The sequence below is a fragment of the Micropterus salmoides genome, unplaced genomic scaffold, assembly GCF_014851395.1.
Source record: "Micropterus salmoides isolate LMB-PRFRI ecotype aquatic unplaced genomic scaffold, ASM1485139v1 Ms_hic_scaffold_4, whole genome shotgun sequence".
Classification (NCBI taxonomy): domain Eukaryota; kingdom Metazoa; phylum Chordata; class Actinopteri; order Centrarchiformes; family Centrarchidae; genus Micropterus; species Micropterus salmoides.
This window is the reverse complement of record NW_024043372.1, coordinates 40,077,375-40,221,553: the sequence shown is the minus strand read 5'-3', so window position 1 is coordinate 40,221,553 and position 144,179 is coordinate 40,077,375. Positions and strand designations below refer to the sequence as shown.

Genomic DNA, 144,179 nt, shown 5'->3' with positions numbered 1-144,179 from the left:
TCGACAAGGAAGTTGCGAGAGTACATGTATTTCTGATCAACGAACTGAGTCTCTCGATGGATAGATCTAAAGCTCCATACACACCAGTAGCCACTTGGGTGAACGAAGCATTTTCTAGCCCAAATAACTCTTCCATCACGCGCATAAACCCCTTGTTAGATTGTGACAGTTCGCAATTGAGCCGATTTAACTCCGTTACGGTGTGATCGTATTGTGATATCTGAGACTGTAACTCTACCAACTCACCCGTTTGCTTGGACACGCAGCTCTCATACTCAGTCAATTTAATTTGCGCTTTACCCATACGGTCACGAACGTCCTCATATTCGCCTATTACGGACTCGTGTTCGCGTGTGATCTGTTCGAGCTGGGATTGCAATGTACAAACCTGATTATCACGTTCCTTTCGATACGTATCACCCACATCGGTTAGATGTCTCAGTTCACTCTGATAACGTTCGTTCTCTTTCGCTAAGACCGCGTTCCGCTCGTGTACCGATTGTAATTCGGTCCGATAACTTTTGTTTGCGTCCGCTAGATCCGCGTGAAGTTCCTGATAATGCTTGTTTGTGGTCACTAACTCCGCGTTGATCCTTTTTAGGGACTGTATGTCTGTATTGTAACGATTAGTACTTTCTATCAACTCATCCTTGAACGCGGTTAGAGACTGAATCTTATTCATTGTGTCTGTTTCAGACACAGTCTTTTCGTGTGATAACGTATCGATACGCGCTTCGAGTTCCGTGTTGTGTTGAGTCAGACGATCATTCCGTTTTGTAAGATCCTCGAGTTCACTCCTTAGCTTAGTAAGGAGATCACTGTTCGTCTTGTGTTCAGCCTCGAGAGCGTTGTAATGTGTCTCAGATGTGTTATTCCTCTCTTGTAAACCTCGTATGAGATTATTAAGGTCCGTGTTTGCCTTGGTTAAAGACTCGCAATCGCCTCGTAGAGAGTCTTGTGAACTAGTAATCTGTCTCACACGGTCCTCATTTTCCGTTTTCGCTAGCTCGTACTCAGCGCACCTTGCGCGAAGGACGTTCTTCTCGTTCATGAGAGACTTCACGAGCTCTTGTATAAAGTCGACCTGAGCACTGTATGACCGAACGATATCGTCAATGGTATCTACGGAATAGTTCGCGTTCTGTGCTTCAGCGGTGATCCTCCCTGTAAAGTCATCCGAAGACCGCATCTCTATTATATAGCCTTGGACTCTATGTATGATACATATAACATCTTTCATGACTCGATCTCCTCGCATAATATCATGTGCGCTGTGCATAAAGGTGCACGCGTTAAACACAGCTTTCAGTGAGTTCCCAAGTCCACGGATCACTACGTTGTAACATCCCCACAGTTCCATTGCTAGCTCGAACCCTATCACTGATCGAGCCTTCGTAGTTGAAAAAGTCTGAAACCACTCGACTATCGTTTTGTAATTATCCTCCAATGCAGTGATAGTCAACAACCAGCGGTCCAACGGTACGCACTCTGTAGAATCACTGCGGGTAAGCGAGGATTCCTCCTTGGTATCCGAAGGGAAGAGTTTTGATATGATGTCCAAAAGTGTGACACGAAAACCCTGTCCAATATCTGAAAGAAGATGATGGTCGCTCGAGTTCACACTCGTCCCGTGTGCAGAACCCGAACCAGTCCCAGTCACGCTCCCCGCATTTATCGACCCGTGTCTCCTCTGTGATCCGTTGCCTAAAGTAGTCTGCTTCACATGAGAAGCGTTCATTTTCTTCGCCCCGCGACCTAGACCTCTTGTCAAATCTCCGTCGGCGGAGGGTCCTGTCCTCCCAGCGTGAACGCTCCGGCCCTGTTTCCGAAGCTGTGGACCGTTGGGTAACACCGCGTGAGACCCCTTCCGTGCATCTTGAGTCGAAACATCCTTCCGAGTTGGTTTCACGCTTTTGCAGTCCTTGATAGCTACATTCGTAGAGTCTCCGGTGGCTGAGGCAATATTGGACAGCTCGCTGTTCGATCGATTCACTTTCTTCGGCATGCTCTCTCATAGATACAACAGTGCACAGCCTAGTGCACACCTTTCCGAGAATCAACCTATCTATCTGTGACACAGCGTTGGTCCGTTTAGGTACGGTTTCGCATATAATCGGAGACGCGTGATACGAATATCCACAGTGTTCACAGTACTCGGATACCGTCTCGTTAAATCGTAACCTAGATTCGAACCTGAGTGACGAATACAGCTTACACAACTCGTCTTTCCAAATGTTCAGCGCTCCGCAGCACAAACTCGTAAGTATGACAGCCCAGTACGGGCAAGCGATGAACGTACTCTTTAGGAATCCTGATACGCGCAGACCATCATAAGAGAGTACAGCACGCAACCAGGGATCTTGTGATTCGATCACCGAAGCTGGTGTCCTCTGGGTTCCAGTAGTAAGTGATAAAGTATCCGTTTCCACACACAGTGTCCACGTAACACACGTCCCGCAAAGCTTACTCACGGGGTTCACCGTGAGATCCTGTGTTCGTTCCAGCGTGAGTCTACTTTGCTCGTACAGCACCTTAAATGCGAGCGGTGCGCACAACGCGACTAGGGTATCGCGCACCACTTGTGAAACTATAGCACCCTCCTGACCGGGCTCTTTGTAATACGCGAACGTAGCTTGTGTACATCGTTCTAACGTAGCGTATATCTTAGAAACGAGCACTTCTGGCTGATGTCCACATATATCATCCCCTGGGAACGGATAATCGTACTGCGACTCCGCACGTTGCTGCGCGACTCTTACCCACGCTAAAGGGGCTCTCGCTACCACGCCAATCGTTTTCACAGGATGTCCCCTTGTTGAATTTGTATAGGTTTCGGTGAAATGTTTGCCTGTAATAAGTCCGAACGAGGTATCCCCGGTCCTATACAAGACTCTAAGAATTATGCAACACGTATTCGGGCTCACGTAAACCGTTCCCGGGATACGGATACGAAACAAGCCATCAGAGCCCGGTTCCGTAAGCATAATAGACTCGGGTATGCGCTTCTCTATGTCCAACATGTGCACCCGAATGTATTCCAAGGTACACACATTATGAACATCCTCCAAAAGTACGGTAATATGCGGAACATCCGACCAGCGATCGGTTTGACTTGGTTCCATTGTGTGCACCTGTATCCGGCCACACGTGCCTATGTACTATGAGCGGATCTGTGTAACCACATAAGCACATAAGATGTTTATATAAATAAACCCATAGACCAGTACACACTGAACAGTTTATACGTTTTTATTGACACGTTACACGAGAATGGTGTGTATTGTATACATTTATAACCATGGTAAAGGCAGTTCAATAGTACAACCATACGTATTAAGAGTCTACATCACAATAACAACAAAATGTTCCACAAGCTCCCAATTGTCACAGCGAATCGTCTTCGATCACAACCATGGGCTTCGATACATTTACATCTTCAGATATCTTGAGAGGTCCATTCGCCCCCGTTAGAGACTTGTCTTGTTCCAGTACAGAATAGCATGATGATACCCGCTCATTACTGTCATCTAAAGTATCCACACGAGGCTCAGACTTAGAAGTATCGTCCTCAAATGATGAAGCTGACTTGTCACCCTCAAGTGTGGTGCATGGGTTGTACACACTCGGTTTTTCAGTAAGCAATTCAGTATTGTTCACATCCATGTTAGTCACAGAACTAGATCCGAGATTTATAATGTCCTCGATGTCCATGTAGCAAGTGTTTGTGGTGTTACAATCCAGCGCGTCCAAATACGCTCTCATATCAGGTGGCGACCATTCGATCAAGGTTTCAGCCGCTTCTATAATCGCATTACTTCGATCGTCTGAAACCTCCAAGGGTTTGAGACTACCGACCCCTGAGCCCTCGCTCATACTGTGCTCGCTGCAGACACCCCTCGGTCCGGCTGTCACAGTGCCTCTAACACCGATGGACTCGCGTGTGCTTTCACTTGAACAAACACGTTGTCCGCGAGGGTCCTTCGATAGTTCGTACAGTCTCATGATTTCCCGAACAACGTCCTCTCGTCTACCCAACTTATTGGTTATGTACAAATATAATACAGGTTACTGTTGACACTAGACCTCGAGTCCTTTCGCGTGTCACATATTCGTTGTAGTTGCACGGGGTTCACTTGATAGCATGAACATATTATGTCTTTCAAGCAATCCCAAGAAATGTTATGGACAGCTTTTAGTATTACATAGTCCGATTCCATCATGCGTCCGTGTGATACCCACAGGTTAACTCGATCCTTTACCTCCGCACGCAACACACCTTGAGTAGAGGGTGTCCATATCTACTAGTATTTCAGAAAAAATCGGGTTGTTACATTTCATGCACGCTGTATACATCTGTTTCAGCTCCGTAAAGGTGCATGTGTTCACAGTGGTGGTGCTCAAGGGAACGTTCACCATGTGCGCGGAGCAGCAAGAAGATCCGAACTTCATGCGTTCGAAATCGAACTCCACATCGATGTTTCTCGGGTTACCTTTCACTTCAGACGAGTGAAATGTTTGATTTTTCAGACATCTAGAACATCTCAGATCCCCCTCAGCTTTAGGCCTCAGGGCGCTGGGTTGACCGGGTACTAGTAATATCTGCTTATGGTTATGATATACCCAGTTTATGTGACAGTTGAGAATGCCATACAGCAGCATCTGAACCGTAGGAGACATCTTTTTCAGTTCGTGAAACTGTTCCGCGTTAATCAAGGCTACAGCCGGCTGCAGTTCAGGTATACACGCGGCCGCCATTTCGAGCGGGCTATCGGTTGTGTACGCTACAGCCAGCTTGTAGTAACAGCTTAGACTCCATTCCGAATGTAGCGTTATCATAGGATGGCCGACATTCTTTACAACTTGGAAGGCTCTAACGAGCTTGGTGAAATACGATTTTCGACGCGTCGAAAATGCGAGGGTGTGCCATCTCACCGAATCCTCTATGTCCAAGGTAAGAGACGATCCTCGCACGCGAGTACGTGCACATCTTTTTTCGCCGCGTTGTTTCGAGGCGACCTTTCTCAGTGTACTCCTACCGCGAGCCTTCGCGTTCGAGCGTGGATCTAGGTACGTTTCCATTGCGCTTTCATCGATATTTTCGAATTCGTCAGGTGCCGCAGCTTTATCATCACTACGTTCATCTCGTGCTTTGATCAGCTTCAAACGTTCAACGCGGCGTTTCTAACCATCCGCAGCTTTTCCGCTGACTCCTCCTCGTTAAGGTTCAGGTCTTCCTTTTGATACCTATAAAAATCCGCAAGAAGTGCGAGTCTCAGTAGAACTGTCCAGTCTTCTGTTGCATTCACTGAGTCACTGCTCGCAAGTGCTACAGCGGAGCGCGTAGACGGAGAACTCAGAAGAGACTCGCTTAAGTGATCTTTCCACAATTCCAAACACAAAGCTCTCGTACCCGGATCAAAGGACACTTTGGTCTTACACATCAACAGTTTAACTAAACAGCCCACTATCGCGATCGAAGAGTTCGTATCTCTCTGTTTAAAATGGCAAGTTGTGTTAAGACATTCCAAGTACGCCTGGATCAAGATGGCTTTTGCCTTGCTACGGGACCGCACGATTCCGGTATCGTTTACCCATGTCTCAGCGAAGCTTTCGCTCCGGTGCTGTTGAACTCCCCGGTCGTTTTGCATCTCTATTGTCCGAAGCTTGTACCGGAGCGGGTGCTGAAAGTGCACGCCGAACACTTGGGACACTTCTTAGCCTCGCAGCGCGTGCCTCGCGTAGATAAAGATGTGGAGCGTACTCTCTTTTCGGGTCTGTGTAGGTTGTTCGAGCGGGATAATGTACTTTCTTTATATCGCAAGAATCTAAATGCTCAGACCGCGTTTCCGAAAGATCCCCAGCTGGAGAATGACGAACCCGGGGACGCGTACTGCCCGTTTGTGTTCACGAACGTAACGGGTGACGATGTCAAACAGGCCCGAGTTGCGATATCTCTACTTCGGGATCTACTGGGTCTGTTTAACGTAGACGATCTTCGGGAAAATGAAGTGGTGTACGAGCGAGGCGAGGAACCCGAGCATATGCTCTTTCTATATCTGATTCAACTGATGGTCACATTCGCGAGCTTATATATCCCCGAAAAGGATCTAGCCACCATCGCTGGCGTGGCTTGGTCTATCTGTTTGGACGGAAACTTCGGATCGCCTTTGTGTGCCGCTACGGTACTGAAGCCTATGTTTATTCCGTGTTATGACCAGCAAATGAACAAGAAACATAGAAAAGGTCAACTCGGCGAAGCTGAACATCAAGATCCTGAGACGAGACTGAGACATTATAAGCTGTTCACAGGTTACGAACTCGCTACCAACGGATCGGACGCATCGTCTAACATGGACGGTCCTCTGAATTGGACAGAGCACAGCTTACTACAACGCGTGCGCGGGTGTAATCTGAAAGAGGCCGATGGTAAAAAACTTTGGTTCGTAGCACCTCAGATGGGCGATAGAATCGCGATGCTCAAGGATTCTATTGTGGATCTCCTGGGAGAGAAAAGCGGCTCGAAAACGGTAACAATTTACTCGTACCTACTGTCGGATAACGTGTTGGCATACGTACAATGTGCGGTGTTTGCTACTATCTCTAATATGTTACCTTGTCACGCGAACAGCGAATTTGACGAAAAGGTGATCGCTGCCATCGGGAACTCGATGGTCAAGTTTTCAGATGTTGTCCGCCACCAAAGTGTAAACCTGATGACGAAACTGAGTAAAGCAACACCGACAGACAGTTGTTTAAACGTGACCGGAGCCGGCTTCAACGGGCAAGATACGGGGAACACTCTATACTTCGGGAAGGTCTTTACGGGTCCGGAGGAGAAAAGACCTTCTCCGAGTAATCAACAGAAACTGGGAACCTTCACATCTGTCGCGCTCGGACTTTCGAAGAACACCATGGTGAGCACGATGTTGAACATCGCACTCGCTCGCGATGTCAAGACTAGCGCGCGTAAACTCGCGTGTCCTCTGTACTTCGGAATGGACCCGGGATGTTATCAACGGAACGTGCGTACAGAATGGTTACGGATGCACACTTCTACGCACGCTATCACCCGTGGTTCAACAGAGGGGAATATACCGAGGTTGGATGTGTGAAATCCGTGACCGACGTAGGCTACAATAGCTTGGTACACGATGACAAGCTAACTAGCAACAGCAAGTATCAGCTAACCGTGTGCCACGGAGCATTACCTATGTGCCCGCTAACGTTGGCCATGACCATGAGACAAACGGGGATAATGATAATAGGGTTTCTATGCGCGGAGCTCGCTCGCGTCGTATATGGACCTAAGGTGACCGAGGCTACTTTGTGCAAGAGTGTGATTTCCATTGCAATGGCTGCTAAGTTTCGATACGGAAAGGACGAGGAGAGCGGGAACGCGTTCACCGGTACGTATGGTAGCACGCTGAAAGTCTCGGGTCCGATGTTCAGCGGAATCGGGAAGAGAGGGTCTAACTGCGATGAACTGAATCGCATGGAATGGTTGAAGGCCAGCGATGCGCATCTCCCTGATTACATACGCAAGTCTCTGAATATGATCGGGGGAACGAGAGATGTCGTGGAGGAGATTATGAACGATAAGAACATGTCTTACAACAGAGTGCTGTTCAGGAACGAGACCCGCGCACTCAAGTTCTCGAACCTGTTCGCAAACTTAGAATACCTGATGCATGCTCCGATGATGATAATGTCTAGCATGCGTACGTTCTCTAACAACGGAAAGACCTACGGATCCGTGAAACTGTGCAAATACGACTGTTACTACAACGCTCTCGTGTTCAGTAACAGCTGTATAGATACAAAGCTGTACGGGGTAGAAACGTGTACGCTCTGACATCGGACTCGAAACCTACGATTGAGGGAATGCTAGAGAGGATCAAGGGAGAGGTGTCTTGCGTATTGCCCAGGATCGAGGTGTCTCGGATAAGGATGATGGCGTCGGAGCTAACTGAAGACGACTTTCAGACATTGGTAGCCTCCGTGAGAAATAGCAACATTGAGGTGATAGGAGAAGAAGATCGGCCCCGCGTACACTCGGATGGGGCATGTGTGCAATCACAAGAAAATGAACTCGAGTCACCAGAGTCCCCCGAGGGCCCCGGACCCTCTACTTCACCAATCCCGCAGCCTTGGCTGGGTAAGAAGAGAGCAGCTCAAACCCCCGAAGATGCCCCTGAGCCGAAAAGAGTGGGTGTTCGAGATGGCATACTGACAATATGCGAACAAGAGCACGATCAAGAACGCGATGCTGACAGCGAGATAGATTTTGGATTCGATGATTCTGATTAGTGACTTTGAGCTGTACATTTCACATTGGGTCCGCTGTCTTGTGATACTAGTTACATGGATAATATTCTTACCAGTGTACAATAGATGAGTTAGTTATTGTGATTGTTGTAATATGTTACTGTATACGCTGACTTTCGTTTCGTTACCACGTACATCGAATGGAGGTTACCCTCGCCATGGATAATAACGATATATGAATAAAACTGTTTACTATGACTGTGATGTTTCATATGCATTTATTGACATTAAAAACATGTTTACTGAGAATTCGATGGTTTCATTGCATTTATTGACATTACACTGTTATTCAATGACACTTCTTGTGTTGCCATTACATTTATCCGCATTACACTTGATATGTATGGATAAAAAGAACACGTTGATGGTCTCATTACATTTACCAACATCACACCGCATGTGTATGAATATAAAACAAGTTGATGTTTTCCATTGCATTTATTCACATCACAACCCTATGAGTGTATGAAATGTAGCATGTTAAGGTGCAACAATTCGATTGTAACAAGTATACGTCTGTACGTTAGACCAAGCGTGTGCAGATCCTCTCGAATGGTGAACACGAATCTGTTCTCCATGCTGCTTAGTGTGCTTCCCAAGTTCTTCTGAAGCGCGACTCTGGGAGCACGCATTCTACTCCTCGCGTCCAATCTAGCGTATTCCTCCACAGATCTATCGTAGTCGGAATCCGTCGGGTTTGCAAAATCGAGCTGTCCGTGTTCCATCCGTGCGCTTAGCAGAGGGCTGATTATTCCGCTAACGGTTATCAGATTGTGAGAGTTTGTGTTAGCGCTATCATGAGGATAGCACACTTTTGTAAATTCGCACGTGGGAAGCTCTCCGGCTCGCAGCGTCGCCATGTTGGGCGCATCGAACGTGCACAAACCATATATGTTCATAAACCTGTACGAATCTGATTCGGTGCTCACGCCTTCTACGTGTTTCCTCACCATAGTCTTTATATCCGAAAGAGCCTTGCGTTTTAGATCATTGTACAGAGCCGTGTATTGATAGTGCACACTGTCAAGTGTACCCTCTCGGTGTACGTTCGGATCAACTTGCAACCTAGCTCGTTTTTCAGCACAAGGTACATCCTCGCGACCCCCATCGGTCACATCCTCGCATTCGGGCAGTGTCCCGTAACAGGCTTTAATGGCCGTGGCCACGAATAACAATTCCGGAACACCTCTACTGGAAGCGGCAGCTAGATGCCCCGGTCCGCACATAGACATCGTGAGGTACGATCTGTTTATCAAATACCTTCAGGAGGAGTTGACCAAGTCTGCGGGTGTGGAATACGAACTCTGCGGGGAGTCTTTAATTGAGTGCCTAGTGAAGCATAGAGAATTGATCTCTGGTCCTAACCTGTGGTCACCCTTCACTCGAACCTATGTACAGTTTCAACACGGTATACACGGAACGTTCGCCAACCTGAAGTCCTGCGGACCTACCACAATTTCGTTCTTGGGAAAGTTAGTACCGGTCTACTGCAAGTTGTGCTTCCTATCCGAGGTCCACGAAAGCGCTAAGGTTACCGCACAGGCAACATTGCTGCGTTTGTCATCCGTGAGAGACCACAGGAACGAGGTTCTCGAATTTGAATTGAGGGCCCTTGAATATATAATAGAAAACCTTTCAACTACTCCGCCCGCTGTGATAGGAGACATTTGTCTGTCTCCGGACGTTTCGGTGGATATAAAGATCGCGGTAGAGTTACTTTGGTGCCATTTAGTTCTGGTCTACGCGGGTAACCGTAGACTACTGTTGTGTAATTTAGAACGCTTTTTTCTTAGACCCCAAGATTCCCTTAACCTGTGCCCGATCGAACTTAGACGCGCGTTGTTTATTCACGGGAAACATGACCCCCTTTCTCTTCGCAAAGACCGTGATAACCGAGAAGGACTTTCGTACACGAGAAAATGTCCCATCACACCGATATCATCCGGGCCCTCGAGTAGCTCAACGAGAACTGCGAGCGCACGATTGTACGAGTCCCGACTCTCGCGTCTTTGCTGGCTGGGCGCGCTGTGGATCCTGGACATCGAATGTAACAAGTACACACTTCGGTGGCTCTACAAGCCCGTGGCACATCCCTAGTCCGAACGCTGTCACAACTCAAGAGGACCACGTAGACCACGCACTCGTTCCAGAGTCTCTGGATTGTATAAACGGGACACTCAGGACAACGGGGAGTTGCCTGGTGCCACTAGAGAACCGCATACTTTTACACGTGCTTCACGTAAACACTGTAGGTAATCAAAAGTTCAATGCTAGAGTGGTATCTGAGGAACTTACAAAGTACGCTCGTATACAGTCCAATACTACAAAAACCAAGTTGTTGAGTAGACTGCGATTTGTCTCGGATAAGAAGAGGCTATGTTCACAGCACGGTTACAAAAACACGCGTATCGAATTTTCATCCAACCCGAGTCGAAGCGCGAACTATACTTCGAACGCAAAGTACCTCTTACAACCGTACTTCAGAGGGGTATTCGAGACCATCGCGTTATCGCAGGGGACCTGCATAACATCAACGAAACCATTCACCGTGAGCAACGAAAATCTTACGAGCTACATCTACGGAGTAGCCAACCCCTTGAGCGTGGTAATCTGCATGAAGAAAACCAAGAAGCACTTTCAGACACCGTTCTTTTTTTCGTCCGTGAACGTATCCGGGCAAGAAAGTCGCCATCAACTATTCACCTCGATGTCTATCAACTCGCAACGAGTTAAGGATATAGCCCGGGAACTCCAGTCTGCGTTGTGTAAAGTCGCGAATATGGTTGAGATACACACTCATCTGAACAGACTTTGTTGTGAGTTAGCGCAAGAGCGCAAGGGGATGTTGACCTCACGAGAAAAGATGTGTATCGTGTATCTCACGGAACTGTATTTCGTGAACATGAGAGACCGTAGTAATCCTAAGTACTGGTCGGAGTATAGACACAGTGTAAAGGACGCGTTCATCCGACGGTACCGTAGCGAGTTAACCTCATTCCAGGATAAGGTACTTTTCAATTATCACGTAAAGAACCCCGAGTTCGTTCATTTGGTACCGTGGCTCCTGAATAACCCGAGCGGGTTGCATGATAAAATGATAATCGAGCACGAAGCGTACTTGCGCGAGGAAGGTAAAATACACGCGAGGGCAGAGTTGATCGCGCGTGTCCACGATCACGTTACCAGAAACACAAAGTCTCGCGCTCCGCAGGGGTTCCCGGGGTTTGAGACCATTGACTTTACACAACTGGACTATAACGAAAACACCCTCCGGATAGCGCTAGGGTAAGCCCATCGATGCACAACATACCCGAGCGCAACCCGTGTATACCGTATTATCACCATCCGTATACGATAGATACTTATAAACGTGTTCCGTGTATATGTACAGAAGATCTCGGGGCTAGTGATAGCGAGTGACACCATGGCTCATACATTGAATTCGGATACCGGTGAGACTAAGCGTGTTATTACGAGAGTGTGGGATATGGTCAACAAACATTTTGGTTCTTTACTGCTTACAGCGGACAGGTCCGCTACGAAGAACAAGGCTGAGATGAACGTTCAAGCTCAAGTGAAAGAACTCAGGGAACTGATGAACTCGTGCGATCATCGCTTAAAGGCTGTACAGGATTACGTTTCAGAATTACAAAAGGTCGAGAAGAAGGGGTCTGAGGGTTCGGTAGAAGAACAAGTGTATTCTCAGTTTATCGGAGAATGGCACTTTCTGTACACAAACGATAACCGTGTATTCGGATATATGAAGATGGTACCGGGTACGGTGTCGATTCTTGACAACGATAACGGATCCGGAGCGCAGGGGAGGCGAGCTGAATTTACGCTACCAAAGTGCGTTCTACAAGAAGCTGATCTGTGTTCGGATGATTACAATCGCGATACCGGGTTCGAATCTGTCTCGTGTTCCCACTGTAATTTAACATTCGAGCCATCTCGTTATTGGAAACACGCATTATACGAGATCGCCGAAAGGGGTAACACGGTCTTAGCGCGAGAATCTGTGAATCGAGGACGAGCGTCCCTCTGGATCGTGGAATCTTGCACGAGTTGGACCGAGTCTATTTACAGACCCCGAAAACTACAACGCACATGTGAAATCGGTCAATGTCTCAGGGATATACAATTGACACATTTGCTGCGTGAGCAGGATTTCTCAGGGGTCCTCGATAACGCATTGAGTTTACTATCAACGCAGTTACGAGTGTGATCCGAACATGCTATCATATACGTACAGACCAGGCACCGGGTCAGCGAGCGTAACCGAGCCTTCCCGGGGGAAAAGGTTAGAACGCGAGACCATCGAGTCCGTCGAACAAGATTCTGACATGGCGCGCATACTAGAAACCCTTCCCGAGGATATGGTTACGCTAGATTATCTAGTCGGAATCGTTCGGACTTCTAAGACTGACACGTACACATTCGTGCGATATAAGCCCACCGAGAAACATAAAGTGTACGCTGGATTAAAACCGGATCCTGTGCAGCAGATCAACCTGTTCGTAAAAACACTTCGTGATATGAACATTGAAACGGAAACTTCGTTGGTTACGCGAATGCATTCGGTTTCGAAAACTATGTGGACCAAGGTTACCCTAGGAACTCTCACGGAACTTAGTCTTGAGCCGCTATGGAGGATACGCGGGAGTGTGCATTTGAATTCGAAGCGAGGTCACCTTACAATTATCGTAAGCGACAAAGCTCTACAATCGTGCGTTCTGAATCCCGAGACTCAGACACTAGTGTCCGACACGGGCAAAGCTCAGGAGATCGCGAGACGCGTGCAAGAATGGATAAGGACTGTGAACCCGAAACCTGATCCGGGAGAAGACGCCGGTATCGTAACAACTGAACCATCCTTAGTAGACCGGAGACCGTTGACTCGAAAAAGGAGTTCGATGGATGATTATTTGCTGCCGAAGAAGCGTAAACCCGATACAGATCCCCCCGTAATGTAAAAGACTCTGACACAGTTAAAAAGCACACAGACAAAATACATGACACGCGAGGTGTTGGACAGAAGCACTTTAATGTTGGATCACATACAAATATTGGAAAGGACAGATATCGCTGTGTGAAGAAACGTGTGCATGCAACACGTAAACAACCTCTCCGGATTCGCACCAAGCTTGACACGCTTGAGTCCAAGCCAAAGCAGCCTGTACCAACGGAAACGGGTGACGATCGAGCGGTCTATCCGCAACTGAGTGATGTGGACCTCTCCGCCACCGAGGTCTCCAACATCGCTGTGAATGTCACTCCGCCCAAGACACCCGAGTCGACAACTAGAGTGTACCCGGTGTCAATTATTACGAGACCTGCACTGAGGCCTACTGCAGAACAGTCATCGTGGAACCATCTGTGGAAACAGCCTTGAGGGTTGAAAACGATTCCTCGGCTCCGGTCACGCGAATGAGTTCGGACTCTGAGACTTTGAAAGAGAAGCGGTCGGATCGCAGAGGTTGCTCCTTGATGTAACCGTGTGAGAGTCATTGACACCGAAACGCTCTGAATTTATATCCCGTTGATCTATTTCATCTTCGTGTTTCACATCAGAGGGCCGGAGTCCTAGTTTGTTGGCTAACAACAACCCGTAAGCGGTAGGATGGAGAGAATCCCGTGTGAGCATAATATCTGTCACCGTGAGTGAAGCGTCCGGTTTTCTCCCGGAGAGGCTATCCGCAAAGGTTACCCCGGACGTGTTCAACAACGTTACCAGCATGCAGTGGAAAACGTGTCCGGGGGACCCCGATTCTAGCTCTCTCACCGTATCTCTGTTGTTATACTGGATAGTATTATGTCTCCTGTTGAACTGACTGAATCCCGAGAGTGCGCTCCTCCAGAAATTCGTCCAAATGCTCAATATCTCCTCTAAATGAGCCACGCTCACCGAGCTTGGGTAGTTGCACACAAGTTTACATCGGACCCCAGGTCCGTCACCGGTTCATCCTGCTTGGCACCGCATTCACTCGAAATATGTTCCAGCTGCTTCACTATCCGTTCGGCCATTTGTAAAAGTGACCGGTCCTTACATTCTCCACGAAGTGTTTCTAGTGCACCTCTAGGGTACCTAAGCACCTCGCTGAGAAAATGTCTCACGTACAAAACCTCCTTCCCTTCGGAAATCATCGAAGCCACCATTTGACTGAGACTGTGAGACACACTCGCGGACTTATGGTCGCAAACGCTGCCACCCACCCCGGACCGCGCGAACAGATCGGGTAAATCTGTAGCATTCAACCCGAACATGTCGCGCTGCTGTTCACTAGCTAGAACACGGGCTAGGTTATCCAGTAAAGGTCTGTTGAGCGCGTTACCCTGGACCGACAGTCCCGATCGCTGATGTTCTCCTCGAGACGAGAGCATCACATCGGCTAAGTGAGAGAGCGAAGAGCGTTCCGCGCTAGTGCTCGTGTACACCTGTCGACTCGAAGCCGATGTCAGCCCCTGTATTATCTTACGAAAGAGCGTGGCCCAGCTCTGAACCGTGGGGTGAACTCGCTTTGCCAACGAGGAAGGTTGTTCGGATTCCCAAGACCAAGAGCTGTCCCACATTGACACACGTCTGTACAGTACACCGTCTACCGCAGCCGTGACCAGATCCGTTTCGGTGTCATAGAAAGCCAAGCACGTAGAAGCTCTACATTCAGGTATCACCGGACAACGCCCGTGTTCAAAGTTTTCATCACGCCCCACAGGGCTACCGCTGCCATCTTAAGCTCCGTCTCTTTGATCGGGTCTTTCCTGAGCGTTACATCCCTCTCAATCCAGTCCCCTATGATCTTACACACCACTGACACCTGCGTCTTCGGGACCGAGCGAGCCATCAGCGTTTGCAACGTTTCGACCAGTCGATCGAGCGGAACGTTCAACATCGAAGGTATCGCTCGCTCATGAACCTCTCGTTCCTGCTCCGCTTCATAGGCTGCTTCGGGCGGGGGTAATCCCTCCGTAACGTTTTTAAACCGGTGGCTTTGTTGAGAACGAAGAGTTCTTCGACCGCCTTCGGTGACTGATGTCTGACCAGAACCGTAGTCCGTTCGCTCGCTTCGCCTACGTTTTACACGCTTGCCAGTATGATGATCGCGATTGTCTTTGTCGGTTGACAGGTCTTCGTACACGCGCCCGTGAACAACCGGGTTGGAGGATATTAGGTTGGTTACAGCGGCTTTACCAGAAAGTCCCAACCCGAGGCATCGGATCCTTTTCCATGGCAGGAACGAACACGGAACGAATCCCGCGAGCACGGTCCACCTTATCATGTTCCTCAGAGTGGTCTTTACGTGTTCACACACATGATTAGAGGAGTAATAATTGATCAGATATCGCACTAAACACGTCGCGCTTTCACTGTTACTCCCCAAGATGTTGTAGAGGAGTAACTCTACGGATAGAGCTGGGCTAAAGGTATTCACGATCTCCTCTATCGCTATGGCGAGCTGCTGATCTTGGCTCACGTACACCCAGGAGTCGACATTGTCGTGGATGGGTATTAAGCCATAGATAGCATAATCCACGGATCCGCGTGTATCCACTTCTCCTTTACCAAATTCAGCATCTCGGAATAATCGTACCCGGTGAGGATCTCCGCGGTCTTCCAATGCTTGGAGAGCGAGGGCTCTTTCACGATACGTTTTATCTCCACGTGTTCCTGACATCGTTAAAAATGTCACACGGGACACTCACGGTACCGGATTCACGATCCCGTTTCTACTGTACTTACAGACTTTCGACGGGGCGCTAGTCTCAGAGAGAAGCGTAGATGTTTTGGATGGTAGCTAGAGCGCTGTGCTGCTTGTGCAGCAACAGACGAATCCTGGGTAATTCCGACCAGCGCAGCGTGTATCAGTACTATGAAGATGATAGTGATGATGACAGCGACACGGACGAAGAGCGCAAGATCCGTTCCCGAGCGATTCAACTGTCAAAGCTTAAACGTGATGCAATTAACGTTACCACGGACGTGGTGATCTCAGAAGAGTTACTAAGACGAAACGGTAACGATTCGAGTCTACTAAAGTACCATGATACGTGTACTGAAGAAATGTACAGGGCCCTAGATAGACTTCCCGTGACATATCACGAAACGGGTGCTACTAAGAGACCTCACGGTTACGGTTATCGTGCTTCTATTGTTTAACGGGGACCCTTGACAGAATTGACTAATCTCGATCGAGCACCATGAACATCGTAACCATGGACCCGAGTAGTTATAAACTAAAACCTCTAGAGCTGATCACCCGTTTGGTGAAAGCCCCGGACTTTTTAGCCGATCCGAATAGGGTGTTCGTAGATTATATTTGTGATAAAATAATCCGAGCCTCCGCCAGCAATACTTCGATATCGGCTGATGTGACTGTGATGATCTCTCAGGCTTACATGGGAGTGAATTTATTTAGACAACAGAAAGAAACCAGTCATCTGCTCTCCGGGTTCGTCTACAAGATGCTGGTCCCCGACGAAACTGTGCCCACGGGCACTAAGTTTAGTAAGCGTTACGTGATCACGGATCAGAGAGAGGCTCAACAGGGTACGTACGATACTGTCGGTAACGGAGTCCAGACCAGAGAGTACAGTCAAGTGTTTCAACACACCTCCAAGGTGGTAACTATGCAATTCGGGAGTTTACTCAGTGTCACCGTACCATCTCTGGCAGAGGAACTGATCCGAAGGGAGTTGGACAGGGTCAGTACATCGTGGGAACTCACTAGAACCATCGAGGTACTTAGATACTGCGCCGCTCAGCCCACCTTGACCGACAGGGTCGCGCAAAGAACTAGAACTTCTGGGCGCGCTGAGAAATTGGATTCTATATTGACCATGTCAGAACTCATGTGCGGTATGATCAACGTACAACCTGCCTCCTTTGTATGCGCACTGGAGAATGCACGCAGGGTTCTCAGGAGCGATCGCGGTGAGGTTCTCGTTGTGGGCGATACTCTGTTCAGAGTTATTTCGCAAAAAAGCCTTAACGGGCTAGGCACCTACATTGTAAGCGAACCCACGAGGCTCACTCCAGAGTTCATTGTGTACACCATGGTCAACGAAACTAGTAAACCAGGAGACGGTTACGCGTTTACCATGCAGGAGATGAATCGGAGCGCCCTGTGTGATAAAGATCTGCCTTTCACCAACGAATCCTGTTTTCAGGACAACTCCTTTGACATGACTGTGAACTACGTGAAACTCGGAGGAGGTCCAACCGACAAGATTCCGATCGTGCACGTAGACGGGGTTCAGATGGAGCACGGTAGCAACCGTGACACTTCTACCGAGCACAAAGCGTTTAGCAATACTCAAGGCTTCAAATGGGAATACTTCACTGTGGGTTGCACGGCACCCGCCGTATCCCAGATTGACCCTTCGCATGTGCTCTCAGCCGCGGACTCTGATGAAATCAACTACAAGCAGCTCGCGAGAAGATCCCCTTCGACTTCGTACATACATCAATACGACGGAGCTGTCACGAGTGTGACCCTACGAGATCTGCACCCTATAGGAAATCCGAAGGAGCTATTCACAAAGCAGCGCAGGCAGAAGTTACAATGCGATGTCAACGCGTTGATGAGAAGCGACCCGAACGCGATATCGATCCGAGACCTGTTCGCTCTCGGCCATAGTAGGTCTTGGTACGATAAGATAAAGAACCCAGCTTCTCTGTTGGAGTTACACGGAACATGGTAGTGCCTCAGATTCAGGACGCGTCGAGTGCTAACGCAGCGATTCAGCAGTGGATCGTTAGACCCAGAGTGGCTCTCTTCAACTCGTCCCCCATGAACAGTATCGAAAACGAATTCGCACAAATCGGCAGCGAATTACTAGCTCGTTTCGGGGACGCGGACCGGGCTAAGGACGGTCTACGTAATCTGGAATTGATAGAATACGGACTTCGTTACGGTGATGGTGTACGTAATGCGATACAGGTTAGGAATGACATTATGAATGGAAAGGATCTTACATTGCCCGACGGGTGGACCAGGGGTAGACTGTATTGGTCTTGGGTTTCGGATCCGATATGCGCTGTAGCTATACGTAAGCATCTCGCGAAGAAAGATGATATCACTAAAGACGAATCGACCGTTCTGGTGCAGCTCGAGAACTTGTTTTACGGACTATTGGGATTGTTCAACAGCGTGCTAGGGGACAGAACCAACTCCGTGCTGGCTAGCATGCCCTCGTGTTTCTACATGAATGGCACAGGGTGCAATGCCTATCCAAACGGGTTTACATCGGCAGACGCGGATTATTGCAATCTCATGTACTGGGTGATTCTCCCACTATTGGGAGCTAGGCTTTATTGCCGGGATGAGAGCCCTGACCGTGTTGAGGGAGCGCTACCAGACGCTCTGAATCACGATGTAGATACAGAGAACGAGCTCGCGTTATCTGTTACGCAACTCTGGACCCCGTGTGTTTTTGCTAAGGAGCAACCCGAGGGCTACACCGATGTAAGCGAATCCTTCGCACTTACAGCTTCCAAATGCAACGGACACGTTGGATTCAGCCCCACCGCCGTGGTGACTTACATGTGGGCGATTAGACTTCAGAAGCTCTCGGGTATCAACAACGTGCTCGCGAAGGTGCTACTCGGGATCCATTACAGTACCTTACTGACACACAAAGTGATACAAGACCACTACGATACTACGTATTACTCGGGTATGTCCTACCTATTATTCAGAGGCGTCAGGTTCACTGGCTGCGGAGTGTCTCTCATGCAACAAAAGTCGGCTCTGTACACACTGGGTACGGGTATCGTGTGTCAACCCACTAGTAACAACACGCATCAGATTCACACCGTGAATCAGTATTGCGAATCTGTGGTAATCCCCGAGACTCTAGAATCGCCCGGTGTATACGTTCCGAACTTGTACATGAAAGACGTAAGAGGGGGCGACGTGCTCCTGAATACGGGGAGCCCATTCGATCTGGTGGTCGCGGACGCTTTCAACGGATTCTGCCCGGAATCCGACAGCGCGAGCGGATACCGAAGACCGTACATTTTTACCACCGGACGTTCTGATAGACTGAACGGTTCTATAACACGGGATCCTCTGACTCGCGTACCGGCTTACACATGTATGCCAACGCTGCTCAGACCGTTCAGTTCCGTATTCGCCCGTAAAAAGACTAGCACGCACAGAGACAAGGAGGAGGGTAACAGCAAACTGTTTTGCGCTACCCAGTACACGGTGGACTTCGAGAAGGGTATGTTCGAGCCCATAGGCGATCCGTTCAAGGATACCGTAGACAGGGTGAACGGTGACAAACATACCACGGACATCATGCAACCCGGTCTCGGTGTGGCCTTCTGCGGTACTTATGGTATAGGGCTCACCTCGGACATAAAGCTCCTTTGCAATAAGGACGAGACCCGAGAAACTTTGGTAGACAGACTCGCGCCCAGAATCAGTGGAACAGGAATCTTCGCTTGTAACCCGATTCACACCACGGCACGCTTAATTACACCCATCTTCAACCGAATCTTCGAAAGTAGCCGCTATAACCGGTACCTACAGTGTTAAGCGTAGAGCCGAGCGATGTAATAACGTACCGGAATGCCAGGGGTTCGAGTGTCTCGTAACATATCTACGGGGATTTATACCATAGTCGAGTTTGTGTTGACATGCGGAATTAATTTCTTTACCTCACTGTACATGCATCCCATGGAACACGAGAACGCTCTGACTCTGATTAGGAAGAAAGACGAGGCGGAGCTCGACATGGCCATAAACACCGTGGCCCGATCGATCTCGAAACTGGATGGGACCATAACCTCTCTGAAGGACGCTGTTAATTCGAGCAGAGGCGAAAAACGATGCCTATTGTTAAGGAACGAGCTTGAATCAATGGAGACTCAGCGGTCTGATCTACGTTATTTACTCGGAGCTCTCCGGGGGCGCATCGACGCGTGTAGACTCATGGGAGCTGTACAGACTTTGGCTGAAAATGTTGGCTTGCAACTTAACGCTTCGGCTTACATCAACAGACAAGTGTCGAGCCTTGCTATTCAAAGGGATTTGGATGATGCCAGACACCCCGTTACTAAAGTCACTGTACGGGACGCTTACAGCGAATATAGTGGCGATTGCACATTGCATGTAGTGTGAATACGGACTGTACATTTATTTGACTGATGTGTATACACACTCGAATTGTTCCTCACACGTACATCGAGATCAACATGTATAATAATTGTATGACAGATTCATGTATCTATCACAAGGTGTTACAAATAATAAAGTTTGTATCTTCAGTTGTCAAGTGTCTTGTTGTTTTGTTTTACACAAAACCTCAAACACTTCCCAAACTAAGATACCACGTAACGCTCGATGTGTAGAACCAGAGAAGGCGAGTCTCGTTTAATACGTGCATTCTCAGGGTTTTTATCGAGCAAGTCAGGACGTTCGTACTCTGACAGTCTCCGATCTCGGGTTTTTCGAGCGGGTTAGGACAATAGTGCACATACGCAGGTTCAGTGGTTTATTTCAAATAAAAACAATGGAACGTGTCACGTGTCATAATGTATAGTTTATTGAATTGTGTATGATACAGGATACGTGCAGAGTAAACAGAAAAAGAAAGCGTGCATTGTATCACAAAGAAACCCTGTGTACATCATAGAGATACATATTTCACAGTCCAGTCCCCTGTATGTCTGATCCGTGACACTCTGTCCGATCTGACAACCGGTACCCCGCGATTGAACGGGTGTCGAGTCTCTTGTGTCTTTACACTCGTACAGGTGAGTGTGTGCGCTTCGTCATACATCGGTGCAGATTGTAACCATTCGTAATACGAGCTCACGCTCGGATCTAGGGGAGCTCGTTCCAACCACTCGCTGTAGCGAGTCCGTAGTGATCGTACGCTGAACGGTACCAGTCAGCGTGGGAACTCGTATGAAGAACCCTGGCAGATCGAATTGTATCTTCTTTCGCAATACGCGATAACTCCTTACTGTGAGAGAGATCGTATCCTTGAAACGGAGCGCTTTCGAGCCAGCACCTGTACGTAGAAATATCATTATAGGGTGCGCGCTCAATCCACTCTTGATACAGCTTTGATAATGCATCGTGAACACCCTTCGGGTTCGTGGTCAACGGTGTCATTTCACTGCTTGTCTCGGATCCGGGATTGTGGTATTCTTTCATGATGCGAGGATCCTCGAAATACAAAAACAACCAAAACAAAATAAAGCGAACATACGTTCGTTCCGATGTAATGTGCGAGCGTGTATAGTACCCGTGAACGTTTTGCCATTTGTGATAATACACAAACTTATCCAGGGACCTGAAGCGAATGAGTCTTCGAAGAGAATTAATTCTGTTGAAACGCGAAACGTACTGCTCCGTCTTGCACAGAAAATCCGTACCCAGGTCCGGGCTTCGGAGTCTTAAGAGTCCATAGATCTAACACGTATTTCATCGTAAGAAACATCACGTTACATCGATCCCTGGTCCAGTGCTGTAACGTGATAGCCTCCGGGACCTTCGTGAAAGTCGCTAATCGAGTCCCTAGTTCCAAACAGTCTTCCTCAGTACCGTCGCGAAGCGCACTTGACACGGTAGAACACCAAGAAGAGTACGACTCGTAGTTTGTAACTGCTCCAATCAGCAGTCTCTTAATCCCGAGACCGTAAGGTACGAAATTATAGTCAGTCCCGCAAAGTATCATGAACAGTAACATTTCCATCTTCAAACGCTCGGAGTCCAGTACCTGTTCCTTCATGCGTAGATATACGTAGCGTCCCGAACGGCTTAACCTAGCGAACCGTCCGTAACTACCGAGAGGAACGGTCCCGTTCATATAAGATACACTCAAACCCTTGAGTCCATGAATGAGCCGTTTCTTATCTTTAACAAATCCAGGGTTCGCATCTTTGTCCAGGCTCAAAGTGTCATCGAGACACACGACCTTTCGCTTATTCCGTTTGTTGACAGCTTCGTGTGGCTGAGCCTCGGTATCTTCGTTGTTCGGGTACAACATTTCTAGAATCTGAACAACTCTTTTCGATGACACACTTCCCTTACTCGTGATGATCTTGAGCGTGGATAACCGGTCTTCTGTGCTACCCTCAGAGAACCAATGTAACAACACGCTATTTACGGAACCCCGTATACCGTGCGCGTACATGCCACGACAAACATCTTCGGTGTCAAAGGAGTGCGCGTTGATAAAGTTCTCGAAATCTAAATGCCGTGTTCGATGAGCGGAGAACATGTATTCATCGTCCCCAGTAATGTCGGATAACACCCTGAATCGGCCTTCGCTCGAAACGAACATGGGGTGAGGACATATCGAGCTGTTCGGACAGCTAAACACTAGTTCTCCGAAGCTCGACATGTGCATGTCACGGTCTATTGGGTAACTTTTGTTATCCATTCGTAATGTCAGACCTCGTCTCCCGCAAGCTGTAAGAACCGCAACTACATCCGAATCTCCTGTGGACACGGTCACCTCGCCTTTCAAGATGTTGGCTAATTCCACCGTGAGCAGGTCGGCTTCGGTGCTGCGACACATTGTACACGCGTTCCGTAATAAGGTAACGCGCGAATCTGCCGGGTCCGCAAATGTAGCCAGGAACACCCCGTTCGTTCCAGCGGGTCTGTCTATTGACCCGTTAGCATACTCGGGGTCTACATCCGAGAGTTCGTTTACGTTCACTGACTCTATGTCACTCTCCGTAGTTTCGATCCGCAGGCATTCCTGTTCCTTTTCTTGGTCCTCTAGATATGTGCGATGGAAGGTAATCAAATTATCGGCTCCGTGACAAGGTTCGTTCTCGTTTTCGATCTGTATCTTAGATCCGACTACGAGAAAGAAATTGTCTTTCATACCCATATCAGCCAGGATGTACATCATCGCGTATTCTATAGCACATAGATTTCGTTTGCAAAAATCTATGTGAGGCGCGTGGACATGTTTAAGGCGCGTATCTCTAACGGATGGCTTGTGGGCTTTAGCTCCGTCTTTCACTAGCACGATCCCGTGTGCGAACTTACTTTCCGAAACGTAGCAACTCGCTAGAGTCCGCGCCATGTTCAATATGGAAACTCTCGGTTCGTTTTCCACAAGGTCGCTTTCTTTGACTCTGTAGATTGTCATAAGATGATCGATGACAATCCAGTCTTGTCTACGGGTAGGTCTATCTACCATCTCAAACGGAGCCAGATGCGGATTCGCGAGCATCGCGTGGATGGCTTTGTGTTTCAATCCCATGTCAGCTCATCCGGGTAAAGTAACAGAACAGTGTATCAAAACCTAGAGTGTACAGAAGAACAAGCTTGAGGATTTAGTGAGAAGAAATGTACTTATATGCAAGGGTCCCCGTGTTCGTTTAATCGAAGTCTATACACACACGCCCCCTTCCTCCGTGACCTCACTTATCCTCTTTCACGCAAGTTCGTGTGACACGAGCTCCGCGTTTCGCCTTCTCTTGATTGAACATGATGTTTCTATAGCATAAGTCGGACTGGTCACCTTGGACATTGCTCACTGTACCATCCGAACGGGAACTCGCTCGAGCGAGACTCGTCTCGATTCGCATATTCACGCACGTAGGTGCCAGACACTCTAATACTTGAGAACAGAAGCAATTCAGCCAAGGGAACTTCTTTCGTAGCGTTTTAGACAGGGTGGGTTTCAAACACTGTCTCATTGTCACTTTATTGGTACCCGGTCTTACTATAACTAGATACGCAGCGGATCGCTCTGCCATACTCGGGTACGTGAGCGAGAACATTACCCACGTGAGCCAGAGCTGCGTGTTGTACCGCCACAACGTGGCTTGGTCTATAATATCGGTATTCTTGGTTTTCAATTCTAACAATGCCACGGTGTTTTGTACAGTATCATGCGCAACTAGATCGACCTCGGTGTAAAATCCCCAATTCGCACCTATGCTCGTGCAGCCTCGCGTGCACTGGTTGTGATACGTGTAACGCCCGGGTTTCCCAAACGTGTCCGGTCTCGGGATTCCAGCGACTTTAAGGCCCGCGCAAATGGGCGTTAGGCGCAAAGCCTTTAGCTGCGTGAGAACCAAGCGAGCTACGGGACCCGCTTCGCTCAAAGCTCTCTTCCCGTTGTACACGCTCTTACACTGTGCGTCTACCAGAGTTCCCAAACTCGCAGACATATTGTTATCGTCCCACGCGCGTCTGCAAGCTTCAGGGGTGAGCGCTTTGTACTTGTGCAATCGCAGTATAGTATCCCTAATCACAGGACCTTTGCTTTCGGGTGCGTTCAAGCTGTCAATGTAATCCGGTATCCATTCCAATGCGCTGTCCGGATTCTCGTTTAAGTCCCGTATGACCTTGGTGTACAAGTCCATCGTTATCATGTTATGCCCCGATACCCGCTTTCTGCAGCATATCACGGTGTCCAACGTTTTCGTGATGCCGCGAACTCGATACCAACGCTCTTCGAGGGTAGATTTCGCGAATAACACTCCGGGAGCATGGCGAAATTCTATCGCGGGTTCCTCAAGCTTCATTGTATTAAACGTTCTAACATTCCCATCTAAGCGTTTGCGCGCAAGTGGAACACGCATTCAGTCTAGACTAGACCGTGAGTAAATACATAATAAACAGAACCTATCAGAGCTCGCCATGAACCGTAAGAAGACCGGACTGAGCGGATTCGATAACCTGGTCTCCTCGGGTAAAGACCTGTTCGCGACTAGATTCTCTCCTCGGGCCTTCCTCAGCACCGCGCGGTTCAGAGGTAAACTGGGAGCCGCGATCGCTGTGATCACTTCTCTCATCGTGGGATTCCTGACATTCCGAACAACATTTTGTATTTCATCGATGACCAGTATGAGACGAGGACTCGATCCGATGACGATGAATACGATTATGTGTACATACACGCGGGTATAGCTCTCATTACACTGGGTTGTTTGGCGATGGTCGTGAGCATAGTACTTAGTTACTTCGCGGCTAAGAGCAAACGTAAGCTGGACGATTCGGAAGTGTCTTCCTACGGAGGTACCGGTCCTACCAGTACGAAAACGGTGCTCGCGCTTGATCATGATGAACTTGGAGCTGTTCATGGCCGTGATCGCGGGCTGTATGGAGTTGCTATACAGACCCATGATGAGCGATGCTCGGAGGATGCACAATGTAGAATGTGCGATTGCTGTGTTCAACATCATAATCTACATAATGTACGTGATATCTATGGTGATGACTTCGTTCATTCTCAAGGGGAAAAACGAAAAGTCTGGCCTTGACGCACAGAGAGATGCGAGAGACGCGCATGAGCTCGGTCAGGCTCGGGAGTATATGAACAGAGTGAACAATTTCAACTCTCACGCGCTCGGCTTGACCGGGTTCGTGTGAAGGAATCACATAAACAGTACGTGCCTCTACATCTGCACAGGAACGTGGATCTTCTAAAGCTCTCTTACATGTTTAATCAATATGTACCACAGTACACTTCATATATAAGGGATACACGGACGCGTGTTATGTTTAATTGGTCTTTACTGTGATGTACAAACTATAAACGTATCACACCACTCCCATCGGGGTTCATTTACTTGAAGCAGCTACGCTGGTCCCGCTTCATCACCTGGCTGCCAAGAAGTTTTTTAATCGCTCGAAAGTTTTTTAATCAGTGTGTCTGATCACACAATCCTCTCCTGATAAGCAAGATTGGTTCCTAACCTGCATCCAGGTTACATAGAAATGTCTGTATTACGCTTTAAACGGAATTGCTTTGCTACTATCAAAGGATGTGTTTAGCGGATCGAGCCGCTATTCCTTTGGTGATCAATCACATGTGTATCTACGTTATATCAGAGAGGGACAGTGTTTCATCGCCCTCTTGTTACACTGACAGAGGTCGATATGTGTATAGATGTCCTACCCGGATAATAGCAACGATACAGAGAGCATGTGTATGTGATTGTAACCCTTGTGTTTGTTTCATAACTTGTGTTATCATTGTTTCAGTAAACGAAAGCGCTGTAACATCGTGTGTCAATAAAAACGTGTGCTCACATGATCATGTATACATGACTTTCTTTATTGTGAATCAGGCAGGTTACACCACATGCACCAAGTAAAACATACGGTTGACATTTACTGTTAGGTTACAACAAGGCGCATATTACAGTTAGAACAGCAGTGAACTTCATCCTTGCAGCTCTTCAGTACGAGGGGACACAAGCAGCACCCTAGAATACACCTAGGGAGACAAATACATAAGCGTAAGTGTCTACATAAGGTATTACTGTTTATCTGCGAATACAATGCATCGGGCTTACCCTGCAAGTGACAGCAATCCAACGAAAGAAATTGCGAACCATCCGATACGGTAGGTAATCACAGGAGAATCATACGTGTAGCATCTAGGACAGAGGACTGATATACACAAAGACATGTTAAACGTAATACGAACTGACATTATGCAAAGAAAGTTGCACTGATCGAAATGTAGTAGACTGTATAAAACTTTGTCAGAGAGCTACCATAGTTTAACATCCTCCCTTACCGTAATCAGTATTCGAAATACGTCTTTCTGGTGAGGGTCCTCCGCTCATGTGCAAGGATTCCGAATCTACAATCGATAAGGAATAAGCCCCAGAATCAGAATCTGTCATTGTAAAGCACCTTAAACTAAAATACAGCGTTCCCGAATCGCATAGAGTAAGATCGCAAGCTCCTCAATCCGGGATGGTGATGTGTGCTATGTGTCTAAGACCATAGCCCCTAGCAAAAGACCCCTCCTCCCTATATTCCACAGAGAGAAGAAGAGCATGTGCTAACCCAGACATAAGGACAGCTGTAGCCAAAAACTAACTTTCCTTACAGACACACTCTTGTACATAATATCCAAAATATAATTATATGCACCAATGAACTTGATATGTGATACAATAAACACTTCAGCGACTGAGTAGTCTCCAATGTAGCGCATCATAATAAGCGCAGAGTGTCCATATGCAAATCGCCTTGTTAACAGCGCTGTTATCGAACAAAGACACGTACTCGGAGTCTAAACAATTATCAATAACGCAACAACACATGGATACAGCATTATCCGAGATAATTATAGTAGAACTAGCGTATTACCCCCGCGGGAATCGTAAAGATGCGGTAGGCTGTAATACCTAAATGTGTAATATTCACAGTGATGCGTCTGGACATCCAAGGTGTGCAGGCCAGTAAATTACAATGGCAGATATGCAGACAGCACAACCGTGGTACGACTGTATACTTTTAGAAGACAGAGAGTTCACCGAGCATGAGCTCGTGCAATTGAAGCGCGTTAATTTAATGTGCAGGAACATAAAACGCGGTTCAGTGATAGGATCGCACGACACTGTTCTCTCTAGGCCTATCTCTGTACAATGTACACATTACCATCCCGTTCAAGCAGTACTCGCACTGTTTGCTCAGCATGTAGACCGGACATTGAAAGGTGACTATCCTGCGAGACACGTTGAGCGCGCATAGGTTCGTGCGTCTAACAGTATCGATGGCACGTAAGCTCAGTCACGGAATACTCTGCTAACACACATCACCAGCGTGTGAACATGTACTGTGGTGTGTATTGAGAAGAAGGTGTTGTGAACATGTTAAGAGCGCTCGAGTTGGCTCATTTCGTATCCACTGGAACATTTTTCGGTGTAATAGCTACGCTCCCATATGCTACCTGGGAGCCCATGTAGTTACAAACTCATTCCCATTCGAGAATAATAATGGGCTCCATCTGCGGATGGATTAGCTGAGGGGTATAATGGGTCCCTCTGGGAGTAGACACCCGTGAATACCGTATGTTCCATTTATGTATTATCTCGCTCGGCTATGGTCCAATGCGATCATTTTGTGAATTACGTGGAAGCATTCTATTACCCGAGCGTAATATCCCGAGTGGTATGATTATCACAGTCTTTCATGTTAAATGAGATGACACATGGTTAATGTATTCCCAGCTGACAGGAGGCACATTTGAAAAACCTCCGGACACCAGTGAACGAGCGCCTCAGCGAAACCCTGACTCCTCGCACAACCCCGGATCAGTGAACGAGCGCCTCAGCGAAACCCCTGACTCCTCGCACAACCCCGGATCAGTGAACGAGCGCCTCAGCGAAACCCCTGACTCCTCGCACAACCCCGGATCAGTGAACGAGCGCCTCAGCGAAACCCCTGACTCCTCGCACAACCCCGGATCAGTGAACGAGCGCCTCAGCGAAACCCCTGACTCCTCGCACAACCCCGGATCAGTGAACGAGCGCCTCAGCGAAACCCCTGACTCCTCGCACAACCCCGGATCAGTGAACGAGCGCCTCAGCGAAACCCCTGACTCCTCGCACAACCCCGGATCAGTGAACGAGCGCCTCAGCGAAAACCCTGACTCCTCGCACTCGCAAAAACCACGGATCGGTGAACGAGCAGCTCAGAAGTTCCTGACATCTTCGAGAAGGAAAGAAATAACCTCAAGATGAGCCAATATTAACTCCTCAGATATAACACGATATCGCTTCTAAGTCAATCGCCCGAACATACACTTCAAACCGTACACCTGTAATACCATGTATACCCACAATAAGCGTGAACAACGAACCGTAATTCTGAGACCCTCGCTAGCCCGGATAGATCGCAAGTCAAATCACTCTCTCGTAACCGAGTGGTACTTCTTCCACGCAAACGGACCGATGTGACACGCGAACCTACGGAAGGTTCGATCCGCAGTACCGTGAACGGGAACGAGTTTCAGACACGGTACAAAGCTTGGTTGGCAAAAGCACCCGAAGAAGAAAGCAAGTACAGAGGGTGGCTCGCGAAAGCTCCCGATCGGTGTACAGGGAGTGGAACCGCACGCAATGAATACAAACTCGTCTCACATGAATCCGTGGAGGAGGTGTTCCGTCATGTATTTGACGCATGGTACACGGACCGTCCTTGTCCTCCAGAGTACGTGTACAAAACACGGTTGTCAGAGTGGATAGCCAGAGCTCCCTCCGATAAACATTTCTATCATAAGTGGCTGAAAACGGCTCCGTGGTTTGCCAGCGACTACAGGAGGGAACAGAGTCTCGGAATGTGTTACATACCAAACGCTCCCGTCTCCGACACGATTGAACGTCGGGACGGTGAATACGGATTGTCTACTTCGCAACTGTATCATAAGAGATACCTCGAGTGGGTTTCCAAGGTGTCCGCGTTCAACATCATGTACCCAGTGGATCAAAGTGCACGTGATGCAGAACGTAAGCGCCACAGCGAGTGGCAAGATCGAGCCCGAAGAGATCCCATGCGCTACCGCCGCTGGCTCACCGCTCTCACGCTGGCTCCAATACAATCGGGGGACAAACTCGGTGTTACGTATGAAGACCTGTATGCTTTGTATGTACTTTGCGCGGACCGGTCATAGAACTCATGAACGTATACTTTACGTATACCTTATAAGCGATACCTTATAAGCGATATCTGTCTGTGGTTATGTTGTGTCTAATGTTCGTGATGGTTGTAATGGAAACAATGTGTGTTACAATAAAGACGCTGTTATAAACAATACAGTCTGCCAGTCCGGGTCCTGTATATCAAGTATTCACGTGATTCACGTGTGCTCATTTGTTAGTTGTGTGTAAAGAGGGAGGATCTGTTCGGTGATACTGATACGTTACGTTCTGTTCATTCTGTACCATAAGGGCATCTAAGACTATAAGGATGTATCACCTGATGGGACTTGTGGTTTTCGTGTCTCACATGGCATCGCCAGGGTTATCCAGTGAGACTCAAATTTTCGAGGCTCGATGTCACAGCGGAACGCGGGTCCTCGTGAATGCTACAGACATAACTCCGTCTTCTACGTACTCTGAGTATAAAAGCCTTGTATGTGTGGCATGTGAGCTTTCCGAGTGCGATACCGCAATGCTTGTCAAGACATACTTCAGGAGGAACGACAGTGACACGATCGATGTCATTAGCGAGCTCGAAGACCTGACATTGAGCACTGAGGCCCACGATGGGTACGTGTTAAGCGTAGCTTACACATGTCCCAATGGTGACGCGCACAGGGTTCCGTGTCAGATCAACGCTACACTGGAACAATGTCTCGTTTCACAGTGCGATCAGTGTCACGATGAAAAATGTTACGTTTATGCGGGATACGAAAACGTAGGTCCATGCAACGTGTCAATATCAGCGGGTCAGTATTACGTAGAGACCTGGCGCACTAGACATGAGAAAGTTACGGAGGCCTTTCTCACGCACAAGAGGCTGAGGTATCACCACGCATCAAGAGAGGAGATCGCTATTCGAACGTTGCTACCGTTGCTGGGTCTGAGTCACATTCGCGTACAGAAACTTGGGATCGAAAAAGATTTATTGGCATGGGCGCAGTATCACTCGAGTCTGCAATGCGAGCAAACTCGCGAAGAACCAGTGCACGCAACGGAAGATCCAGTGCAAGCGACGGAGGAGACTCCGCCTGAGACAACGCGGGCTGCTAACGTGTTTGGCACAGTGATTTCGTGCGCCTTTGCTGTTGGACTTGTTAGCGTCTGCACACTGTGGATACTACACTGTTGCGTGCTCCGAGGAAAGAAATCCTTCGAGTAGCATGTGCACATGTATAACGGTCATTGTAATGGTACCTTTAGACCAATCTCTGTCATTAACAATTTTGTAACTGTAATGGTTCTCTTACGAACACACTTGTAGCGAACGATCAAAATACAAATCCTGAAATACATTGGAGCGGTGTCATGTATTTATTGTGCTATTGTAGCAACTGACTTGAATACAAATCTGAAATACATACGAGCGTTGTCATGTGTTGAGCTATTGTAGCAAATGAATTGACTAAAAGTCTGAAGTAAATACGTGTGTTGTCATGTGTAGAGCTATTGTAGCAAATGAATTGAATAAAAATCTGAAATACATACGAGTGTTGTCATGTGTTGAGCTACACAGGGGTACACAAGCCATACTTCACACAAACTATATCGTTTCGGGGAGGGGGCACGCGCGAGAGAGCGAAGGGCTGGCGGGTCCCGGGCTCGGGCTCGATTCCCGTTTCGGACACCCCTTCCCGCTGCCGCGCGGCAGATGTCGCCAGATCCCCCGTTGTTAACCCTCGCGCTACCCTTCCGGGTCCGTGTGACCCCGCGGGAGGCCGCTGTTTCTCTCGCTTACGTGTCATGAACGAATACGAGTTGTTGGGGAAATGTACAGATTGGAGAGCGTAGAGTGGTCCGTGAGCGAGCGAGAGAGGCAGAGAGAGGTAGAGAGAAGTAGAGAGGATAGTAAAGAGAATAGTAAAGAGAATAGTAAAGAGAATAGTAAAGAGAATAGTAAAGCGAATAGTAAAGAGAGCGGTAGCTGATGTTGTAGGCCTGCCTCGGAGGGTCAGGGTGACCCGGAGAGAGAGCCAAACGCGTGTCCGTCTGGGTCACCGTGACCCGCAGCAGCAACAACAGAGAGACACGGGGGTCAACCTGACCCGCGGAGTACAAGACCGGCGAGTAACAAAACAAAAACAACACAAAAACAAGACTTGTCTTCTATCGGGTCAGATAGACCCGCGAGCACCCTTTCCCTCTCGCGTACGCTACGAGAGGATACGCTCATGCGGTTTACCGTAACCTGGCCTGCCATGGGGGGTCATCCTGACCCGGCCGCACTACAAAACCGTTCGCATTACATTTGATGACATTATTACGAGCGCTCGGGGTTGAGGGTCAGGCTGACCCGCGTGATATAAAGCGAACGAAGCCCTTTAGGGTCAGGCTGACCCGGGTGATATATAAGCGAACAAAGCCCCACGCGGGTCAGACTGACCCAACCCCGAGCGCGTAACCCTATTATTAACGGTCACGCGGGTTCACGCAAAGGTCATCGAAGCCACAGACCGTAACCATGGAGAATCCCGCGCAGGCGCGCAACGAGGCTAGAGGTAACGGATCCCACTCGGACAGCGAGTACGATTACGAGGACCGCGAAGAGTGCGAACTGCAGCAAATAGGTGGTGGCGAAGAAGACAACGGAGAAGAAGACAACGAAGAAGACAACGAAGAAGAAGAAGAAGAAGAAGAAGAAGAAGAAGAAGAAGAAGAAGAAGAAAAACGAAGAAGAAGAACCATCGCGCACGCAACCACTACCCAGGAGCGACCTCGCGTCCAAAAACGGAGCTTTCACCTGGACGCGCACCGCTCCGCGCGATGTCTCTTCAGCGACCGCTGCCCCTCATATTCCTCATCATCATAATAATAATAATAATCATCATGCTTCTCGTACTCGCACCCCCAATCCCCCGCCGCCCGGACCCACCCCGTACGCGCTTTCCCTGGTGAGCGACATACCTTCCGCGTTCGAGCTCTTCTTTACGCGCGCGATCCGTGCGCTCGTCTTGGAGATGACGAACCTGCATGCCGAGCGCACGAGCTACGGTCTGCGCAACCCGTGGTGGAAAGCGGGCATGGGCGAAGCGGAGCTGCGCGCTTACGCGGGCCTCCTCATCCTCGCGGGCGTGTACAGGTCCCGGGGAGAGGCCGCGGCGAGCCTGTGGGACGCGGAGAGCGGACGCTCGATATTCCGAGCGACCATGCCACTGAAAGCGTTCTACGCATACTCTACGCTGCTGCGCTTCGACGACCGCGAGACGAGGGCGCAGAGGAGATCCTCGGATAAGCTCGCCGCGGTGAGAGAACTCTGGGACAGGTGGGCCGACAGGCTGCCCTACATGTACAACCCCGGACCCGATGTCACCGTGGACGAACAGCTGGTCCCCTTCAGAGGTACGTGGTGGTATCGCGCTAATCGCGTGGCCCGTTTATTAGCTTGTATCGGTTGTTTAGGTGGTTCTTTTTTCTTTTTATGTGTGTTACGAGAAAGAAGGAACGCGAAAGACATAAACGCACAGCACCGTTCACAAGTCTAATATAATATAGAGAGCGTGCGTGCGTGGGTGCGTGCGTGTGTTTATCAGCTTCTCCATTATTTGTCCTAAGCTAAAAATCCCCTCTCCTCTCCTCTCCTCTCCTCTCCTCTCCTCTCCTCTCTTCTCCTCTCCAGGTCGCTGCCCCTTCAGACAATACATGCCCAGCAAACCGGCCAAATACGGGATCAAGTCTTGGGTTCTGTGCGATGCCAAATCCAGCTACGCGTGGAAGATGCAGGTCTACCTGGGGAAAGATAATAAACCCTGTAACACTACTACCACCGCCGGAGAGTCTACTAGTCTATCGTCTTCAGCAGCGACCCGCGCGCGTCCCGAAAAAAACCAAGGCACGCGCGTGGTACTGGATCTAACGGCCGACCTCCTCGGACCGCGCAACGTGACCTGCGACAACTTCTTCACGTCCTACGAGCTCGGCCAGCGGCTCCTAGACGCGAACCTGACCATGCTCGGAACCGTTAGGAAGAACAGACCCGAGCTCCCTACCGCGCTCATCTCCGCTAAAGGTAGAGCCGCATTCTCCTCCGAGTTCGCGTTCGCTACCGGACCGGGACCGGGAGGAAACAGAACCACCACGCTGGTCTCGTACGTACCGAAGAAAAACAAGAACGTGCTGGTGATGACTACGCTACCGTGGCGCTCTCGAACCGCAGGACCATCATCCTCAGCGGCAGCTTCATCGTTCACCGCGAGCGGACTCAGCGAGCGCCCCGATCGCAAACCCGAGCTGGTGCTCAAGTACAACGCGACCAAGGGAGGAGTCGACAACCTGGACAAGCTGGTGGCCACCTACAGTTGCAGGAGGATGACCTCCCGCTGGCCCGTGGCCGTGTTCCACAACATACTCGACGTGTCCGCGTACAACGCTTACGTGATATGGCGAGAAACGAACCCGGGCTGGCTGTCCGGGCATCGCAACAAGCGCAGGTTCTTCCTCGAGCAGCTGGGTAAAGCGCTCGTGGCCCCTCTTATAGAGAAAAGACGCGGGCTGCCCCGCTCCGAGGCCTCGCTCGCGCTGGTCCGATGCGTGAGAACCGCTGCGAGCGCGAGCGCGAACGCGAGCGCGAACGCGAACGCGAGCGGGGCTCGGTGCGAGTCTCGTCCGCATTCTCGTGCTCATCCACAACCGCCTTCGCGAGAGGACCCCTCTGAAACTGGGTCACGTGACAGAACCGAACCGCTCCAGCAGCAGCAGCAGAAACCCCAAGCCAGCAAGAGGAAGCGGTGTCAGATATGCCCCGCTAAAAAAGACAGCAAAACCTTCACCACGTGCCGAGGCTGCAGCAAGTACGTGTGCAGGAGCTGCGCGCTTCCGTACTGCCCTTCGTGCGTGTGAGCGCGTGCGCGTGGTAGATGGTTCATCTCCACGGAGGAGATGAACGAAGATCGAGATAGCGGGAGGGTTAAAAAATACAAGTTTATTTATGGAATAAAAAAAATTATTCACTACTCCTGTTCTGCTCTGTCCACCCATCAGATCTGGAGCATAGGAAGCCATTTTTGTGCTGCCTGGGCAAAGTCAAAGACTTCTGTCCCCATTGGTTCAGTCAGGACATCTATAACAGAAAATATACAAACAAAACAACTTTCAGTAGTGAAAAGGATGTGAAGATGAACAATGTCAGTCGGGCTGAATTGGCGCTATATTATATATATATAAGTTAACTTACTTGAATTCACTAATGTTACCAATTTGCCAGTTTATTGAAGATGTAGACTGCTTGGCTGTGGTGGAATCCATTGATGTTTATAGTTTAATATTATTTAAATTGTCAAACATTAAATGCAGTCATAGATTGAATCTGGAGGCTGAAACTTGTAGAAGACTGACAGATGTATCAAGTTAGCTGGCTTATTTAAAGTTAAATGACAGGGGCATTAGCTAAGATCAGTTACGAGCATGAGAAAGGTGTGCATATATTTCGCAAAGCAGTCAAAATCTGAGAAAAGATAAATTACAGTTTTTAACATAATTTACAGTCCTGTACAGGATATTATCTTCTGGTGATAAAGTTAGCATTTATACTAGAGAAGTAACTTATCCTAATACGATGGAGCTTGGATATTGTGCTATTTGTCAGTATAAAATGGTATTGAAACACTTGTATATAGTCTATGACTGCATATAATGTTAGACAATGTCAATAAATGATAAATGTCTACAAATTTGGTACAATTAAACATTAGATAAATAAATATGTGCTTACCTGATGTGGACTTGTGAGATGTGTGGGGTTCAGGAACGTTGATCCACCAAGCGATGGTCTCCCGGTCAATAATGCTGCATTGACTTTTCAATCATATAGTATTTTCCGGTCAACTATAAATCCATGGCTTTTATCACGTCATTTCCCGGTCAACTATAAATAGATGATTTTTCAATCATGTTTCCCTGTCAACTATAATTCAATGTTATCCAACGAAGGTTAAAATCAAGGGCAACTGGACTTGGTTGAAGATACTGGAAGACGTTTCGTCCCTCATCCAAAGGACTTCTTCAGTTCTGACTGACTGGCAGTTGACTATAATTCAATGATTTCTCAATCATATTTCCCGGTCAACTATAAATCCATGGCTTTTCAATCCTGTTTCACGGTCAACTATAATTCAATGACTTTTCAATCATGTTTCCCGGTCAACTATAATTCAATGACTTTTCAATCATGTTTCCCGGTCAACTATAAATCAATGGCTTTTCAATATCATGTCATTTCTGGTCAACTATAAATAGATGATTTTTCAACATTGTTGTTGTTACCCAATCAACTACAAATCAATGCTTAATCAAGTATAATCGGGGCAACTATAAATCAATATTATTCCAATGTCACGCTCATACATGGTCGTTTTTCATCAGTACTGCAATATTGATTCAACATTTATTTAGGGTTGAGATTTCAATCTCAACCATTCTGATGATTCAGATGGAAAATCAATATTTATTCAATGTAGTCTTGCTATCTGGGCAGTGTCTTCCAAAGTAATCGGAGGATCACACATTAACTTTTCCTCCTGGCTAATTGGATTTACATTGTACCCAAACTTGGTGTTATATAAAGTTGAATACTATTTATAATTTAAGCTGCAAGCAGTGTTGGGCGGACCTTTGCATGTGTGCACGTGCATTTAACTATACACCATCAACAACAGTCCAGGATTTATTTAATCTCAATTGGAAACTAAAGAAAAGAAAATACTTGGGAGTTAATATCACTAAAGAGTTATCTAAATTATACGAAGCAAACTACAACAAGATAAATTAGGAGACACAAAAAGACATTGATGACATTGAAAGATCTAATCTGCCACTAGATTTTTGAATTATGGTTTGGAATGATTAAAAGACAGGATAAAGAAAGATGCATATCTACTAAAGTGGATAGCATTTGATAGTAATTTCAAGCCATCCTGATATGATAAGGGTTTTAAACAGTGGGTCACCAAGGGAATCACGGCATGGTGCACGTTAGGGAAGGATGGAGAACTGGAGTGTTTCCAGAATATGAAGGAAAAATATGATCTAGGCAAACATGAATTCTGTAGGTACTACTAAGGGTCTACTATAAGAAAGAAATTAAAAGAGACCCCTCCATCGAAGTAGACAGTGTGATTCAAACTATGATTGATTTGTACAAAGATACTGAAACTAGAATTATATCCACACTATACCAAGCACTGATGGCAAATAAGCATTCAACCAAATATGTATAAGAAAAATGGGAAAAAACGCAACACAAACATTTTAGATAATCATTGGCAAAATATGTGGAATATACAGTACATATTATATTACACCCTAGGTTAAGAGTAATTACTCAAACATAAATCTTCCATGCTGGAGAGATTGTGGAGCATTAGAAGTGGACCACACACATATATTCTGGAAATGTCTACAAATTCTACCGTTATGGAAATTGACACATTTTGAAGCTATACAGAAAATATTGGGATATGATCTAGCTATGACTTACATGGTATTCTATTTTTGTAACTTCACGAGGGAAATGTTCAAAAGAAAGATACCTGCTCAAAATATTGCTAATAGCTAGCAAAAAGCTATTACCAAGAAATGGCTGTAGGTGGAACCTCCTACTCAAGAACAATGGACAGAGATAGTAGAGGAAATATACATAATGGAAAAACTGGCATCATTTAAGAATGCAAGAGACACAACTGGTTGGAAAATGGCAGAAGTGGACATTGTTCAAGACCTAAAACAGCAATGAGGAACATCTAACACGATGGGAACTGCTAGAATAAACTGACCATTGAATGTAAACTCTCAACATGCATTTTCTTCTTAATTTTATTTTATCTGTATGTTTGTTACATTTTGGACACTACCTTAATTCATCTGTCAAATGTATTGTTAACCTAAGTGTATGTACAACAATTATTTAACATGTAAAAGATTAATAAAAAATCTAAGTAGAAAAAAAGCAGTCAGTGACCTTGTTAAAGTATGGACTGTAAAACCTTTTCTTTATTGAGGTTTTAGAGACAAGCCAGAAGTCTGTATGTGTCATCTTTATTGCTCCAGGTGTATATCCTGCTATTCAGGAATATCTCCCTCCATACACAAGTGGAATTAAACCTGCTCAAATTTTAACAGTAGACTTTGATTGTGAGGGTTGACCTGGAGTCGGCTTATCACTAACCTCATTCAAAATACTGAAGTCACACCCCAGTTTTTAGCTGTTTCGCAAATAAAAACAAGGCCTTACGTTTTACATTGTTTCTTAACCCCCTGGCCGGCCTGACAGATCTGCACAGAGGTTGGAAAAGACAGATCAACAGCTAAATAAACTATATGACTGTATATGTATGATATGTTTAATGTAGAATTGTTATGCTTTAAAGCCTGCAAAAGTCTGCATCAGATCTGGTACATGCACAGCTGATCTGCACTGTCTAGTTTTTCTGCTTGAAGTACAAAATGTGTAAGCTTTTTAAGCAAACAGATGTTTGCTGTGTTGTATAAATAAAATATTAGCTTATGCTGCCAATGTTAGCTACTAAGATTGTTTAGCTGTCATATGCAGTACAGATAGTCGAGTCAGACCTGTCAGAATAATTCACTCAGCTCATCATCATCCTCACGCTGATGCTGTCCACCATCCCACAGTTCCTCATGCAGCTACTAAAGTCTGTGTTTGGGTTTGATGATCACGTGAGTGTAGGTGACTTCATCTTCATCATCATCATCTTCCATGTTGTTAGCGCACCCTGAGCTACTCTGAGCAGCGTCCCACACATGTTGTCATAATTACAAGGCAGGAGCCCACCTTGGCCAAACTTTTCACTGTTCCTTGCAGCTCCTAAGGGGTTAACTCTGACGTAATCTGTGTCCTCTGTCTTTGGGCGAACAGGCAACTCCTCAAACTGGGGAAAAGGGCAATAACAAGGAATCACTGAGCAGGAATAACACACAATGAATGTAGCTGCCAAGCAAATATCATCAAGAGCTGATAATGAACATGTGTTCTGATCAAAGACTGTATTCTGCACTAAGTCAGCAACATGCAGCCCCATCTTTAGTGTCTAATAACTTTTACACTGCAGCACAATGCAAAATATGAAGCAGGCACAAGAGAGGAAAAAGCTCACTGCCAACTTGGTGCTGACAGTCATGTCTGTCACATTAACATTGGAACATCAGTCCAATACAGTCAGTCAAGAATCATGAGGAGTCAGACAATGAGACAGATTGGTGACAGTAAAATAATTACTCATATGCTCTGTCCTAGTGTAATTATCCCTCTTTGCAGAGGGAAACTGTGCAGTGAGGAATAATTTCACTTTTACCTTAACCTTAAATGGTTTCAAATGTTGGTCTGCTTGTCTGACTGTTGAAGTAACCAAACTTCATCTTCAACTCACCTCTTCATCCAGGCTGCTTGAGGTCTCCTTATCATCCCCTATAAAGATAGATAGCAACATTTTCCATCTCTCAACTGAGTTACTGTTCAACTGAATTACATTCATACTGCCCATCTGTCTGCAATTTGAAATGCAGTCTCAGGCCTCTGGAACAGACACTTGAATCAATTGTTCCAGGGAGTTCAGCTCCCAGTTAATGTTGGTGGCTGAAAGTCTAGATATATCCATACAACTCAACCCTTTCACAAAACACACACTCATCTGATCTGTTGTGTATATACAAATATTTATTGGTATGGCATTAAAAATGTAACTGTACAAACAACGTTTGTTACGTTGTGGTCAGATAAGAGAAATCATTCATACCTTCAGCCTGGTTATCAGGTGGGGGAACCTGATGACGATGGTGACTGTAATACTGGGCGACTGAGTTTGCGTACATATTTGCATGGACGTTAACTGCTGACAGCGGTGTTCTCCTTACAAACAACACACAGCACCTTTGTCTGAGTCTTTGACCTAAAACACAACACTGTAGTTAGATCTTATTCATTTGCAGTGAATGTAACATATACAAGGAAAAGAAAACTTAAATCTACAGTACAGCAACAAAGTGTAGTCGAGCATTTCCTTGAATCGGGTTGAATTTTTGATTTATTAATGATATCAATTCATTAATAATCCATTGTATTTATTTACCTGTGTCCCACATTTAAAGTGCAACACTGTTAACATAGTAGGACCCATCCACTAAAAAAATGTAACATTCCTTAAAACAGTTATTACCAGGGAGTTACATCTTCAAGACTTTGGACAATGGCCATGTCACATGTTAGTACCTTGCTTTCATTTTCTCTTAATATGTGGGAAAGTAACATGTTTGTTTAGATGTTGGCTTTAACATGTAATGTGTTAGTAGGTAGTTAACAGTATGTCAGTTAATGATAATAAACACAGAGTGAACTCTTGGTCATTCCAGCCAAGCAATCTATCCACCATAACATCAAACTACAAACTGACTCCTCAACCCTCACTCCAACCAGGGTGATGAGAAACTTGGGTGTCATGATTGATGACCAGCTGTCCTTTTCAGACCATGTTGCTGCTGTCTCTCGGTCGTGCCGTTTTGCTCTATACAACATAAGGAAAATCAGGCCCTACCTCACTCAGTACGCCACCCAGCTTCTGGTACAGGCCATGGTTATCTCTCGCCTTGTCTACTGCAATGCCATTCTAGTAGGTCTTACAGCTTGTGCTGGGAAACCCCTACAAATGGTTCAGAAAGCCCAAAAGGACTCATGTCACTCCATTAATGAGTGACTCCACTGGCTACCCATGGCCTCCCAATTCAAGTCACTAATGCTTGCATACAGAGCTACTACTGGGTATTCACCCATCTACCTAAACTCCATAATACAAGTCAACGTTCCTTCCTCCAATGAACGCCGCCTGGCTCTGCCATCCCTTCACACAAAGCAATCCCAGTCCCGGCTATTCTCATCTGTTCTCACCACGATGGTGGAACGAGCTACCACATGCCATCAGAGCAGGGGTGTCCCTCTCTAACTTCAAGAAGCTCTTGAAAAGTCATCTCTTCCGAGAACACTTCCTCTTATAACACCTCTAACTCCTAACTCCTAACCTCTAACATGCACTTCCTGTGCTCTTCTTCTATCCCCTTACAATTATCTTGTATTGATTGCACTTTTTGTTAACTCTTACTTCCTTCTCTAGGTATTTACCCCATTGATGTGATATGAACTATGAGCTCTTACTAGTATGTATTGTCAGTAGATCTGTATTTGATGCTCTGTTGATGCTTGTATGTTGTTCCTCAAATGTAAGTCACTTTGCATAAAAGCGTCTGCCAAATGAGTAAATGTAAATGTAAACACAGAGAAACTTGCTTGCAGAGATGCAAAAACGGATGTCATGAAGGTAGTAAAGCCAGAAAAACTGCTTTGCAAAAGCTCACTCCTACACCAGCAAGTCCTGAATTTACCCAGAGCAGTTTGCTTCTTCTGGTTCAGGCTCCGCGTGTCAGGGTCAGGAGAAAGGCTAGTTTTAGGTACATAGAACATTGAACATGTGCTTCCTATGCACAACACTTGTGACTAAGTTTGGGTACTTATGGGGAAAAGAGAAACAGGAAGGCTTTACTCAATTAAGGGCAAATGGCTTGGAAATTGCCTTGACATGATAACTCTTGCTTCTGCCAACCTGTAATTTGTAATGCGTACAGGTAAAAATGACATCATGTTTACTGCACATTTTATAAAGGTGTAGTAATCTAGTGGTGGAGTCACTGAATCATGTATTTGTTTTATTTTATTTTAGGCAACTAGAACTTAGCAAGAAAACAAGACAACAAAATAAGATTGTTGACTTAAAGAAGAGCACAGCCAAATGTAGAAACCGGATCCAGCGGATTAGAAAGGGACATGCCTCACCTCAAGCACAAATCAATAAGCAATCCTCTAATGCGAATCTAAGAAATTCACTTTTGTTTCATCCTTTGAAAAACTCAAGAGTGATAACAAGGAAAATACCACCTTTAACAGTTGGCAGAAAAGTCCTTGAGACTGTCTGACATCTCTCTGTCTGTCAGCAGATACCAAAGGAAGCTGCCACTCAGAACCGCTTGTGCCCAGCAAAGATAAGGTTTTTCTACATTCATGATGATTACAGTAAAGCTATCAGCGGGGTTACCACAGGGAAAAGGCTGACAATAACAAGAGCCAAGAAAAGGTGCAGAAGAGGAAAGTTCCTCTCTGAAAATGTGGACTCCACCACCTCCTATTCGCCCTTTCTATGTTGTCCATCCCTCGCTGGCAGTTTAGAAAAAGCTATACCAACTTTGTGTCAATATCCGTGCTCAGTCTGTGAACTGTGACCCCTGAATAACAGGTGTATGTAAGGGGAATGGTCAGATTGCAAAACCAGATGCTATTCCGTATCCAGCCAATAAAATACCAAAGGTTATGTCTCCTTTACTTCAGCAGTCAGTTGAGAAACGAATGTGGAAATGTCAAAGGTCACCCTCAAACAGCAAGTGGAGAGCACTCAGGAGGAACTCTAGCAGAGTCTCACACCCAGTGAATGCCTAATCCACATCTATTTATGGATGGGGAATGTGGTATTATGGTTGTAAATATAGCTCTGAGATTGTAAACAACTAGCACTCTGTGTCTCCATCAAAATGTAAAGGTCTGACCCGCAATATGGCAGCACCTGAAGCCAGTGCTTGACTGTGTCAAAAAAGAGCAAACCACCATCTCTGCGGTCCACTTCTTCAGTGACGGCCCATGGACACAATATAGGCAGCGAGACCATTTCTACCTCTTTAGTACTGAACTCTTCAACAGAGGGTTTGAGGCTGGGTTTCTTTGAAGCCAGTCATTGGAAGGCTGCCTCTGATGGGTTGCTGGAGTGCTCAGGAGGACAGCTTGTCAGCCAAGGTACCAACATTCCAGATTCTGCTATACTTTTCAAGGTACTGAAAGCCTCCCAAACAACCATCAGGCTTTTTTATGTGGAGCTGTCGAAAGGGCAGTGGAGGGAATGCCACTGAACAACCCTGCTGTGGCATCAACAGTGAGGCTCCACCCGGTGGTCACTGTTGGCCCAGGAAACATTAAATACTGTGATGTTAGCTGCCTTATTGTCACTACTGCATTTAATACATTAGGATGTTCTTTAATGAATTACTACAATGATTCCAATCATTATCATCTCTTTTTTCTATTGAGATTTTGTATGCTTTTCTTAAACATCAGATTCACAGTCAGCGAAGACAATACACCTGTTTGAACAACATTTGAGAGGCTGTGGTTGCTGCTTCAGCGAAAGTTGATTGTGAACAAATCAAGAAACTGATGCAGTTCATTTTGTGTCTCTTCTTCTCGATGCGCTTTTTGCGCCCCACTTGGAATTAAAGAATGAAATTTCTGGCACATAAGGTGCATTTTCTAAATAAAGAAACGTTGAAAGTGTTAGCAAATGCTTTAATTCTGCCACACTTCGACTATGCTTGTACGACATGGTACAGCAGTACCACCAGGAGAATAAAAGTTCAACTGCAAATGGCACAGAATAAATTAGTCAGGTTGATCTTGAACCTCAACAATAGGACCCACGTCAGCTCTTCTGAACTGAAGGATTTAAAATGACTGACAGTTGAAAACAGTGTGAGGCAGTTGAAACTGAGATTAACACAAGATTTTGCATAGGAATGAGCCATGGTATTTTAAAGGTTATTTTAAGCTTATTAGGAGCTCTCATAGCTACTCAACTAGCGGCAGTGCCACTGACATAGTACCTTGTAGATTTAAGAGCTGTTCTGGGCAAAACACCTTTATATACACAGCAGCATTGGAATGGAACTCCCAGTTGAGATTAAATTAAATCAGTCAGATCACTGTTTTAATCGACCATGTGGTGAATGGTTGTTAAATGCTAATTAGATTGAGTTTTTATTCAGTCTTAAGGAATATTTTTATTGTACTGCAGGTATTTGTGTTTCTTTTATTTTATTTATTTGTATTACAATGTGTTAGGTCTTTTGGTTGTATTTTGCAAGGCCACCCTCACCATCGGATGGCATTTTTATGCATTTGTTTGTTTTGTCTACTTAAGAAAGGCTGGAGGACAAGGAGGGATTGTCCTTTTTGTTCCTGTCTCTTTGAGAAACAAGCAGCCCTGTGACCAGTGTGTTGTGTGTGTGTGTGTGTGTGTGTGTGTGTGTGTGTGTTTTAGTTTTCTTTTGCTGTCTTATTTATTTTGAGGAAGGAGACTTGTGGCCTGGACTATGAAGCGAGGTAACAGGCTTATCCAGGTAACTTCAGGAGTAACTTTGTGACGCTGGATGTAACTTCCAGATTAACCTGAACTACGAAAGGTGGATAGGTGTTAACTGAGGTCTGTTGCCATGGCAATTTACGCTGCCTCTCTAAACTGCTCAGATCAAGTTATGTTTGTGGTTTACTCGAGGTTACCCTGTATACATGGACTACACACCAGTGTTAATGATGAGAAGTATTATAGCTATTAATTCACAGCATTTGATAAAATCTGTTTCGATTTCATCCTGATTTTTTCCACTGCGGTTGCAGCTGAAAGGATGTTATTCTTAACACAATAACATTATGTTCATACAGCGAGCACTGCAACCCCTATGATTTTAGGGAGGAGATGTTAATTTAATAACGGGATGGAATTTTTTGAGATGTAGCCCATCTGTAGGCTATAATTTAATTCTCATAACTGTTTTCACATTTAAGATTGACTGTTTTACATGTCCAAAAAATACGGAGCCAGGGTAAGGGTTAATAGCCTAAAATCGGAAATTCCCTGAAATTAAAGTTACAAAAAATTCAAATCACTCAACCTACACCCAATTCACAGCAAAGTCTCTTAAGGTGCATGATAATATAGTATTGTGGGCAATCACCTATAGCCCATTTTCCACTGCATAGTACCAGCTCGACTCGCCTCGCCTTTTTTGGAAAAGTTGTACCTGTACAGGCTACCAGGTATTTTTTTGCGTATCACCTCCGTTGAGGTTCCAAGCGAGCTGAGGCGATGCTAAAATGTGAAGTGAAAACTATTCACTGCATCATCATTGCGCACGCCAGACAGAACAGAAAGTTTTATATTTTACAATTTCCTTATGTAATTTCATTACTAAATCCACTTCTGAAAAGTTTTGAGGTGAGAAATCAACTCTGTAGATTTTGAATATTGACAGTTTTACGAGAAGTGATGGCAGAACAAAAATGTGCTTGAAGGTTTTCAGAGTTGAGGAGCCAACCTGCGTGAAGAGCTGGCGAGGTCGGCCAGCCGACCGCTCACAGAGCCCTCTGGTCCCACCGTCACACGTGTGTGTGTGTGTGTTGACTTAAGCCAAAATTGGGGACATTTTTTGGAATACACCCCAGTTGATTGGGCTTTCCAATTGGGGACGAAAATTACCGTCCCCAAATTACCGTCCCCATTCTCCAACATGCATTTCTGTCCTAAAATCGCCACTGTCCCCAAAATCACTTATTTTAAATTTTGTGTGTGAGTGTGTGTGTCCCCCCCACCACCCTTTTACTAGAGTTAAAGTACTGTATGTATAACTACAAATAAATACAGGTAAATATACTTAAAGCCTTTTATAGAGGATGATTTATTATTTAAGATATGGCTGTCCAAGTGTGCTGCCATTGCTATGTGATGTCAGAAAACGGACTCTAGACGAAGTCGGAGAAGATTTTTTTCTAAGAACACTAAGAAGATTTGAGTCACATCGGGAAATCCTGAAGTTTGAGTTTCCAGGAGCTCAGCACTCCACAGAGTCGGATCTCCCATCATGTGGAATGGTGTGACACAAAAACCGAAACTGCCAAATGCGGACAACTCAAGTGAACAACAAACCGCACCTGTGTCTCTGCGACATGTGCCAGAGGAAGAAGTTACCTACAGTTATAGTGGTTCAGACTGACCTTGGCACACAGGTACGATAACTAATAACACATCTTTTTCTAATGTAAAATGCAGAAGGAAATGCAACAGGTGTCTGTAAAATGATTTGTCACATGAGTGTCCCCATTTTGGTGGCAGTAGAATGTGTGTTAAATGTCCCCAATTGTACGGATACTCTTATGTATTGGTGCCTCAGCAAGTTTACCTTTGAGAGGCAGACATTGTTTACTGTTTGGTATACAAACAGTGTTCACATTCATAATGCACCATTCTTCCTCTGATATTTGGACCTCAAAGTATGCATCCATCTTACACTACCTTTATTCACTGGACAGCCTGGACTGATTGATGGGGTTTCAATCATTTGTATATCCATGCTAGTTTGCCAGTAGCGCCGAGTCTGTGTTCACGCCCCCACCCCGTCATGCAGACTGGTGTGCAGACTAGCTCCAGTTCTCAGTGAGTGAACACGGCAGCTGGACCGGGACCATGGTGAGCCTCCGAGACCGACAGAGGCCAGTTTGACCACTGGAAATACAGTACTGAGGTGTTTTTCTTGCCAGGGTTGGGTCTTAGCACCCCGAAGATGAGTAACTTAATAGAACCACTAGCAGCACAGCTAATTGACCGAGCTAACTAGCCGCAGATAGGGGCGTCTGTGGTCCCCGTTAATCGGAAGGTCGGCGGTTCAATCCCCGGCTCCTCCAGGAGCTGCATGTCGAAGTGTCCTTGGGCAAGATACTGAACCCCGAATTGCCCCTGGTGAGTATATGAATGTGTGTGAATGTTAGTTTCTGTTTGAGCACTTAAGCTCAGTGAATTAATGTGTGTGGTGAATGCAGATTTAGTGTAAAAGTGCTTTCAGTGGTCGAAAAGACTAGAAAGGCGCAATACAAATACGGAGATACAGGCAGACAGGCTCCAGTTTTTCAGTTCAATTTAAGACTTAACTCAGATGTCAACAAAATGCATTATTAGTCACATGAAAATCTCATAAAACCAGCAATATATCATGGAAACTTCTGTACAATTTTATGACAACTAATCAAAATGTCACAAAAACTTTGATGGAATTGCCACTAAAATTCTGGTAAAATGTTAGGACAACTCAGACAGAAATGACCCAAAAACTGGTAGAATGCCATGAAAAATATTTAAATTAAAAGAAAAAACTCTGCCAAAATGCTATAAAATGCTGGTACTGGGGTAAAACATTATGGCTTTATCTGCACGTTTCACAGTATTACTATATAAAATTACATTTATTCTTTTCTTCACAGAACCAACAGGAAAACAGAATGGGAAGCAGAAGAAGTTGATGCTGTCGAGAAACACATGATAAAGTTCATCAAAACTTTCACTGTTCCTGCAAAACGTGACTGCATGCATGACATTTAGCAATCCAGTACTCATTGTGCATTTTAAAACTGACTTAGCATTTGAGTTTTACTCTAAAATGTTCAGCCAAAGCAGAAACAACAGCTCTGCCTTTTGGCCAGTATTCAGTCCTCAGCCTCAATGCAATGTATTAGCAGTAGCAGCTGTGAGACACTGGTTCAAAGCTCAGAGTTGAAAAGTCTCTGGGCCTTTCCGAAACTAGACCCTCGCCACTTCCGACAAAGAGTGAACTCTGGTCGGAGTCACCCAATGGGGTTTACATACAGCAGACAACTTTCGGACGAACTACCCTCTCCCCCCAGCGTAAATAGGATCTGACATTACCGCTGTAGCCTAGGCCTACTCACTACTATAATACGTATATCAAATAAACAATAGTTGTATTAAGATTCAGGACTGATGTTGAGGAAAAGTGTGGATTTTTTGCAACAACGAAACTGAAAGCATTTGTCATTAATTTTATGTTTGTGTCGAATATTTCTTTAAGAACGTGACTTTAGACATCACGAAAAATAAATATATTATTTTATGAAAAGATTGATATTCATTGTAAAGAAAAGCCTAGGCTATATATTTAAACATCTTTATCCTAGATGAAAAATATTACATTCACAAATGCAACATTTCATTATAAATCAAATATTATACTAAAGCATTATATAATCTGAAGAATTTAAAACCTAAGTATAAAGACTTAACTATTTTTCTTTAATGCCTTTGTTGTTTGTTACGCGATCCCCCTGTGTATCTACAGTAGTTATGCCATGTTCTATTCTGTCCTTTAATGTAGGCTATTTTATTTTGGTTGAAGATTTTCCCATGAGATGAATACGATTCAATAACAGCAACAGCTTTTTTGTCTATCAGACAAGAGCCTTTTTTAATTAAACACTATATAACATTTGGGCTATGTTGTTGCCCTGTGAATGGTGATATGAAATTTTAGCGTAGTTTCGGAACCGGCGAAGTCACGCAGAACTCGCATTTGAAAGAAAGGTCCCCCATCGTGCAGTGTGTAACACCCTTTGTGTTACACACTTTCAACAAGCCAGCATCATTGCTCACTCAACATCTGAGGGTTTAACAACCCACTACCACTCCACCCTCATTGGTTTCGGATGCCACTCAATGTGGGGGACCCTCCACATGAATGCAAAAACGGAGTAGAAGTAGGTGGGGAGAGGGCAAGCAGTTTCGGCCACTGTTGCATTCTGTTTAAAGGGGCATTACGGTGTTTTCAGCAGCCACTAGTGGTGCGGTTCTAAGATTGCAACCAGGTGTCTGCTCCTACGCGTGCTTGCTTGAACTCATGAGCGAGCATTATCCGAAACACAACCACTTTCATACAGAAATCCTGCAATAAACTCAGGAACACAGACATGCAGTCTGTGGCTTTTCTCCAGACATGTTCAGGCTACATTCCCAGCTCAGAGGCAGCTCAACACAGGCTCCGTACCTTTCATTCAGCGCAGCGAGCCGCAAATTGGCACAATACTCCCGGAAAAAAGGACAGCGGCTATAGACAGACAGGGAGAACAGTCAGAGCTGGAAACTCTGGTAAACTCCCACTGCAACGTTACAGTAATAGTTTTATCAGCTGCAGGTTGAACTAATCCATGCTGGTTACATGGTAACATTACATTAATTGCATTTAGCCGACGTGCTACAGCTTAGCTTGCCTGCTGCCTTTCAGTAACTAACGGTTAGTGAGCTGGACTGAACTGTTGTGAGACTTTATAACAGTTTGACCGCAGTAAGTAACTTTACTGTAGTGTTAGTGGATGGCTCTTCCTTTGTGTTGTTGTTGCCATTTTGTTGCAGTATTGTATATTATGTGGGTCACGTTAGTTACAGTGACTGAGAGGTGGAGAAGTGTGTACCTGAGAATCGGTAAAACCACAATAAATCTAAATTGAACGTTACTCAGCAAACAGCTGTGGATCTGTGCTAAGGATAGCTAGCTGCCTCTGCCCTGTATCACTATAGGCTAGTAAACTAAATACTCCACATTTGCTTTGTACACATCCATTCTTGCTAGCAAAAATCAACACTTTGACATAATACCGGTGGTACACAGGATAGTAATATTGGTCGTGTTAGCTGGTGAAGTAAAGTGGAAAGTGATACATCTTTGCATCGGATAATGTTATCAACTGCTAATGAGCTAACGTGACTCTCTCCGTGACTTTCTGGTGTGACTGTTTTTACCCGACATCATCTGAATCTTATTTGGTCTGACAGGCTTCCTTACATAAAACTTTGTTGTTTTTATCCTTACATGGAGTTTATGTTGGAGTGTTTTATGGTGTTAGTGGACTGCATGTCGTTAGCTGCGGTGTTGTTGCTGTAGTCAGAGATGCTTGGGAGCACTCACAGAGTTGAATCCGACCCGGTGTCCTCACATTTATAGCAGAATGGTGGTTGACGCAAGCAACAGAGAAAACAGGCCTGTGCTTCCTTTCTAAGTGAGTTTTGAGCCCATTTACAACAAGGGAAGGAAAATGTGATTTATCAATAAGTAATTTCATTAGAAAAACTACATATAGCCCCTTTAACATTTATTTTGTAATAATTGCCCTTTTTGTTTTGTAAAGCATCAATGAGGCTGCAACAAATGTCATTCTCTTTAAACATTATTTCTTGCGTTTTGTACTTTTGTGTGGGTCTCCTTATTGTTTGTAACATTTACTTGTTAAAAATTTAATTGTCTTCATGTTTTGTGTTGATTCAGTTAATTTTAACTCTCCAACCCTCAATTCAAATGACTTCCCTAACATGGGGGATGAGGCTATCTCAAGGTGTGGAATCTCTGGCTTGTAAGAAAGAAAGACCCCAAAGATGACTTCTGTCAGAGTTTGTGTACAGCCCAAGTCCCCTAAGGTTGCTTAAATAATCGTTGTCCCCAATCTCTGGGGAAAAAATCAGACGGGGGGAAAAAAAGCAGTTTTGGTAATAAGGGTTTCCCCCACATCTGAGAATGGTGGCAGCTTCACTCTAAACCATTCAGAAAGTGGTGTCCCCAAAAGTGGGTGTTCTGTCATCCGACCCCAAAGGAGGCCTTAGTACGTGTGTATGTGTGTGTATGATGTTGCAGCCTTGCAAAGAGAAGGGATGTGGTTCCTTGAAAAAAACACTATTTTTCAGAGAGTTTCTCTCATAAATGTATGAATACAATGTCAGAGAATATATTCAAGTTTTTGACTTATAGATTTGTGATTATCAGTTTCTCGTAAATCTACCACATTAATCTTGGAAATTCTTTTCCCCTCTCCCTTGGCTCCATTTTTTAATTACAATGGACATAATGTGAGTCCATAAAATACATAATCGAAAATTATCCTATGTGAAACATAGGATATTTATAGGAAAATGTGTTATTTTGTAGGTATGCACTTTTTTTGCCTGTTTATGAACACCCCCATTCAATTTTCAACAATTCTTTTTGCAGTTAAAAGGGCTCACGATCACTGCGGGTATATACTATCTGACAAAAGTGAGTACACCCCTCACACTTTTGATTTCAATATTTGATTATATCTTTTCACGTAACAAGACTGAAGAAATGACACTTTGCTACAATGTAGTGAGTGTAATGTAGTGAGTGTACAGCTTGTATAACTGTAAATTTGCTGTCCCCTCAAAATAACACATCACACAGCCATTAATGTCTAAACCGCTGGCAACAAAAGTGAGTATACCCCTAAGTGAAAATGTCCACATTGGGCCAAATTACCCATTTTCCCTGCCCGGTGTCATGTGATTTGTTAGTGTTACAAGGTCTCAGGTCTGAATGGGGAGCAGGTGTGTTAAATTTGGTGTTATCACTCTCACACTCCCTCATAATGGTCACTGAAAGTTCAACATGATACCTCATGGCAAAGAAGTCTCTGAGGATCTATAAAAACAAATGGTTGCTCTACATAAAGATGGCCTAGGCTATAAGAAGAGTTAAGGCAGTGCTGGAAAAATAATGGTGGCCCCACAAAATATTGACACTGTGGGCCCAATTTGGACATTTTCACTTAGGGGTGTCCTCACTTTTGTTGCCGGTGGTTTAGACATTAATGGCTGTGTGAGGTGTTATTTTGAGGGGACAGCAAATTTACACTGTTATACAAGCTGTAACTCACTACTTTACATTGTAGCAAAGTGTCATTTCTTCAGTGTGGTCACATGAAAAGATATCACCAAATATTTCCTAAAATGTGAGGGGTGTACTCACTTTTGTGAAATACTGTAAGCTGTGGGTTGTGCTGCATTCTTATAATGATGTAATAATGAATGACATTTATATAGCGCTTTATCATAGATACTCAAAGCGCTTCACAGTGAATCACCTCAACCACCACCAATGTGTAGCACCCACCTGGGTGATGCACGGCAGCCATTTAGCGCCAGAACGCTCACCACACATCAGCTTGAGGCAGAGAGGGAGGGAAACATTGAGCCAATTACTATGGGGGATGATTAGATGGCCAGATGGTGAAAGCCAGGTTGGGCAATTTGCCATGGCACGAGGGAACCCCCCACTCTTTGCGACAAGTGCCATGGGATCTTTAATGACCACAATGAGTCATGACCTCGGTTTAACGTCTCATCTGAAGGACGGCAGCTCCTATAGCACAGTGTCCACATCACTGCACTGGGGCATTGGGATCTTATTATGTTGTTCTTTAATTCGTTATATCCAAACGTTTAGCTAATAGAATGTAGACCGTCAGAGGCAGAGCCCAGACCGTTGACTAGCAGCGCTGTAGTTTATCGTTGCCTAGGCAACCAGGTAGCCCACATGTTGTATTATGTCATACGTTAACAAAGAGGATGAATGAGGGAGCCTGATCGTTAATGCAATTGTGTCATGACTGAAGTAGGCTTAAAAGGAGATAAGATAATTGTTTTGTCTTTTTTGTCGGCCGCCATGATGTTAGATTTGACCGTTAATGTGTCTTTAAACTCCTCATATCCTGACGCAATCAACATGCATTCTTCTGGGGAAAATACAGAGCATGCACAAGCAACATGTTATTCACCGTCGTAGTAATGTTTGACAACAGTGTAGGCAGTCAGACTTTGTCAACCCTGAGTTTGCTTGATTACCCTGAGTTAACTCTGAAGAGGTTGAACTCCCTTCATAGTACAGGCCACTGGTAGTTCAGTTTTCACGGTTTTGGTTTTGTTAGGTTAGATACTTCCTTTGGATAGTTTAGGGGTGAATCCTGGGTCCTTCAGCCCTTGGTGAGCTAGCCCAGTCTTCCTCACTTCTTTTGTTATTTTGGCCAGACCTCCAGAGTCCCATAGTTTGATTAGAATTTTGGTCATTTACTTTGTAAATAAATTAATTTGCTTATAACTAATCATCTGGTGGTGTCCTTTGATTTGTTGCTGGTCACACTTGAGTTTACTTTAGTTGTGGCCGCAACAGGTGGTCATGCCTCAAAAGTTTAGGTAGTTGCATCCGTCTGAATGGCATTTTACTATTTTTGACTTTTCATTGTCAGTTCAATCTCTTTTTTGGCCTATTTTACCTGAGGTAATGAAGCTGCACACCTTGATATAAGGTGTTAATCTCCTTAGGCCAAACTCTCCTTTATTACAAAAATTCACAGCACCTGATATGCTTCAGTCCAATGAGCATTCAACTTTATACGGCTGTTGTTGTACAGCTGAGTTGGAAAATATGCATAAAGATTATGATGTGGTCAAAATACTCACTTGCCTAATAATTGTGTGCGCAGTATAGCAGTATCATGTTGCTTTATACATGTTTCTATTATTTCTGACAAGTTATATTTATTATAATCCTGTAATTATGCTGCATTTAAATGTCAGTGTGCTCTCCACCGATCAATTAAACAGCAACAACATTGGACGAAAAAATAACCTAACTCCACACAAAGATCCCTTCTATGAATATTCATGATACATCACTTTCTTGTAGGTTGAATATTTTTCTTGCCCCTTTGTTAATCAAATTGTATTAATTAAAATGATAGATGATATATTGTGTGAAATCATTTATCATACGGTAAGAATCTCAAGTGGGCATTTATTTATAATAAATTATAAAGTGTATTGCTGGTACTTACCCTTGCATGTGGTGACAGTAACACACACAATGATGATAAGAAGTATTACGCTGGTCAATACTATTATGATGCCAACTCCATGCTCTATGCCGCTATTGGCTCTGGAAGACAAGAATATTTAGTGTCAGGAAACTTCAGAGTTAAACTGGCTGCAATAAATGTTCTAATACTAGAAAAAAGAACATGTAATACAACTTTGGTAGAACGTTCCCGGGAGTTATGGGCCTCACAGCTGGAATGACTCGTTGAGGAGGAGGTGCTGTAAGATGGAGAGTAAAATGTGATGTCACTGAACATAGAATGCATCTTCATTTGCCATGATGCAGCATGTCTGACTTTCATGCAGGAGACCAATCTGCATCCTAGCACAAACTTGGAATACCATTCGTCACTTATTAACTGGAACCAAGATTCTGTGGGGGGGGGGGGCACATTGCAAAAGCACTTCATATGATCCTGTCAGGGTTTGGATGTGGTGAGACGTGAAAACTGGTTTGCTAACGTTAGGGAAAGATGGTTTCAAAGTCAGACACATTTACAGTGCAGATACAACATCACACACAACCTTTACAAATATTTGAAGAGGTGGTATTATGCTTTTTGCCTTTTTCCCTCTCCTTTATTGAGTTATATACCTTTTTTGTGCATGTAATAGGTTTGCAAAGTGAAAAAGTCCAGTCCAAAGGGAGTTCCCATATCCCACAGAAAACTCTGCTCTGAACTGCCTGAAAACACCCTATTTGTAGTTCAGCCGCTTCCCTTTCATCCCTGTGACGTCACAGGGATGAAAGTAAAATGCACATCATATAACGTTTACCAAGCGGCTAGTCCGACTCACCCTCAAAAGACACCGGTGGAAAAACAGTGAGCTGCAGCACACAGCTCTCCTCTCCTTTCCAAACACTAGCTACCCTCCAGGCAGTCAGTGGACATAAAGTTGTTACTGTGATGTAGAGACAGATCTCAGTTAAAACTTTATAGATGAAAGATACTTTTGTTACAAATTAATAACTCGTCAATCTGAAACTCTTGCTCCAGTCCATGTTGCTAAACCGGTAAGGGGATACACAGCTAAACCGAAGCCGTTTTTACCGGCTTCTCACTGACCCGCCCTTCTCTGCTTCTGATTGGCTTGAAGCCCTTAACTAGGAACTGCGCATGTGCAACTCCCAGCAAAAATCATGTAGAAGCAGGATGTATCACTCCATAGCTAAAACGAAGCCTTCAACACACAGGGTGAAAAGAGGAGCTGCAGCAATGTGCAGTATGACAAAAATATGGTGTTTTTTTTCAAATGAAACAATGAAAACCTGTTCTGGTACAACCCCTAAATAAGATTTTGAACTTGGAAATGAGTATAATACCACCTCCTCAACAAAATAACATATCTGCTTTTTAAACATAAACGTTTAATCTGCAGTATTGTACATACCGATGACAACAATTCGAACCTCTTTATTCCCGGGTGAGCAGCGATATGTTGTTCCATCATCATTTGGCGTCACACATATTTCTAATGTGACTGAGGTTAATGTCTCTAGTACATTCTTTCTCACTTGCAGACAGTGATCGTAACTCACTCTACACCAGTAAGTGTGGTCATAATAATAAAAGTCATTATACCTTGCATCCCATCTGTCCCAATTATACCTGTTAGGTTTAAAACAAATGAGATTAAGCTGGCTGTAAGCAGTGACCTTTACAGTCCCATTCTTTACATTATATAATTCCACATTTACAACAGGATTCTGGATCAAAGGTTTCTGGTAAACACTGGATCTTACAGTGCTCCCTGACGTCTTTGCCAAACACTGGAAAGATCTAATATTTGAGCAAGCAACGTGATCAATAGTCAGTACTAGGCAGACCTGAACCTATCGTCTACGCTCTTCACTGTCTCAGGACACTCTGAATCGTCACATAGCCAATTTTTCCAAAATTCCTGCAACTCCTGGGAATACTGGCACATGATCTCAAAAGGCTTGTCTGGCTTTGGCCTGTCCTGAACGGGACTGATGTGCAAAAATTTGGGTTTGTCTTTAACCTGGAGTTCCACTACACAGGCCTTTGTCTGATGTGGAAATATCTGAATAAGTCGGTAAAATCCTGAATCGTTGTGTGTCAGCTGGTGCTTCTCCAGGGAGAATGAGCCATGACTGTCAAGGATCTTGAATTCCTCTCTGGTTTTATTTTTAGAACTCATGATTGTGTCTGGCTGACAAAATCCTGCACTGTCCAAGCGGCACCAGTGTTTCTCTGAGGCGGCTATGATGTCCAGCTCAGTGCCACATGATATGATTACGGACTGTCCCTCAGTCCCAATCACAACAGTTGGGTCTTGATCTGACAAAGTGAAAAGAAAAACAGTTATGCAACAGTTTGACTTTAGAGTCACTGATGCGTGCAAATTATTGACAGTAGAGAGAAACAATCAGCTTATTGGACTTAAAACTTTAAATGCAGTGATTAACTAACAATGTACACATGATCAGTACTGTAGGCCACAGTCACTAATGGAAAAGGTGAACTTTGTTCCTGTTGTTTTCACAGACTAATTCATAAATACCATAGACTATATGAGAATCAATGTAGTGGAAAGTATTTAATTCACAAAAACAATAATACAGTTCTGAAAAAACGCTGAAATGATTCTGAAGACCAGAGAAATCAGAGAAATGTTGTCAAATATAGAAATGATGCTGTTGTGTCCTCAGTATACATTACTCTTATTGCAACGTGTTTATTGCGGCTGTGGCTCAGGAGGTAGAGCGGGTTGGCCGTTAATCGGAAGGTCGGCGGTTCAATCCCTGGCTCCCCCTAGTTGCGTGTCGAAGTGTCCTTGGGCAAGATACTGAACCCGAATTGCCCCCAGTGTATGATGAGTGTGAATGTTAGTTTCCGTTTGAGCACTTAGGCTCAGTGTATGACTGGTGAATGCAGATGTAGTGTAAAAGCGCTTTGAGTGGTCGAAAAGACTAGAAAGGCGCTATACAAGTACGGAGCATTTACAAAATCTTTTTTACACCATTTTACATTTGTGGTTGCATAAAAGATATGCATTTGATCAGTGTTCAGGAGATTTTAGAGTTCATTGATTATACACATTTTCAAAAAATATAGGCCTATCTAATTGACCACAGGTTACAGTGAACTAAAGGTTCTTCACATATTGCAACATGTGCTGCAAAAGGACTGAATTCTCTGGGACAAACTAGTGATTTTGACATATTCTGAATTCTATTTTGCGTCTAGGCTCTGTCGTCACTCCTACAGTGACACACAGCAGGGAGTGATGATACTAACATCCCCCCTTGGGAAGGTAGAGTCAGAGTCAAGTGGATGCTGGACTGGAGGTGGGGCTTTTGAAATGCTGTCTGAACAGCAGCAGTAGTTTTTAGGTGAGCAGTGTGGCAGATGGTGTATTGAATACATCGTATATGTGATTATAGCGGAAGACTCGAGGAGAAAGCTCGAACCAGCTTGCAGGCTTCACTTCATTTTATCTAAAATAGGCCACAATGTCACAACCTTTAGAACTGAATTGCAACAAAAGGCAATTCCTTTAAAAAAATCCTTTTGAAAATCAAACCAGCAGTCCAGTTTGACAGAATGTGAAATTTGTTGAAGATTGGATCAAATTTGAGGGCTGTGAAAAGTGTTTCAGGCAGAATTCAAAGAAATCACGTGTACATGAAAGATGCGTACAGATGCAAGGAACTGAAGGGGGAAAGTAGCCCAGCACAGAACATGTACTGCTCAGAATATACTGACCAACCTAGCCTTAAGAGCAGGTGAGACCTCTCTGGCTGTTTCATTTGTCGTTAATGATTGTTTGCTCTGATTTGTCTTGCAGGTTAAATATGCTTTATGACAGTGATTCTATTGATGCTTATTTGACCAAAAGCAGAACAGTGTTCAGAAACATGCAATGCACTCTGTTGGTGCATACTGCGGAGAAGATCTAGGAAGGTCGCTTTGGGTCTATCAGTGTGAAAGCTTATCATACAAACACAACCCTGTGGTTTGTAATATGTGATCCTTTGCAAAATGTTGTGACCTCGGTTTTGGTGATAATCAAGTTATCAGTAGAATTATGCTGTTACCAAGTAATCTACCAGAAATATGAGCCTGCAAGTATTAGTCTGTCAAAAGCCACAGAGTTAACAAAAGTACAGCAAACATAGTAGAACTTACCTTCAAACACATTTAACTTGTACTTCTGCCATGTTGAACCTGAGCACTCATACAGTCCAGAGTTACTCTGCTTGAGTCCAGACAAGTTAAAATATTTCTCTGTGGTTTTATAAGAGACTGTCACAGGGCTTGTTACACCTAGACACCTTGTGCAGATCAGATGGTAAGGGCAGAAACACAAGCTCGCACTGCTGGAACACACAAGTGTTACAGAAGCATTCTTCCTCACATTGATGGTCAGCTCTGATCCCCGAGTACCTGGAATGACAAATTACTGCTATTACTATTGTTGTTGTAGCTACAGATGATAAACTATGGTTCACATGTATGTCCTGTATATATGTTTTCTCTTTCATGTCCCACACGTCAGATTATGCTTTTACCAACATACCGTGCTCTCCATCTGCAGAGTGCACAGGCTGTGTGAAGCTGACCAAGATTATAGCTGATACAAAGCAGGATGTCTCACAAAACGGAAGCACTTGAAAGTTTCCACTGTGTATCAAATGCCTCAGGATGACAAGATTACTGACTCATACATATTTAACATGCAATAGTGGCATATTTAGAGCTAGAGTAGGCAATGTTGGAGAACCAGCAAGAAACAGCTATGTTTGGAAAAGAAGGTATGTGGTAGTGGAGCAAGTATCAAGCCTCGAGAGCTACCATGAATGAAGGGAAGCTCTCCACCAACAACCAACACAGTCTCCCACAAATTTAGTTTGTGTTGTAATTTGCTTTATCAAAAAATGTTTTGGAGGAAATATGCCTGGATTATGTGTCCCTATTCATGTTAATGATAAGTGCTGACTTTTACAAGGCTATTTTAACCTGTTTGGGGCCCTGGTGGGACCCCGATCACCCTCTGTCGCCTTCAAGTTCCCATCATGTCTAGTGCACACATCAGACTACACTGTACATGGAAGACTGGCTCATACTAATCAGGCCTACGTTTACTGTGTGTCAGTTCCTTTGTGGTAATTTGATGAAACACATCTTTATTTAGGAATATGTATCATATAATCACAATATAAACTAAAGTAATAAAGGCTGTGAAACTTAATTTGGACACACTACTTGAGGATGGACTTAGTCATGCATATTCTCAAACCAATGTGTGTACTAATTACACACAAACCAACTGACACACAATTCACCTGGGGTGGTTGGGGCCCCAGAGGGCTGTTTCCCACTATGCCAGGTTGATAATCAAGCAATACAAAAGCATAGCAAGGCAGAGAAATTCGAAACATTAAAGAGACTTGTAAAACGTCATTATCCTGAAGGACAAGGACAGTGTTGGCAGATTGTCAGGTGAAGTAAAAGACAATGATGATAAGAAATGTTTAAATATCTAATCCTGGGTATTAAAGGTAAAAGGACTCTGACACACATCTACCATCAGTAACAATTGTCCAAGAAACTGTCAGGCAGACCAGGTACATTTACTAGAGCAACTACGTGGTGTGGCACCCCGTTAAATCGCTTCTAACATGTTAGAACACTCCATACACTTTCATTGTTGTTATGTAATTTTTTTAATGTAGGCCTACACTTAATATTAATAATATTATGATGTGTGTGTGTGTGTGTGTGTAGCATGAAGGAACTACAAATTTAATTTCTTTATGCAGACTTGTGCTGTTTAATGACTAATAAACAACATTGTACCTTACTTGTACCTTGTAATTATATCTATCGATCAAACCAGATGAAACTAATCAGTTAGCTAAATTTCATGTGAGCATATGTATAAAATGCTATATACTGTATATATTATGTAACCCCTGCATTTGAGTTAAAAGGTGAATAGATAGTAGCATACAAGTGTTGTCATATTAGGCTCTGTAACTTGAAGAGGTATCTTTAACCTCTGACCCTGAGCTGTGACAGACTATGATGTTTATTTTAGGAGAGGCCTCTACTTCGTCCATGTAGATGGCAATCACGTTTCTAAAATTGTGACTGGTTAAGCGGCGGGAACAGGCAGAGCAGATCAGAGTATACCGGTGTTGTGCCGAATGTGTGTGTTTTCTTTGGAGGTAGCGACAAGCTGCAGAAGAAAGAAAAGTGTAATTTAATTAATTTACAGAGACAGTTAGTAGACTGGCTAGTTTATAATAAGTTTGTCACACTGCTACACAGTTTTGTGATTTGTACTGTGTGTGAGAGCTATTAGTCTGCAGACAGCAACAGGTTAGCACCTTCGCTAACAGCAAGCTACGCGTACAAACACTGGAGCCCTGACAGCGCCATGTGTCACCGGTTGTTAACATTATGCCTCGAGGGAGACCGTCCTGTGCCTGTTTTCATCTTCATCTTTCTGAGAGGTGAGAACAGCGGGAGTCACCTGGATGATGCTGTGAAATTGGGCTCAATGTTACTTAGGAAGGATAAACATCGCAACAGGCGCTCCACTGAGCAGCACAACAAATACTGCGGGGGCACAACGAGTCGCCGGACTGTCTGAAAAACTTCAGTCACCCAGAAGTTTGGCCAGAGGAAAAACCGCTGTGCCGCCTTTCTGTGGTGCGTGAAAGCATCTTTTATCATCCTGACTCTGCTGCTGGTCCCTGCATGGGCAAATTGTTGTGCTGGATTGGTTGAGACTAGGCTACGGATTACGGTTGTTGTCATATAGCCACTTTCATAGTGGTTTATTATTCTTGATTATTAGGCCAATATGCGGGCCCACTGCTGTTTGAAAGGTACGGAGCTGGGAATGGGATATATAATATTGGCGGACATTCTTTCCATTATGATTGCAGGATCTCTGGATCCCTAAAACCTTGTTGACTTCAGCAGTGTTGAGCTCACTGCTGTTTACTTTACTAGCCCTGTAGGCTCATTTGTTCGGAGCTTGGTTGTGTCGGCTTAAATATTGCATTCTTAATTTAGGTTTGTGACTGTTGAGAATATTTCTTAGGTGTCTTAATTGAACAGGTCTAGCTTAGAGTAATGTAGCTGACCCCATAAGTGTTTGACATTATAGCTTTAGGTATTTCTCACACGTACTTGTCCTCGTCAAGAAGACAACAATAGACTGATTAGCTAGAGACAGTAGCTCAGACGGGCTAGCAGATTGTTCTCTGGGAATCTTACAAGGTTAAGCCATACAAGAATGTTTACAAGAAAAGACTCCACAGATTAGAGTTCAACTCTTGGATAGTGAGAGATTCCAATATGACGAAGCATTGGAATCTAAACATCAGATAGATAGTTGTTCCAGGTGAAGGTGACCTAATAAAGAAACCTACAGGCACTAGGGGGAAGACAGAAACATAAAAGGGACCACAAGATGTTCTCCTTTAGATTTGGTATTAGCATTTGACGTGTTCACATGTTGTATGCTGGCACTGTATCTCCTCGGCCGGGCTCAATAAACCATGCTATGTTAAGTCTTCATCAGTCTCCAAACTTCTTCACACCTGAACCTGGCTCACAACAATATCATTTCAACTGTGACAGTGATACTCCTGCGATGGACTGGTGACCTGTCCAGGGTGTACCACGCCTTTCGCCCAATGTAAACTGGGATTGGCTCCACCCCCCCCGCGACCCTGTACGCAGGATAAGCGGTTGACGATGGATGGATGGATGGACAGTGAGACTGTAACTTGTGTAAATAAACTCCTCTTTCTCACTGTGTTTTGTGGAGCCATGCTGTTTGTTGACATGTTAAAATACACAGTAGTAAGAGAGAGTATGGTAGTTTTACTGGTATCTATGTTTTGAAATGGATGGTGCCCCACTATTTTTACATAGGAATATGACAATGGTCAAATCGGTGGTTAAAAAGTGGGATATTTCAAGAATAACTATCGTAGTTGTTTGTAACAAGAATAACACCAAACTGGTGAAATAGTATGTTAATAAATAATTACACAACTCTATACAGACACATATCAAAATATATATATATTTATGCTCCATGATGTCTGTAATCTTGAGTAGACTTGTTCCCAGTAAATGTTTTGTTCCTCCCCATCAATACACTCCTACAAATAAAAGCTAGATTTGTCTTTTTAAGGAAAAGGTCAACTAGCCTATTTAAAAACAATTAATTGCCTAACACATAGAGATAATACATTAAACAGGATTTTATGGAATGTTAATTGAACTGGTTAGTTAGTTAGTATACGGACATTAGACAACTAGAACGCCTATCATTAACTGTAAAATGAAAAATAAGAAACCAGTAATTCAGTCTGTAATTCCTTAACTTTTAGTGTTTAGTGTGCCACCCCAGGATTTTCAGTGGCCCCGTCTGGCCACCCCTAGAAAAATTTTCTGTGGGCCGCCACTGGTAAAATAACAAAGAGTAAATTACAAAATGGAGGTGATGAAAATGCATGTGAATTGAGTGGTAAATTTTAAGGTGAAGGTTTACCGCATGTAGTTTTTGTTCCTGCTGAAACTATCAATCACAAACCACGCCCCTGACAAACTGATCGTGTTTTTGGCTCTCAACTTTTGGTATGTCTTTGGCATATGGCCTCTGAGTATGTTTTTTTTTCAGAAACTTTCTCTTAAAATGGAGTAACATTCAGGTCAACAACCCTCCCTCGGATTTATTCTTCTCTAATTTTAACTGTTTCAGCGATCAATCAAGAGAAAAAGGGGAATTTACTGATGAGCTACCCCGCAAGACCAGGAAGCAAGGTAAGCAGGGTGGCGTGCAGTGGTGCCAGATCCTGCTCATGAATTCCAGCCCAAAAATTGAACGCCAAAACGCACACAAAACCGCCCAAAATATGTTATCAGTATTTATGTCAGTATTTTAACTTCCACGTGTCCTTACCTACGGTTACATTACATTTACATACCTTACATACTTTATATACAAGAAATACACACCAGCAGCCAAAGCATAGGCCTACATAAATAAACTGTTTTAGGTGCATTAGCGCCACCTGCTGGACTGGAGTGTAAGGTTTTAATGACAGCATCAAAACCTTACGGTAAAAATTACTCCACACACTCGTTTGTAAGGCGGCCTCCTGTATTTTTGCAAGTCAAATTTATTTCCTCCAATGACATGACAACTTCATTCAGGCATAACTGACAGATGACTTTTAGCGCAGCGCCAACGGTGTATGTGTGTGTGTGCAGGGTGCGAACTACGGGGGAGCCTCCCCTAAAGAGGACATCAGCTCCCCTAAAAGCATGATTTGTGATATTTTGGGGGGTCTCTAAAATATTGACAGGATGCTTTATTGCCATTAATTTCTATATTTCTCTATCCATCCATGCGTAAATTTGGGAGCTTCAGACTTCATTCAGCCAGAGCGAACGATCACTGACCGTCAGCAGCGAGTCGGTCGCTCTGCAATCTCCTGGCCCAGTCCGCTCCACTCCGTCTCCGGTGTACGGGTTGTGTCGCTAGTACGGCGGACGTGCTGTCAACGGTTCGTTATCATTCGTCTGGCTGGATGAATATTACGCACTACTGCAGCTGGGGGCTTGTTGAATAAAGGCCTAAGTATACATAAGGCCTAAAGGCCTAAATACACATAAGGCCTGAATCCTAGATTGATTGCATAAGGCCTAAATCCTAGATTGATTGTTAGATTCTTTTTCTATATTTATACACCTTATCAATGGTTTGCAATATGTTATAACTACTGAGTGTTTTACTACTGAGTATTCTTTTAGTGTGAAGTCTGACTGCTGAGTGTTTAAACTACTGAGTGTTTTACTACTGAGTGCTTACTACTGAGTGTATACCTACTGAGTGTTTAAAGAGTGAGTTTAAACTCATATTTTATTCTTATATTCTGTGTGTTTATCACACATTATTCCTATACTCTGTGTATTCACGTGTGCTTTTTTAATGAGCAGAGGAGCTGCTCAGGCCGCGCAGGCAAAACCTAGCCAACCGTAACCCGCTCATTAGAAGCAAGGCACATGCAGAAAGTCACGTACGCCAGGGCTGAGATCATCGCGAACTGAAGCCAAGAATGAGATCATGACATGTTGTGATTTATGGCGCCTGGTACGGCTAGGTACTGCATGCAACCAAGCTCTGCGCTGCCGAAAGAAAACTTGTATGAGACAAAGCACTCTCATGGTTGGCATTGCTAAATCATATAATTGTTCATTGAATCACGTTATACATGTATGAAATATGTTATTCCTTATTAATTCTTTTAAAAAATACGATTGTAAGTGTTTAAGTTTTAATGGTGTCAAACTATGCCTGTATAGCTTTTAAAAAATACGGTGGGACTGAAGTTGAAACATATTGGTGGATTTTCTAATCCAGTAATGTAAAAAATATAAAGAGAGATAAATGGTAACAATAATTACATATAATAACAGCTAAAAAGTGGAAATTGTAACATTAATGAAAGGGTTAATTTGGTAAAACAGTACAAGAAAAAGGCCACTAGATGGCAGTAGAGGATAAGAAATACACCAAAGGGGAGGAATGGTCAGCGAACACCATAGGTGGAGTTAAGGAGTAACGCCCACCTAGAAGGAGGAGATAAGGAGGAGTTAAGATGTAACGCCCACCTGAAGGGAGGGACAAGGTGGAGCTTAAGGTGAATATAAGGCGATGTTCGCTGACCACCAACTCGGTTCCATCCTGAGACCTGCAGGGATGTTGCTCGGGTTTATCTGTCCTTTATTGGAATAAACTCTTTTGCACCGACTCTTGACCGTCTCCAGTGAAGTTTTTGACTACGCCGTTTTTTGACTAAAGAAGAAATCTAATAGAGTAATTTTATTGAGTTTATTACGTTGGTTAGGGTAGGGACCAGGTCTTTTACTGGCCCGGCCGGTCCTTATTTCCGACCCGACAATTGGCGAGGCCAGCCAGGAGATTGAGTCCAGAGGCCGAGAGTTTCTGACCGGGACAGACAGCCTGTATCTGAGACACGTGGCCACATAGAAAAGGTAAGCAGAATACCTGTTTAACCAAAATTCTGCATTTTAACTGTGTCTGAATACGGGATTTTCCGCCCAGGTGTGAATCTTAAAGTCTCCTCAATCTTGAACCTAGAATAAATTTTGAGTGCAAAAAGCAGTAAATTAAGTATAAAATATTTTACTAAAATACGAATTTTGGATTTTAATGGTAAATTGAAACTAAATAAAGGAAGAAAGTAAACGCTGGGGGGGTAAGAGTCGGTGCAAATCTAAATGCAGGCAAAATGCAATAGCAGCTAAATTTGCATGTGTGTGTGTGAACCATGGTGCGGAATATGTCTATGTCAAAGTGTGTAAAGCTAGTAGAGTAGATGCGCTTTTTGTGTTTAATTGTTTGCTTTTAAGGGTAAGTAAAATAAGTTTTTTCCAGCCATCATCATGAATACCGCTGTTTTTAAGAATCGCAGCGCTTCGGCTTAGTGTCGGGGAGCTTCGATCCAATCAGAACAGGACTGCATAGGCGTAGTGAGCTGATGAAGAGATAAGAATTTAAGCATTTTTGCGGATACCGCCGGATCGGAGAGTTGTAGGGTCACAGCTGAGTGCTGGGGCGCTCCACTTACTGGCTCGGGGCTGCATGGGCAAAAATAGGCTAATAAATAGTCATCACGTGGCTACCGCGAGCTTATATCGCAGGATTTCAACTGAGTGTTGGGGCTCTTCGATGGTAGGTTCGGACTGAACGGGCGGATGTACTATAGCACGTTACCGCTAGGAGCCTAAATAGGACTGCGGCAGGATAGGAGAATAAAGCGTGCTTAAAGAAGTGTTACGCGCTCATGTTGAGGAAGTGAATTGAGTAGCGATTTATAAAGACAGATTTTGTGTTGAGGAAGTGAATCATTTCTGTCTAAGCCCTCATGTTGAGGAAGTGGATTGAGAGGCTATATTTATGTGTAAATTGGGCCTGTGTTGAGGAAGTGAATCAGGTCCACCAATTTGGAAATAAAACCTAGGCAGTGTAAATTAAGTCTGTGTTGAGGAAGTGGATCAGACTATTCAGCTGAAAGCCTAGGTAATGTACATAAAAGTCAGAAGCCGGCAGGAGATAGGAGTCAGAAGGCGCACGTGCATGTAAATACTGCTGACATAGAATAGGTAGAGTGAAAAGGGTAAAATATATACTTGAAAATATTTAATCAATGTAAAATTAAAATTGAGTGTCTAAGAGTAGTGAAAGGCGTGTAAAATAAATAATGACTATATATTAATTTGATTGACTAGTGTGAAAAAGTTGTTTAACAATTAAAACCTTGTAAATATTATTAAAGGCTTCTGAAGCAGCAATACTGATTAAATATTTGTGAAAGAGAAGAATACTGATAGCTAAAATAGCTGTGGAGGAGAGATAAAGTGTATGGAAGAAGGAAATAGCAGTGAAGACGAGCTATTTTTGCCAGAACACTACACACAGGAAGGAGATATAGGAACACAAGGAATAAGAACACATTTTTGGTTGGAACGAACCTGTAAGGATGAGGATGGTGTAGAGCAATGGCAAACTGAACAAGAGATAAATCAGAAATTGTGGCAGTTGACAAAATTCATTAATTTGGCACAAGTGCAGGACGAGTTTCCTGACGTGCCGTGGAAAGAGGTGATACGCAGGTGGTGGACACCAAAGACACTTGCAATAGTGTTGGAGCGGTTGTGCAATAACCCTAGTGCTACTGTAGCCATACCTTTAGGTCCAGCATTGGGACTGCCCGCAGGGTATGGGATACCAGGGCGCAATAGAGTGACCTCAAATCCACGACTGAGCTTCACAATAGTCCCTAGGAGAGTTAACTGGGAAACAGGCAAATTTGGGTGCATTACAAAAACACCAGCAGGAGACGGATCGGATAGATTAGAATACAATCCCACAAGGGAAAGGAAATATAAGCCAGGAGTTACAGTAGATAAGATACTGGTAACGATAAAAACTAAAGATACAGACGAGGAACCAGAGATACGTAGAACAGCACATAGTGTAAGACAGGGCTATATGGGGGCAGGAATGGTGAAGGAACAAGGGAATGCAACTCCAATGGGAGTGGTGATAAACAATCACCCAGATCAAAAAGAATTTATTGAAAAATGCATGAAAAAGTGGCATGGGAGAACAAAAGGAAAACTAAAGTGGCCTCTACAAGGCACCTTCATGGAAGCATACTGTGATGAAGTGGCAACAAATATAAAACACCATAAGTCCAGAGACACAAGTGAGAAAAGAGAAGGAAAGCGTGCAAGGGAAAGAGAGGTGTTAGGTTGGTTTAAATTCGAAGGGTATCGACACATGCATAAAGATCAACCCCCTAAACCTCCACCAGCAGTTAAGAAAGTAATGATAGAACAGGAAGTGAAAACAAACCAGGGACAGCAGAAGGCCACTGCACCTGAGTGGTCTGTCAAACCACCACCGCCTTATGCCCCAGATAGTCGCACACCTAGGACAGGTATTTATCCAGTACTAGAGACACTTGAGGGAGAGGAGAGACAAGAAGTAGAGGGAGAGCTGCAGGGAAAGTTTACAATGACCCTGACCAAGCAGACTCACAACAAAGAAAAAGACAGAGGATGGACTGCTGATGCTGAAGAAGATCAACAAGAGAGAATGACAGCAGAAGAAATGGAGAATGGAAAGGGAGAAGAGATGGACTGGTGCCAAAGAGAGCGCACGCCTAACCCTGCAACGCTTCATCTATTGGGCAAGGCATCCCGAGGAACAAAACCTCAAGTTTCTCTAAGCATGAGCGGAGATTCACAAGGAAGAAGAGACAGAGAAAACTACTATCAAGAGGTGAGAAGAGAATTCAAGCCTGAAGTAATGAACAGAGTGGATTACTGGCTAAAGGAAGTAAGTGCTCAGACATCACCAAAGAAAGAAAGATGGGAACCAGATGACAGTGGCAGAAGACACACCAGCAGAGATACAGCTGGAGGAGAAGAATACACCCCACTCAAGCTGTCAGATTTGCCAATCACAACAAAGCAACAACAACAGGAAAGGCTGAAAAGACAACAGGAATGGGAACGGGCCAGCCCCAAGACACGAGAAGAACGCATGAAGGAAATGAAAACACTGGATGAGACCATCCGGAGAGAGGAGGAGGAGCTACGCAGGCTGGAAGCAGAAGAAAAAGAGGCTGCTAGCACAGTGGGACAAAATCCGCAAAGATTCAGACAGAGTACTAACAAGCACACCACACACAGTGAGGATGGAGCTGAGTGGCATCATGACAACCGAGAGTCCAACACATGCAGAAGCACAAAAAGTGTTGGAGAATGTGGAAACCAGAGTGCATGAAATGACCAATCGACAACTGCAACAGATTAATGACACTAATGATTATGTAAAAGTGCTAAGGAATGGAAGAAGAATCGTACCCACAGTTCCCAAGAAGAAGCGATCACGTGCTACACATATTCCTCTGCTAGAAGAAGAAGAAGAGGGAGGAAGTAGAATATGAGGAGGAAGAGGAGCATCCTCGTGGACTCATGTGCCCACTAATAACAAAGGCTCAAGGACAAACGGCATATGTAGCCTGGGGATTCGCTGACATGGTGGGACTAGCTAGCAGACTGCCAGATCTAACTGAAGGTGCCAATAAGTGGATCACAGCACTGGAAGAGAGTACAGCAGGAGTGACACTGGCGTTAGGAGACATCAAAGCCCTATTGATGCATGTCGTGGGGAAACATGCCACGGAAGACATCATGAACGCAGCTAAACTACCTTTGGTAGTGAAAGGAAACATGGCAGATGGCATAGGCTTCAGTGGACATCGGACTAGAGTGTGGGCTGAGCTGAGAAGAATGTATCCGGAGAAAATGGATCCATCCAAACTGGATGGTGAAAGGCTGAAGGACGATGAATGTCCAACTAAGTTCCTGATAAACTTCCAGAAGAAGTGGAGAGATGAAACTGGAAGTGCTTGGAACACCAATGACACCACGAAAAGCCTGTTTAAAGTGATGATAAAGAAAACCATGCCTCCAGAGGTCCAGAAGCGACTGGACAATGTGGTTGGACTCATGAAGATGGTGTAGTGAACAACGGTGTGGATTTGTGCATTTTATATTGAATGAATGTGGAGCTACCCTAAATTCCTTTCTCCTCCCCAGAGAAGATGGGGAGGGGTCAAAGTTGCTTTCTCTAAGTGCTAGCCCGACCATAAAACTGGCACCATTTTGATTCCGAAGGTGATAACGCGGGGCCTGACTGTTAAACTGACAAAGGGACACGAGCCAGCCATTGGCATCTCCCTGAACAGCCTATCAAAACTTACCCCACCACACACGTTTCCGTGGAAACTGACCTTATTCTTTGTTTTATTACCACATCAAAAGGATACTCCTTGTCTCACCTAAGTGTGACATGTTCCAGACACTGAACTTTGGATGACAAAGGACTGCATTCTCCAAAAGACTCAACGCATCTAATTAAATGTAATTAAATCTTTAGTTACCTGAATATGTTTGCCTCTATTTGAGTAGTTATGTTAACTGTTGTTGCTATCTGTTGTTGATATTAGTGCTGAAAAGAAGTTACTTGTGCAATGTTTTATTTTCAGCAAGACACTCCTTCATCTGATGTAATCCATGCTTGTTCATAATACTTTCCTACAAAATCCCTTTAGAAATGATGACAAAGAAATGTTTTACTATACTCTTAATCGCCAGCTTGAATTTAAGGATGAATCAACAATATTCCCCGGTTCCTAAGGAGAGACGATCTTTGATTTAATCCAAGCTTTCCTCATGTAACCTGAGCTCCCCCAAGTGGACGAAATAAGTATTACATGCCCTCGTCGGAAATGCGGTTAAATGTGTAAAAATACTGACCAATAATGTGACAATTGTTTCCTGTTACCAAATGCCTAGAACAGTACAACCGTTCAACCATTGAGGTTCGATTGTGGAAAATATTTGATTATAATACGTGCAAATAGATTTCTTTCTTTAGACATTAAGTTTGGAAAGGCAGTCCCTTGGGAAACCTGAGACGCCCCCTGGGGAACCACGCCCCAGACAACAAAAGAGCGACACGCGACCTAGTCTCTAGACTCTTCTCTCAAGACTCTTAGACTCTTCCCTCTCTCGCTCTTCCCTTCTGCCCTCTGGATGCTTCGGCACGCGCGTGGCGTGCCTCGCCAGGCCACACGCCCAGACTCGGCCAGCGAAACAAACAGGCCTTTGTTCGCCTGAAGCTACACACCTGAAGTGCCGAGACATCGATCTGCCTTCAGTTTGTTTTATTTTCTTTATTTCTTTTGTTTGTTAAAGTTATGAGTCCGTTAAGTTACACTGGACTAATTCAGGAACGACCAAGTTCCATTTTAAGCCTTTTCGTCGAGCCAACTTCACCGAGGTCAGACCAAGCCACGTGGTCTCGCAAGCTGCAACCAAGGAAACCAGCAAACAGCCGAATTGCCAGACGGAGGAGGCGTTTCAATCAGACACGGAGAACCCCGGACAATCCCTAGCAAAAGCCAGGATCGGCAGCTAGAGTGGGACCCGTGCAACAGGCCAAAAAGCAGGCTGTCGATAAGCAGTAAGACTTAACGCACGTCCTGTGATCAGATGTCCATTTAACTCCTAAATTATAGCATTAGTTTACTTTCAGTAGCTCTTCTATGCCGTATGAGTCAAATACTTCCCACAATCGAACCTCCAGGCTCATTGTTCAGCAAATGTCTATGTTCCCTGTATCCAACCATCTTTTTATCACCTTAGTTAGAGAATAAATTCACTGTAATATAATCAAGAGCTGTGTGTGTTGCCTATTTATAGTTCCTGCCAAGAGAATTGACCCTTTAGATATGAGACTGACTGACTGATTTAAGATAATTGAGCGATTATTAACTAACTGATCACTAGTAATAATTGTATAATTATTCAAAACTACCTAGAGGTCCGGAGACTCTAGGATTATAACAACTCCGGTGGTGCCCTTTACGAGGAAATTCTGATTTTATGAATAATAATTCATAATTGGGTATCAATTCTCATAAATTTATTAAAACTCATAACTAATAAATTTAGGTCCACTACAATGGAATGGCCATTGTTCTCTGAACACATTGTACATCATGTGGAGAATTGGAGAAAAGAAAAACAAAGAGAAGAAGAAGCCAACAAAAACTTGGCCACCAAATTGACCCAACTACAATTGAATGAATTGACTAAAGCAAAAAAGGAGAAGAGCAAGACACAAGCTCCAGTGGTGACCGCAGAGTTATCTCAGCCAACTCCTCCTGTAGTTGTGGCACCGCAGGCACCTGCAACGACGCAACCAATGGCACTAGCACAGCCACCACAGGTACCCCCAATGATGACACAAGGAGGTGTGCACCCTGTGCCACCTCAACAAGGGTACACACCACAACAAGGCTACCCACAGCAGGGTTACCCACAACAGAGCTACCAGCAGCGAGGAAACTACCAGCCACAAGGGGGCTATCCACCTCAAGGAAGCGCAGGAGGATACAACCGATACCAGACACAGCAGAGACCCAGAGGTGGCCCAAATAGACGTGGAGGATGGAGAGGCCCAATGGGACCATCACCAATGCGTCGCACACAATCCAATCCACAGCTGAACCAACCACAAGGGGCGTTGAACACTTGCTGGGGATGTGGAGAATCTGGACACCAGCGACGAGACTGCGAAACCCATCCTTGGGAAGGGCCGACGTATGGATGGCAATGGCCTGAGGGGGAATTAATAGGAATAGCCATTTCATCACGACCACAAGAAGAGCCTACAATGACAGTTACGATTTATGATGAAGATCACCAATTTATGGTAGACTCTGGAGCCACATACTCTTGTATTGGAAAATCCGGCTCAAACCTCCCCCTTTCAGAGTCATCAGTAAAAACAGTAGGCTTCTCTGGGAAAACACAAATAATACCTTTAACACAGCCAGTACCAATGAAGATTGCAGGAAAAAACTATTGTGTCACCATTATTATACTCCGACAACACTCCAATGTGCCTGATGGGACGAGATCTACTCTGTCAATTGAAGGCTCATATAATGTGCACCCCAACTGGATTGCACATAGAGTTTCCAGAAGATCACACAACCTACAGAGTGGCAGAACACACTGCAGGGATGATGCCCCTAACCAAAGTACCAGAAGAACCATACCAAGAAGAAGTAAAAGAAAAACACAGAGTCATGCCCAAGGTATATTGGATTAAACTTCAGCTGCGTTCCCGGCTGCAGCAACTATGGGAAACACAGACGACAAAAGCACATCTAGGAGAAATTGGCAGAAGGCCCCAGTTGCCACTACATTGCACCCTCCACTATGATGAAAGACAGCAACACCAAGATTATGAAACCTTATGGGATGAAGTGATCAACAAGACTCTGCACTATCTGACAGTCCAGAATGTGTACATAGGACCTCAAGGAGCAGCGGCAGCTGTCATCCTCCCACCAGAACTGCAAGATTGGTTCGCGGTTTCGGGCTCTGTCCCACATGTGACCTTGCTTGTGTCAGAAGGTGTTGTGTCAATTTATGGTTACTTTGCTTTAGTTGTACTGAGCAATCCAAGCCTAGATTCACCCAGGGCTCTCAGGGCACTCCCAAACTGCAGGGGGCAATCATGCAACAAAAGTTGGTGGAACCAACTTTTGGGGAAGTAGCTTTTGGGACTATATTTGCCTGCGCACCCACAGAGGGAGCATGGCATTGAAATGTTTGTAGAGAGTTCGGTTGGTTCTCTCATTTATTCCTGGAAAAGGACACTATGATTACAGCTCCTGATCACTCAAAGACGCAACTGGTAGGACAATTTATGATTGACTATGTTTGAATATATTGAGTTTAAATGTTCAGGTTCTGCTTGGATTGTAATTTGCAATTTAAAATAAGTAATGGGGATTTGTTATGTGAATGTTGAACTTGATAGAAGTAACATGTGCATGAGTTTAATTACGGGATTGGTATTTTCTTGTTAAAATCCTAGGTTAGACTTAAGGATCGTGTTTAGTTTGGTTTGAAGATTCAATAGCATTTATTTATTACTTCTGTGAGAAAGTGGTATTGTGATTTATCTGTAACTAATTCATGTTTTGGTTTGTGCATTTGAAAGGTTATCAACCTATACCTACTGCCCCACACTGATCTATCAAGTCACATTCAAGAAACTATACCATATTATTCCATCACTGGTCTATCAAACCATCTCAAAGAAAATAAAGAATCAAGAAGTGAAAAGATTGAGTTGTCCTTTGCGTTCTTCAGAGAGAAAAGCAGTTTTCAAGTTTGGGCTGAGCTGTAATCAATTAAAAACACACAGAACTTGACAGTTGATAACCAAGGGTGGCAGTGAGAATAAGGATAAAAGGCCTGAAGTCAAGCTGTCAACGCAAAGGAAGAATTGACTGGAAACTTTTTCACCATGGCAAAGGAAACTCTTGGGAAGACAGTCAAGCAACTGAAACAAGAGCGGACCTTAGCTAAATCTGCTTTCACCAAGCAAGCAAACTACCTGAGCAAAGCTGCAAATGAGATGATTAAAGGTGAACTTCAAGAGGAGTTCAGCAAACTTAGTTCCTTGGCAAGACATGTCAGCGATGCAAATGATGACTACGGAGCTGGTCTACTGACTGAAGTAGGAACTGAGGAGGATGAAGAAGTCAAGCTCAACAAGCACCAGCAGGCTGAACTTGAAAAGACAATGGAAGAGTGTGACATGAGACTGGGGGACATCCGTGAGGCAGTCCAAGCCAACCTCTGGTCAAGATATGGTAAAGAGGAGGTAGACTTTGCAATCCAAGAAGCGGAAAAAGCCTGTGACAGAGCCCAAGCAAGCCCCATCACTGCTATCAATAGAGACGGCTATGAACTGCAGCTGGAGAGAGCAAGGAAGCTAATCCATGATGCAACTGTAAGCCTGAAAGACTGGGAAAAATGGATCCCACATGATCAGACAGCAGACCTGAAAGGCAGATTAAAAGACCTGAGAATATTCGGGAGCAACCTTGAGGCCAGAAGAGCAGAATTCCTCACCGCACAAAAAATTGCAGAAGAGAAAAGAAGAGGTCCAGACCAACAGCCTCAACAACAGCAGTTCCACAACCAGTGGTGAGAATAAAGCCAACCAGCCTACCTAAATTCACTGGGATTAGGAGAAATTTCCATAGATGGAAGAGAGACTGGGAAAGTCTGCAAAAGCAGGGAGAACCGAGTGGATCAGTGGAAGTGAAGAAGTTCCAACTCCTTGACAGTGTGGATGAAAGGATATGTAGAGACCTGGGCTTGTCAACATACAACAGTGCTGAAGACATATTGAGAGTACTTCAAAACAGGTATGGAAACAAGCCAACGATTGCTTTGGAGATAATTGAGGACCTAGAGAGGATCCCTCCTTTAAAGTCACACCAGCCAAGGAAGGTAATTGACCTAATTCAGGCTGTGGAAAAGGCCCTGAATGACCTTACGGAGCTCGAAAGCACGGGAGCCATAAAGAATCCCCTTGTGATCAGATCCATAGAGAGCAAGCTCCCAGATAATATAAAGAGGGACTGGCTGGCGTTCATGGTCAATCCAAGAAATGGAGTCACACCTGACAAACACTTCGACATCCTTCTAACATTCTTAAAGACACAAGAGGACATTCTAGAGAAACTAGACCAATTGGGTATAAGTGAAAGACCTGAAAAGAGAGCTACGTACCTGGAGAAGAGGTATGCCTCCACAAAGTCTATGAGAAAAGGAGGATGTGTTGTCTGTGGAGAGGAGAAGCATCGTGAGAAAATCTTCTTTTGTAAGCAGTTTAAAGAACTGGAACCTGGTGAGAAGCTGAAAGCTATCGAAAGGCTTGGAGCATGCAGAAGATGTCTGAGATGTCATAAAGAGGATGATGAATGTACGGACATTTACCTATGCAGGAACAGAGACTGCAGAAGAGGGAGCTCTTCAGATCACCATTTCTTTCTTTGTCTGAAAGGAGGATTCAAGAGGAAAGAATCTGTGAAAGTGGGGAGACCCAGCACCAGAAGGCAAACATTCACAGAGGAACAAGAGATATTGATGTCTGAGCTTACCCCGGACATGGCGGAAAAAGTCAGGAAGCCTTCACCAATATGGCTGCAAAATCACACTGCACAGGGAGAAGTCTTCCTGGAGTGATGGACTCAAGCACATGTGAGTTACCAGTAATTCTTATGCTTCTTGAAGTAACCACCAACGCAGGACAGAAAATTGGAACTCTCATTGACTTAGCATCAGATACCAATTACATCACTCATATAGCTGCCAAGAGATTGAAACTTCAAAGTGAAAAGATCACGCTTGTCGTCCATGGAGTTGGAGGTATGGCCATGAAAGTAAGAACCAAAAGATATTTACTTAAGGTAAGAGTCAAGACACCTAGAGACACGGAAAGAGCTCATGAGCTGATCTGTTATGGGTTGGATGAAATTGCCAAAGTTCACAGAGTGATCAAAGCACAGCAACTCAAGAAGTTCTTCCCCGAAACCAACCTGGAAGATCTTCACAGACCAGAAAATGTTGAACTTCTCATAAGCCACCGTGAAGGAAGACTTGCTCCACAGAGAATAAAGGTGGTAGGAGATCTTGTCCTGTGGGAAAGCCCTTTAGGAAAGACTGTTGGCGGAGCACATCCAGATCTCTGTGAAGTATTGGGTATGGCCCTACACAATTCTGAAACTCACTTTGCACGATCAATGAGAATCACAGCAGTGAAGTATCAAGAAATTGCTGAGATGCAAGAATCTAGAGCTGAAACCAAAACCACTGTTATTGGGAGGGAGTTCTTGGATTGGTGGAAGTGGGACAGCATTGGTGCAGCCTGCGAACCCATGTGTGGAGGATGCCGGTGTGGTAACTGTCAGCCAGGAGGCAAAGACATGACTTGAGTGAAGAGAGAGAGCTTGAGGTGATCAGGCGAGGCCTCAGCTATGTGAAGTCAGATGCGCATAGTCAGGAGCCTCACTGGGACACAAAATACCCCTGGATTGAAAATCCAAGTTCCCTGCCCAACAACAGAAGCGCAGTGGAAGCCACGTTTCTGAGGACGGAAAAACAGCTCAAGAAAGAACCAGAGTGGCGTACAGCATACACAACTCAAGTCCATGAGATGGTGGAAAGGAGAGCAGCAAAGAAACTCAGTAGAGAGACCATTGCTGACTGGAAAGGACCAGTATGGTACGTCAGTCACTTGGTGGCACCAAACCCACACTCTGTAACAACACCTGTCCGACTGGTATGGAACAGCAGCCAGAAGTTTAGAGGGATCAGCATGAATGACCTTCTCCTGAAAGGGCCTGATGTACTTAATCCCATTCGAGCAGTGCTACTAAGGTTCAGGAAAGGAGTCCATGCTGCCCTCGGCGACATCAAAAAGATGTACAATTCTGTGTGGCTTGAAGATCTGGAGATGCACCTCCATAGATTTCTCTGGAGAAACAGTGGAGATGAAGAAATTGAGGAATATGGCATCACCAGGGTCAACATTGGCGATCGACCAGCAGGGTGCATCGCACAACTGGCCATGAGAGAGACAGCAAGGCTGCCCATGTTCACTCATCTGGAGGAGGAACGGAGAGTCCTTGAGGAGGATTCCTATGTAGATGACATTCTGACATCACATAATGACCTGGGAAAGCTAGACAGAACCACCAAAAAAGTCGAAGAAATACTGAAGGCAGGTGGATTCTTCCTTAAGCCGTGGGTCCGATCAGGTCAAAGTGGGAGGCAGACGTCTACATCAGAACGTCCAGCATCGTCAGATGAAGTCTTCATTCTCCCCAACCAAATGAGAGAAGGAGACAACAAAGCCCTTGGAGTTGGTTACCTGGTCGAACCAGACAAATTGTACCTCATGACATTGATAAACTTCTCAAAGAGAAAAAAGAAGATGAGGATGAGCCAAAATCTCGTCGAAGAAGAGGTGAGAGGAAAAACTCCAAACCCATTGACTAGAAGACAACTGCTTAGCCAAGTAGCTAGTTTGTATGACCCAATAGGTCTTGCAACACCTGCCAAACAGAAAGGAGCCATTCTGGTCAGAAAAGCATTTCAAGAAGCTGGAGGCAAAACTCTAACACGAGACACATGGGACGCACCTCTGTCTGAAAGACTTAGAGAAGAAGCCATCCACCTGTTTGAGGAATACACACGCCTCAACCAAATTACCTTCCATAGAAGTCTCACACCAGTCAGAAGGATTGGAGAACCCTGGGGAATAACATTCTCAGATGGTAGCGACCAGAGCTATGGAGCTGTTGCATACTTCAGGTGGGAGACCGAGCAAGGCATCCTGGTCCGGCTTGTTGAGTCCAAAGCCAAGCTCACACCGCTTGACCAAAAGGGAGAAGCAGTGAAGGCTGAGGTCTGTGGTGCTGTGTTTGCTGCGAGACTCAGAAAATACATTGAAAGGCACAGTCGGATACAAGTTGAACGTTGGTTCCATCTGCTGGACAGTCAAACTGTGCTAGGTGCAATCCAAAGGGACAGTTACGGGTACCAGACCTTTTTTGCAAACAGAGTGGGAGAGATCCAGAAGTCCACATCAGTTGAAGACTGGAGATGGATTCCAGGTGAGCAAAACGTTGCTGACCTCACAACAAGAGGAGCAACCCCAGAAGACCTGAAAGAGGACTCTGTGTGGCAAAATGGCCCAGAGTTTTTGAAACGACCTGTTGGGGAGTGGCCGACAAAGTCAGCCAGAGATGTTGCTGCAGAAGCTAAAGAAGGTATAAACAAGCTCCAAAGGAAATGTTTTACAGCAGCACTGACCCGAGCACAGAGGGAAAAAAAACAACATGCTCTACCTACCACTACAATGCCAAGGTTCCCAATCTCTAATGAAAAGAAGGACGATCTGCAAAGCATCCCTAGTGGGAAAGGAGGGGACCAAATCCAAGTCAGGAGACCACCTTCTGGTTCTTCAGTGAGGAAAATCCTGGACATAAGTAGGTTCAGTAGTTTAACCAAGCTGATAAGAATCATTGGCTGGGTGTGGAGAGCTGCCACAAGATGGAAGGAAATGCTGGTCAAGACCTCAACTACAAGCAAACCAAAGAGGAAGGAAATTCCTTCAGCTCTTGAGATTAAGTCCAGAGTCAAGGGAACTACACTCACTATCATCGAATGTGAGGATGCGCTCAGGGATCTCTTCCTTGCGGCTCAAATGGAGGTAGCCTTACCTGACACCACACTCAGCAGGCTTGCTGTGGTCAGGGAGGAAAGCACTGGACTTTTGCTCTGTGGAGGAAGATTCCAAATCTTTAATGAAGAAAAAACTGCAGTACCAGTCCTGCCTTGTACATCATGGGTATCCACTCTTCTAGCTCAAGAAGCCCATAAGGCAAATCATGAAGAAATTGCAGGCACACTCCTCCGGATGAGAAGGAAAGCATGGGTAGTAAGAGGCCGGAAACTAGTCCAGAAGATTGTTGATAACTGTGTGACATGCAGGAGACTTAAGGCCCGAAGATGCCAACAGATCATGAGTGACCTTCCATCGGAGCGAATAACTCCAGCCAATCCATTTGAGTACACGACAGTGGACCTATTTGGACCTTATGAAGTGAAGGATGAGGTGAGAAAGAAAGTGAGACTCAAAGTGTGGGGAATCGTCTTCTGTTGTATGGCGTCCAGAGCCATGCATACAGACCTTGTCAGTGACCAGTCAGCTGAAGGCTTTCTTCTAGCCTACCAAAGATTTACGGCACTGAGAGGACATCCGAGGAAATTGTGGTCGGATCCTGGGAAGAACTTCGTCGGAGCCAGACCTGCCCTCAAAGAGCTCCACATGTTTCTGGACCGACTGGAGAAATCAAAGCTTGAAGATGAAGTCTCCAAGCATGGCACAGAGTGGAGCTGGAAGATCCATCCAGCAGACTCACCTCACAGAAACGGAGCTGTTGAGGCTGCTGTCCGGATGATAAAACGAGCTTTGCACAATCTGGGGGGTGATGGAGTCTTCACATGGGGTGAGTTTCAAACTTTCCTTTATATGGCTTCCAACCTTGCAAATGAACAACCTATTGATGCCAGGACTCAGAGCCGGGAGGACTGTGTGGAATACATCAGCCCAAATTCGCTTCTGCTCGGAAGAACTGGACCCAGGGGAGATCCAGGGACCTTTGATTTCAAAGGCTATCCTTACAGAAGATTGAGAATCATTCAAACAGAAGTTGACCGATTCTGGAGGAAATGGAGCCAGTTAGCCGGACCAAATCTGTTTGTCCGGACCAAGTGGCACACCGTTCACAGGAATGTGGCAGTTGGAGATGTCGTCTGGTTGGCTGACCAGAATGCCTTGAGAGGTCAGTTCAGGCTTGCCAGGGTCATTGACGTCAACACTGACAGGAAGGGAATTGTGAGGGATGTATATCTCCGATCCTTCCCCAGCTACCCAGTCGCAACTGTGAAACTGACTAAAAAGATGAAAAAACACTCAACCAAGATACCTGCAACAGTTCTTCACAGGGATGTCAGACGGATAGTTGTCCTACTTCCAGTTGAAGAGCAGCAGTAGCAACAGGACCAAAAATGGAGTAACTAAATCCGACACGTCACAGTTCTGGTGTGACCTCCTTGGGTTGAAGAACCAGGAGGTCAAGTGGGAGGTGTTGTGTCAATTTATGGTTACTTTGCTTTAGTTGTACTGAGCAATCCAAGCCTAGATTCACCCAGGGCTCTCAGGGCACTCCCAAACTGCAGGGGGCAATCATGCAACAAAAGTTGGTGGAACCAACTTTTGGGGAAGTAGCTTTTGGGACTATATTTGCCTGCGCACCCACAGAGGAGCATGGCATTGAAATGTTTGTAGAGAGTTCGGTTGGTTCTCTCATTTATTCCTGGAAAAGGACACTATGATTACAGCTCCTGATCACTCAAAGACGCAACTGGTAGGACAATTTATGATTGACTATGTTTGAATATATTGAGTTTAAATGTTCAGGTTCTGCTTGGATTGTAATTTGCAATTTAAAATAAGTAATGGGGATTTGTTATGTGAATGTTGAACTTGATAGAAGTAACATGTGCATGAGTTTAATTATGGGATTGGTATTTTCTTGTTAAAATCCTAGGTTAGACTTAAGGATCGTGTTTAGTTTGGTTTGAAGGTTCAATAGCATTTATTTATTACTTCTGTGAGAAAGTGGTATTGTGATTTATCTGTAACTAATTCATGTTTTGGTTTGTGCATTTGAAAGGTTATCAACCTATACCTACTGCCCCACACTGATCTATCAAGTCACATTCAAGAAACTATACCATATTATTCCATCACTGGTCTATCAAACCATCTCAAAGAAAATAAAGAATCAAGAAGTGAAAAGATTGAGTTGTCCTTTGCGTTCTTCAGAGAGAAAAGCAGTTTTCAAGTTTGGGCTGAGCTGTAATCAATTAAAAACACACAGAACTTGACAGAAGGTTATGAGTCCCATGATTTAGGACCTATGGTTAAGGGAGCATTACAGATACCAAACTGGACACAAACACATGATGCAAACATACACATCTCCTCAGATAGACAATGCATGAGAATAACACTGACAGCAGTCGATGAGGGAATAGCAGAAAAAGTGATAGTTGATAGGGGACCACAGGATAAGAAATTGCCTCTATTAATGGTGGTAACAGATAGGCACAGAGCATTATTGGATCAAGTACCTCAGGAACTGTGGTCAAAACACAAAACCGATGTAGGACTAGTCAAGTCAGCACAGCCAGTAAAAATAAAACTTAGAAAAGACATCACATTGCCATACCAAAGACAATATCCACTGAAACAGCATGCTTTGGAAGGAATCAGACCTACAATTGAGGGTCTGATGAAGGCAGGGGTCCTGGTCAAAACACAGAGTCCCTGTAACACGCCGATCTTCCCAATTAAAAAGCCACATTCAAATGATTACCGATTGGTTCATGACCTAAGACAAATAAATGCCATTGTAGATGCAGAAGTACCTGTCGTTCCGGACCCACATACCTTGCTCTCTAACATCCCACCAAACACACAATGGTACACAGTGATAGATTTGTGCTCAGAATTCTTCAGTGTGCCACTACACCCAGAGTCACAGGACTTGTTTGCTTTCACATTTGACGGTCACCAGATAACTTATAGCCGTCTACCACAGGGTTTTGTTTCGAGTCCGTCAATCTTCAACAGAGTACTGGCACAAGATTTAGATCTAGAGGTAGAAAGCACTGTGATTCAATACGTGGACGACATTCTCATATGTAGTTCATCAGAACAACAATGTGAGGAGGATACCATGACGATATTGTCAGCATTGGCCAAAGGAGGGCACAAAGTTAGCAAGGACAAACTTCAATTCTGTCAGACGGAAGTAGAGTATTTAGGTAGAAAACTGAGTGGAGACAAGAGACTGATAGCCAACTCACAGATAGAGGCTATAGCTAAGATACCAAAACCGCAAACAGTAGGACAAATGCTCTCGTTTCTAGGCATGGCAGGGTATAGTCGCTCGTGGATTTGCGATTACGCAATAAAAACAGCTCCATTACGAGCTATGATAAGAACAGCAGGTCAGGCAGTCAAATCAGCCCAGTTATACTGGACTGAGGAAGCCGAAGGAGCCTTCCAAGCACTAAAACAGGATTTGCGTTCGGCTCCAGCACTGGGCAATCCAGATTATTCTAAACCATTCCATCTGTATGTAGCTGAGAGATCAGGGTTTGCAAGTGCCGTGCTAATGCAAGACACACCAACAGGTAAACAACCACTGGCATATTACAGTACAAAACTGGATAACATTGAGATGGGACTGCCACCGTGTTATCAGGGATTGGCAGCAGCAGTTTTTGCATTTCAAAAAGCCTCTTCCTTGACAATGGGACATCCAATGATTTTGTATACGTCCCATCAATTGCATGCTCTACTCACCAGTCCTCGATTTGTTCTAACCCAAGCTAGGAAAACAGGATACGAAGTCATCCTGTCTGCACCAGAACTCACTATCCAACGGTGCAACACCGTGAATCCAGCAACACGTATGGTGCTGCCAGTAGATGGAACACCACATGACTGCATACAGGTAACAGACACGTTCATGAGAATACGCGAGGATTTGCACAATCAACCAATCCCAGCTGATTTGACATTCTTTGTTGATGGCTCTTGTTTCAGAGACGCCACAGGCAATCATGCAGGATATGCAGTGGTACAGCTAAACAAAGATAATACCTTCACAGATGTTCAAACCACCAGTGTGCCTCAACCATGTTCAGCACAGTTAGCAGAAATCAAGGCTCTAACAGCAGCCTGTAAGCTGGCAAAGGGAAAGCGTTTGAATGTATACACAGACTCAGCTTATGCATATGGAGTGTGTCATGTACATGGCAACACTTGGAAACAGAGAGGGTTCTGCAGAGCAGATGGAACTCCGGTAATACATGGAGAAGCCGTCTCTGCATTATTAGAAGCAATCCATGAACCAACCGCAGTAGCAATTATAAAGTGTCCAGCACATCAAAAAACAGACACTCTGATAGCTCGAGGTAACAACCAAGCAGATGAAGCTGCCAAACGAGCCGCAGTAGGAGAAGTTATGGGTCCACTGGTAGCAGTTGAGGATTGTGAACCACTTACAAATTTGTCATCTCTCATTGCAGCACAAGAAGCAGCTGACGTGTATGAGAAGTCCATGTGGCTAAAGAAAGGGGCCAGACAAGTAACTGAGGATGGTCCCCAGAAAGGATTATGGAGGGGTCCACATGGCCATTTTGTGCTGCCTATTTGTTTAACACGCTTTGCTATAAGGAACGCTCACGGACCAGATCATTGTTCCAGGGGACAGGTACTTAGGCGCATACAGGCAGTATGGCAGCCACCGTAGATAGGACATTGAACGAATGTCAGGGTTGCGCTCTTTTTAACACAAGAAAGTCATTCTCAGCCCCTCTGGCTCACATACCAGCGCCAGATGGTCCGTTTAGACATCTTATAATAGACTATGTAGATATGACAGAGAGGGTAAACAGGATGAGGTATATCCTAGTAGTAGTTGACAGATTCAGTAGATGGATTGAAGCAACACCAACCACCAGCCCGGACTATAAGTCAGTGGCAAAGTTCTTATGCAGGGAAGTTTTTCCACGATTCGGCTTACCAGACAAGATCAGTTCAGACAACGGACCACACTTTGTAGCACAGGTCATAAAGACAATGCTCCAAATGTTGGGCATTAAACAAAGATTTGGGTGTGTATATCATCCACAATCACAAGGGACAGTGGAACGAGCTAACGGAACTTTGAAAGCAAAACTAGCTAAGATAATAGAGGACAGCAGAGGTAAGCTAAAGTGGATAGATGCTCTTCCGCTAGCACTAATGGCAATGAGATCGCAAACTAACAGAATGACGCATCTAACACCGCATGAAATGTGCACTGGGAGGCCAATGCCTGTCCCATACTTGAGAGGTCCATATGAAGGGCCATCTCTTGAACAGTTAGAAAATGAGTTTTCAAGTTACGTCCAGCATTTAACTAGAATCCACAGAACTATCTTCCAACAGGTCAAAGGAGCCACTGAGGAAAGAGACGCTGCCATACCAGAGCGCCAACAAACAATACGCCCTGGTGAGTGGGTGTACGTCAAGGTGTTCAAAAGAAAGTGGAACCAACCCAGACGAGAAGGCCCATTTAAAGTTGTCCTTGCCACACCATCAGCCTTAAAAGTAGAAGGTAAGAACGTTTGGTTCCATCTAAACCACTGCTGCAGAGCAAATGAGCCAGAAGGAGCAACTGAGGCAGTCAGAGGAGGAAGGCACACGGGATCCGATGGGGACGGTGACACCGCCCCGCAGGGAGATAGACGATCCCAGAGCCCAGAGGGAGACAGACAAAGGAGCGGTGAGCCCGCCCTGCAGGGGGAGAGACGATCCGACAGACTGGCCGCCAGACGGACCAGCATTAGACGAACCAGTGACAGCGCAACCAGTAGTGGATCCTTACCTCCAAGAGAAGATGTTACAGATGCAGATAGTACACCCCTTGATTCAGCAGGACAGTCAGGATCAGATAGAGATATCCATGAATCAGAAGAATCAGGTGACTCAGGTTCAGAAGGAGATAGAGCAGAACAAGGAACTGCAGAAACCCAGTCAAGCTCACTACCAAGTCCCTACGCAGACACAATCCTAAGACCAACACCAAGCCCAATCACAGAGTCAGGACCAGGGTCAGATTCAGGTTCCAGTACAAGAGCAACCCCAAGGTCATGTACAGGTTCGGGTACATACGCAAGTCCGACAGAAAGCGGCCCAGAAGCAGGACATGAAACAGGAGCAGAAGGAGAATCAGGTTCAGAGCGAGACAGTCCCTATGCGAGATCAGAAACAGAACCCGAAGAAACAGACCCAGAAGAGGGACAGACAGAAACTCCAGGACAGGCAGCTGGTGATGTGGATAGCAGTGACAGCAGTCCTAGTACTACTAGCATGTCAGATTCCAGATATGATTCCTCAGAAAGAGAACGTTCCCCCGAGACAGGGACAGATGATTGAATGTGCACTAGCAGTAGCAACAGTAGCGGTGCAGGAAGGTAAATGGCCAAAAAGTGACAAACTAAATTTGACTTATGTAAGAACAACCACGCTAAAAAAGATTCTGACTCAAGGACCAGGAGGTCACATATTAGAAAACCAGCCAGCTGATAGACAATGCGAAGCTGAAGGAGTGGTGGCAATAACGGCAAGCTGTAGCTCCAACAGGTGTACAGATGAAGTAACAGGAACAACTGTAGATAGGCAACTAGCCCGAAAGCTGATTAAGTCCCAGCCACGCCAGCAACGAAGGGGACTGACAGATGATCAGCCAAAAGCAACGTTGAGGCCTAACAGACGACAACCCAGGGTATTACAGAAGACCAAGTCCAGTATACAACAGACTAGAACCACACCGAGAGTAAAACCCATGATACAGGGAGAAAATATGTTTCGTCAATGGCTACAATATTCTGCTCAGCAGGTTAGCTCTCAGTCCTGCATAGCCTGTTACAATGGCAGGAGAGTCCCTCAAATATTGCCCATAAGTTTTGATGCGTGCCAACACCGCAATGATTGTTTTGCTTATTGCATGCTAAGAATGATGGCAAAGAAACTCGACGGATGGTCACAGAATAGAACTAATTGTCCATCCTACATGGACCCTTTATTGGAACATTGGATACCACAGACGGCTGTTAGAAATGAAAGCACAGTATTCCCATTTTGCATAGTAGATACTAAGACTATGATGGTTAACGGACCAGACGCCAAAGTACAATGTCACCGCAAGCGAAAAGTAGAGAATGGCAGATCAGTACTTGCACACGATAAATGCGATACAACTGCTAAAGCTAAGTTTCAATGCCAACAGGTGGTGACAGATTACGCTCCATTTAGAGTTCGGCGAAATCAGAGTGATACCGACATCCCCATACCGTTCCTGGGAGGAGGCACGTATGCTATGGCAGACATTTTCTGGTTATGTGATGACAGCGATCGCTTGAAAGTAAAGCTGCCACCGCATTGGACTGGTATATGTGCTCCAGTCATGGTAACAGGACAGATAACAGTGCTCAGTCAAGAAAACATAGCAGAATCAAAACGTATAGCTAGGAGCTTGAAGCTTGAAAAAGAAGACAAGGTGTATATAGCTTGGAATCAGGAACCACGTGGTGTGCCGTCAGACCATCGAGCGATAGGAGAAGATTGGATTGTATCAGGACAAATAGCAGGGTCAGTTCCCCTACTTGGCCAAGCCATAAATGCACAATACATAGCGCGAAACAGTCGTTGGATATCCTATCTTTGGTGGAATCATCAAAGATACGTAAATTGGACAATATCAGCCATAGAAACTGTCCGCGAGCAACTACATACTACATCACTGATGGCGATACAGAACAGGTTTGTACTAGACACAATGTTAGCAGAAGAACAGGGTGTATGTAAATACTTTGGAGATGAGTGCTGCACAGTAATATCCATGAACACAGGACAAGAAGGGAATCTTACTAAGCTTTTAGAGTCACTAAAACAAATGAGGGATGAACAGGTTAAACACTCAAATTGGAACACGAAACAGACATCCATATGGGAGTGGTTTCAGAACATGTCCTGGATCAAAATTCTCCAAACAATAGGAATGGTAGTTGGCTCATTGATTTTGATAGCTATGGTGATCATGTGTTGTGTATTCCCGTTGATCAGGATCATGATAGGCAGAATGATGTCATTAGTTATAGGACAATATCCGCTCCACATCTACAATGATGTGGATGTAGGGATTGAGATGGGCCCATAAAAGTCGGGAGGGAAGTTTCATCAGCATACGCAAACCCGGCAATTCCATCCGCACCACCTAAACCACCTTTGAGTGAGAATGAGTACATCATCATGGATCAGGACATTTGGCAAATTCAGGAATAAAATTGAATCAAAATGGCAGACAACCAAAAACCAAAACGAAGTAGAAATAGACCAGGTAGGAGAAACAGAGGGAAAGCCCAACAATATAATGAGAAACTACAACCCCTTTTAGACATGTTACCATATGGACCGGTAACACTAGCAAACTCCAAAACAAAATTACAACACTATTACACGTCAGTTCAATCTAAAGATTACCCCTTGTTGCCTCCACCCTACAGATTTTGTTTAACTGCTGTTTGTTGTGAAAGATGGACAACAAGAGTATATCAGGAAGCTACAGGATTAGTTGTAAGATGTAGCAAGCTAAAACTATCATATACCTACGAGCTAGTAAATAAGACCTATTGCATGCCCCTAGTTACCACAACAGAGAAGGAAGTAATTAGCATTCAGGCAGGTACCACAACTTTGTTTACAACCTACCCAGCATTGACAAGACAGGGCAGTGATCATTTCAGGCAATTGTCAGAAAAATGTGAGTCAATGCATAGACGACACTTATGTCTACGCCTCCTACACACAGGAAAGAAACCCACTACTAAGTACCGAGCCTGCCCAAAACATAACGTTGTGCCAGTAGAGGACTAACTGTCTGTTATTCTTTTAATAGATACAAACATGGCTGAAGGACAAGGAAATGCCGGAGCAGGCAACCAACCGAATTATTCCCCTCAGTTAGGGCAGAGTCAGGAAAGTTGGGAGTACTGGAGAAGCCAGAATTATACACTAGGGCCACAACCTCAACCCAGGCCACCATTGCTCAGCAATTATCAGATTACTCTAGCCAGCACAGGATTCACCGCACAGTCAGTGCATGAGGAGCGTCCACCGCCACCTCCATACTCATGGTCTACCATGGAACCTAACAGTGCGCTGCCATCAACGTCAGGGTCATGGCCGCCAGTTATGCCGACCCAAGGAGGGTTTGGGCTGCAACCACCCCCAGGATCCATGCTAAGGCAACTACTCACTCAACCAACGCCACACTCTTCAGGCCAGATGTGGACCGCGCCAGTTCCACCACGCTCACAACCACCAAACCCACCGGTTAACTGGAATCAAGTTGCACCTCCACGTCGCATTGATGAACCAGGGGATATGGCGTCCCAACCACGTCATCATGTCAGAGAGATGCTTGCACAACAGGGCACACATCAGAATCTCTTTATTACCTCTGAGGGATTACTTCAGCTCCTTGACGCACAAGAAACTCCACCCCCTGATTGGTGTGCACTACCACGTCCTCTATCCAGTATACAGCGTCTCGTGGTATGCCGAGACGGAGAGGGGGAAGATGTACCAAGTCAAGTTGCAGGTCCGTACAATCCATTGGTACCACTAGCCGACCTGGCCGCAGGACAAGCTGCAATGGGGATCACGGAGCAGCAAGGACCTCACGCCTCTACTGACACACGTCCACGCTCAGCCTCCCCACACACCTCAGACATGAGCCTTACTGATGGATATTCTACGGACTCCATACATCAATATAGTCCAACCACGCCGGATCCAAGACCACAGGCTCCAATGCCACTGCCATGGGAATCTCCCACAGTTCATTCTCCTCAACAGCCAAGCGATGACGACATACCACGCGCTGGGCAACACAACTTCCCGGAGGATATACGACCCCTTAGACGAAGTGCACGAATTCTGGCCTATTCCCTTGCCACATCTACAACCCAACAAACACCTGAAGATTCCACATCTACAACACAACAAGCACCTGATGATTCTACATCTACAACACAACACACCTAATGATTCTGCATCTCCAACACAACAAGCACCAGATGATTCCACTCCAGGGAACATTTCCCCAGCCACCACTGATGGGGATGGGAAGTGCTTCTTGGATCCGGATGCAGACATGTGTTGAACCAAAGATCATGGGTAGTACTTTTATTGTCACCTAATCCACACTTAACATGGCCTTGAAACTTAAGTTTCAGTGACACCCCATGATTCAAAAGCACTACTTCACTTAGTATATTGCCAAAATGCTGCACAACACAAGTCAAGTTGGAGGATCCACGTATTCAGCTCATTAGTGTGCTATCTACGTGTTGAACCAGTAATCACGGGATAGTAGGTCCCATTTATCTATGCATTACAGTGAAGGTGACTGAATGTGCGGCCTCACAGCCGCAAAGGAGGGAAGTGTTGAATAAAGGCCTAAGTATACATAAGGCCTAAAGGCCTAATCCTAGATTGATTGCATAAGGCCTAAATCCTAGATTGATTGTTAGATTCTTTTCTATATTTATACACCTTATCAATGGTTTGCAATATGTTATAACTACTGAGTGTTTTACTACTGAGTGTTTTACTACTGAGTGCTTACTACTGAGTGTATACCTACTGAGTGTTTAAAGAGTGAGTTTAAACTCATATTTTATTCTTATATTCTGTGTGTTTATCACACATTATTCCTATACTCTGTGTATTCATGAACGTGTGCTTTTTTAATGAGCAGAGGAGCTGCTCAGGCCGCGCAGGCAAAACCTAGCCAACCGTAACCCGCTCATTAGAAGCAAGGCACATGCAGAAAGTCACGTACGCCAGGGCTGAGATCATCGCGAACTGAAGCCAAGAATGAGATCATGACATGTTGTGATTTATGGCGCCTGGTACGGCTAGGTACTGCATGCAACCAAGCTCTGCGCTGCCGAAAGAAAACTTGTATGAGACAAAGCACTCTCATGGTTGGCATTGCTAAATCATATAATTGTTCATTGAATCACGTTATACATGTATGAAATATGTTATTCCTTATTAATTCTTTTAAAAAATACGATTGTAAGTGTTTAAGTTTTAATGGTGTCAAACTATGCCTGTATAGCTTTTAAAAAATACGGTGGGACTGAAGTTGAAACATATTGGTGGATTTTCTAATCCAGTAATGTAAAAAATATAAAGAGAGATAAATGGTAACAATAATTACATATAGTAACAGCTAAAAAGTGGAAATTGTAACATTAATGAAAGGGTTAATTTGGTAAAACAGTACAAGAAAAAGGCCACTAGATGGCAGTAGAGGATAAGAAATACACCAAAGGGGAGGAATGGTCAGCGAACACCATAGGTGGAGTTAAGGAGTAACGCCCACCTAGAAGGAGGAGATAAGGAGGAGTTAAGATGTAACGCCCACCTGAAGGGAGGGACAAGGTGGAGCTTAAGGTGAATATAAGGCGATGTTCGCTGACCACCAACTCGGTTCCATCCTGAGACCTGCAGGGATGTTGCTCGGGTTTATCTGTCCTTTATTGGAATAAACTCTTTTGCACCGACTCTTGACCGTCTCCAGTGAAGTTTTTGACTACGCCGTTTTTTGACTAAAGAAGAAATCTAATAGAGTAATTTTATTGAGTTTATTACGTTGCTTAGGGTAGGGACCAGGTCTTTTACTGGCCCGGCCGGTCCTTATTTCCGACCCGACAGGCTCTCTGCAGCGCCACGCAACTTTTAAAAATTTTCCCTCTCAGGAGAAAAGAAAGAACAGGTCGCAAACAGCTGTTGTGTGAAGCGTAGTTGTAGCAAAATGGCTACATATGATAATATTAATCATATGTAGCTTAATATGTAGATTAATATAATAATAAGACAAACATGCCTGATATTTTAGCCCAGGCCTACATGCTTGCAGCTATTAATGATTCATTAATTATTCAGTGGTAAGAATCCCCCCCGTAGCGTCAAAACGAAGAAGGAACGCGATCTGTCAGTCAGGAAATTTTTCCTTTAGAAGCAAAACAGGCTGTCAGCTGTCACTTGACCAGACTGCTGAAGAAGACATCTAAACGCAACTTTGTGGAACTATGTACAGTTTGCGGAGCTGTCTGGTGCCGTGAGCAACGTGACTTTAAAGTGGGCGTTGCTCAGATAGATGATTGATTGGATGGAGTACATGCACTCTTAAGTTTTGTCAGAGACAAGTTGGTTTTGTTCAAATTAGTCTACCTATAAAGTGCTACTGTTAAAAACTGCCAAACTGATCCCAAACCAGCCCAAATTTTGTCCACCCGCCCAAACAAATTTTGACCCGCACAATCAAAATCAAAACAGCTCAATTGGGCGGGAACCCGCCCAATCTAGCAACACTGGTGGCGGACTCCAAAGACTGAGAAAACAATCTTTCTCCCGGATTCCCCTGCCTCCTATTATACTATCAAATGCCCAGTCACTTCGAAATAAAACTGATGAGTTGCAAGGCCACGTACATTTCCAGCATGAATTTAGAGATGCGTGTTTACTGGCGATTACAGAGACATGGCTTTCGGGCAGTGATTTGGACTCGGAACTGGTCAATATTGCAAGTAACACAAAAATTGCAAGCAATATCGCCTGAAGCACCTGTTTTCGTCCTTGGCGATTTTAACCACTGTTCCCTAAAAAAGTATCTGAAGTATCTAAAAAAGACACTGGACCTGTGTGTACGTGGGATGGCATGAAAACTGTTATTGGCACCAGGAGAGAAAAAAACGGTTGTGTTGGAGGGTTTCAGTTGTGACAATCAGTTTGCAACAGAGTTAAACAAGTTTTATCTGAGGTTTGATACCTGTAATTTTAGGAATGTCATTCTAGAGCAGAAATCCCACCTATCTGGAAATGGCCCGGTTCCTTTTTTTGATGAACATGCAATGGTTAATATGTTTAAACACTCTAGAGCTAGAAAAAGCCCTGGGCCTGACAACATAGGCAGTTGCCTGCTCATCTCTTGTGCACAGCAATTAGGCCCAATTTTCTAAATTAAGTTAAATTTGTTATTCAAACACCTCGAAGGTAGTAAAACACATGCAAGGATTTTATTTGTTGATTTTTCATCTGCTTTTAATACAATTCAACCACACATTTTATTGACAAGCTCTTAAAGAACTTAGACCTTAATTTTAACATTGACTTTTTAACTGACAGAACTCAGAGAGTAAGGGTGAATGGTTGCTTGTCGGAGAAGATGTCATCATCCACGGGCTCTCCTCAGGGGTGTGTCCTCTCACCACTCCTCTATATTCTTTAAACTGATGATTGTCGCAGCCAGCATGAAAACAGACACATTTTAAAATTTGCAGATGATTCTGCTATTGTCAGTGTCCTCCAAGGAAAGTGATCATGGTCCTGTTGTTGATGATTTTGTGCTCTGGTGTGATAGGGCATTCCTTCAATTAAATGTAGGAAAGACAAAGGATATGCTAATTGATTTTAGGTAAGTCATCAACTCCTCAGAACACTACCATCAATGGGCAGATGGTGGGATTCGTAGAAACATACAAGTATCTCAGCAGTCTGATTGACAATAAGTTGAATTTTAATTCTAACACTGAGATGCTCTGCAAAAAAGGCCAGCAAAGACTATTTTGCCTTCTCAAACTGTCAAAGTTTCATGTCGATAAGACCCTCATGACCCTTTTTTATAAATCATAAATTGAGTCTGTATTAACATTTTCTGTAATTTGCTGGTATGGTGTCACTGTCAAGGCCAAAACTGCTCTTTCCAATATAGTGAAAGTCAGCAGTAGAATTCTAGGTCTCCAGCAGTGTAGTCTCACTGACCTGTACAATAGACAGCTAGTTAGGTAGTTAAATCAATTATTTCTGATAGAACCCAACCCTTCATTTGGAGTTTCAGATCCTACCTTCTGGTTCTCAGTTCAGATTACCCCGGTAAAGAGCAATAGATACAGGCACTCATTCATTCCGACTGCCGTCTCCTTTCTAAACTCAGTCCGGAGAAGTAGATAAATTTAACAGTTAAATAGTGATGGGGTTGTTATAACATGAATAGTACTGACGATGTTGATGTGATGGCGATTGTTGTGGAAATGTTCCCGTGTTGCAGTCTATTGTTGCTATATTGTTTTTGATGATGAACATTGTCGGATGTTTTTTCTTAACATATGGCTGTCGAATCGGAGGCCTATTTATTTATTTATTTTCAGAAATGGAGCACCATATTCTGTAGCACTTTAACACTTAAGCCTATCTATCTTCTCAACTCTCTGTAACACTTTAGTATTTTTTTATATGTTGGTCTTGTATCTGTGTCTGTCTTGTGCCTATGTCTTGCTGCAGAACCAATTGCTGAACCCGTTCTCATCTCAGGGCGTCATATACCGACGATTTGAGAAAGAGTGACAAAGCGTAGGTATTTGTCTGTGTGAGACGCACCGGGTGCGTCCCCATGAGATGCTTCCAGAAGCGTCTCCATGAGATGCTCTGGGGCGTCCCGTACAGACCGGAAGTGCTAGCTAGCTAGCTAGCTAGAAACGGTCGTGATAAAGGTGTTGACAGCCCCCCGAAGCCCCTACCCTTACCACAACCATCAGAAATGTTAGTACCTAAACCTAAGTCACTGAATGTATGCATGTCGACCAGCTAACCCTACAGCTGCGCACATCGACCTCACAAACAATGTGCTAACAGGTAGGGTTAGCCTCCCTTGTGTTTCATACGTACGGTGAAGGGTACCTTTAGCGTAAAATCGTTAAGCTTTGTCACGTTGTCTGAAAGCGACAGTTATGACGCATTGAGATGAGAATGTGTTGAATTGCCCTACGGGGACAAATAAAGTTTATGTTTAAGACCGGAGGAATAATATGTGCTCTGCTGTTACTTGTACTAACAGACTGCCCAAGAAGCCACTGCTCCAGTTGTTTTGGTGAGAGAAATTAGAATTAGTAGAATTTCATTTATGTGTTAGCAATAATTAGCAGGTATCATTGCCGGAATAAATATTACGTTAGCTTAGCTCGTTAAGCTAATTAGCACGGCTTTGAGCAATCCCAAACTGTGCTAACGATGCTAACTGAACGGGAGGGTATGCTGACCAGTTTTTACCAGTCATGCACAGAAGTAAAAATGTATGAGAAGTTAATTTTGGGGTGACAATACTTTGGAGCAAAAGGCTCAAAGGAGAAGTTGGAATGTGATGGCCTACCTTGTTATTTTAGCTGACATTATGCAGAGTCAACATTAAACTTCCCATATGGACAATGTTACAAGTTACAAGGAGAGGAAATACCATTACAGTACGTGCAGCTGGACTGAGAGATGGAGGTGTTTATGGTGAAGCTGCGCTCGGTGCACTAGTTGCACAACACCAGCGGTGTAAACAGCTGTTGTGCAGAGTTCTGCCTGTCCCCTGAGCATTGCATGCCCCTCCAAGTACTGTTTAAAAAATGATATAATATTCTTGCTGGGGTTCATCAGTGGTGACAAATGATTCGAAGTATATATTTTAGGAATGTGTAAACTCATCAATATTTCATTACACTCATAGAAGTTGTGATAACTGCATTTGATCAGTGTGCACAGCAAAGTGTCTGAAAAGGACCTTAAGAGCTGAATGCATAATTCGGCAGAACAAATGTTCTAGGCTACCTGCCTAGATTTGCATCCACTTTTTCTTAGCATAAATGAGTGTTATCTCCACCGAGGTGCATGCAATTCTAGGCAGGCATGCAGAAATCAGCACTACACCGGCAGTTAAACAATAAATATAATATATATATACAGTGTGTGTATATATTTATATATACATGTGTGTGTGTAAAATAAGCGCTAAACATAAAATGGAAGTTTAAAAACTTCTAAAAACTTTTAAAAACTACTAGTACAAAGTCATTGGGACTAGTACTTTTCTTTATGGTACAATTTATTGCAAAAATAAAGAAGCTGTGTTTAAAACAGACATGCATATATTTTTTTAATGATATTGTATGTCTTAAAAAAGTGACTAAATTGTAAATTTCATTGTGCTCTATTTTTACTATTGGCTGATACTTAAACAGGTCACTACGTGGCGCATAGCGCTTGTGTGTATCTTAATATCCTTTTAGAGGCAGCACTGCAGAGTAAATCCCGCAGTCGAGCTGAACGCAAGCTAAAGTTTTCTGCCTCTTTTGTTCTACATACAGATATGTTAAGGTTCCTCAACATCACATGCATGTACCCCAGCATAAGGTATAAGAGCGTTGTGAAGGGAGCGTTGGGGGATAACGTGCAATGTTTAGAGTTGAGTAGTGTTTTTGTTTTGTTTTTAAATTCTCTTTATTTAAGTATTTGGACATAAAATACAAAAAGACAGAAACAAAATAACAAACAACAGACATCAGAGGACATCATTACCATCACCATGCCAATTATACATTTGCACCAAAATAATCTATGAAAGTTTGCCACGTTGAGTAAAATATTTCAGATTTCCCCCTCAACAAATATTTAATTTTCTCCCATTTCAAATGAACCATTATGTCTTTCATTAAGGCTGAGTGAGCAGGGGGCTTTTTCCGTTGCCAACACAAGGGAATCAATCTCCACGCCATCAGGGTCACAAAACATATCATGCTGTTTTGGGTGTCCGAAAGTTGGCTGGCCTCACACCAAAAAGAGCCCAGATTCGTTCTGGCTTAAGCTGTTTTTTCAAGATCTTGGAAAGGGTTTGAAATATAGTGTCCCAATAGGTTGTAACATGAGGACAATTCCAAAACATATGTGCTAGAGAGGCCGGTCCCTGTGTACATCTATCACAAGAAGGACTACTAGAAGGGAACAACTTTGAGAATTTCAATTTGGATAAATGCAATCTGTGTAGCACCTTGAACTGCAAAAGTCCATGTCTAACACATACAGAAGTAGAATGAACATGTCTTTGGGCTTTTGACCATTGATTGTCCGTAATGGTCACTCCTAGGCCATCCTGCCTCCTGTGATAGCATGTTGTGGATATTAGCAATTAATCCTCTTTTAAATGGATTAGACAAGATCACCATTTCCATTGTGGAGTTTGGTGGCTGATTAGGGAATGATGAAAATAAGCCCTTAACAACACTTCAGATCTTTAGGTATTTGAAGAAATCTTTACTTTCCAAACTGTATTTGCTCTGTAATTGTTGGAATGTGGGAAAAATATTTTCAATAAATAAATCTTTTATACATTGAATACCCTTATGTTCCCATAGAGGAAATGCTATATTTAAGACTGACGGAGGAAATGCGTGATTGTTTATCAATGGACTTAAAACTGACGTGCCCTTCCATCCATAATGCATTCTAATCTGGGATCAGATTTTAACAGAATGAGAAACTACTGGGTTCTCAAGCTTTTGTTTTGAGATAGAAAGAACTGAATAAAGTTTTTTTTCTTCTTTTAAAGAGGAAGGATAGCAGCTTTCATTCTCCATCCTACTCCAATCAGCCCTTTGCGTGGACACCCAAAACGACAATGAGCGGATAAACATGACCAGTAATAACGTCGGAAACAGGGAAATCCCATTCCTCCCTGACAAAGTGGTATTTGCCAGAACATTTTCTTGATTCTTAGGGTTTTCCTATTCCATATAAAATGTGACATGAGGGAATTTAGTTTATTAAAAAATGCACTGGTTATCCAAATAGGAAGACATTGGAATAAGAACAGAAATTTAGACAAAATATTCATTCTAATAATATTTATTCGGCCTGCTAATGAAATTGGTAGGTTCATCCTGCTGATGTGTGGTGAGAGTTCTGGCGTTAAATGGCTGCCGTGCATCACCCAGGTGGGTGCTACACATTGGTGGTGGTTGAGGTGAGTCCCCACCACTTCAATGTGAGGCGCTTTGAGTTTCAATGATAAAGCACTATATAAATGTAATTCATTATTATCCATGTATCTATGTCCTTTGATCATATAATTTCAAAATGTTGTGCTTAAAGAGGCCGTAATATTCCTGTGTAATATTTATCCCAAAATATTTAAATTGAGTTGAGATTGAAAAGGGGAAAATATTAAACACACTAGTATTCATACAGGCTTTAGAATTAATTGAAAATAAGGTACTTTTTGATAAGTTCAATTTGTAACCTGATACTGCTCCACATTCCTTCAAAGGCTTTCCATTATCACTGGAACAGATTGAACAGGGTTTGAAATATACAGTAAAAGATTGTCTGCATACAAAGAAACTTTATGTTCTGTTTTTCCTCTTCTAATCCCAATATACTCCTGTTGCACGTAATAAAAGAGCCAGGGGTACAGTGGCTATTGCAAAAAGTATCAGCGAGAGTGGACAGCTCTGTCTATTCGAGCGGCTGGGAGGGAAATTGCTTTAATGCACATTGTTAGTCTGCACCGACGCCTGGGGTTGGGCATATAATATTTTAACCAGAGATATAAATTTTGGGCCAAATCAGAACTTTGACAAGGTTGAAAAGAGGTAATCCCATTCGACCCTGTCAAAGGCTTTTTCCACATCCAAGGAGAGTAGAATTTCAGGTTGGAGATTCTCTTTGTCCTGACTATGAATTATATTTAGTAATCTTCTAATATTATAAAACAGCTGTCTATCCTCAGTGTGCTGACACCGAGGATGCTTCCCAGGTCTCTGCAGCTCTCTGGGCATCAGGTGGGACAAATGATCCACAATGTGGATGGGAGGAAAGTAAATGAGTGTAATGAAAAACATGTTAAGAAGTTAACTATAAAAGATGGCTCAGTTTTTAAGATTGACAATACTGTCATGTCTCATCTGTGGGAGAAGACCTCAAAATATTAATGAATCTAGCTATTTTGTTGTCCTTTTAAGACAGAAAATGTAAAATCAGCTGTCAAATGTCAAGTAGCAAGAACTAGTACTTACAGTTTAAGCTGTGTGTAGCAGACCTACTGGAGGATTCATGACCTCAACAAGAACCGATAAAACAGGCCCTTAGGAATCCCTGTGAAATTCATGACCATAGTTACCTATATACAACTAAATAAATTAAAGTATAATGTATTATAATCCTTATGCATATCACAGACATTTAAGAACCCTATGAAGTTCGTCATATTACAGTTACATATATACAACTAATCCTTATGCACATCACAAACATTATGAACCCTATGAAGTTCATGATATTACAGTATCTATATACAAGTAAATTAATTTAAGTATAGCGTATTATAATCCTTACGCCTTGCTAATATGATGGGACATATATCTAGATTTGTTGTATATAATGCAGAGAATCTTGCTGCCTTGGAGGTAAATTGTTATTTGTGTGAGACTTGTATTGTTTCCTAGGGTTTATCTTTTAACATCACCCACCATGGGGCCACAGCAGTGCAATCACAAGTCTAGTTCAACGAAATGTTTAACCCTGTTAGTTGATCAAAGTTTTGGAGAGTTTGACGTGACTGGCGCTGTTTTCTTGGGTTTTTCACTTAACATCGCCTTACATAGGGGCTACAGCACTGCAACAACAAGTCTAGTTAGACACAACATCTCTAACCCAATGGATTCAACTAAATTTCCGAGTTTGTCCACAGGACGTATTTGTTAGTAACTTAATGATTGCGCTTTAATAGACCAGCTGAACGATCATTCATAAGAGTTGTAGCAGTAGCTTGTCAGTGCTTTGTCCAGTCACCAGCCCCATCAAATAAAACAGTCCCTTCACTCATGGTTCCAATAGTAAACTGTCATAGGAATGTCAATTACCGGCAGAAAACATTATATTCTAACCAGAAACATTTAAGAAAACGTAAATTACAAAGCATCTTTTGTATTTCATACAAATAGGAGGTTTTTCAGTAATTTTTAACAAAGCTATGCCTCACGGGATGTCTGAGGGACGGCCTTTAATGCTGATAGGCTATGGTCCTCAAATTCCACTGGAAGCCATGAGAAACTTACTCACTCTTGTGTTTTGCTGGCAACATCTTGATTATTAGCTAGTAAACAAAATTGTGACTTGTTGTAAACAACAATGAAATAGGCTAGTGTTATTTTTCGTTCGTTTTAAACTTTCAACAAAAACACTTTTAACAAAAACAATTCAAATGTGTGAGTGGTTATTATTCTTGTTTTAAACTGATTATGCATGAGAACACCAAAACACAAGGCTCTTGAGGAGAAGTGACGTCAATCGATATGCATATTATTATGGGGTTGATCCGCTTTATAGCTTTGATGGGTGCAAGAATAGGATAGTCCCCCACATCATATAGACAGGTTTTCTAGCAATCCATCGTTAATGTGTTGTGTGTAATTTCTGCAAAGTTTCTCATGGAGGGAGAAAGTAATGCGCCCATCAACCTGTTAAAAGCTGGCGCCTGTCGGCTTGCACTGAAAGAGCGAATCTTCAATGTAGAAAACATACTACCCGTCTGATCAACGTAAGATCAGACACTGGGTAGATCCGTTTTTTATCTTTGGTAGGGGTTTTGATATTGACAGCCTGTCAATAGCCACATAGTTGCCGGTTTGACATGAACGCACGAAGGCGGTTGTATATTCACCGCTGTCTAACTCTGCATAGACCATAATATCACCCGCAAGACGGGACAATCCTGGTACTAAAATGGATTGCCCCGTTTGAAAAGAGAGTAAACCAAATGCGTTCCACCTGTGTTAAAACATGTATTGAGGTTACACAAACAATCCACTCACTTAACAACGATGGCAATTAGTTTAGAGTTAAAAGAAATAGCTTGTGACTTGTTTTAAATGACAATGAAATAGTATTATTTTCCATCACAAACAGCGCATCACATCCATACCATGCAGCGTTTGGCTCAATATTGTACAGCATACAAGTAATTAATATGATTCCTGGTTAAACGCTGATTGAGGTGTTCTTTTGCAGAAACAGAATCTCCGCTTATGTTTATTATCCTCAGTCATGGTTCTTCTTGTGCGCTGCATATTATCCTAAATTATGTTGGGGTTTTTTGTTTGTTTGTTTTAATTTTTATATTGAACTTCAGGGAGAATCAATCAAACAAGTGTCTGATTATTTAGAAAGGCTTTAGGCTTTAAGCCTATACTACTCTACTACTACTAGTATTTCGATATATTTTACACAGTTGTAGGACTATTCATTTCAAACAGTTTCATCCTTCTGCCGTGTGAGTCGCCATTTGTCATTTCTCCTCTTTATGTGCGTACGCATGGTTCAGAGTTTACTTACAGGATGCACATTTTCAATGTCTTCAACGAGTTAGTTTTTTATAGATCACAACCTTTGCTAGGGAAGTGGCGTTAGTTGTTGTCTCCTATATTGTAATAATATTTCTTTCTACTTAATGTATTGTCCTCTTCTGTGTTTCTTTCTTAGACCGATCATGTGTTTTGCCTGCAACATCTTAATTATTAGCTAGTAAACAAAATACGTCAGGCCCAAAGTCTTTTTTCCGGTTATATACTGCATCACAGAGCGTCGGACATTAGGATGTGATTTAAGCTGAGACAGATGTCACTCTATCTACTATCCTAACAATAGGAGACAATTTTAAGTATCTGAGAAATAAAAAGGCTTTTGAACTAAAAAATTAGCCACAAGACTTCAAGTCGCGTACCTGAAACTGAGTTTTTCCTGATCTGAGAACTTTACCATACCATGGCTGTTAGAGAGACTGGTGGTTTTGATTTTAGACTACAACATCCTTTTAGTGTAATTGTGTCAGGTCCTTCAAACAGCGATAAAACATATTTTGTGAAAATGTTGATTGAAAATGTTGTATATATTTTTTCGTGTTGGCAACCATTGTATGACCAGTTATTGAAAATTAGAAATGTGAATTTTGTTGAAGGCTTGCCATTTTCTTTATGTGATGATACTATTTGTTGATTATTGATGATTTAATGAATGATGCTAGCAATAACACTGAGGTTCAAAATGTGTTTATAAAATATGTGCATCATAGAAATTTAAGTTGTTTATACCTAGTTCAGAATTTGTTTTTTCAAGGCAAAGTTCGCCGTACTATTAATTTGAATACCAATTATCTTGTTTTGTTTAAAAATCCCAGAGATAAATACCAAGTCATGCTAATGGCTAGACAAATGTTTCCTGGGAAGAGTCATTTTTTTATGGATTGTTTCGACGATGCCACAAGTGTTCCTTACAGTTATTTGATGATTGATTTTAAAGCTAAGACACCTGACGATTTCAGACTCAGAACTGACTTGCTTTCAGACCTGCCTGTTGTGTATGTGCCGAAGAGAAAGTAAATAAACATGTCTGATCGCATTAAAAGAAACCTGTCTTTACTGCAAACTATGCACGGAGCATCAGACCTTTTGGTATCGTTATGCAAAATAGCTTATAATGTTTTTAAAAGGTAAAATTCCTTTAAATAAGACACAGTATCAAAAAATAAAAAAGAGTAAGGTGGGGATTAGACTGCTCGTCAATAAAAAGGTTTGCGCTTCAAAGAAAAAGAAGACGTTGCTTAAACAGTCTGGCGGTTTTCTTCTTCCCCTCCTGAGTATCGCTTTGCCTTTTATAATGAGTCTTATTGCTTCAAGACAATCTTAGATAACTATGGAGTATGCACAAAAAATGTTTCTGGTACCTAAACAACAGCTTGATCTTTTAAGAAGACCTCCGGCAAACGAGTCTATTCGAGAAACTGTTGAAAATTATCTGGATCGTACTATAAAAGACATTCTGGATCAAATGACTGAAGATCTTCATGAAAAAGCAAATAAATATTCCATCGCATTGCAGAGATTTCTCACCATGGTAAAACAAGGAGAAAAAGACCAGAACACACTAACTTTGTCAATGCCGGTCGCTCTTCAGAGCAGAAGAATCAAGAAGGAAGAGACTTTGTTTTTGAAGAAGTTTTAAAAAATATGCCAAAAAACAGCAGGAATAAAACTCAGCATATTTTGGATAAAATCTCCTCCTCAAAAAACATATCTGCATGGACTGAACGTGGGGAGTTTGTGTTTAACGGTAATGTTATTAAAGGGTCTCGTGTATGATTTGATACGAGGAGACCTACAGGTTGGGATGAATATCTGCAATCGTTGGCTATATTGAATATACCTTTATCAGTTGTACCAAATCAACAGGTCAAAAGAAAAATTTAAGAGATTAAGAGAAAGACTTTTGACTTTTTGAATCTTCTCCTCTTATTACTGGACCACCATCTACAGCTCTTGTTACCAGAGGGCATCAATTAGCAAAAAATGAAACAAGTCCCTTTGTATCTCCGGTAATGCGATTGAGTGATTGGATAACTTTTTAATTGCATATCGTTATTGGTTTTAAATAAATACATAGAGCCATAACTTTATCACGTTTTTATTTATATCACCAGAATAACAAAAAACATTGTTGTACATGTTTCGATTTATAAATCATTTTGATAATGAATGGCACACAACTTCTAATATTATTATACACACTTAAAAGATACTTGGACACACTGGTTACATTCTGCATGAGTATTTTGACCACATACAACCGAAGGTCATATTTTTTTCACAAATTTGCACACCATAAAATCATTGCATGACCATTTATTACTATATTTAGTCATTGTCATAAGATAACCCTCTATCCATATGGTAAAGAAAAAACACACAATGCTGACTGCACACTACAGAATCCACATCTTGCACTTGTCTAACAGAATGTTACGTGGACTTACAATTACTGTTGAGAAAGACAGAAAAGGATTCATGAAAATGTGAGTATACCGGAGAGTTCCCAAAACTGTCAAAGAATGATCCCACACCCTGCTTGTCAATATAGATAGCGACCCAGTGGGTCTGTGTTTACCACCAACATGGCGGGTCTCTTTTTAATAACTGATTTAGGAAGCTGGTCACTAGCAAATACTTCAAGAAAGACGCCTTGCTTTACTATCTTATCAAGTACTTTTGATAATTATATCGTATTCATACTATCGTTTGTTAAAGTTAGAAAAAGTCAATGAGAACCTGTCTTCTTGATGATATCTCAATTATAGACTCATATGTGGCGTAAATAACTGCATTTATTGTCCGTTGGAGAATGTAAATGGATTACGCGCATAACTACCTGTAAATGCCTCATGATCTACAAATCCTACTACAATAAATTTTGTTATTTGTCCCAAGAATACATTTTCTTGATTACAAACACAAGTGCCCATTGGGACGCTAAAATTTTTAAGACACACTCTATCTATGGGATATTTAACATTGCCATGCGTTAATGCCTTAGCGTGTGCTAGCTTAACAGCCGGAGATACGGTGACTTTCTTTACAAACAGGCTTGCTGACATAATGTTAACCCGAAAGTCGTCTACAGTGTTGTGCATTAAGCAAAATTCGTTTTTAGCTCTTATGAATTTTATCTTGAGGTCTACGCCATTTATCATTAACTTGTCTTGAAAAAACAAGTCAGAATATAAAGGGGATATTAGCTCCAGCCGTTGCATCATCCATATGATCTGCTGTATCCATGCAAAATAGTCCGGATCCAAACTATGTCTGCAGAGTGTCCTTTCCATAGTTCAGGCACTCTATTATGCCCCTGTAAGGATATGTGTTTGATGATTGCGTTATGAGTCGGTCCCCCAACGATATGTCAACTTGTGAAAATATTGTACATCCAGGGTAGTTGATAAAGCCCACTTCGTCTGCTTGATCCAGGTTTCCGCCATTAGCTATGGCTGTGATTTTTACGCGTGTGTACAGAAATGTATTGTTTAGATCCAGGTAATCCTCTGTACTAGCTGGAATGAAAAATTCAAGGGGTGCAGAGTCTGATAACGCTGCTAGAGGAGGGAATTCGACGTAGACACATTTCTCAAAACTGTTTGTGTTAACGGCACCATAAACAGGTCTAGCTCCGACTTGTGACAGGCTATGTACCAACGACATTCTTGTTAGAAAATATCTCTTGTCTTCTGACGTTTTGCCGACTTGCTTCCCCTTGCTGTTTATTTTTTCTAGTCTTAGTATGGGTCTTCTTATTTGTTGTTCGGCTACGTCTCTTTGGTAGGGAACTCCCTCTTTTCCCAGGAGGTCGTTTTATTGGTCGGGGAGCCACGGCCACTATACCCGACCCCTCTTGACGTCTGTTCATGATGTTAGTAACAATATCCGTAGCTATGTTTTTAGCAGCTGTCTTTAAATGAGGGGCAACAAATGTAAATCCTTTCTTGAATAAGGGGAATGCTAATCTAAACAAACCCCTAAAGATAACCCCTAACCCTGCACCATACTGAGCACCGAGCCCGCTGTATCCTGGCAAATTGCCACCTGCTTGGGCTGCTTGGGATGCAACGTACTTGTCCGCATTGTGAGCATATAGATGGTACATGTTTGCTCCTTGTCTAATACTGATATTTTACGGGTCGAAAGTGTAGCTTTATTATCATTTTGCTGTACGTAAAAGGAATATGTTGATTCTGATCTGTCTTGAGAGAAATCTCGATACTATCAATGTGTGTTTTGCAGAGCCTCGGGTAGTGTGGTCTGTAGTATTTGTAAGTATTGTGATCATATGGTTGTTTGGCCCCGATATATGTACTATTCTTAAAAGAGGGACGTAACTATCCCCTACCGTTTGATGATCAACAATATCGGTATAAATAAATATATTATACATTCCTACAGTAACATCGGCAGGATGTGGCGCCAAATACAGCATCTGTGTCAACACTGTGTTAGTTCGTGGCTGAGATATAAATGTTGCAATTCCCTCATGAGTTTTAAAAGCTGCTCCAGGAATAAATCCCAACATTTGTGCAAGTTTTCCTTGAAACGTTAATTCTACGTCTCTCATTGGTAAAATGCTTACTCTGTTGGTAATGTTGTAGTAATCAAGCTCAATGTGATCCATGTCGTTTTCAGATAAACAACTGTTTAGTTCAGCTATTACCTGTGACATTGTTGTATAGAATCCCTGTGTCGTTGATAGAATTACCCTCTTGTTGAATTTTTTTTATCAAACACAACAAATTTTGAGTCTTTTGATGAAAAAGATTTCCATATTTTTGGATATTGTATTTCTATCAAACCCACCTCGTATGCTGATTTAAAGTGTAAAGGCTTAGATAGTTTTGTTCTAAAGTTTGCTATTGTATTGCTCGGGTAAAATAATGCAGACAAGTTGCTGGGCAGGGTGACAAAAAATCCTCTGTATCCATTTATACATGTGTTTGTAATCTGCTAGGGTAGCTGAATGACCTGTTTTTCCAAAATCCACGAGTTAAATTTATCTGGCCATCTGACGCATTTTACTAACACCATGTCCCGGCCTTGTCTTTTCATTCTAGATAAAATCTTTTCTATTTTAAATGTTTTGTTTTTATCTATAATAACTTTTTGCATCTCTTGCTCATAAAATGTTCCCTGTAATATTTCGCCGACATAGTCTTTTAACTTGTAAACAGGAGGGTCCCTTGACACGTGTTCCTTTACAGTGAAATATTCATCAGTATAATTTTGTTCATAACCTTTTTTAAAAGGGCCGCATAGTTTTGAAATTCTTACTGTATCGCCCACCTCATATTTAAAACGAATTACTCTTTTATCTTTTGTTTTATACAAGTTAAATACGATATCTTCATTGTCTTTGGTTACATCAATCGGTTTCATTTTAATACTACGATGATAACTATGATTGTAGGAGGTGACGAAATCCTGTAATATATCTACGTATCGTTTAGAATTATTGGCTGTTAAATAACACCACATTTTAGATTTCAGAGTCCTGTTAAAGCGCTCTACTACAGATGCCTTAGTCTCATTTGATGTGGTAAAGTGTACGATACTATTAATTTTCATTAACGCATCGAAATCTTTGTTTAAGAACTCTTTTCCCTGTTTGAATTTTATGCGGTATTCTACCTTCAGCTAAAATATCTTTTAAGGATTCTGTGACGCATTTACCACTCTTACTTTTTTAACAACGCATCCCATACGTGTTTTGAAAACAAATCTATTATTTCTCATCAACTCCTCCGTGATCTTTGTTACAAAGACTGACGGTTCAACGTCTGTGTTCAAGTATTTTATTTCCAACGACATACGCAACATATCCGTCAGCAATGATTACAAGTATACACTTTTCAGACAATCAGTACAAGCACCTATGTTTTTACATACTAAAGATTCAGTTAAGTAATACATCACATCAGCAACATCGACATGTTGTTTTCTGTTTAGCATTAAAACACACAAATCAATGCTAAAAGTACAAAAAACAAAACACACGACCCATATGAAACTCATTATCATTCACAGGAAAAACATTTGCTATATCAAGTAGAGTAGATTTCACATCTGCATATTTATCCGCTGTCATTTGCACCATGGTACGCCATCCCGAGGTCATTTGTCTGTTTGTCAAATCTAGAACAACATAGTATCCTATCCCAGAGTGTCCAAAGAGGCACGCTTAAACGGCTCGATCCTGCTCTTGTCCTCTTCTGATTTTTCTTCAGGAATGAGAAATGTTAAGTTTCTTTTCCCCAGTTCTTTGCCATAGACATCCACCCATGAGTTATCGACGACATCATCCTGGAGTAATGGAAAATATTTAGGGGTGCTCGATAAATCCTCACCCGCTGCACATGTCCTCGTACCTGTACAAAACATTTTAATTATAACACTGTCACCGTCAGCCCCGTCGTGGAGGTCTCTGAGGTTGTCTGTGGTGTTGTTTGTTGTTCATCTTGATTGTCCTCAGGACCAAAAAGTTTTCTTTTGATCTCTACATAGCTAACATAATGTTTATACCATCTGAATAATTTATCAATGTGTGAGAAGATTTCAAGGGTTCTATCCCATTCTCCCCACTGGACCACAAAGCCGGTGCTGAACCACATCTCCCACTCTTTAGACGTGATGGGGTAGCCTTTTTGTTGCTCTGGGGTTCCCATCCTTGCCTTCTGAATGATAGAATCGTCCTTGCACGATCTAAAAAAGATGTAGGATTCTGGGTCGTAGACTTCAAGGTCTGTCTCTATACGGTAGAGCTCTCCTGGCACAGACCCGCACCACTGTGTGGTATAGACTCCTTTTGAAGCACTCATATCTTTTACGTCGTTTTGATGTCGTTACTCCCAAATTGATTACCTGTGATGTCCATGATTGTGATGCTGTGATTTTTTTTATTAATAAAATTTTTTATTTTATTTTTTATAATTATTATAAATGTATTTAAAATTAATATTCATAAAAAAAATTTATATAATTTTTTAATGAAATTTTGATTAATTATTTTTTCATTAATACATTAATCTATTTTTTGGCTGTCACACACCTAATTTCTCGCCATAACTATTCTTACTTTACCCCACTCAGGAACATCGCCCTAGGTACAGCCCAGCTGCCGGTGTAGTGCTGATTTCTGCATGCCTGCCTAGAATTGCATGCACCTCGGTGGAGATAACACTCATATATGCTAAGAAAAAGTGGATGCAAATCTAGGCAGGTAGCCTAGAACATTTGTTCTGCCGAATTATGCATTCAGCTCTTAAGGTCTCTCTTAAGCTTGGAGGGGCATGCAATGCTCAGGGGACAGGCAGAACTCTGCACAACAGCTGTTTACACCGCTGGTGTTGTGCAACTAGTGCACCGAGCGCAGCTTCACCATAAACACCTCCATCTCTCAGTCAAGCTGCACGTACTGTAATGGTATTTCCTCTCCCTGAATACAGTCACTTGTAACATTGTCCATATGGGAAGTTTAATGCTGACTCTGCATAATGTCAGCTAAAATAACAAGGTAGGCCATCACATTCCAACTTCTCCTTTGAGCCTTTTGCTCCAAAGTATTGTCACCCCAAATTTAACTTCTCTCATACATTTTTACTTCTGTACATGACTGGTAAAAACTGGTCAGCATACCTCCCGTTCAGTTAGCATCGTTAGCACAGTTTGGGATCGCTCAAAGCCGTGCTAATTAGCTTAACGAGCTAAGCCAACGTGCTATTTATGCCGACAACGATACCTGCTAATTATTGCTAACACATAAATGAAATACTACAATTTCACTCACCAAAATAACTGGAGCAGTGGCTTCTTGGGCAGTCTGTTAGTACAGTGTACAGCAGAGCACATATTATTCCTCCGGTCAGCTGGAGGAATAGTACCAGCAAGGTACTCAGAAGCCGACAAGTTGAGAGTCAAAAACTCGACCAGTTTATCAGGGGGCGTGGTTTGTGATTGATAGTTTCAGCAGGAAGTAACAAAAATTACATGCGGTAAACGATGAAAGGTAAATCTAGTTTTTCACATCAGTTGACAATTTATTACTTTAAATTTCAATTCACCTTAAATTTAACCACTCTGTATTTCAATTCACAAGCATTTTCATCACCTCCATTTTCTTATTTACTTTTTGGTACTTCAACCCTTGAGGCTACCTTCTTTAAATGATGAATGGCAATTTTGGGTTGTGAATGATGTTTGATAAAAATGGTGATGTTTTCATTCTATCACTACTTTAATCAAATCAACTTTAAATTAATCAAATCACTTGAACATTTATCACTCTATTTTTCATTTCACATCCATGATAACCCCTTTATTTTTCAATTCACATGCATTTTCATCATATCCTTTTTTATCAGTTAATATTTATTTCCACCCCTCATTACGCTGCTATATACCTAGACTGCTGGGGGACTTCCCATGATGCACTGAGCTCCTCTCTCATCCTTTTTCTCTCCATCTGTATACAACCTCATCCCGTTTCTGACTCGATTTCTTCCCTTTCCCGTAGTCCTCTCCTCTCTCCTCCTATCACTTTCTGCAGGTGTTTCTGGCTCTGGAGCTGTGCTTACGAGTCACCTGATGCCCCCGTGTTCCTGCTCGACACCCTCTGTTACAATTGTTATTACTAGTCCTATTGTTACTATTATTGTAGTTATTATCATTTAGGGCACTTTTCACACCTGTTCGGTTCATTTGGTCCGGACCAAGTGAAAAAAAATGATACACTGTTGCATTTTAGTTCTGGTCCGGTTCATATCCACACTGCAGTTTTACAAACAAACGAAGGGAAGTAACATTGGTGTTACACAGACTTACAGGTAACTTGTTGATTGGACAGCTTTAGCAATTATCATACTGCATCATCAGGACCCACATGGGGAAATTACACTCTGGTGACTGACTTTATACGGCACTTGTATGTAATAATTTATTATAAGCATGATTAGTAATTACTAAAGACTGCAGATCGACTGCATAGCCTATTGTGAATAATTATGTAAAAACAGGACGTGTACAGTAATAATTCGGGGTTTATTAGCCTATAGTCTACTGTGGTGATGCTGTCACAAATGTATTATGGACTTACTGAACTGACTGTTGTTGTGAATTGGCGCTATATAAATAAAATCTAATTGAAAAATTTAACTGAATGTTAGATCATGTGCTATTCCTATGAGACGCTCAATTTAATATGGCTCAAAATCAAATGTTAAAAACAGAAGAAGCTACTGTAAGATCTTGCAGACTTAGTATAAAAGAGAATCCAAATGTTTATTATCTTTGATCAGGACATGTCCTTTAACTCTCAAATTAAACGAACTTCAAGGACCGTCTTTGGTTTATCTACGTTACATTGCAAAATGAGTAACTTCCTGTCTCAAAATGATACGGAAAAACTAGTCCATGCATTTGTTACTTCTAGGCTGGATTACTGCAGTTCTTTATTAGAAGTGATGAGTTGAAGAACATTAGCGGATGGCTGGGGAAAACTGAATCTATATTATTTGGTTCAAAAATATGGTTGAGTAGGACACCAGAGCTCAGTATTTCTGTGGAAGATACCCAAATTGCGGTTTAAACTTGTGTTAAATATTTAGGCTGTGACCTAGATAGTTCCTTGTGTGGATCTTCTCTCAATGTCATCAATCTTCCAATATCTGATGGGCAGTTCAAAGGTGAACTTGGTCTTGATGTCCTAATGTTGCATGAATAGAGTAATTCATCAAAACAGTATTTTGAGTATTTAATCAGAATCAAATAAATATTCCCAAGCTATGTATGACGGATGATAGAGTTAACTAGTAGAAGCTTGCGCGTTTATTTATTAATGCCTGGCATTTCCATATAAAAATAATGTCATCTAATTTTGTTTTCTCGAGACCAATGTCCTTAACATATCCTGTATGTTCAGTCCAAAATTGCATTGTTGGGTTTTATTTTCAGGATTCTTAGTTTTCAAGGTTTTTTTGGAACTCATCCTTTGTCTTTTTTCTCCTGTCCCAGATCTTAAAACATGCATCCATTACTGCATGTACTGCATACCCTTAGATATTTCTTTTAATACATAGATTGAAGCCTCACAAAAAGTATTTATGTTAATGAAAAACTGAATTGAAATCAAAATGACTTACCTTCTACTGCAAGGAACAGAAATACACAGAATTTCACAACCCAGCTGTTCATTTCTGTATCTCTCATGATCCAGACTCAGGGAGGATGAGTACTTATTCACTTACTTATTATTTGAGTGCATTAAGTAAAGCCTTTGTGATTGCTGTGCTTCTTAGGGCAATGTATGAGTTGCATTGCTTCATACAGCCACTGATGAATGAAAGATCAACAGGAAACCCAGTCAACCTTGTTGCCTAAGTGGAAAGTTGTGGTTTACCACACAGCATCAGAGGAAATGAAGATTAAAATACGCACAGATGCAATTTTATCTGGTCTTAAAATGTCTCATCAGTGCTCCAAACTGAGACTGTCCCCCAAACAAAAAAAGAGAGCATCAATCATTTAAGCAAAACCCTAGAAATAACATGTTTAGGTTCAAGTAACAAAGTCTGGTCATCACAGTTATTATGTATCAGGAGCAAAGAAGTAAGTCTGGTGATGAGTGACAGTCTGCAGAGTGGCTCAAATAAACATTAGATTTTAACGCAGGTGACCTGTTAACATTGACCAAATAGAGATAAGATAGGAGTTAGGTGACCATTTCAGCATTTACCTACTTCCTCCCCAATCAGGCATGGCGGTTATCAAATCTGGAAAGAGGTGTATTCAGAATATATAGTGAAAAAGCTGATTTTGAGGTAAGAAAGTAAAGTTTTTGGCCAAGACAATTTTTTGCAAGACTATTGCAGATAGAATTGTTTGATTTATATTAGATTGAAATTTCTTAGGCAATGTGTGATGCATTTTTTCCTTTCTAATTTCAAACACTTATTTAAAAAGTGTTACAACCATCCACGATACATAAAACTAGGGACTTTCTTGATTGTAATATTTTCCAGATTGCCCTATGCAGTCTGGATCCACCAAACCTGCACTCCAGGGTTACCAGCATTAATTTGTCAGCACTGTGACCAGTCCTCCCCATTCACATGCTGTACACATGTTGGCGTGTGTATTGTCACTTGACCTTTTCCGTTCTCTGTCTCCGCCGGTGGAGAGGGTAGAAAAATGTACGGGCAGCTTGTGAGAAGTGCCTGTGTGCAAGAAAAAGTCCCGGTACACCAAAGAGTAAAACATAGAAGTGCTGGTATACGTACCGGTGAATACCGGGCCACTTCAAGCACTGACTGTGACACACACACACACACACACACACACACACACAGCTGTAGGTGCTCTGTATACACATGAAAAACAAAGCAAAGCAAAGTCAAATACTGACATTTTCACAACCCTACCTTGTGCGTCTGTCTCATATAGGCGCACAAGGTAGCCAGGTAGCTGAGCCTTTAGCGTTTCGAATGAGACGCCTTTTTAACACATGGTTACACAAAGGTTTTTATAAAATCACGTGTGTAAGTCATATATGTAACATTATGTAACTTTAATTAAACTGGTGACTTGGTTTTGAGCCCTGGTCTCCTGGGTAAAAGTTCTGTGTTTGTCTGACCTGCCTCCATACCTTGTGAGTCTGTATAAGACACTGAGTGTGACAAAACGTCAGTGTTTGACGACCTGGGAACGAGAACGGGCTGTTAGAGCAGGGAGAAGACTGGTACAGTGTCCTGAGTGGGAATGAGCATTTTGTCTCCCAGGAGAAAGCACCCTGCCTTGGGTGAGGTTTTTGATTTATTTTAAATCTTGTCATTTAATGTGGTCCTTTGTTAATTCAAAGAATATCTTTTTCAGATTTATTTGAATAAAGATATTTATTCAAACATATTGCTTTGCTCACATTTTTACTATTATTATTATTATTATTTGATCATCAAACAGTGCTTTTTCTGAAATTTCTAATCCTGGTTGGTAATGCAAAGGTGAACAAGGGTTTAGGGTCAGACAATGGAAATGGATCCTTCAATAATAATTCAGTTCTATTCAGTTCAATTCAAATTAGCTTTATTGGCATGAATGTATAACAACAATATTGCCAAAGCATCATACAAACTACATAAGAACAATCAACCCCATACATTTCATTAAACAAATAATTAAAGCGTAAAGTAATTAAAGCATATGTTTGTGTGTGTGTATATTAAAAATTAAAATAAAGTAAATAAATAAAACAGTAAGCGTGTGTGTGTGTAAAAAAATAAATATATAAAAAATGAAATAAATGAATAAATAAAACAGCGTGTGTGTGTGTTAAAAAAATTTAAATATATTAAAAATTTAAATAAATAAATGAAACTGTAATGTGTGTGTGTTATTATATAATATTTAACAGCCTTATTATTGAGCCTTTAACAGGGACATAGTTATTGTCTTTCGCAAATCTGAATGTACAAATTAAATTCAAAAACAATCAGTGAACACATCAATAATAGAGTAACAGACATCAGAGTCCGGGTCATTTTCCATAACGTAGACCAAAGGAGTTGAGGTTGTATGAGGACACATCTTGACGTTTCTTGGTAGTGTTTGGGAGCACCACCTTTGAGATCCACCATCCTGTCCTGGAAAACTTTTCATCAGCTAAATGGACCTTATCAACAGGTAATCTCCCAGAACTCTTTGCTGATTGTGGTATTGATCCATGGCCTAAATCTCTCAAGGCTTTGAGTGTTGCCTGATCTGAAGACAAAGACAAACATGGAACACGTTGTAAATGGTAAACCATTAACTAAGTAGCAATGTAAAGTATATTTGCCTGAACTGAATTAAAATAATACATACTGTCACATGTAAAACCTTCATATAAACTGGTGTCACAATATATCATCAGTGTTATTAGGTTGCTGGTTATGGTAACAGTCTCTGAAAGTTGTCTTCTCTGCACAAAGTTAGTCAGGAAAACATAAAAAATGTTTGTGTGTTTGTCAGCCATGGTTTGTTTAGCTGGGATGCTTGGGGGTCGGAAATTGGAAATTTCAACTGGGACATTCCAACCTCCGACTTTGTCCGGAATGCAGCATTAGGCTTGGAAGTGTCAAGTGTTGGAAAGCCAGATGAAAAACATTTCAAGTTCTCTTATAGGAAGTATAGGAACTAGTCTTTTTGGAGACACTGGCCTAACAGTAGACAACCAGCCCATTCATTATTGCCTTTAGGTAAGAAAATACAACTTTTTAAAATGTTATTCAGCTTTACCAGTGGCATGTAGTGATTCTGTTCAGGAGCTGGGGTGTTCTTAGAGCATGTATGAATCAGTGTGAATGATCATGAGAAAGTTTTCAGTAAGGGGCCATTATCAGAGACACAAGGACACATTTCAGCTTCTCTTTTTTCATACATTTACCTTTCTGTCAGTGCAATACCATGATAGTGACTGGCTGAAAAACAATATGGCATCTCCTCCCCGTGAGAAGGCTGGCTTTTTACTCTCCCGTTCCTAAGAACCAGTTATGATTGAGCATGGTACACTGTATGTTACCCACAGCAGTGTAACAGCTCAGACCTTATGTAAGAGTCTGTTTTAGGCTTCACCATTTACCATTTGTAAGCAGTAACTGAACATGTTCATTCTAGACACTGCAGGCTGACTGTAGCTGCTGTTGTTGTGCTGACGTGTGGACAGGGTGCAATCCAAGATCATGCATTGATCTGTATTTGCAGAAAGCCTCCACAGATCTGACTGTACCTTCACTGAAGTAGGTGGATTTCAACCTAGTGCTGGTGTAGACCTCTGTTGACAGCGCAGCCATCATAAGAGCAACAATGAGTCGTGGCATTATGACAGTGGATAAGCTGGAGCTGCTGAAAGTCCCCTGCAAGCAGACAGAAATGATGACGTTAAGTTGGAGGGTGTGGCAAATGTTTGAACATTCTGGGTCCTGTAAGCATTTGTTGCAGACACATTGAACGCAGCAAAAAATATAGGTTTGCTCTGCATCATTTAGTTTTTACAATGTAAGAAAAATTGCCTAGTTTTTGGAAAAACAAAAAAGCACTGTTAAGAAGAAGACAGTAAGGTTTGCATTATACATTTGAAGGTTGTATTCAGTTTGTCAAACTGATGTGAAACAAATACAGAAGACAGCAGAAGCTAAAGCCTACTGATCACAGAGTAAAAGTGAACCACCGCATCACCTGATGATTGAGACAAAGGACAACAATAGTAAGGATTAGCACTGTTCTTTTACGGCTGGGTAGGTCTATATTCAATATTGCAATCAGGCACGCGCACACATAGACATCAGTACTTTATTCATTCATTTACTCATCACTTTCAGAGACTGTTACCATAACCAGCAACCTAATAACACTGATGATATATTGTGACACCAGTTTATATGAAGGTTTTACATGTGACAGTATGTATTATTTTAATTCAGTTCAGGCAAATATACTTTACGTTGCCTATATATATATATATATATATATATATATATATATATGTATATATGTATATCCCTGTTTGCGCACAGCTTCCCTGTCAAACAATGTATTTATTGAATAAAAAATCAAAATATCAGGTTGAGAGATGAGATTTTGTGATTTGGATGCTCTCGCTCTCTCCCTCTCTCTTGCCCCACGTGTCTCCGCACAGCAGCGCAGCACACGCATTGTATAGACTGGAGGTGAGTGGTGATGAACAAAACACTAAGCTATCAATGGCTCAAGATTACAGCTAATTTGCCAAAAGACAAAATACAGTTAACTTGTGTCTTGCTAACATGCATGTAATACGTTCGCTAAAGTTCAGCTAAGGCAATATATCATGGCCATACAAGTGAATGTACTCTACTTAATGGAGACACTACAGGTGAATACAGTAAAATTTGTTTCTAATAACTTCATCACAATGGCCATTTTTGTATGCAAAGTAGGCGTTACTAATTTAAATGCACTGATTTGCATACATTGCAAGACACTGCAGTGAATAGGATAAACAAAATAACTAAAGCATATCACTACAGAACTTCCTCAGTTAATGACTTACATCAGTAGTCTTTCCCCCTGATATGTTATACAAGTCTATGCAGATTAACTGTTCAAAGTTCTGCACATTCAGAATCTAACTGGGTTCTCTGACATTTCCAGAATAAAGGATATTTTGAGAGGTCAAACAGGATAAATCATAAACTTCGCAATCAATCCACGGTCCACCTGCGTGCCGCACCTTGTGGAAGGGATCCATACCACGGATTCTGCAACCTGTTGCACCACTACTATCCATGCTAGTGTGGGGATTTAATTCTTGCATGTTTTGTTGTGCAGGATCACAGACCCTATGTGTCCACATGAGGAAAGGTCAAGATAGGCTATCAGAGTAAAAATGGACTGTCTATTGCATTAGACTAGGCAACTTGATGAGTGTTTTTTTTAAGTAGCCCATTAAAATATTCCTGCAAATGCAATGAAGAAGCTGAATATCTGCAATTTAGCTATTTCTATAATTATTTTCCTTTTTAAATCTCCCTGAAGGTGTTTATAAGATCACTTTAAAATATCACTTTTGCTGCCCAGCCAACTTTTGTTACCTGTGCCTTTTATTATGGAGATGTAGCCAACCAAACCTCTTGCTTTGCAGTAGCACAGGCTGCCAATACAATGTGATCATTCCTGAAGCATCTAAATAATCTTCACAACGCAGATGATTATTGTGGCAGAAACACAAGAGCAGCTCGTTGTTGAAGCAGGTAAACCTACATACAGAGGAAGCTGTGCGTCATGCGTAAAACCTAACAGGACTGTTTTAACCACCATATTCTCTCTCTCTGTGCATCTGAAAAACAGCTGGTAGCTGCTGAGTGAAAGATTTGTTTCACCGGCGACATTATGGACTCACCGTCAGACATCGCTATAAAACAGATAGTAACCGATGTGTATCAAAGAAAAGAAACAGACTAATGTCCAAAGCGATGCTCTGTTCAACAACAGGACACTTTTAATATATCTCAATCAATGCAGTGATCGTCTGACATAGATGTTACAGTGTGTAGTCTTCATTTGCTCTGCAGAGACTAAAGACGCTTTTAATGCGCCGTTAATGGAAAGTGAAAGTTTTTCACTTGCCGGCTTGTTAAAGAGCGATGGAGGCTGCTTTCCAACACGGCCACCAGTGCCATGGTGTGCACATAAAGCCTTAAACTGAAAAGATATTTGCCTGATTTTCTAAATGTTTGCATCTGCCCAGCTCTGTGACTGTGGCAAGCGCCCGACCAGCGCTTTACTGCATAACTGCGCTCACACTGCCTGGATGACAGCTCATTTTGGTTAATGAAGCAAAATGCAGATTACAGACTGGGTTAAGTAATAAAAGGTATGAATGGAAAATGTAGCGAAATTAACAGTAGTCCTACATTAGATGTACCCACCCCTGCTGCAGACATCATCACTACTGCCTTCAGCTAGAAGAACAGCAGCACAAAAGACAAGTCTGTAATATTGAGGCACTTTGCTGCACCGGCCTCGAGCAACTTTTTTTTATTCCCTCAACATTTCTATAGGTTACAATTTGTCTGCAACTGATGTGGAGTGTGTGAGTGATTGACTGGTCACTTAGTAAACCGCCTCCTATATGAGCCAGCTCCGAAATCGCCTGAGCCAGGAAGGCAATGCGAAATAAAACTTTACATTAGGAAAAAAGGGGGGACCAAACATAGGTTTTGAAATGAAACATGTATAATGGCTCCTCTGCCTATCAGGTGATGAACCTCATCACAAATCCACACAAGTTAATTTCAGGGCCTCTGATAAAGTGCAGCTCACAGCCGCTTCAGGTGGAGCAGAGAGGACAGACAAAGAGCTACAGCTGGATCATCTTATTCTCCGCTAATTTGCAGGAGAATAAATAATAACAATAATTTCATTCCCACTCTCGCTCTCTTCTGCGCACGTAACATTAGTTAAGTAAAGTTCAATATTCGGCTTTTTGTTGTTTGATTTTTAAAAACCCTTCTCAGCTCCAGGGCTTTTCAAAAAACATCCAGGGCTATAGCGCCGGATGCCTAGGGCTAACGACGCCGCAGCAGACAGCCCTCCCTCAAATGTGAAACTAAGTCCTTGTCACCATCAATTATTGTGTGTGTCTCTGTGTGTGTGTGTGTGTGTGGTAAGTGTAAAATAGCAATAATAATAATAATAATAATAATGTATTTGATCAATACTTTAATGTATTCAGGCAATTCAGTATTATGTTGCTTGGTTGTGTGAAGCTGAAGGTTATCTTGCTTGTGAAACAAAAAGTATTTAAATAATTAATTTTAATTTCCCTCTCCTTGGTGCAGTCATTCATTCTAAATATATACTTGAAACTACGAGCACAGAAAACATGCATATTGTGACATAGTTGGGTGTGAATGCTGCAAGCATTCTTATTATTCCGCTCGTTTTTTTTGCAACCTAACTAGTTCCACAGTTTTCAACGTAGAAACGTCATTCAAAGCTTAGAATATTCATCTCAATTAGGAATCAAGCACTTGTATTCAGAATTTTGATAACCTTAATACTTTTCAAGATATTGAAGGCATTTTTCCCCATTCAAGTGGATGGACGGAATGTTCAAAATGTCTCCATTTTCACTCTTTTTCAAGGTTTTTCAGCTGTTAACTACTCATTCTTACTTTCAGCTAGAAAGTCCATTCCAAATGGAAACGTTTCCACATCTTTACTTCTTTCTTCGTATTATTCAACTTTCAAATCCTATTCAAACTCTTCAAGCTATTCAACTTTCTTTGAAACTGTGTTATAATTAAAGTCAATGAGAAAATCATTCAAACTCACTGATCTTCAACCTCTTCCCACCAATTCATACATTCACGTAGAAACGCCATTCCACCTTTAAAACGTTCACAAACCTTTCAGTTCAATTCAATTCAATTTTATTTATATAGCGCTAAATCACAACAACAGTTAGACCGTACTCTGTGATTTACAGAAGCCCAACAATTCCCACCAAGAGCAAGCACTAGGCGACAGAGGCAAGGAAAAACTTCCTTTTAAGAGGCAGAAACCTCGAGCAGAACCATGGCTCAGGGTGGGCGGCCATCTGCCTCGACCGGTTGGGGTGAGAGAGAGAGAGAGAGGGCAAGAGAGGAACAGAGAGAAAGAGGGAGGGGGATGGAAGGAGAGAGAGAGAGGGGAGGGAGGCAGCCTACACAATATACACACAGAGGTACAGACAGTAAAGGTGATGTTGCTATAGACTAAATGAAAAATGGTACAGATATTTATAGTAGTGTTAATGATAATAATCGTAATGTTAATGATTATAATAACAACAGGATTAGTAACAATAGTTGTAGCAGAGGGTGTCGAGCAGGAACACGGGGGCAGCAGGTGACCCGCAGCCACAGATCCAGACTCCACAGCTCCAGAGCCAGAAAACCTGCAGGAAGTGATAGGAGAGAGGAGAGGGACGAGAAAGCACAAGACTACCAGAAAGGGGAGAAGTTGTGTTAGTAACATGCAATAATGGGATGAGGTTGCATACAGAGGGAGAGAAAGTAGAGGAGAGAGGAGCTCAGTGCATCATGGGAAATCCCCCGGCAGTCTAGGCCTATAGCAGCATAACTAAGGGATGGTTCAGGACTCACCTGAGCCAGCCCTAACTATAAGCTTTATCAAAGAGGAAAGTCTTAAGCCTACTCTTAAATGTGGAGATGGTGTCTGCCTCCTGAACCCAAACTGGAACCTGGTTCCACAGGAGAGGAGCTTGATAGCTGAACGCTCAGACTCCCATTCTACTTTTTTTTTAAAATTCTATTCTGGATTTTACAGGAAGCCAATGCAGAGAAGCTAAGACAGGAGAAATATGATCTCTTTTCCTGGTTCCTGTCAGAACACGTGCTGCAGCATTCTGGATCAGCTGAAGAGTCTTAACGGACTTTTTCGAGCAGCCTGATAATAAGGAATTGCAGTAATCCAGCCTAGAAGTAACAAATGCATGGACTAGTTTTTCTGCATCATTTTTAGACAGGATGTTTCTGATTTTCGCAATATTACGTAGGTGAAAAAAGGCGGTCCTTGAGTCCTTGAAGTGAGACTTAAACGACATTACCTGATCAATGATAACTCCAAGATTCCTCACGGTGGTGCTGGAGGCCAGGGCGATGCCATCAAGGGAAACTATATCTTTAGATAATGCGTCATGGAGGTGCTTCGGCCCCAGAGCAATAAATTGGAGGACTCATCGTTAACATGTACAAACTGAAATCGATCTGATAAATAGGACTTAAACCAGTTTAGGGCGGTTCCTTTAATGCCAATGAAATATTCCAGTCTCTGCAATAGGATCTGATGGTCAATGGTATCAAATGCAGCACTAAGATCTAATAAAACCAGTACAGAGACAAGTCCTTTGTCTGATGCAATAAGGAGGTCGTTAGTAATTTTCACCAGTGCTGTCTCTGTGCTATGATGAGCTCTAAATCCTGACTGAAAATCCTAAAATAAACTATTGCTCTGTAGAAAGTCACACAGCTGTTTAGCAACTGCTTTCTCCAGGATCTTAGAGAGAAATGGAATATAGATCACATTAGCATGGAGAAAATGTCTACTGTAAAAAAAAACAAATTGACTCAATTCCAATCTCTCTGGTCCCCCTTGATCAACTTTATCACTTAATGGGGGTGGGTGTGTACTGCCTTGCTGGTCAGGGTCCCGTACGGCCGGTAGGTGTGTCTGGGGGTGGGTAGATTCTTAGATGCATTGCGGTGCGGGCGTGGGGGACTTTTTCTAATTTTAAATGTTGGTTGATGGCATGGTGTTGGCGGGGGGGGGGGCGGTGGTGCGGCGCTCGGGTTGCCTAGGGCGCGGGCTTGACGGGGGGACCGGTGTTTGCCCTGTATTCGGCGTGCCGCTGCTGCGGGGTGGGTAGCCACTCTGCTTAGGTGTCGCGAGGTTGTTGGTATCGGTGCGCGGGTGGTGATTTTGACTCGTGCGCTGTGCGGATGTGGAGGCGCTCGGTGCTTGGCTGCCTCCCTGTGTGTCCTGTGTGTGGGTCCGGGTTGGGGGGAGGGGGCGGGCATGGCGGTGGAGGTTGGTGGGGGGGGATGCTTGTGGTGGGTTTCGGTCTGGTGGTGAACGTGCGGCGTGGGTCACGGTGTAGCCGTGGGTGGGGTCTGTGGTCTCTCTGGCTGCGGGGGGGATGGGGGCGGTTTGCGCCGGCTGGCATCTCTCCTGCGCAGCGCGTTACTTGGCTGTTGTGTGCCGCTAGTTAGATTGGTAGCGGGGTAGTGTTGATTGGCTCATCTGTAGGTCATTATTGGCTTGCGTGCTTGTCGGGGGTTGGGGGCATCGGGTGCGGGCCGGGACTGGGCTGGTGTGCGGCTCTGTCCTGTGTGCATGCTGTGCATCCTGATAATTGCATTTCGGTTCTCTGAGGGGTCTGGCGACTGGTTGTTGGAGGGGTGGGGGACCGGGAAGAAGGGGTTGACGGGGTGGGTTGGGGGTGCGGGCTGGTCCTTTTTGAGCTGGTTGGGGGGTGTCTCCTCTGGATTTTAGTGCCCGGACTGGATGCTTGGTGGTTGTGCCGGGATCCTGTGTATGGAGGGATTGTGCTTTGGGGTGTGTCGATGGTTGCTTGCAGTCGCGTCGCGGCCCTCTGGAGTGTGGTCGTGTTGAGTCCTAGGGGCTATTTGCATCTGCTGACTCCCTAGGGCTGAGGGGCTGTTGCTGCTGTCGCAGGGTGATTGCTGTCTCTTTTCTTTGGGGACGGTGGGGGTTTGTGTGTGTGGGATGCTTCGCTGCTAGGGAGGAAAGGGAGCGGGGGTGGGGGTCTTCTGGCCTGACCTGGCCTGAGTGGCATTGCCTCCTGGGTGTGGGCCGACCTTCGGATCTGGGCTGTTGGGCCGTTCTGTCCTTGGGTGGGGTCCTTGCTGCCCCGGACCTGCTCCCTTGGGGGCTGGTGGTGCTCGGAGTGCTGCTGATTGTGGGGGAGCGGTGAGGTGAGGGGTTAGCAGTGGGGCTGCCGGAGGGGCCCCGGCGAGGACGGGGGATTGTTGGACTTTGGGTTGGGGCTGCACTGACCTGCCTCGGGAGTGGGGGTCTGGGGCACGGGGCTTTGGAGCCTCTGGGTCTGGGGCGGGTCTGCGCGCTGGGGGGGCTGGGCCCCCCTGGGCCCGTCCTGGGGATGGGCGGGGTTGTCACTGACTCTGGGGTGCTACCGGTGCTAGAGGGGCTCTTGCTATAAGCCCTGGGCTGGAGGGACCTGGCGTCCTCCTGCTTAGGGGGGTGGGGGACGGGACTGAATAAATGATGGGGCCAGTCAGGAATCTGGTCTTCTAGCCTCCCTATGACCTCCTTCACCTTTCCCCCTTTGGTCATGTCTCACAACATACACCCTTAGGATCCTGGGGGACGGGCAGCCTGCAGGGCGTTTGGGGGGTGGGGCTGCTTTATTGCGGCCTCGCACTTCTTCCTCCCTCACTGCCTGCCCCTCAATTTTAATTACACATTAGACACAGAGGGCTTGGGGGGTGGGAGGGGCACGATGGGAGGCTCCACTACCTGACAGTTGTGGGGTGCCTGTGTCACAACTACCCTCCAATTTTAGTTGCACCTTAGTTACCACACACCTTATCTTCACTCCACCATACAACACTTCACAATCCATGACATGCATCCAACACAAAACAATACATTTACAGAGGCAGGCAGAGGGGTTGAAGGAGTGGGAGAGATTCTCATTGGCCTCGTGTCCTACCCCTGGAGCCCCGGGCGTTGGGGGTGCTGTGGGGTTGGTGACGGCCTTGCCTGATCTGGGGTGGGCTGGGGGGGGTCGGGGCTCCCCTGGCGTGGGGGCCCGCCCTTGGCCTAGGGTTCTGCGGACTCGGGCTTGTGGCCTTTGCTCATTTCTGGGCGGGTGGTGTGTCCCTGGGCCTGGGGGCCCGTTGTCTCCTCTCCTCGCCTGGGCCCTCTTCGGCAGAGGTGAGGCTCCCGCTGCTTCCCCCTGCCAGCTCTCTCACGGTGGGGGCATTCGGGAGTCTCTGGGGCGCATGACCGGTGCTGTCGGGGTAGGTTTTGGTGCTCCTCCTTGGGGGTGCTGACTGGGGGGGCTGGGCCCCTGTCCGGGGATGAGATCGGCCTCGGGGGCTGCTGTCACTGGCTGCACTGTAGGGAGGGATGCCTCTGGCTGGGCTGGGGGACCGTTGGCCTGGTTCTCCCGCGTTATCGCTCCCTGGCGGTAGCGAGCTTCCCGGCACGGCTTTCTGCTGTTCTTCCTTGGGGCGGGGTACAGCTTCCCCCTGGACATGCGGTCTGGGGTCCTTTGCGCTTTGGGGGGTCGCAGGGTGTCCTGGCTTCTGGGGGTGGGGGTCTGCGGTGGGATTGTGGGGCGATTATCGATGCATCTTGATGCATTATACTTTTTCCCTGGGCAGGGTCTCTGGATGGCTGCTGGGCATTTAGTTTGTGCGTTGGAGTCCGGGGGAGGCATCTCCTCGTTGGCTTGGAGGGACCTGTTTGCGTTCCTGTTTTGCTTCGTTGGCCTCGGATCCGTGCTTGCCCATTTCTCTGTCGGCCAGTTGTTGGACCCCTCTGGATACTGAGGTATATAGTTAGTTTTCGGGATGTGCAGTGTGGGTGCGGGGCAGGGCTGTGCTCCGGTTTGTTCTGGGTTTGTGCCTGGAGTTCTCGGCCCTTGATGGATGGGTGGGTTGTTGGTGGCATGCAGCTGAGCTAGTTGATTTTGCCTCGTTGCTGGTTTGGCTGGTGTTGCATGGCGGCCGGGGGACGCGCTGGGCATGGGGGATGTTGGCTGGCGCCGGCGGCCTTAGTTTTTTCCGGCGGTTGGGGGGACGGTGGACTTTTATTGGCGGGTGCACGGTGACCTGTGCGGCGCGTTTGCTGCCGGGCTGGGACTTGCTGCTGGTGTCTCTCTCCGCTGGCTTTCGCTGTCGTGTTGTTCCGTTTGCTCTCTCTCATTTGCCCGACCTCGCACGCGGGATTCGCGGGGGGCTGCTGGGCATGGGTGTCGCCGTGCTCGCGCAGTGTGCGCGTTGGGCTCGTCACTTGTGCATTGGTGTTGATGATTGTGTGGCATTTGGGCATTGTGGTTGTTTGCTGCGCGGCGGTGGGGTGCTGGATGGGGGGGGCACTGGTCTATGTTGTGTCTGCGCCGCGGTCGGTCCGGGCGCTGCTCTTCCTCTTTTGCGTTCCGTCGGCATTACGTTGTCAACTGGCATTTGGGTCGGGGTCTTCTGCGTTTGCATCGCGATGCATCTGGGAGTCTTTGTTTTTTTTTTGATTTGATTTATTCTTTTTCTTTCTTCCACCCCTATTGGCTACTGGGGTTCTTGCCTGCCTGTTACAGTCGTGGCGTCCCACTCTCTCTAACAACTACATTCTTTAACAGGCTTATGCGCACACACATGTACACACACACATACAGACACATTCACCCACACGCACACAGACACACACAGACACAAACAAACTTAGGTTGTCCCTGGTAGAATTATTCCTGATGCTTTTCTTTCAGTTACTTATTTAAATTAATTATTATTCCAGCTCTCGTGGCTGTGTTGTGTTGCTTATTTAGTGTGTGTGACTGTTTCTTGTTTTCATTTTTCTCTTAGTTGTCATACTATGTCATTAATATGTCAGCTGTTTATTGCTGCTGTTCGGCTGGTTGTCTTTTACTATTATTATTATTTTTATTGTTTTTTTTGTTTGTGTTTGTTTGTTGTTGTTTTTCTCCTCCCCAAGCCCCCCTCTCTGTTCTCTTGCAGGTTTCGTTGCTTTCTGCAATTGGTGTTACCCACAGCTTTTCCCTGTTGTCCCCACCCTCCATCCCCCTTTCCCCCTTCTCTTGCAGGTGTTGTCCTTTCTCTGTGCTGTCTGTTTGTGCCCCCCATCCCCGTGTCTGCCCCCCTGTCCGGCCCGGTGACAAATCAATACATAATTAAATAAATAATAAAACAGACAAAGGAGTATTTTAATACTCTCTTGTTAAAGTAAAATCTGTCTGGCACAATATGGTATCCAGGTCATTATACTCTATACCAGGCTGCTGGGCAGGACAGGTTAAAAAAAAAAGAAAAAAAAAAAAAAAAAAAAAAAGAGAGAAATGGAAGGTTAGATATAGGTCTATAGTTGGCTAAAACATCCGGATCAAGTTTGGGCTTTTTCAGAAGAGGTTTAATTACAGCTACTTTGAAGTACTGTGGTACATAGCCTGTTGATAAAGATAGATCATCATATCTAGTATAGAGGTGCTGACTAAGGGTAAAACATCTTTAAGCAGCCTAGTCAGGATGGGGTCTAAGAGGCAGGTTGATGGTTTAGATGAAGAAATTATTGAAGTTAGTTGGTAAAGATTGAGGGAAGCAAAACAGTCTAAACATATATCTCGTTCTACAGCCGTTTCTAAGGTTCCTGATTTAAGAGATAAGTTGGTGCCAGTTGAGGGCAGGTCTTGGTGAATTTTGTCTCTAATAGCTAGAATTTTATCATTAAAGAAGCTCATGAAGTTGTAACTACTGAGAGCTATGGGAATACTTGGCTCAATAGAGCTGTGACTCTCTGTCAGCCTGGCTACAGTGCTGAAAAGAAACCTGGGGTTGTTCCTATTTTCCTCTATTAATGACGAGTAGTACGCTGCTCTGGCATTACGGAGGGCCTTCCTATAAGTTTTAAGACTATCTTGCCAAATTAAACGAGAATTTTCCAGTTTGGTGGAACGCCAATTCCTCTCAAGTTTCCACGATATTTGCTTTAATTTGCGAGTTTCAGTATTATACCATGGAGCTAACTTGTCTTTGTTTTAGTATTTTCTTTTTTAGAGGGGTTACAGAGTCGAGTGTCATTCGCAGCGAGCCTGCAGCACTATCAACAAGATGATTGATTTGGGAGGGACTGAAATTAGCATAGGAATCCTCCGTTACTGTGTGACTAGATAATGTATTTAGAGCTGATGGAATCGCATCCTTAAATTTAGCTACAGCACTATCAGACAGACATCTTGTATAGTTAGTTATCAAACAGTGGTCGGATAAAGAGGGATTCTGTGGGAACACCACTAAATGTTCAATTTCAATACCATACACCAAAACAAGGTCGAGGGTGTGGTTAAAACAGTGAGTCGGTTCATGAACACTCTGAGAGAAGCCAATGGAATCAGAGAGATAAACGCAGTACTGAAGCTGTCATTCTCAACGTCCACATGAATATTAAAATCCCCTACAATAATAACTTTGTCCGTTTTAAGGACTAAAGTTGACACAAACTCTGCAAATTCAGATAAGAATTCAGAGTACGGACCAGGTGCTCGGTACACTATAACAAAAAGAATTGGTTGCAGTGATTTCCAACTTGGATGTGAAAGACTAAGAACAAGGCTTTCAAATGAGTTATAATTTAGTTTAGGTTTAGACCTGATTAGTAGGCTAGAGTCAAAGATAGCTGCAACTCCACCTCCTCGGCCTGTGCCTCGAGGAATGTGAGTATTAATATGACTGGGAGGGGTGGATTCATTTAGGCTAACATATTCTCCATCACCCAGCCAGGTTTCAGTAAGACAAAATAAATCAATATCATAATCTGATATTAGTTCATTTACTAGTATACCTTTAGAAGAGAGAGATCTGATGTTTAAGAGTCCACATTTAATTTTCCTATTAGTTTGCACTATGGCACTTGTGGTTTTAATTTTAATTGGACTCTTTCCAGTGAATTCAACTTTTTCACATCTCTTATACTTTTTACACAATGTCAATTCAAGTTTCATGTCGCTGTCAGCCTGTTTTCTGAGTTTATAATGGGAGTGGATGGAGCAGAATGTTGGCAGCTTTTGGACAATTTCCTATTAATTCAATTTTTTCACATGTTTCATACTTTTTACACAATCTCAAGTAGAGTTTCATGTTGCTTTCAGCTTTTTTTTTTAGTTTATAATGAGTTTCTATGGGACGGAATGTTCACAGCCAGAGTGAGAGGACCAACTGACACAGTGGAAATTCACTTCTTAAATCATCTTAAAAATTTGTCTTCAACTCGCTGTATCTCCCGCAGCTTTCACTCTACATACATAATTTTTTCCCATGTTGTAGGAACACTTGCTGTGCCGCTGATGTGTAACTTTGAAATCAATCAGACTTACACAGCTCATACAGTCAGCTTGAAACTGACAGCATGGCCAGCCAACTGCCGCATAGACTCCAATAGTAAATCAGACTGGAAGTTTCAGGAGGGAGTGAGAAAGTTGGTTATTTGTACATCGCTGCTGTGGACACATTTCTGGCACTAGACACACAAATCTCGGACATCATCTTCATGAGGATCTTATTTCTCTAACAATATGTTTACTTTGGCACTGAGAGTTACGGTCTGTTCTGTAGGAGAAGGAGAAGCAGAGCTGTGCTTCAGGGTAAAACTCAATGAGATCAGCTGTCTAAGCCTGTCTAAGTCAGACAGCTTTTACTATCACCATGGAAACCTGGGAAACCAGCACTGTTTCCCTTCAAGCCGATGTTCTTTCCCCTCTGCTCTCCTCCCTGAACACCAACAGCTGCACCTCCAGTCACCAAACCACCAAGCTCCTGTAGTGTGCAGATGACACCACCCTCACTGGGCTCATCTCTTGTGGGGATCTGTCCGCCCACAGGTGGGAGATTGACCATCTAGAGTCCTGGAGCAGCCAGATCTGCATCAATCTGGACCTCAATGCTCTGAAGACAGTGGAGATGGGCGTGTATACAAGGAAGAGCCCAGCCGCACTCATCCCCATCAATCTGTGCAACTCCACACTGAACACTGTGGAGTCATTCCGTTCACCCAGGACCTCAAATGGGAGTTGATATACTTATGTCCCCTTCATACTAATGACACGATTTCAAACTTTTCCAAGTTTTCATACCCCTTTCTAAATATTTCAGGTCATATCTTCACAACACTTGGGGGAGTTTCTCACATTTCTTCAACTTCCTCATGGCTTTCAGGTAAAAAGTACATTCAAACCTTAAAATGTTCTACATTTATCAGTGCAGTTTGAAGTTTATTCAACTTTAAAATCTTATTCATATTCTTTAGAACATTTCCCATGTTTCAAAGATTTCATAGTCCTTCAGCTACTTTCTGCATATTAAAGCCAGCAATGCAGTGTAGCGTCAGCTTTTCAACAATCCTTAAAACCGTCCACATCTTTCATATATTTGTACTATTCAAATTTGTTCAAGACAGCAATTCAGTTTAGCGTCAGCTTTTCAACAAAGCTTTCCACATCTTTCATACATTTGTACTATTCCACTTTATTCAAGCCAGCAATTCAGTTTACCGCAAGCCATTCAGCAGACAGCATTCACACTGCAATTTCTTCAGAAATTGATTTTCTAGTCCAGTTTTTTTGTCCGCTAACCAGTCCCACAGCTTTTGACGTAGAAACTCCGTTCAAACTCCAAGATGCCCGGCTCAATGAGAAATGGGGTGCTATTACTTTTGTCATTGATACCTTGAATACTTTCCAGAATATTCCAGGTTTTCCAGGAAAATTATCCAATTCTAAATGAATGGAGAGACTGTCGAAATCCTCCTCATACCTACTCCACTTTGAAAGCTCACTAGTAGACTTTCAGCTACAGACTTGATTTAAACTGTAAATTGGTCACAAGAAGTTAATCTATTAATGATGTATTCAGCGTTGCGAAATATTTTATGGTTTGTTCATGGTCGCTGTCGAAGTTTTATGCTTTTTTGAGCTCTTTTCTGAGTTTATAATGGGTGTGTATTGCGTGAGTTAGAGTGGGTGACATAATCACTACAGTGTAGCAGGCTTGTGAAATCGTCTTAAACTTTTCTCTTTAACTTGCTGGCTTGACCACAATTTTAACTGTTCATGCATAATTTTACACAGAAACGTAGTAAATTTTGTTGTGGTTCCTCACGTGGGTTTTTTAAATCCCTTGGATTTATAGATTTGGCCCATGATTATGCCAGAATGATCACTGGATAATCCCAGGATGATGCCAGGATGATCCCGGGATGATAATAGGATGGTGCTGGGATGATTCCAGGATGATCCCAGGATGATCCCAGGGTTATCACAGGATGATCCCAGGGTTATCACAGGATGATGATGGGCTGATCCCAGGATGATGACAGGATGATGCCAGGAGGATGCAAGAATGATGCCAAAATAATCCCAAAATGTGGCAGGATTCTGGCATGCCTTTCTCTCATATTAAATGTGTATTTAGCTTCTGAATCTTTTTCAGACTAACAAGGCTTACTGATGTAATCATCATGGGCTGTAGCAATCCAAGATTACATTACATTTATTCATTTAGCTGACAATTTAATCGAAAGCGACTTACAATTGCTATACATGTCACACGCCTCTGGAGCAACTAGGAGTTAAGCGTCTTGCTCAGGGACACAATGGTGGATGTTTCACAGTGGGAATCAAACCCATATCTCCCACACCAAGGGCAAGTATCTTATCCATGCGCCATCACCACCCAGCAAAGATAACATCAAATATCATTAAAGAATTGCAGAAAAGAGCATCAGTAGTTTTTAATATCTTCAAACACTGTGCATACATCACCAGTGAGTTTTCACTTTAGTGTTTGTATGTAAAATGGCTGCAGTGATCAGACTGTGCTGTTAGGCGGCGCTTATACACTCTGCCTTCTCACCTCGACTCACCCAGCACATTTTCACTACCTGCTCAGGTGGACAGTGTAAATTAACAAAGTCTGGAAATAAATCTAGCCACTACACTCCATATCTGCATCATCAGTCCTGATCATAATGCAGGCCAAGCATAACAAATCTACATTATGGTCACCTGTCACAGCTCTATTTTCAAACAATATCCCAGGGTGGGGGAGACTGCTGACTGACATAATCATTTTGGAAAGGTCTGAGACACTCAGTCTGACAGCTGTGAACATAGAATTACTGCTTGGCACTCGTGTGTACAGGATGGAGTTGCTGGAACTGCAGAGCACAACATGAATGGAAGGATTAGTAAGTGTTGACTTACAGCACATGATGATTGTTGATGTTATTCACTGTAAGCGGGATCAAGTGGAATGAGGCTGGTCCAGGTGGAGTGTGATTTATAAGGGGAAAGTTAAAAATCAGATTTTTTTGGGCATATGTAATATTTGTTTTTTTGTACACTTTAATTATGTATTACGTATGTATTACGTTTTATACACAAGGTCACAGCTGTGTAAAACATGTCTAAATAAAGATTTGGGCAGCAGAGATGGAAAGAGGCTGTAACTGCAGTTTGGGTGAACACGTTACCAAGGTTACCAGCACCACTGTTTAGGTACTGGAGCACTACCCCATCGCTTCAGTAAAAACAAATACTTCTGATTAAAGATGCCAAGGTGCTAGAGGTGTACTAATGTACAGAAAGAAAGATTGGAGGACATTATGCAACTACTTGTAACATGCTTCAGTAGCAACAGGAGGAAGGGCTACTGACAAAAAATGTAAGACGGCCTCTGATATGACACATATAGTATTTAAAAAAACGATTTTCTGTAGCGGGCAGTTTGACTTCATTGGTCACAGTCAGTTCATTAGGAAGCAAACGGAGCTCGGTGACAGTGAGTGTTTGTTTTTGTGACATGGATAAGAGTGCAGTGGGACACTCTGACCTCAGCACACACACACACACAAGATGAAAACGTACAATCGTTTGATCAATAATTCATCATGTTTGGAATGCACAGTGTTGTGTGTGTACAGCAGTGAGGTTTGCTATTATTATTATTATTTAGTTCAGACTTGTCTCTATTTTGAATTTAATAAAACATAAGAAACTTTCTTAAACCATTAACCTGGATTTGTACGGTTCCCTTATTTTAGTGTAGCTACACCAAAGGGTAGTGTTGTTGAACTATTTTCAGTGAGGAGCAGTTGAAACTTCAATCTACATACAATTATTATCCCACAGATAACAACAAATGAAATTGCTCGATTGGAGCATCTCAACGCTGCAACAAAACCAAACCCCTACCCTGTTTAACAACGTACATTAACCTCTACATAACCTAATGTTTACATTGTTACACTCTGCATGCTCTCCATTCTCTGACTCTGTCCACTTCTCTTCTATACGTTTTTAAAATATTCAAATGTACTGTATAATATCTGTAACTTCACAGAACATATTGTAAGATATAGTATAACTTCACTCATTTGTTCACGCATTTCATTAGCTTTGTACGTGTACTCTGCATAATGATAATAAAGTTGATTCTAATGTAAGCAGAAGTAGTCCTAAATGAAGAGCTATTTGGGAGCCTAATGAGCCGTCTCTCAAAAAGGAACGAAGCCATAACATCTGGCTTCCTCCAAAGAGCCATAATTCCCATCAATAGACCAAAAGAGCAACATCCTCACCATGCCAGGCGACACACCTCCACAAAAAAAGTTTTGTTTTCAAAGTCTCAGTGTCTCCAGCATGATAACGAAGCTTAATGTGCAGCAAACAGCTTTCAGCCTGCTGCCCCCCTTAGCTGCTGCCCGAGGCAAACCCCATATTCTTAATCTCAGTTTCTATGATTTTGCACAATGTCTGTATTACACCTGCTGTTATGAAGCATTTAGCAAACAACATACATACAGTAAATAAAAAGACGAGAGAAGATCCAGAACCTGGAAGGTTTCAGCCAGAAGAATTGAATATATCAGGCAAGAGGAGGGAGAGTAGCATGTTAGAGGCTGGTGGATCAGCTGTTGAATTCATTTGTACGTTAACTTTTAGTTTCGTACTTGATTCATTTGACATCCAATATCACTTAACAAAGAACATTAGCATTCATAATAAATTACCTGAATATTAACAAATTAAAAATGCCCTTGTTAATATACAATCATGTCTGAGATGATCTTCAGTTACTCTGCTCAGGCCACTGAACATGGTGGGGGTGTTTACATTGCAGCCACATAGAGATGTTTGCATTTCTGTAGACTGCTTGCCCCATTCCGCTGGACTCTCGTCCTTCTTACCTCATGCCCCTACCCATGTTAATCTGCTGAACCGGGCTCCAATAGCTGGCACTGTTGATCCTTCTCCTGCTATTGTCTTGTTTAACCACCCAATTCTTGCTATTGCTTTTTGGTGGTCGCTGTTTGTCACATGGACTTAACATGTATGAGAATGATGATAGTGGGACTATAAGGACCTTAACCACAGTGACCACATCCTTATAAAACAAAGCCCTCCTGGAGATACAAAAAGAACATGTGGAGTGGATATGTGATGTGGTCTTACCTGTGTGCTGATGGCGAGCGCTGACTGAGATCCCCCTGCCCCTCCTTCTGTGCCAGAGGTCTTTTTTATAGGGTGGCACCTCCTGCGTCATCATGATCACTGGTTGGTGGTGTGTGTGGTTCCACATGTGCACCAACATACAGACTGCACAATTACTCCTCATTTCCTTCTAGTTCATCCACCTCTTGTTTTCAGATTTGGTTTTAGTTTAGTAAAATTCCAAACAGTTGATTGTCATGTGGCACTCAGATAGGAATTGGTTACTTTCCATAATAGACACGAAATGAGGTTTGTGGTCAAGACAAAGGCCTAGAGTTCATGACTATAAGCACACTAAAAATAGACATGTGGATGGGTAAAATCATTGTGTATATGCTCAGTTTCTTCTGAAATGATAAAGTACTGCATATTCATAATTTGAATATGTAAAACAAAAGCCTCATGACCAGGGTTGGGAGGATTACTTTAAAAATGTAATCCATTACAATTACTAATTACTTAAAAAATGTAATCAGTAACGTAATCCAAGTACTACAATATAAATGTAATGTAACCTGATTGCTTTTAGTTACTTTTGGATTACCATAATACCCAATACGCAAATAAAGACGAGAGTATCAAAGATGTGTTGTCTGCTTAGTGTATTTTTACCAGTGCCCCCCCCCCCACCCAGCACCCCACCGCCGCCACCAGCCCTCCAAACCGCAACCGGATCAACCCGCGCAGCACCCAGAGACCCCCACCCCTAGTAGCCAGGGCACCTCGCGACCCCCCAAAGCGCAAAGGACCCCAGATCGCATGTCCCGGGGAGAACAGCAGAAAGTCGTACCGGGATACACTGTTTAATCGTAATGTGAGCAGGATTACACCATCTGTTGTTAACTAGAATGACAAGCCCCCCGCCTTTACGCTTACCGCTCTCAGTGCAATCACTGTCGGCCCAAACAGTCTGAAAGCCATTGATGGAGATGTTGCGGTCCTGGTGTAGCCATGTCTATGTAGCACATTAAGCTACACTCCAGGAACTCCCTCTGACTCTGGGCTAATGCTGTTAGCTCGTCCATCTTATTAGCCAGTGGCCTCACATTGCCCTTGATGAGAGAGGGAAGTCACGGCTTATATCTCCTTTTCCTATGTCTGGACCCCTCTCTCTTCCCTCACCGTTTCATTCCCACCCTGCATCCTCTGTGTGTTCTCCTCCACATCTCAGTGGGGATGTCCATTGACCTGGGCACTATGCCAGTCGTCTTCAGCGCGATCAGCTGGTCCCGGGTTTAAACAAAGCGGCCATGTAGTTGCTGCGCAACGGTTCCTGTGACTTAGGGAAAGTAGCAAATTCACGGCTAACAACCAGACCAAAACTCTCTCAACTTGCATGATTAGAGAAAGTGTAACTTGAATTATTTATATGCGCAAGAGTCAACACATTAAATATAAAAGAGAAAGCAAAAAAAGTTAGACAGTGAACGGAACAACTGCAACAGGCTGCATGCACCAACCATTAAGTTAACATCTAACAAGTAAAGTTAACATCTAAGCTGCAATTATCTAATGATATGAGCTTATTCTGCCCTTAGTGGCCGACGTCGGGTTGGCAGAGGGCAGAATGTAAACAGCAACAGCGATGGCATGTGAAATTTCCCGTGGCAGGAAACAGCTTCGCAGCCAGCGACCCTGCGTCAGTGTGGAGAGGCCTGTGGACACTTACTAACTACATGAGACCATCCCCCAACAGTGCTGGTACTCAACGACTGGCTGAAGAGCTGAATGGTTTCTATTGTAGTAGACCTAAAAAAAATTTGTTATGCATTTTAATAAATTTATGAGAACTGATACCCAATTATGAATTCATAGAATCAAAATTTTCCTCTAGGTACCTCTAGGTAGTTTTGAATAATTATACAATTATTACTAGTGATCAGTTAATAATCGCTCAATTATCTTAAGTCAGTCTCATATCTAAAGGGTCAATTCTCTTGGCAGGAACTAGAAATAGGCAACACACACAGCTCTTGATTATATTACAGTGAATTTATTCTCTAACTAAGGTGATAAAAAGATGGTTGGATACAGGGAACATAAACATTTGCTGAACAATGAGCCTGGAGGTTCGATTGTGGGAAGCATTTGACTCAAACGGCATAGAAGAACTAATGAAAGTAAACTAAGGCTATGATATGTCTGACCTCGGTGAAGTTGGCTCGACAAAAAAGGCTTAAAATGGAACTTGGTCGTTCCTGAATTAGTCCAGTGTAACTTAACGGACTGATAGCAAAAGAAATAAAGAAAATAAAACAAACTGAAGGCAGATCGATGTCGCGGCACTTCAGGTGTGTAGCTTCAGGCGAACAAAAGGCCTATTTGTTTCGCTGGCCGAGTCTGGGCGTTGCCTGGTGAGGCACGCCACGCGTGTGCCGAAGGGTCCAGAGGGCCGAGCAGAGTGGAAGAGAGCCAACAGCGAAGAGAAGAGAGCGAGAGGTCGCGTGTCGCTCTTTTGTTGCCTGGGGCGTGGTTCCCCAGGGGGCGTCTCAGGTTTCCCAAGGGACTGCCTTTCTAAACTTAATGTTTAAAGAAAAGAAATCTATTTGCACGTATTATAATCAAATATTTTCCACAATCGAACCTCGATGGTCGAACGGTTGTACTGTTCTAGGCATTTGGTAACAGGAAACAACTGTCACATTATTGGTCAAGATATTTATACATTTAACGGCATTTCCGACGAGGGCATGTAATACTTATTTCGTCCACTTGGGGGAGCTCAGGTTACATGAGGAAAGCTTGGATTAAATCAAAGATCGTCTCTCCTTAGGAATTAGGAATAGAATATTGTTGATTCATCCTTAAATTCAAGCTGGCGATTAAGAGTATAGTAAAACATTTCTTTGTCATCATTTCTAAAGGAATTTTGTAGGAAAGTATTATGAACAAGCATTGATTACATTAGATGAAGGAGTGTCTTGCTAAAAATAAAAACACTGCACAAGTAACTTCTTTTCAGCACTAATATCAACAACAGATAGCAACAACAGTTAACATAACTACTCAAATAGAGGCAAACGTAATCAAGTAACTAAAGATTTAATTAACTCAATTAAATGCTTTGAGTCTTTGGAGACTGCAGTCTTTTTACATTGAAAGTTCAGTGTCTGGACCATGTCACACTTGGGTGAGACAGGGGTTTTCCTTTTTGATGTGGTAATAAAACAAAGAATAGTTTGTCACGGAAACATGTGTGGGGGGCCAGTTTTGATAGGCTGTTTAGGGAAATGCCAATGGCTGGTTTGTGTCCCTTTGTCAGTTTAACAGTCAGGCCCTGCGTTATCAGCTTCGGAATCAAAAAGGTGCCAGTTTTATGGTCGGGCTAGCACTTAGAGAAAGCAACTTTGAGGAGGAGAAAGGAATTTAGGGTAGCTCCAAATTTATTCAATGTAAAATGCACAAATCCACACCATTGTTCACTACACTATTGTAGGTTTGAGAAGCCCACAGTCACCTTCCCCGACTGTTACGCTGCCCCCCCCCCCCCCGACCCCTCACCTGCACTCATGATCTGATAAAGGGATGTGCGCCAGCTCTTCCAGAGGCAGAAGATCAGGAAGGCTCCTGTCACCATCCTGCCTGAAAATCTGTGCATACCAGCTGGCCCCCATCTTCACACAGATCTTCAACAGATCACTGGAGCTGTGTGAAGTTCCCTCCTGCTTCAAACGCTCCACAATCATCCCGGTCCCCCCAAAAACCCTCCATCTCTGGGTTAAATGACTACAGGCCCTGTCCCCCTGACATATGTAGTCATTTAGTCCTTTGAAAGACTGGTGTTGGCCCACCTGAAGGACGTTACAGGCCCCTTGATGGACCCCCTGCAGTTTGCCTACAGGGCAAATGCAAGGATCCTGTTCGTTGACTTCAGCTCGGCATTCAACACCATCATCCCGGACATCCTCAGCACCAAACTCACCCAGCTCACTGTGCCAGCCTCCACCTGTCAGTGGATCACAAACTTCCCGACTGACAGGTTTCAGCAGGTGAGACTGGGGAACATCACATCCCCTGTGTGCTCTCCCCCCTGCTCTTCTCCCTCTACACCAACTAATGCACCTCAGGAGACCCATCTGTCAAACTCCTGAAGTTCACTGACAACACCACGGTCATCTGCCTCATCCGGGACGGTGATGAGTCGGCCTACAGATGGAAGGTTGATCAGCTGGCTCTCTGGTGCGGTCAGAACAACCTGGAGCTGACACTCAAAACTGTGGAGATGATCATGGACTTCAGGAGGAGCCCCCCCACTCTGCCCCCCATCACCATACTCAACAGCCCTGTGTCTGCTGTGGAATCCTTCAGGTTTCTGGGATCCACTATTTCCCAGGACCTGAAGTAGGAGCCCAACATGGACACCATCATCAAGAAGGCCCAGCAGAGGATGTACTTCCTGCGCCAGCTCAGGAAGCTGAACCTGCCTAAGGAGCTGCTGATACACTTCTACACAGCCATCATCCAGTCTGTTCTCTGCACGTACATCACTGTCTGATTTGGATCTGCCACCAAAAAGGACAGGGACAGACTACAACGGACAGTCAGGACTGCAGAAAAGATCATTGGTGCCAACCTGCCCTCCATTCAGGACTTATACATTTCCAGAGTCAGGAAACGGGTAGCAAACATCACTGCAGATCCATCTCACCCCGGACACAACCTGTTCCAGCTCCTTCCCTCTGGTAGGCACTGGACAATCTCTGGACCAAGCCGATGAAAGTTTGTAGAGGAAATTTTGATCCGACAAAAAATGTCGCTATTATGAGCTAACAAATGTTTGCAAAAAATGCTAAAAACAGGAACTGAGGTCATATCTTAAGTTCAAAATGGCCGATCAACATCAGCACTAATGTGGCACGCCCCCTTGAGGGCCTGTGCAAAATTTGCTGCAACTAGCCCCTAGGCGGCGCTATTTAACCCCAAACAATTGTTCCTCTATAACCACAAGTCACATTGACATGAAACCTGAGCCGAATTGTTCAGCATTACTACAGGCACCAAAGTTGACCCAAATATGCCCATAGGTGGCACTGTTATTGCAGATTAAAGACATAAAAAAAAATCCCATTGATTTACATGCATTTATATCTCCATAACCACAAGTCAGATTGATACCAATTGATATTTGGGTCATTTGTTCCCCATGGGCACCTGATGACACCTGAAAAATTTGGTGCAATTTGGCTTATAGGTGGCGCTATAATTGGAGCTCAATTACCATTGGAAAATCCCATTAATTTCAATGGGATTTTGAACAGATTTTGCCTAGTACGCGCCAGTACATCGCATATTCATAAACCTTATGTCTACGTGTTTGGGGGATGCTGACGATTTGTATGATATAAGACACACCTCTGTGCGATGACGTTTTCATTTCGCTAAATCGCGAAAACTTAAAAACCTATTTTAATGAATATCCAGCGAAGGTTAAAATCAAGGGCAACTGGACTTGGTTGAAGATCCAGAAGGTCCAGTTGCCCTTGATTTTAACCTTCGTTGGATAACTATGACCTGGATGACTGAGAATCTTCATAGACATCTATTTTAATGAACTCCTCCAAAGCTGAAGTCTGATCGCCACCAAACTTGACACGGACCATCTCTGGACCAAGCTTGAAAAAGTTTGTAGAGGGAATTTTGATCCGCCAAAAAACGTCTGAATTATAAGCTAACAAAGCAGGGGGAGGGTTTCAGCTGAGTTGTTATTGCTATTGCTATTTTCCTTTTAGTTTAGTTTTTTTTCTCTCTCTTATAGCTCCCCACCAGCCTCTTTGTCTCGTTCTATCATCCATCTAATAGCCACCCCCCTTCCCTGACAATATGAGACGCATGCACATACACACACATACACACACATACACACACACACATACGATTGTCATTTTGTTGCTACTGTTGTTGTCGTCATGTGCCCTTTTTTGGCCATCTACAATTACTGGAAGAATTACCTCTATATAAACTTGTGAGAGGGTTTAAATCTTATTTTTACTTAGGAATATCTCAAATTATAGTATGGTAAATATTACGAGTGAAACGAAAGTGGGAAGATGATCGTGAGTGTAATTTTGAAGAAGCAGAATGAGAAGCATTGTGTGTTGGTAGTCAGTATTACTCCTTTAATGGTAGACATAAAATAACACAATACAATCTTATCCATAGAATATACTATACCCCTGATAGACTAAACCGAATAAACCCTCAGTGCCCCCAGTTCTGCCCAAGATGTAAAACTGGTGTAGGAACACTGATACATATGTTTTTGGCGTGCCCATGTCTGAACTCATATTGGCCCTTTATACTCAGTGTGCCAAAGGATATCACAGGAATAACCATCCCCACAGAACCAAGAGTAACCCTGTTGGGCGACACATCTGGGATAAAAGTAAATAAAAACATTTTTATTAACAATAAATTTATCAGAATTGCACTTATTACAGCTAATAAATGTGTAGCCATGCAGTGGAAAGACGAGCAGCCACCTCAGATTGTAATCTGAAGGGTAAGCCTGGTGAATTTAAAAAGATTTTTTGGGACCGAATCCACGACAGAGTACTCTTTTTATATTATAAACACCTTTATACAGTCTATGGTAAACACTAACACTGCTCCGGTGCTCCGAGCTCCCACTAAGGGCAGAATAAGCTAATTTGACCCCTAGTTGCACGAGGGGGGGTGACAGCGTAACAGTCGGGGAAGGTGACTGTGGGCTTCTCAAACCTACAATAGAAATCATTCAGCTCTTCAGCCAGTCGTTGAGTACCAGCAGTGTTGGGGGATGGTCTCATGTAGTTAGTTAGTGTCCACAGGCCTCTCCACACTGACGCAGGGTCGCTGGCTGCGAAGCTGTTTCCTGCCACGGGAAATTTCACATGCCATCGCTGTTGCTGTTTACATTCTGCCCCCTGCCAACCCGACGTCGGCCACTAAGGGCAGAATAAGCTAATCTGACCCCTAGTAGCACAACTGACTGAGATCATTAGATAATTGCAGCTCAGCAGCAGTTAGATGTTAACTTTACTTGTTAGATGTTAACTTAATGGTTGGTGCATGCAGCCTGTTGCAGTTGTTCCGTTCGCCATCTAACTTTTTTTTTGCTTTCTCTTTTATATCTAATGTGTTGACTCTTGCGCATATAAGTAATTCAAGTTACACTTTCTCTAATCATGCAAGTTGAGAGAGTTTTGGTCTGGTTGTTAGCTGTGATTTGCTACTTTCCCTAAGTCACGGCACCGTTGCGCATTAACTACATGGCCGCTTTGTTTAAACCCGGGACCAGCTGATCACGCTGAAGACGACTGGCATAGTGCCCAGGTCAACGGACATCCCCACTGAGATGTGGAGGAGAACACACAGAGGATGCAGGGTAGGAATGAAACGGCGAGGGAAGAGAGAGGGGGTCCAGACAACAGAGACTTAGGAAAAGGAGATATAAGCCATGTCTCGCCTCTCTCATCAATGTGAGGCCACCGACTAATAAGATGGAAGAGCTAACAGCATTAGCCCAGAGTCAAAGGGAGTTCCTGGAGTGTAGCTTAATGTGCTTCACGGAGACATGGCTACACCAGGACCACAACGTCTCCATCATGGCTTTCAGACTATTCGGGTCGAAAGTGAATGTACTGAGAGTGGTAAGTGTAAAGGCGGGGGGCTTGTCATTCTAGTTAACAACAGATGGTGTAATCCCACTCACATTACGATTAAACAGCGTATCTGTAGCCTGGACACTGAACTGCTTGCTGTGGGCCATTGGAAATTTCACATGCCATCGCTGTAGCTGTTTACATTCCGCCCTCGTCAGCGTGTAACGTCATCCACACCACCATTGTTGAACTCCAGACTCAACACCCGAGTGCCCTCATAGTGACCTCGGGTGACTTCAACCACGTTACCATGACCACCGCACTAACCAACTTCACTCAGTATGTGAGCTGCCATTCTGCAGAGGAGAGGACCCAGGACCTGCTGTATACTAACATTAAGGATGCATACAGCTCTTCCTTTTCCTCTCCCCCACTGGGCAGGTCAGACCACAACCTGGTTCACATCAATCCCTGCTATGTGCCTCTGGTGAAAAGGCAACCTGCGACCACAAGGACAGTGAGGAGATGGTCGGAGGAGGCCTATGAGACACTTCAGGGATGTTTCGAGGTGACAGACTGGGATGCACTCTGTGAGCCACATGGAGAGGACAAAGATGGGCTTAGTAAGTGCATCTCAAACTACATTAACTTCTGTTCTTTAACAGATTTGATACTAAGGCTCCTGCCCATCCCCCCACTAACTCAGCTGTTGCCTCACCTCCAACCCAACTACTCCCCCCTCCTCCACCTCACTGTCCCCTGCTCTCCTCCTGGGAGATCCCTACTCCCCCCTCTCAGTTTTAACAGCTCTCTCCAGTCTGACGACTCCTTCTCTCCCCCTTCCCCACCTGTAACTTCTGTGTACCTCACTGCTGACCAGGTGAGAAGACAGCTGAGGAGACTCCACTCCAACAAGGCTAAAGGCCCTGATGGTGTTCGCCCGGGGGTGTTTAAAGCCTGTGCCCCCCAGCTATGTGGAGTCCTTCACTATCTTCAACCTGAGCCTGAGTCTCCAAAGGGTCCCTGTGCTGTGGAAGTCATCTTGCCTCATTCCTGTGCTAAAGACGCCACATCCCAGTGACTTGTGACCTGTGGCACTGACCTCACACATTACGAAGACCCTGGAGAGACTGGTTCTGGATCAGCTGTGGCCCATGATCAGACTTCTCTTGGACCCACTCCAGTTCGCCTACCAGCCCTGACTGGGAGTTGAGGATGCCATCATCTTCCTGCTCTACCGCATCTATGCCATCCTGGACAAGCCGGCGAGCACTGTGAGGGTCATGTTTTTTGACTTCTCCAGTGCTTTCAACACCATCCGGCCGGCCCTGCTGGGTAAGAAGCTGACAGTGATGCAGGTGGATGCAAGGGTGACAAGGCTGAGTACAGAGCTGTGGTGGGGGACTTTGTCACATGGTGCGAGCAGAACCATGTAGAGCTCAATGTGACAAAGACTAAGGAGCTGGTTGTGGATCTTAGGAGAGCAAAGGGGGTCCCTGTGGACATTGTGGAGGATTACAAATACCTGGGAGTGCACATGGACAATAAACTGGACCGGGCCAAGAACACTCAAGCCCTCTACAGGAAGGGCCAAAGCCGTCTCTATTTTCTGAGGAGGCTGAGATCCTTCAACATCTGCAGGACGATGCTGAGGATGTTTTATGAGTCTGCGGTGGCCAGTGCTATCCTGTTTGCTGTTGCATGCTGGGGGCAGCAGGCTGAGGGTAGTAGATGCTAACAGACTCAACAAACTGATCTGCAAGGCCAGTGACATTGTGGGGGTGTAGCTGGACTCGGTGTCAGAGGGGAGGATGCTGTCCAAACTACACGTCATCTTGGACGTGCATGTTGCTGCTCAAACACAGGAGCACTTTATTTTGCAATACTTATTCCTCCAAATTGCACCACAGACCGCCACAGGAATATCAATCAGTAAATCAATAAAGTATTTCTGATTCTGATTTCTGATTGTGAAAATGCCTCTCCAATCGTTACAAAACTTTCAGGATGTGTTTCATAACAATGTTAAACCACAGGTATGATGTTATTTTGATATCGCTAGTGCAAAAAGGTTTGAACCCGCAAATCGCCGCTTGCGGCTATATTTTTAGGGCCCAAGCGCGACCGTGCGAGGACCCTATTGAATTTGTTAAGATTATTAGGGCCCGAGCACAACCATGCGAAGTCCCTATTGAATTTGTAAAGATTATATTTATTTTTTTAGGGCCCGAGCACGACCGTATGAGGTCCCTATTGAATTTGTAAAGATTATATTTTTAGGGCCCGAGCACGACCTAGAAAATTTGAAAAAATTAGCCCCTCGTTCAAGTTCAACCTACATGCACTAAATTTTCTGGGGACATGTATCATATCAAGACGCACAAAAAAGCCTCAAGAACCCATACCCTAAAGTCAACAGGAAGTCGGCCATTTTGAATTTTATGTCAAATTTTGGATGATTTATACACTTCGTACTTTAACGAACTCCTCCTAGGGATTTTGTCCGACCGACTTCAAATTTCTGCTGTGCCTTCTAAAGGCATTGAAGATGAAAAGTTGTGCTATCTGTGAGTTTTCGTCAATGGGCGTGTCCGTGGCGTGGCGTCAAAGATCAACTCTTCGCCATGACACAGGAAGTTGTTGTAACTTCAGTGTACATGCTCACATCTGAACCAAATTTTATGTGCTTGATAACTCTCCCACCCCGCAGACATCTACACACCAATACCGATTTATATTCATAGCGGCAAGTGCTATGTAGCTCCACATAGGGGACACAGAAAGTGACATACAGTATAACACCTTCATGCGGCGTCGGAACCGCGTAGCAAATTCACAGCCGCACCGGCAGAGCTCCAGAATATGCAACTCGGCCGGCTCACACCCGGACGCGCTACAAGTGTGAGGGCCCGCCCAACGCTGCTTGCAGCTTTAATTTATTGTTGTTATGGACAAGCAAGGTTATCTATTTTATGTTTTCTTGTTTCAAATAAACATAAACAGTATTTGAAAATTGTATCAGATCGCTCCTCATCTGAATTACTGGAGGTCATCCTCACTTTTAGTATTAGCCTATAAGGGGAAAGACTACAGCTTGGGAGTTTTTTATAAATAAAATATAACAAATTTATAAAGGCAATACTTTTGTTTTTGCCCCTATTCATCATGAGCTGAAAGATCTAAGACTTTCTCTATGTACACAAAAGCCCTATTTCTCTCAAATATTGTTCACAAATCTGTCAGAATCTGTCTTAGTAGGCACTTATAATCCATTATAATCCAGATAATCAAATCCACCTCACAGGTGTGGCAAATCAAGATGCTGATCAGACAGCATGGGTACTGCACAGGTGTGCCTTAGGCTACTCAAAATAAAATAAATAAAAAATAAAAGGCCACTCGAAAATGTGCAGTTTCACTGTATTGTGTTGCACTGTACTGCATCTTGATCTGGTGTGACTACCATTTGCCTCACGCAGTGCAACACATATCCTTTTCATAGAGTTGACCAGGTTGTTGATTGTGGCCTGTGGAATGTTGGTCCACTCCGCTGCTGTATACATCACCACTCACCTTCACACAAGCCGAGAAAAATCCAACTGAGATAGGAGCTGGGAGGGGCTGCTGTCTGCCTGTCTGTGTGTTGCGCTGCTGCGGGGAGACGCGGAGGGAGAGAGAGAGGGAGTGACGTAAACCTCATCAAAGTCTCGTCTCCTGACCAGATATTTAGATTTTTTATTCCAGAAATCCTTTTGATGTCTGTGTGTACATGCCTGGTTACACCACCATAAAGTGCGTTAAGCCCGCTGAGTGGACCGGACTGTCAGCTGTGGGCTTTTGAAGTAATGGACGGCTGAAGAAACAACAAAGCAGAAAGGCAAACAAAGTCAACATTAAGTGATCAGGGTAGATTATTGTAGGAACCATTCGTTTCATTTATTCCCTTAGAGTCATAGCCTTTCCACAATAGCCAACTGGATTTACACTGAACCCTATTAATTCCATTCTATCTTTCCGTTGCATTATTGTTGTTTAATCAGTGTTGTTCATTTTCTTTATATCACTATTTTACTCTCTCTTGTGTTCAGTCTAGTTAGTTAATAAATATTCAATTTGATCACAGGAACGTGTGTACTATTTGAATCCAGGTCAATGCACGGAGAACTTACTCTCAGATTTGAGACTAATTGATTAAACTGACTGATGAAAACTGATCAAAAATTAATAACTAATTGATCCCTAGTGAGTAATTGTTGTAATTATTAAGCTATACCCAAGAAGTCCTAAAAGCCTTGGGCGGACAGCAATTTTAACGAGTTCATATGAAATTAATATTTCCAAGTATTATAATTCGCAGTGGGCCACGTTGATAGCCTTAAAAGAGTTCTGCTGCGCGTCTGCTTGCAGCGGGCTACGCCGGCCCCTTTAAGACAGTTCTGCTGCGCAGGCCACACCAGCTGCCCCAAGAGAATTCTGTTGCACGTCTGCTCCCAGCGGGCTATGCCAGCCCCTTTAAGACAGTTCTGCTGTTCCTTTAAGACTGTTCTGCGGCATGTCTGCTCGGAATGGGACACGCTGGCCTCCTGTTGTGAGAATGAGATAAATGTGAAGAAAAGGACACTGTACGCAACTGGTTCTGGTTCTTGGGGGGCCTTCATAGAAACTGTCTGACTGCCTGACCAATATACAAGCCATAGTAACATGTGTTGTCTGTGTTTTAAAACTGATAAATTGTTGCCTGCTCAGCTCAGATTGCAGTAGTACAAAGTTCTAGTTAGGCTTTGCTTGGCCTCCAGAGACGATGATCATATTTCAGATTAGACATTGATGTTCGGTAAAGAGGAAGTGAATGTCCGCTCTTGCTGACAAGTTGACCCTTTAGATAAATAAAAAAGTTCTCCCTGACGACAGATGTGTGTATCTCGCATACATGAGGGAAGGCGTGAAAAGAGGTGTGAAAATAAGAAGAGGGTCAAGAGTTTTCATCTTTTAAATCTAATAAATAAATAAATAAATTTGAGTTTATATGTATATTTATATGTTTTTTAAGATAAAATTCTATATGTATCCCCTGATGATGTGAAGATAATTGTTTTGATCAGCGAAGAAGGCACTGTTTGCTAATGTGACTGCAACAGTTGTGAAGAGACAAGCACCCTTATTTGTGATTAAAGAAGCAGGAGGAGTCCAACGAAGGTTAAAATCAAGGGCAACTGGACCTGGTTGAAGATACTGTTGCCCTTGATTTTAACCTTCGTTGGATAACTATGACCTGGATGACTGAGAATCTTCATAGACATCAAGCAGGAGGAGGCCTTTCTCTCCTTTTGAAGTCAGTAAGAGGTGAGAAGGGTGGAATCATTGTTGACATGAACTGTTTTGCATTTGGAGGAATGCATTTAAAACAGATCTTTTTGATTTGTTCATGCATTTAAGATTGTGTAAGACAAGGGATCATTTATTTTGTTTGAGAAGTGTGGCCTACTATATTTGGCCTTGATGCATTAAACATTTAAAGGATTATACTAACATTAGTTATAGAGACCTGCATGATATGATTTATTACCTTATTTGGAGAATTGTTTGTGTACTGAGGCAAAGGGAAGGACCATCTACCCATAAAAAGGTAGTGTAAAGTTCTGATGATTGTTTGAGAAAAGGTTGGGGTCCTCCCTGTCTATTTCTTTATTGAAATTGCTGACCCTAGAGCTCTGTGCGAACTTTTTGGGGCTTATTGAAAATAAATACGTTTCTCTTTGGGTGGACGCCTTAAAAAAACTAGAAAGAGAATAACTACAAAGACTGTTTTGTCTCTTCTGGACTGGTAAGTTAGTATTCACATACTTTAACATCTACACTGCCCACATTACACACAAGCTGCATGCTTATATTAAGAGAGCAGCTGATTTTTATTTTGTCCCGTCTCCTAAGGAGGTCAGTAGGTGTCAGTAAAAAGCACTCAAAATACTTAAACAAATTTAAATTAATTTCAAAATGTGAAATTTGTATAAGCCTATTCTGGAAATAGCTTTTTAATTTTTATCTTAATTTTATTGTTTATTTTCATTTTTGTCCTATCTCTCTAAATTATGTTTAATTTTTTCACTGTTTTTGAAACTGCTGCAACATGCAAATATTCCCAGTGCAGGATCAGCAAAGTCTTATTTTATTTTAATCATGTCAGGTTCATAAACAATGTTCATCTTTCCCCCCGTTTTAGGTGCACACATTTGCATATTTATATTATATATTTAGAATATATCCTTAATATAATATGAAATATTCTAAACAATTCAAGTTTGCTGTCAGGTTGAAACTGAATATTTAAAATAAATATGTAATTAAATTTTTTTTTTTAAAGATAAAGGTCAAAAGATGTTTGTTACACATTAACACGGTCACAGGCCTGTTTATTTATTAAATACAAGGGTAACACAAAAAATCTAGCTTGTATTGTTGTGTTACTTTTGTCCCAGCTGACGTGGTCAAAAGTAACAATGTGCCACTTATGTTTAAAGTGAAATTATACAGAAGTCGTTCTACATTTGTACAAAATACCACCTGATATTGATAGACCACACCTGTGAGTTAGTGACCACAACAAAAATATATCTCTGTCTGAAACAGTATCTTTTAAAATCAGGTTTTTCTAAAAAATGGTACTTT

At 43.5% G+C, this 144,179-nt stretch overlaps 3 protein-coding genes and 3 long non-coding RNA genes across 6 annotated transcripts; 2 read left to right on the top strand and 4 right to left on the bottom strand.

Moving 5' to 3' along the window:
- Nucleotides 1-26,346: 26,346 nt before the first annotated feature.
- On the bottom strand, nt 26,347-26,700 carry LOC119885754. Its single transcript, XR_005441386.1, has 2 exons — nt 26,609-26,700; nt 26,347-26,529 (listed from the first exon to the last, which is right to left on the bottom strand). It is a non-coding gene; the product is annotated as an uncharacterized LOC119885754 (long non-coding RNA).
- Nucleotides 26,701-30,221: 3,521 nt separating this feature from the next.
- On the top strand, nt 30,222-34,585 carry LOC119886493 (piggyBac transposable element-derived protein 4-like). Its single transcript, XM_038697268.1, has 6 exons — nt 30,222-30,319; nt 32,186-32,316; nt 32,525-33,088; nt 33,366-33,497; nt 33,549-33,885; nt 33,952-34,585. Exons 1-6 carry the CDS (start codon nt 30,222-30,224, stop codon nt 34,583-34,585), a joined length of 1,896 nt encoding a protein of 631 aa, XP_038553196.1.
- A 3,917-nt stretch (nt 34,586-38,502) lies between these two features.
- Nucleotides 38,503-54,908, bottom strand: LOC119885514. The gene is made up of 6 exons (XR_005441355.1): nt 54,511-54,908; nt 53,274-53,337; nt 53,079-53,179; nt 39,496-39,648; nt 39,130-39,167; nt 38,503-38,631 (listed from the first exon to the last, which is right to left on the bottom strand). It is a non-coding gene; the product is annotated as an uncharacterized LOC119885514 (long non-coding RNA).
- Nucleotides 54,909-54,936: 28 nt separating this feature from the next.
- On the bottom strand, nt 54,937-108,910 carry LOC119886492. Its single transcript, XM_038697267.1, has 3 exons — nt 108,737-108,910; nt 57,273-57,530; nt 54,937-55,421 (listed from the first exon to the last, which is right to left on the bottom strand). Exons 1-3 carry the CDS (start codon nt 108,801-108,803, stop codon nt 54,937-54,939), a joined length of 810 nt encoding a protein of 269 aa, XP_038553195.1. The 5' UTR covers nt 108,804-108,910.
- On the top strand, nt 78,995-79,526 carry LOC119886790. Its single transcript, XR_005441553.1, has 2 exons — nt 78,995-79,090; nt 79,400-79,526. It is a non-coding gene; the product is annotated as an uncharacterized LOC119886790 (long non-coding RNA).
- Nucleotides 108,911-111,126: 2,216 nt separating the features above from the next.
- kiss1 (KiSS-1 metastasis suppressor) lies at nt 111,127-112,447 on the bottom strand. Its single transcript, XM_038698020.1, has 2 exons — nt 112,357-112,447; nt 111,127-111,350 (listed from the first exon to the last, which is right to left on the bottom strand). The coding sequence occupies exons 1-2, from the start codon at nt 112,445-112,447 to the stop codon at nt 111,127-111,129; spliced, it is 315 nt and encodes a 104-aa protein (XP_038553948.1).
- Nucleotides 112,448-144,179: the final 31,732 nt, after the last annotated feature.

Bases quoted from the DNA above. Each gene is read 5' to 3' on its own strand.
- LOC119886492 (XM_038697267.1), bottom strand. From the start codon at position 108,803: ATGAGAGATACAGAAATGAACAGCTGGGTTGTGAAATTCTGTGTATTT. The intron at 57,531-108,736 runs GTAAGTCATTTT...TTGTCATTCCAG, and splicing joins TCTGTTCCTTGCAGTAGAAG to GTACTCGGGGATCAGAGCTG. The intron at 55,422-57,272 runs GTAAGTTCTACT...TCACTTTGTCAG, and splicing joins CAAGTTAAATGTGTTTGAAG to ATCAAGACCCAACTGTTGTG.
- kiss1 (XM_038698020.1), bottom strand. From the start codon at position 112,447: ATGCCACGACTCATTGTTGCTCTTATGATGGCTGCGCTGTCAACAGAG. The intron at 111,351-112,356 runs GTACAGTCAGAT...CTTTGTCTTCAG, and splicing joins ATCCACCTACTTCAGTGAAG to ATCAGGCAACACTCAAAGCC.
- LOC119886493 (XM_038697268.1), top strand. From the start codon at position 30,222: ATGCTTGTCAAGACATACTTCAGGAGGAACGACAGTGACACGATCGAT. The intron at 32,317-32,524 runs GTGGTGGCGAAG...ATGTCTCTTCAG, and splicing joins GTGCGAACTGCAGCAAATAG to CGACCGCTGCCCCTCATATT. The intron at 33,498-33,548 runs GTAACACTACTA...CGTCTTCAGCAG, and splicing joins GGGGAAAGATAATAAACCCT to CGACCCGCGCGCGTCCCGAA.